Source organism: Aulostomus chinensis, chromosome 23 (assembly GCF_037954235.1).
Source record: "Aulostomus chinensis isolate RoL2024-O1b breed Wild chromosome 23, RoL_Achi_v1.0, whole genome shotgun sequence".
NCBI classification, from domain to species: Eukaryota; Metazoa; Chordata; class Actinopteri; order Syngnathiformes; family Aulostomidae; genus Aulostomus; species Aulostomus chinensis.
Genome location: NC_141342.1, coordinates 4,112,318 through 4,254,432, shown reverse-complemented (window position 1 = coordinate 4,254,432; position 142,115 = coordinate 4,112,318). Strand labels below are relative to the sequence as shown.

The following is a 142,115-nucleotide window of genomic DNA, read 5'->3' as shown; positions in this document are numbered from 1 at the left end:
TCCACTTGTCCGTTTGATCCCCTCTGTAGTCTCGCTTCGCTGTATTTGTCTATAAATAAGAAGTATACCCGTCGATGCAGAGCCCCCAAAGTAAGAAGATGGTTTGATCCACATCATCACTTCATCCATTTACCAGCAATCCACAGACGCAATTAACCGATGTTTATCTGCTATTATCCTAATTCCTGAATAAGTGGTCCTGCATCTCTCTCCAGGGCATTCTGACACAGAGCCGTTTGACTTCCGGTCAGAATTTTTCAGAATAAGGCCCTCAAAGCAACTCTGACACTATAATGCTAATAATAATAGCGTTAGAGAAGATTTTCTGGGCGGTTCATCCATGATCATGTCTGACAAGGTTGAAGGTTGTTGAAGCGAGAATGTGCTGGAACGAGATGCTCGCCGCTGAAATTGTCAAATCCCTAATTAAGAGCTGGGGGGGGGGGGGGGGGGGGCTGCAGCTGTTCTCAGCAATAAGCTGCATTAGAAGTTAGTTCCAGCAGTCTGGCTGTCAATCAACCGCTGCAGCCACAGCATGCATGAGACAAGGAGACAAATAAATAAATTCCTCATTAGACTGAGTTTTACATGGCTGTCATTTTGTGAACTGGATCAAATAAACTGTGTTAAGAACACTAGGGTGCTAGTGTCTGTGTGTGTGTGTCTGTGTGTGTGTGTGTGTGTGCGTGTGCGAGAGAGAGAGAGAGCCTCCCCAGTTTATTGATCTTAATATTTCTCAGTGTTTTGTCAAACTGTGTGGTAGTTGGTGAGGACGAGTTGCTTCGCTTTTTCTGTAGTCACTTGTTTTCAATCCTCACCCCCCCCCCCCGTGTGTGTGTGTGTGTGTGTGTGTATAAGTGGGTGAAGTGTGTGTGTGTATAAGTGGGTGAATGGGGTAACATTGTAAGGGGCTTTGAGTACAGGTGTGTTGAAAGGTGAGGTATTAACAGTCAAGTGAAACGTTAACGTGACTGATGTGGTCATCCAGATGTTGGCTAGTAAATCCTCTGTTGGTTGCTGGGTGAACAGCTGTGTGTTTCAGGCTGTGCAGGAGTTTGATGGGAAGGTTTTGCCTCTAAACTGACCAGGAGAAGCTTCATGTAAGAAACACAAAGACCCAAAAGGTTCAGGAGCAGGTAAAAGCAGGAGCGCTGTGCATGTCTGATGGCTCTACACTCGCGTCTCTGCAGAGGAATGAGTGGAGCTGAGGAGCGTCTCAGCAGAAGCAGCCTGGCCACTCACCTCCCTGCAGGCAGCAAGAAACAGGCAGCATCCGCATCCATGAGTGACAGGAGGAGACGCTGGATGAATACCTGAGGAGAAAGTCATTTTCCAGCCACATGAAATCCTAATTGGCCCCCTGTTCGACTGCATGAGAACTGATGTTCTGTGCATTTCATCTGATATTCTTATAAATCATATTCATATATTCTGACACGCCCGTCAATCATGTGACAACTGACACATCCACCAGCTGACCGTTTAATGCGTCTAAGTGCTAAATCATTATTTTGACTAATTGATGGGAAACGATTCATAACTTTATCAAATTCCAATGTGTGAAATTTGCTAATTTCAGGGTAAAAATCTGTTCAGTACAGAGAGAAAAACCCTCCAGGTGTTCATGTGAGTCGACCTTGACCTTGACCTTGACCTAAAGCAGTCTGCTCAGCTCACCCTGAGGTCCAAGTGGATGTTCGTGGCAAATTTTTTAAGAAATTCGCACAATGTGTCCCATGAAGAGAGGGTATAGAAATACTTCCTTTAATTAGCTGCTGTGCATGCTTTGATAATGTGGGTTCCTGAGGTGAGCAACTAAGGCGAGCCTTAATGACTGTCCGTGTCAGACTGAGGGAGAATGTGTTTTAACCTGGATTTGCTGGGTTTCTAACTGGAGCCGAAAGGTATTTTTTCCTTACAAAATGGGACGTGATGTGCAATCTGAGACCTGTAGCGTCCAGGACTGACGAACCTTGTTTTTGACCCAATTTCAGATTGAGTTTATATTCACCACGTCTGAACAGGTCTGCTTGGCGTGTGGCGAGGCGCGTGTGTACTGTGCCACTCTCTCCATGGATAACGTGAAGGTTCTGCTAAAAACTGGAGAGACTAAAGACCAGTTTATTAGTCTGATCCAAGGGTCAGAAGGTCACAGGCGACTGTGGTTCTGGTCCAGACAAATGGGTCATAAAAGTGGGCCGAGCCAGAGCGACGGGTGGTGTGAAGAGGACGGAGCAGCAATTAAAACTGAATATTTCATATTTTAGCCCAGGTTGCTGGACCAGAACTTTCCCCGTAACCACATTTTATAGCTAAAACTGATGATTCAGCTGATTCAGCGTGTAATTCTTGCTCTACCCAGAGAAGATATTAAAATAAATAATGCTGAGCAGAACTAGCCATGTTTTTGGAAAAATTCAGGAATGTACAAGAAAATTTGCTATCTGATCTTGCAAGTTTGATTTAGAAAATGCAAGTTGTTGTTGTTTTTTTTATTCATCAGCAGATGCAAGCTTCATGAATAACACTCAGAACGCCAGTCATGGATCTGCAGCTACAATGGCAAACTGTGATGAAACAGATCCCAGCACAGAGTTGAAACTCTTCTGCTCATCTTTCTTTAACAAGACGTGTGTGTGTGTGTGTGTGTGTGTGTGTGTGTGTTCGGGTTCTGGCGGCTCTGTCAAGCTAACAAGCAACTTGGCTTTTTAAAAACAGCATATCTGAGTGAGCAGATGCTGCTTTCTTCAGTCCAAACAGCTCACACCTCATCCCGCCTCACTCCTACAGCAGCCAGCTGAGCATCTGTGCTGCCACATGTACGCACAGAGGCACAACTGTAATGAATCTGAATGTACGCTACGTTGCCTAGGACCTCGCAAAGGACCGACATTGTGTTCTTTCATTTCACGCATCCATTTTGTTTGCAGCTTCACACACTCTATAATAATGCGGCCGGTTGGAAACTCCAAGTGGTTCAGCATAATATGAAGATTTAGACTTTATCATTAGCAGGTAAATGACTTAATCTAAAAGCTCCGTCTGTGCTGCAGAGCTGAATGTGGAGGGGCTGAAATGAGCTTTGATACGCTGCACCAAGCAGCCCCACCGCTAACATTCCTCTGTTCACAGAGCCTCAGGAATATCTGCTAACGACTGCAGGACTAGAGAGGAGAACCAGCTGGTCTCCAACATCCCAAGCAAACAGCACTGCCAAGAACTCAATAATTTAGGCCAAATTTTTCAGAGATTCATTGTAATTGTTTCATTCATTGTTTCATTGTAACTACGCATACCATACTGTGTTTTTGACGACAGCTGCCTGCATTCTTTAGGGAGAACGCCAGGGTCAACTCTTGTCAGAGAGTGGTTGATGCTAGCTAGCTAACGCGACACAAACACGTGCTCAGAACAGCAGACAACACAGGTGGCTGGCTGCAAAAGTTCAGACAATCATGGAGAAGGACTGTCTCCCCACCAGACGTTCCACGGACATCAATATGCTTCGTCACATGACCACAGCACCGTGTCCCCATGGTCAATGTCTCTATTCGTCTTGTTTGAATGAAAGTCTTCAAGCTTCTCCTCTCTCATCATTAAAGTTCTCATCTGCTCCTCTCTTGTCTTTTATTTCTTTTCTGTATGTAGTAAATCAAAGTAAAGAGCCTGTTTGTTTTTCAAGGAGTAGAAAGTATTTGTGTTAAAATGTGGGGAGTAAAAAGTTGTCAGGAAGATAGAACATGTCGTGCAACAGCAGCGCATGTTGAAGCAGAGCGACAGATGAACTCAAACCCTGGACTGAAGCAGCAGCAGTCAGCAAGTCATCACCTTCACCTGTCACCAGGAGAACTGCCTTCATGCTGTACACAGACTCATTTGGTAAAGGTACTCAAGCTGTACACGTACGCACGCTGTACAAGTACGCACGCTGTACAAGTACGCACGCTGTACACGTACTCATGCTGTACACGGACTCATGCTGTAAAGGTACTCATGCTGTACATGTACTCATGCTGTACACAGACTCACACTGTACATGGACTCACGCTGTACACAGACTCATTCGGTCAAAGGTACTCATGCTGTACATGTACTCATGCTGTAAAGGTACTCATGCTACTCTTTACATGTACTCATGCTGTACATGTACTCACACTGTACTTGTGCTGTACGCGGTGCAGTCAGCACCTCCCTAATGGAGTTAGTTCTTTGTTCAGCTGCAGAGGAGAGTGAGAGAATCAACCGCCATGTTCCCTCCACCCATGCATCACACTCGGGCTCGAGTTTCTGCATCGTCTCAGTGTTTGATGTGATGGCGTCATGGAATTAGTTTGCTTGGAGAGCTTTCACACCGACCCAACACACGTTTATCTCTGCGGGCCTGTCAGCAGAGCTGTGGGTCTGGCTGTGCTGTTGAGGTGGGCTCCTGATGATCAGTCAGTCATGGCAGGTGCCTCTCAGCTCTGTCCACTTCTGCTGCTCTCCATGTGGAGCAAGCGAGTTCTTGGTGAAGCTGCTTTGAGCAGTGGGGAGTTTTTCCTCTGTCGCCCTTCTTTTCAGTAAAGACGGTAACCAACGAATCACAGAAGCTTGTTCTTGTCCCCCTGGATGCAGGAGGTGAAAACTATACAGGGGAGCAGGTTGTTTGGACTCTAAAATCCCGGATGGCGCTGGCCTCACCCTGGTTTCCTACCCAGCCCGATTTCAAAGTACCCACAACAACATGAATGGCATATTTAGTGTAGATGGAATAATATTGAGACAGTGTTTGTTTTGTGTGCTTCTTATCATTGTTGGTTCCCATTCATGCTGATTAAAAACGTCCTCATTGCAGACAAAAGCCGGATGTTGGAGGTTTATTTGGGGGACGAAAACAAGGCTAAAGAAACTCAACCACAGTAACTTGGGGAAAAACTACCTCGGAGTTTGCTGCCGTAGTTTTGTAGCTGTGCGGGTTTGGGATTCTTTAAGCACATCAGGGACGCTGCGTAAACCGGGTGGTCTTGGCTAACGTCTGGGCCCCAAACTTGTAGAGTTTCTTCTTCTCCCTGACCGGCGCTCTCAGGGGCAGCCTTGATGCTGCTGCCGTCTTCAAGTCAGCCAGGCAGTCGCACCCTCAGCCCTCTGAATATGGCTCTTCACACAAGTGTCACTTTTTGCACTGTGCAGAAAGAGAAGAGTCCATCACACCTGCACAAGAATCAATTATTTTTTATTCATAACACGCTCGTGTCATGGTTCGCGTTGTCATAGCTGATCACACCCCTCCAGTCCAGCCTGATCTCGCCCTGGGATTAATGACGTAAACAAACACTGGTGATTGCGCTGAGCTCCGCTGTCTGATGGAGATGTGAAAGTTGATAACAAAACAATTCACTTTATTCTCCTCAGAAGTCTCGGGCCCCCGTGTGCGGGACACCTTGAAAAGGAGATTAAACCACGGCGCAGCAGTGATGCAGTTCCAGCAGCAGCAGCCAAATCTGAAGTAATGTGTGTGTCAGCAGCGGTCTGGCGGCTGCTCAGCCTGCCTGCTCAGCCTGCCTGCCCAGAACCACACACACCTCTCAGGAGTGTGTGCGGCTGACGCAACACTGCGGTGAAATGACTTCAAAGCAAAGGGCCGCGTACAAATGACACAGACAGTCTGCGTTCACCAATAATGGGAAACAACCTTAACTTTCTAGATTACTCATGTTTGAGTGATCAGACACCTTTCCTTGATGCCACTGCTCCCATGTTTCCTTCACCAATTGTGTTCCTAAAACCTGTGTGTTCTCTGCTAGTTGAGGATTATGAAAATATTATTTGTCAAAGTGGGAAATTGAATGTGGGATGTCAGGGAGGAAGATCAAATAGTGCTGACGACCAGTGAATTCCTGAGTTCGACTGTCACGTCATTAGTGACTGTTCAAGAAATGCTACAAAAAGTGCTTTTCCAATTCCGAGTGCCGCGGGGTTCGTTGGAGAGTTCTACAAGCCATCAAAAGTAGCTCCTCTCCTGCTATTGTTGGTCCCTCAGTCTTCAGACAGGGGGAAATGTGAATCGTGACTCAGACGTGCACATAAAAAGACCAGAGCAAGTGTTCAATAGCCTCCGGCTTTTGAAGTGTGATTGCTTGAAGATCCCGTCTGTGCCGGTGCTTCGTCAGTGGCACTTAGCCTGATGGAGGCTTAAGCTTCTGTGGCCCTCATCATTACTGGATTGCGGCTCCTGCAGGAAGGTCAGAATTGTTTTGGGGTGGCAACTTTCCCCCTTTGTGTTGCTGGCTGAGTCATCAAGGTATTTAGTGACATCGTCCTCTTCTTCTCAAGCCACTGAGAGCAGCAGCTTGCCCGACCAGGTTTTTGTGAAGAATTCATTTGATTGCTTCACCCATTTAATGGAAATTAAATGGATTTGTGAATTGATTAAAATGTGTTTACTCAAGCTGGCATCCTTGAAATTCCGTTTGTATTAAATCAATTTGTTTTGCTCGGATGTATGATTGATACCTTTATTGTATTCACAGAAGTTTTGTTTTAATTTTCCTGGAAACAGTGTGTAGTAATTATCTACTTCATGCACCTCAAGTCGTAGGGGAAAGGTGGAGCTGGAGCTCGTCTGAAGTTCAAACCTGATCGTGTGTTTGGAACCATCCGAGATGTTGCCCGTAGAAACTTTGTGGAAAAAGGGCAGAAACTAAAAAAAAGAGATTATCAGCTGTCAGGCTGATGGATTGATGTACCACTTCCTCCAAGGATGCTGATTGGCTGGACTTCAACTCGAAGCCTGCTAAGATGGGGCGGTGTTGTCGTCTCCTCGTGGTTCAATTCAAAAGAGCTTTGATTGTCCCCGAGGGGCACCTGAGGAGGCCTGCAGAGCAGCGGCGTTCCCGACAAACACATAAACACGTCAGAGTTCAAGCTTCTGTCTGATGCAGATTCGTATAATGTATTCATCAAAATAACAAACAATTCAAAACGGACTGACATTGAAATACTCCTGGGCTTCATTTGATTAACTACTTGTTGTATCCATGCACTGATACAACTGCAGGACACGGAACCCTAACACAACGTGGACGGCTCGATGTTCTGGACCTCCGTTGCAGGACTTTGATCTGGGATGGGTCCTCCTGCTGTCCTCTGTGCGTCTGCGGTGGCTTTATGCCTCCAGTGAGACGGCAGTAATGTGTGTCGATAAAATGTCATTTACATGGCACCGAAACACAACAAAACCTAACCCATGAACCATAACAAGTACAGCACGTCTAGAACCACACTTTTAATTTAGACCCAACAGTTTCCTCATGAGCAGAAACGTGGGCGGTGGCGGCGGCGGCGGCGGCGGCGGCTGTCTCGTTGTGAGCAATAATTTATAATACTGTGATTTTAAATTTCTCCTGTCCAGTGATGATACGAGCACAATTCACTGCATGATGTTGTTTCAAAATATGGAGAACAACAGATGAAATGTCTGCCTCGCGTAACAACGGTGTTGAAGATTTGTTGTGTATTGTGTGTGTGTGTGTGTGTGTGTGTGTGTGTGTGTGTGTGTGTGTGTTATATCATGTTTACACTGACCAGCGGTGCCAGGCAACCAGCACAATCAGCACATTCCCTTCTAAACCTTATTTACGGCCAATGACTGCGGGTGAGTAGAGAACACCGTTCTTTATAAAAGTTATCTGGACTCATAAACGCAGGAACGACCTGCCTATATTTGGTAAGAAGTGAGGAGTGCTGGAACACACTGACGCTGAATTGAGGAAAACTGAGGAAAATTAAATGTTTTGCTACTTCAAATTGCTGCGGTCAGATCCAAAAACGCGTCTCGGGGCAGGAGGTTTTATTTCATGGGAAGGTGTGAAGAGCACAGACTTATCAGCGCTGAGTGTAATGGTTTAAAACAAGGGTGTCAGGTTGGATTAGGTCCCCAGAGAGCAGCCTGGCATTGTTTCAGGGGGCTGGAATGGACAAGGGGGGGGGGGGGGTTGTGTGTGCTTTGGTTTATTTGACGTGAGGGCTTTACTTGAAGGTTCATGTTTTCCTGTGCTGACAAGCCCTTGTACTTTTCCTGCCGAGGACATCAGAAATCAAAAGAAGAGGCAGGTGTAGGAACAAAGAACGGCGGACTCAGACCAAACCCTCCCAGATATTCGATGCACTCGTCTTTCTGTCTCTCCAGGACTTTGCAGTTTTTGGAATCATAGTGATTGAAAGAGCCTGATATTGAAGCAGGTAATATTAGCATATTATAAACTATATGCTGCATATGTGAGTTCTCAAAATGCTGCTCGCTGCAATTTAGGAAACTTTTTTTTTTTTTTTTGCTGGAAACAGAAACAAAAACAGAGAATAAAAGTACCAAATGTTTCCATGTCAGGGACACAAGCATGCTAACACATCCGTGATGAAGCTCTCATGATGACAGGATCACGCCTGTTAATATCCAGAGAGCCGTACTTCCACAGCCTGACTGCTCAAACTTTTCTCCTCATTATAAAACACTGACAGGTTCAAAGGTGGACGCTGTTCATGAAAGTCAGCCACTGCAATTAAAAAAAGAGCATAATTAGCTTCGTGCTTTGTGCTAGCCCACGTGAATGAGAATGGTCATTAGTCTCACACACACACACACACACACACACACACACACACACACACACACACACACACACACACACACACACACACACGCACACACACAGGGGCTCCCAACAAACCAAAACCTGTCATCAAAGTGATGTTAGTTCCTCAAGAGCTACAAGTCTTACCAACAAACTCATTCCAGTCAGATAGTTAAAAGACTTCACTAAAGACACAGATGGAGCCTGACGGCGTTGCTACGGCCGCAGCTTCGAACCTGCCTTCATCTCAGGTTTTTTAAAACGCCGCTGCTTAGTGTAACACGGCCATCAATGCCATCTTATCAATAACAGACATGAATCCTGTCACAACGAGAGCAACACCAACTGGCAGAGGACACATTTCTCCATGTCCTGATATTTTAACTGTCCATGAAATTAGGAAGCTGTGGCGATGAGGTGAAGTTGGTGGAGAATATTGTATATTTTGGTTGAAAGTGCGAAGCTGAAAGCGTGAAAGGCTTCTACACTAGCCAAATGGCTCTTGGGAGCTCAAAATTTTTTCACTCGTTGTCCTCCGCTTTATCCGGTTGGTCCAGGTCGCGGGGGCAGCAGCCTCAGCAAGGAAGCCCAGACTGTCCTCTCCCAGCCACTTCCACCAGCTCTGCCGGGGGAATCCTGAGGCGTTCCCAGGCCAGCCAAGAGATACAATCCCTCCAACGCATCCTGAGTCAGCCTCCTCCCAGTCAGACAAACCAAGAACACCTCCTGAGGGAGGCGTCCTCACCAGATGCCTGAACCACCTCCACTGACTCCTCTTCATGGAGGAGCAGCAGCTCTACTCTGAGTCCCTCCTGAAGGACTGAGCTTCTCACCCTGTCTCTCAGGGAGAGCCCAGCCTCCCTGAGGAGGAAACTCATTTCAGCCGCTTGTATTCAGGATCTTGTTCTTTCAGTCATGACCCAAAGCTCATGACCACAGCTGAGGGTTGGAACGTAGATCGACTGGTAAATCGAGAGCCTCGCCTTTTGGCTAAGCTCCCTCTTCACCACAACAGACTGGTTTAGCACCAGCATCACTGTGGATGCTGCCCCAATCCACCTGCCAATCTCCCGCTCCATCCTAACCTCACTCATAAACAAGACCTTGAGATACTTAAACTCCTCCACCTGCGGTAGGACGTCCCCCCTGACCCAGAGTGGGCAGGCCACCCTTTTCCAGCTGAGGACCAGGGCCTCAGATTTGGAGGTGCTGATTCTCATCCCCATCATCCTTTTTACACTCATTAGACTAATATTTGCTTTTGGGCTGCCGTGAATTGGAAAGCAAATTTGGAAGCCTACTTCAACTTTTATGCATAAAAGTTGAAGCCGTGTTTTGGAAGCCACACTTTGAGGACGGATTTTAAAGCTGAATTTTGAAGATGAATTTGGAAACCAAATTCAGGAGCTGTATTTTTACAGTGAATTTGAAGCTGTTTTTTTTTTTAATTTTATTGGTAATTTTCTTCTTGGTCCAGCTTTTGGTTTAGTGAAGAGGTTGCAGATGGATCGCAGATACAGTAGAAAATAAATATAATAATACGTCAAATCAAACTGAAATTAGGAAAAAAATGACTTGTTTTAATCCTCCGATTTTTGAGGCTTTGATCTCTGTGCTGGCACCACATCGGTCAATGGTTTCCAGCTTGGCGATATTGGCCAAAACCAAAATGAAAACAGCAGACGATGTGAAAGCAAAACTAGTGAGCAGAGACGACCCCATGGCGAACTCTGATTCTTCAAGAGAGACGCCCCAGTTACACAGCCAGAAAATCATCAGAAGAATCTTGGATGGACGATAAGAACAAGTGATGACGGTCAAGACGGACCAACATCTTGAAAAAAGCAGGTTGGCAAGTGAGGGTTGAATGACCACCCTACTCAAGGTCATGAGGGCAACCTCATTCATCAGTTACCATCAGTCAGAATCTGTATCGCAGCGATGAAAGTGTCAGAAAGGGAAACTTCTGGCTCTGTGCTTAGCAGCTTCGTCATCAGAGTGAGCCTCGGTTGTGTCTACACAAGCAGTGTGTGTGTGGAGAGCAAAGGAGCCAGAAGGCAGTCGATGGGGAAAACTGGAAAAAAAGGGCTGCAGTCTGACAATTTAACAGAAGGGTTGCAGTCATTTGGGACTGTCAGCGTGCTGGAGACTTGCTACTTTTGAGACAATCCCCTCGAATTCATCGTCTTCAACGCTAACGTCTCGAGGTGCTGCATGGACTGTGAACAACGAGCGCTTGCTACACCGGAAATACTGGCCCTTGTTCCTGAGCTAAGCTGTTGGGCATAGCTGATGGGCTCCAATTGGTGACTTTTGAGACAGTGGGATTGTTCCCAATGTCGCACGTTGTTATTGTTTTATGAGCTTACGTGGATTTTGCGTTGCGCTGCAGATCTCATTTCGGTAGGTCGGGTGGGAAGGCCGATCTACTGGGCCGCATGTGTGGGTCTGCGGCTGGATGCAGACATTTGTAATGCAGTCGAGTGGGAAACATAACTATGCAGTGGAGTGGGAAACATAACTACGCAGTAGAGTGGGAAACATAACTATGCAGTGGAGTGGGAAACATAACTCATGGGCTGTCAGAGCTTAGAGGCCTCCTCTGGGCCATTAAGACCGATGACGGGACCGATCCACAGAGAGGGAGCTGGACAGGGAGCTAAGAAGGAGCTGAAACAGCTTGAGGACATGTGGGAACAGAGGCAGACTGTCTGATAGATGCAGGGAGGTTATTTCAAAGGAACAGGGCTGATAGCAAAATACCCTGCAGATTAGAAGGTGTTTTACGGTCTGATCTCCAGCTTAAGTGATAAGTCACTGCAGCCTGACCTCAGTCTCTCAAAAAGTTGACTCTGGTTTAGTTTTTCTGACCTTCAGCGCTGCTGTAGCCCTGACACTCTACATCCTTCAACTGAAGGCGATAAACCCCTGATTTGGTGTCAGTGTTGCCTAAAACTCATTCAGAAAATGTCCTTTATTTTTATAATTGGTTTTCAAAGTATAGTAGAACTTTTTTTTGTTCTTCATTTTTTTGTAAATGCTTTCTTGCTGTTAGCAATTGAGGCTCACTTGAATAATTTCAATTTCTATGAGAAAGAAGTTCAGTGGTTTTGAAAAAAAGAAACAAGTTCAAACTTTAATTTAAATTTCTGTTAGATAACGGAAAACCTGCAGCTGGATGTCGCAGCAGGATGCCGTTCAGCGAGTCGGAATATTTGATATGATTGTTTTTGTAGAAATGGGAGACTGGCAAGAAGTGTGATAAATTTAAGTTGTAAATGAAAGGCATTATTGTTTATTCAAAAGTAATTTCAGATTTTATAAAACTGGAAAAAGGAAAATAGGGTGACAAAGGCTGTAAGCACTTAGATTGAGGATATGGAACAGGGACATTTCTACCAGTGTAAATTAGAAACATGGTGTCTTTCCAAAGTGCTTGGTTCTTGTGCTGACGTCGTGTCCACGGTGCAGTTGCTCGTGGCCCAACATTATCTTTAACATCTGCATGACAAACAAAATCATAACAATAATTATAATAGTAATAATGATGATGAAGATAATAATTTAATTAAAAGCAAAGATTTTAAAAAGAGTCGGATCAATAATAGTTAAAACAAGGTGAACCTAAATAAGACAACTTTTTTTTTTTTTTAAAGATACGTTTTAAGATTTTTCTTAAAACTCATCAGTAGACCATCAGGGGTCCTCAGATGGTCAGGGAGAGCGTTCCACTGCCTCGGGGCTACAGAGGAGAAGGTGAGGTTCTGGGGGCTTGGAGTTTGTGGGTTGTTGCAGAACGAAGGAGGAGATTTGGGGAGTAGTTCCTGGGTACTGGGTAGGTAAAGGGGGTGTGACTGTTGATGCACTGGTAGGTGACACTCAATTCTGACAGGGACAGGGAGCCAGTGAAGGGGTTTCAGGAAGGGAGTGATATGTTGGTATTTGCACACCCTCATCAGGAGCCTGCCAGCGCTGTTCTGGATGGTTCGCAGTCTCTGGATGCTCTTGACAGGGATCCTGATGAGGAGTGCATCGCAGTAGTCCAGCCTAGAGGAGATGAAGGCATGGACAAGCTTCTCTGCATCTGCCAGGGAGAGCGTTGGTGGTAGAATGATGTCTTACAGAGGTGTTTGATGTGGGTGTGAAATGTGAGGTGAGGATCCATTTTTATGCCCAGGTTGGTTACAGATGTGGAGAGGGGGATGTTTGGCCAGTGAAGGGGATGCTGGTGATGGTGGAGGAGCGGAGCTGATGTTGTGTGTCAACCAGGATGGCTTCTGTTTCGGCACTGTTGAGTTGTAAGAAGCTGAGCTTCATCCATGCCTCTATCTCCTCCAGGCAGGTGGTCAGTGTGTGTGTTGGCAGGGGAGTAGAAGACGTTGGGGTTGTTCTCAGATAAAGCTGTGTGTCGTCGGCATAGCAGTTGAACGAAAGACTGTGTTTACTGATGGCTTTTCCAAGGGGGAGCATGTAAATGGGAAGAGGGAGGGGCCAAGCACAGAGCTCTGAGGGACACCACAGGTAACATTGTGGGTGTGAGACTGTGCTTTACCCAGGGCAACATATCCAGTTCTGCCAGTCAGGTAAGAGATGAACCAGCTCTGAACATCTGAGCAGCTGTTATGTCCATGAGGATGAGAAGGGATGGGGAGCCGGTGTCTTGTCCACAATCCTGTGCTGTCTTGCTGACCAAAATCTCTCTCTTTTCTTTGCCACAGACTTTATTACATACAATAATCCAAAATCTGGTTTTTGGTTTAGGGACCCCACAGAGATTCTAATGTCTGAGTTGGCTTACAAATGTATATAATCTCCGTGGCACCGTATGTGACTGTCTAATAAGCTTGGCTGCTGTGATACATCATGGTGTTTTTGCGAATATTTCATATTATGCAACAAAAGAAATTCTTTCATTGTATTCCAGCTGCAAGCTCTCACCATGGCGACGGATCTTTGGAAGTGAATTTTCAGGAGCTCCGTGTTTGTTTTTCATTATTTTTCAGGTTTTTTGTTTTGTTTTGTAGCCCCTGGACCTCTTTCACGTATTTACATAAGACCATACAAATAATATGTTTACATGGTATGGATACTGAGCTGCTTGTTTCAGTCTTTTGAAGTTCTACACATTAAAAGATTGCTTGCTGCTGCCTCCTATTACATTTACATTTCCTACAGTTTCCTACTGAAGTGGAAGAGGGCACATTAGAATATCACATAAGTGTCTAGAACAAAAAAGGTACCCACCACATGATATATCCAGCTTTGGGCCATTTTTTAAAATTAGTTTTATGTCAAGAATAACAAGCAGAGGTATTTTCTACAAAAGTTTTGGCTTCTATGAGTGTTGTTGATCTGACTTTGATGAGGATGCTTTCAGTTTATCCACATATGGACATTTATGCAAGAAATACATGTCTCTAATGTTGCGTCCCCCACTTAAAGTCATGCTGCACCCCGGGTGCATCCGTCTTTCTGTTTCAGTACAGGCACTCTGAGCTCACAAAGATCCACCACTGTGTCACTTCTGTGTGGCTCCGGGATGCAGGAAGCTCCTGCCACAAATATTCACTGTAGCTGTAAGGTAATGGCAGAACTGTCGAATAACATCCGTTCACAGACGCTCCAGCACATCATACTATCAACCCCATGGTCTAATCTGCAGCTTGGACCTGTTAGTCATTTCAGTAATTCCCATCTTACGTTTGGCTGAAACTCGTTTTGTTGTTGTTCCTGTTTTATTTTGAAATCCCACCCCTCTTGTGTGTTGTCCACTTCCTGCCTCCTGTTTCCTGTGATCACCTACCTCTTTCCTGGTTATCAGTCCTTTCCCCGTGGCCGATGACGGTTTCACAGTCAGCCCCTTCCTTGCTCACTGCACTGTTAATACTTGTATGCACAGCTCAACATACTGAGCTCATACAAATATGAAAATCAGTAATATCTCAGGAGTACGGTCGATTTTTGGGAGCTGATGAATTCCCGGGTTATTCAATAAAGCTGAGTCTGTACCTGTAAAGCACTTTGTGAAAGCTGAAACAGCTCACAGAGCGTCAGTGGCGCTGATGTTTCCTTTTGGCAACACTGATTCGTTGTTACTTTTACATTCTGTGTCTTTGGTGTGTTTGACAGCAAAAGTTGCCACCAAACTTTACAAGTGCGGAATAAATTTTGGTTTTTATGAGACAGAATGAAACAAAACGGTGCACAGCATCCATGCAAATGTGGTGAACAGCGATGATACCTAAGAGCCACAAATCCGCTGACCTACATACTGAGACACCATGAAGCCATAGCGGGGGGGGCTGCTGGTGGTAGCATCCAAATGTTCCTCTGCAGTCTCAAATTGTGTGAGCAAAAGGAATCTTAAAATAAAACAGAATATAATGACATCCTACTAACACCAAACAAGCTCCTGTTTAATGCTCATTTACATACCAGAGCCCTACGAATGTCACCTCTTTGTCACTTTACAGGATTTAGCAAATCCATTTTGATTCATTCTTCAAAAAAGTTTCAGATTTCGAACAGCACTGACAAAATTCAGGCAAAAGTTCATACTGTTGTGTTGCACCATACTGTAATGTACCTTCAGTCTCCTGTGTGACTCACCGTGGTGTGGCGCCGCATGTCTGAACAGCGTGTGCGAGCACGGAGCTGTCACAGGACCGCCATTGTAATTAGGTGAAGGTGCTCTACTTGCCCCAGTGCTCTGTTTTGCATATCTGGTCTATCCCCCCCCCCCCCCATCTCAGTGTGACAACGTAACCCTCCAGGAACAGCAAGCGAATGGGCCTCACTCATGACATGCTCTCATTCCAAATATGTCCTTAAACACCGGCAATTCCTCTGTGTACCCCTGTAACTGTCAATCATTCAGGCTAAGACTTTAATATTACAAGAGGAAAAGAGTCAATGTCAGCAGGATGGAGTTACAAGTAGCCATCAGGCTTTGTTTCCTGCCTGTGAGACCTGATTGAGGGTAAACAGTAACATATACTGTACACTGAATATGTACACTCAATAGCACGTGGGGGGGGGGGGGGCACTGAGTGCTCCTGTCACTCCTAAGGCGAGGTGCTGGTACCATACCCATCACTACAATCAGGAATTCTGAGGTGTAATTAAAAGCCATGGGCCAGAAGTGATCCTTTCATTCCCATGTACAACAGAGTTTGATCGCTCCGGAGCGGCTGTATGTCAAGGGTCGGGGGAGGAAATGACCAAAATATTTGTTACCTTCCTTGTAAATCATTATATTTCAGGTTCCACACACTCAGTTCAGTTCCACTGAAGCGACGTGGAGATGTCATGCTCCTGCACAGCAACGTCACTGACGGCGATTGTTTCCAACATGGTGGCCAAGTACAAATAGGAATTGTTGAAGCAGGCGCTGCACTAAAGTGTGTTTCTGAGGACATTTAAGTGGCCGTGCAGTTACAGAATCTTCATTCGCGGTTGAACGGTTTCACCATTTCTCCATGGTCTCATGAGCCAGTCGGTTGCACTGGGTTCGACGTTGGAGGGACTATGAGATACGACGCACAATTCCAGATGTGAGGTTTGGCTCCTGGCCAGCATGTCTGTCACCCACTCAGTGATGGTGAGATCAAGGCCAGCGCAGAGATGAACCGCCTGCAGAACGCTGAGTGTTACTCAGCAAACCATGGAGAATCAAAATACTCAAAATTCCTTTTCTTCTCTGTGGGAAATCCAATATTTTACTGTTTTGTTTTTTTAAGGTCTGGTCTGGTCTGGTTCCAAAACAAAGAACACTTACATAGGGTTAGGAAACAATTGGGGTTGTAGTTAAAGAAAAAAAGATTCCCAGATGTCTCAATAAATGAATGGAACTTAAGTGCAGTAAATGCCATGTGGAAAGCACAGAATCCATCCTGATGCACCGAGGGAGAAGACCTGCTCTGCCAGCGTGTCGCCCCCGAGTCTTGCAGCTCTCGTCCTGACACACTCTGCTGCTCTCCAGCCAGCTAGCTTAACCGTCTGTTAGCTGCCTTCTAACTGAGATGGATGACGATGAGATGTTGCTTCCTAAACACACTCACACATGTTTGGCAACACGTTTTTGTATGTGTGTGAGAGACTGATGTCAGTGTTTGACAACTGGAGAATCTCAGCAGCTCTGGTCCACGCCTGTGTTGTTCTGAGAGCAGGAGCACATCACAGTCTCACACGCACACACGCGTGCGCACGCACTCACACACACACACACTGTCTCTATGATCAGGTCACCCACTTTTTACAACTAAAAAATTTGTGAAGCGCTGGTCACGAGTGTAAACAAGAGACTCCTTGGTGCATTCAAGTGCACCTCGTAAACTCAGATAAACCCTCCCTCAGGGCCAGGATGGACATGACGAAGGTTATGACTTCTTGTCTTCCATAGAAATAAATACACGAGCGATTTCTTCCTCTTTCACTACAAATGTTTCAATCACTACATAGTTGAAAAAATCAAACACCATGAAATAATCACATCAAATCAAATGGGTGGTGTTTGATACAGGAAACATCTGTCTGTCTGTCTGATTTGTCATTCTTTGGGGGAAAGCAAATGTTCTGATTTTAAAAAGCTTTCATTTCATATGCATGTGTGATATGAGCACGTCTGTCCTGATGATCGTTACAAACAGAAATGCTGCTAGTAATAAAGTCAGATCAGTAGGCTTGTGCTTGCTTCTCTGCTTGCCAATTGAAGAGCGACGAGCAGACAGTAAACCACACACAGCGTAGACGGAATGTCTCTGCGCTTCAATGAGAATGTATTGTGAACGACTTGTCATCACCGTTAAGGTATCTGCACTCAGGAGGAAATGACAGAGAGGCTCTACTGTTCTCATCGGTCTGCAGTTGTTACCAAGGAAACCCTTTTGGAGCGACTTGACTGCTGCTCAGTCGCCGTTTGACAAACTGTCTTTTACTTTTCCAACCAGTGGTGAACGGTCATTGATAGAGACTCACAGCATGAGTTTGAAAACCAGCCTGCGTTCATCCTTGACACACACACACACACACACACACACACACACACGCACACGCGCGCACACACACACACGCGCGCGCACACACACACAGGCAGAAACATTTCCAGATCAGAATCACTTGTGTAAACTTGCTGGCAGTCAGCTCTGTGCTAAGAAAACAAGAGCAGATAAGGCTGTTCCCCAACGGCACAGCTGATTTCGAGAGGACTGGCGTCCGATAAACATGTTGCATTCACAGGTCGAGAGATAAGACGAGATGAGAGAGCAGCAACTGTATGACTGCGAAGGTTTGTAACACCTTTGAAAGAGAGGTTTGCTCTCTCCAACTTTCCTGAGTGCTTGTCCTTGAGGAGAAACTGCTGCCGTCGGAAGCACACTGCTACAATGAGTACAGGGATATACGTATTTATACCACAAAAACTGGAAACAAAGCAGGCAGATTTTGCTGGATTATATGAAGACCCCTGACACCCCACGGTTCTGCAGCAGTCTGACCGGAACCCCTGATTCTTCAAGTTGAGCAGTCGAGAGGCTCAGGTTTACCACCTGGCTTGAGTTTGCCTGCAGGGCCACTGTGCTTTATTTGCCCTCAATAACACGAATCCACCATGTCCTCCTCTGGGAACCGGGACAAGAATCCTGCTGCTTCTGCTGTTGTACCACCTCATGTAATATTAAGCATCTGGTAGGTGTGAATGTAGGTGTTACACTTTCAGGACTTGCAATGCTGATAAGGTCAGGTCTGCTGGTGAGTGCTGAGGAATGCTAAGCTAACATTAGCTGTCCCCCCCAAGCTTGCTAGACTTCCTGTCTCTAGGCAGAACCAGTCTAGCTATCGTACTGAACAGGCCAAGTAACAAGACAAGTAACGGGGACATGCTTGTGTCCTTCAAATCACCAGCGACTCAGAAAACTAAATGGAATTAAGTCCTAAGATGGCCTAAAACTTCCAGGTCGAGGCCCCAGAGGGAGGCCATCTTTAGTCGTAGCTCCATTTAGTTTTATTGAAAATGCAGAATGGGACACAGCACCTAATTATCATGATTTATAGGAGCAGTAATTAGGGATGTATCTTTAACTCCTCACAAAAAAACCCTACATTTTCCAGCATCCCAAGTTTTCACCGGTGCACAGCAGGAGTTGTTGATGCGGAGAAGCAGTTAAGTAGAAACTTGAATACTCGCACCTCCGTCTTTGGTCTTAACAATAAAAACGTACTGACAGAGGCAGTGAATGACAAAAACCCTACAGCAGTAGCAGTTTAACGATAGGGCACGAGATCAGCCGCATGAGGGGGAAAGCTGGAATTCAAGGGGTTAAATAGTAAGTTGCTGAAGTTTTAGTGCCGTTGCACATCCCTCACTATCAAGAGCAGATGATACTGCACACCTGCTTACTGCACAACGTTTGTGCTGATGTTCGTGTGCAGGTACTGTTGCTCAAAGCGAGCAGACATTGATGTTTTTATTGACACACTGTTGCACAGGATTGACGTCAGGGGCTGACGTTTAGAGACGTGATTGACAGGTCTGCGCTCACTGGGGAGAGAAACGTTTCATCTAGGTTCCGTCATAAACCACCAATACTGACACCTCTTCATCTTCATCCTCTTCCATTAATAAAACCCATTTTGGTGTTGCATCGGTTTTGCCCGGAGGGGAACTTCTTTTGTTAATTAACTGTGAAACTCGGTAAAATACACTCAACGTGCTCATTAAAATCCCTCCCAAAGGTCCTCACAAAGACAGCAAGCACACACACAGAAAAACAGATTTTGAAATCCGTTTGGAAATTGTATTAAAATTATGAGGGAAAAAAGGAAGTAACCCATGCGTAGTGATTTATTCCTCATTTCTGCGGTCATTACTTGTTCTTCTCAATTAGGCAGCGGGGTTGAGGGAGCATTTCTAATCATTTCCTCCAACATTTGACCACCAGTGTTGTTTAGACTGCAGTTTGTGAACCGCAGTTGAACATGTGAGGGCAACGGCACGCATGGTGTCCAACACATTTAATGCAAATCATTATCGCCGTGCCGGGGATCGGCAGTCAATCATTCATTGACGGGTAACATGGCTTTTGCACACGATTGGTATTTTCTTTTGCCGCAAATTAATAGTGAATAAATTAAGTTATGGAGATGCTGCAACGTTGAACTTTGTTGCAAACTTGTTCTACGAGTCGGAATTGCATTCATCCAGCGTTTCCTCTGCTGTGCTGCTATTTTTGGGCTTGAGGCCCAGCAGTGGCTGGAGAGCACGCCGGGTCCTGAAATGCTGATCAGCAGTGGATCCATGGGGACGCCAGAGAGGAGACTGCACTCAGCAAAGAGCGAGAGAGAGAGAGAGAGAGAGAGAGAGAGGGAGAGCACTCAGCGATTTGTGTTGTAAAGCGGGGTACACTTTGCATAAATTACATGTAGCTGTTAACTTTTGTTTTGCAACTTCCCAAGGAACCGAGCATGTCCAACTGTTTCTGTGAGGCACCTCTGGCGTCTCGCTTTTTGCACGTCTTTCCACTTGGCTTCAGATTTCCAGCTGATTATATTGTACGCTGATATAAGGCTCCATTTACATTTATTACAGACACTTGACAGATATGAAGATTGACGTTCACGCCTGATTCATATTCATGATTCAAACTGTGCCCTTGCATCACATGAAGGTAATTAAATCATCCATTCATTAAAGACTCTGGCTTGTCCTGACGCTGTGTGATCAAACGCACATCCTATTAGCTCTTTGATGGAGCAGTCAGACTTTATTTTATCTGGTTTATCATTATTGTTTAAAGGAGCTCGATTTCTATTATTCCTCCTGGGAAAGTTGTCAGGCGTTGGCAGCTTTTTCCAGCAAGCAAGCTCAAACAATAAGGAAGGCAACATGCTGAGCAGAAAAATGGCAGGAAACTCATGGAAAAATGTTCATTTCTTTATTAAAAACATTCACAGCACATTGTGATGACTGATCAGCCGACCTGAATGCTCGGCGAGGATGTGAGTAGCTGCTCCACCCCTCAGCCACAGCATCACGGCCCGCCGCCTTGTTCTCTCGTCCAGTCCTGCTGCTCACATTCCCACAGGAGCCACTTCAGTGGGTGGGCAGGGGCCAGCCTGGCCACATGCAGCAAGCTGTTTATTGTATTAATGTGCACTTAAACCTCTGAATAAAAGTGGAATTCAATGAATCCACATCCAAAAGCTCTGGGACTCTGCTGGTGTTTGCTGCTCTCGTCAGCAGGAGCAGGTCGTGGCGTTGATGTTGTTAGTGTATCATCTCTTAGTCAGGCTGAACGGCTGCCTCTTCCCCCCTGGTTTGGGGGGGTGGGGGGTGTGGGGCCCTGTTCTGCACCCTCTCCAGTGGTGCAACCTGGTTTTTAGTCCACACAGCCAGCTGTGGTGCACTGTGTGTTCTCACACCGTTCTATCAGAACCAATAGGGACTTTTCAGCCATTTTATCTCCAGTAGCAGGCTAGCCATGGCGCCACACACTCATCAGTGAGTCCTTGGCTCCCATGACCCCGTCGCAGGTTCACCTGGTGTCCTGCAGGTCCTAACTACTGCAGACTGGGACCACCCAACACCTGGAGTTATAACTGACCCAGATATCAGTTCTCACTGTTCAGCCCATGTCAAACTCGCTCAGATCCAATACATCAACTTCAATGACAAAATATCAAGTCGCCCCCCGACAGGCGTGATTGTGGTGAGGTAATCAGTGTTGCTCCCCTCACCTGCCAGCGGCCGTGATGTTTTGGCTGATCATGGTAAAACTGCTGTGTGTGCAGGAGACTTTTAAAGGTTGATGAAGTAACATTAGTCTGGAGTTTCATTTAGAAAGCTTTGTGTGACTGATATTCAGCTTCTCCTGGTCATACCTGCAGCTGGTCATCCTATCTGAAGAAGTGCTGTAGCAGCATCAGCCTCAAGTTAGGGGCGGGCCTTAACAGTCGAAGCTTCCACGCGTTTGTCCGGGACCATGGAGACCAATAGACTAAGGAGTTCTTGAGAGATTTCCGTGAGGCAAAGATAACCTGTGAGGCTGCTGTGAGGTGGACGGTGACAAGGCCCAGGATGCAAACAAACATGGCGGCGCCACAATCCATACAAGCCCACTTTGAAGTGGTTTTAGTTTGATCTTACGTTTATTTATTTACTTTGTTTGGGCTATTAATTGAAATGATTGGACACTAAGTCCACTGTATGAATGACTTGACCAATCAGATTAAACTGAGTTCTGAATTCTGAGTCAGGAACCCACCAACCTGCCCAGTTTTTCTGACTGGCCAGCTAGCTGAAGCCTGCTGAGGGGGCAGCAACCCTGGACCTGGAGGGCAGCCAGAGCCTGGAGCAGGCATCCATAGAAACAAAGCTGGAAAAAAACAACCAAAAGAAGAGCATCTTTTACGGTGCCTTTTTACCTCATTGTTTGAAACCATTCTTCTTTTAAATGTGACATGTGAGAGGTGCCCTCTAAATGTTCCGATTCATAATCGCACTGCATTCATAAGGTTCATTACCCGAATGGACAAAGAGCTTTACAGTCTCATTCTCATGCACTCACGCATCACGGGAGGTGGAGCTCTGCAGGGCGCTAGCCTGCTCTAGGACTGGACTTCCTAGGACATGAGCGTCTCCCTCGAGCACATGTGGACAGAAACGAGCCAGCAGCCCAGGGATTAACTGGTTTCCTGCCTCACCCCCCCACCTTCAGCCACCCCACTCAATCAACTCTGGGATCCTCTGGAGTGAGCGACAAGAATGAGAGAAACGCAAGCCTCGCATGATTCATAATGCAGACATTATAAAAATATATGCTTTATATCCTTGACAATGCAGGCGCAAACTGAGCAGCATATTTTAAACAGCTGACTGTGGGAGATTTCTATGCATGTGATCAGTGCTTGGACATCACATCAGTATTCTGTTGAGGAGGCTCATTCAGATGCACACCAACAGGCCTTGGACTACTGTACACTTGTTATCTTGTTTTTTAGATCAAAGCAGGCCAACCCTGTCATGCCTGTTTGCTGGCAAGCCGACCAATCAATGGCCAAAGGTACGTCCATCAATTGATTTATTTATTAGACGGGAGACTCAATCTCAGAGTATGAAATCTAGTCTGTGCAGTCCAGCCAAGCATATCCAGGACTGAGTCCCCCTGTCTACACACACTGTTCATCTGCAGAAATCCAGCAGGTGACGTCTCAGAGAACATATTCAAATCCCAGCGGTGAGACTTGTAAACATTCCACCAATTTTTAAAGCTCTCGCCGACAAATCCTCCAGAATCCAAGAACAAGATTTCTTCTGAGGATTCCATCATCAGATATGCTAGGCGATGGTTGCAGCGTGTCTCTTGCTGCTGCTCTGGGAGCTAAATCAATAGAGATGTGTATGTACCTGCCATTCTGCCCTGGTACGTGTTCTTATAGGATATATGGAGTGTTAGCATTAAAGCTATAACACGATCAATGTGGCTTCAAATGCAAATAGAGGCCTCACATCTTAGAAATCACACACAAAGACTCTTGGCTTTCCAAAATATTTAGTTGTAGAAATTAATAGCATCGCACAGCAACATTACAGAGCAGTATTGACATGCAAGGCAGTTCAAATGTGTGTAAACATTTAAAGTACATCAGTAGCATTATCTATATAGGGAAATCTTTTTAAAAAAAACAATATATTACATTTTTCTTATCAGTCTTCTTACAATTTCTCTAAATAAACTAGAATCTAGTTGAGTGGGAGACAAGCAGCAAATCAATGAAAGACCTCTCGCGTTCCTTTTAGTCTCAAGACAGAACACACGACTCATAGAACTGATCCCAAAGACATTCTCATGGTTTGTTTTTTAAAGCCTCAATAATTCGCTAAAACATCAGGATTCCACACTTGTTTTTTAAGCAGGCGGAAACAGGAGAAAAAAAAAAAACCAAACCTTTCAGCTGCAGATTTGCGCAAATTTTCAAAAAAAAGTATTTACATCATCGAGACGGTACAGCACAGGGGAAGACGTCAAGACGAGAGAGTGTGAAGTAATAAAAGCAGATACCAGCCAGTACAACGCTGGGATGTTTGATCCTCTAACCAGCAGAAGCTGTGGCTCCGGGGACGATGGCAGTCGGCAGCTGCACTGCTGAACTTTGGGTAGTTAGCCATGAAATTTGGAGCCCAGGCGGTTCTGAGCTGCTGGTTTCGCTCAACCATGGCACTGGTGAACCTGCTGAGTCAGGCCTTGACGAGATAGTTCAGGTCCATCAATGGGACTCGACGCTGAGACCATCCCCGGCCGGTTCCAGCTGCTCGGACTGAACGGCTCTGCATTTAAAGCTTGAAAAGTTACAGAATTCGCCAGGAGCAATTTTCTGACCTGATAAAAGTTTTTATTAAGATCGACTAAGAAAAGTCTCTTTTGGTCAATACTGACTTCCTTTAATACACATTTATGTTGTATCAACCGCACGCCGGCAAACTGCTGCTTGCCAGGAGCATTCACACACGTCAGAGTAAGCAGGAATGAGTCCTAGAACCTCCAGCTCCCTCGTCTCAAGGTAAGTGGGATTGTTTTTTCTCCCTGAAGTAAATCATGTAGTTAACAAAACGTTTTTCTTATACGGCGTCAAATACATCAGTAAATACAGCACTCGTGAATTTCAAAGCTTCTGATGCGTCGTAAAAGTGGCTGTTGCTAACAGGAAGATGGTGCCGACGTGTTCATGAGTGAGGACGATCCAAACATGAGATGCTTGTTGCTGTAGAGCCGATGGAGGGATGCAGACGCTTGCGTTCAGGTTAGCCTACAAAAACCTGCAGCGCTCGAGTATCACGTGTACTATGTGCAGTAATAGTACTGAAGCTGTCTTAGTTTTGCTCATATTCTTTTGCTCTATTTCACATGACGTGCCGATACTTGCTAGTACGATATAAAAGCCCCCTGAACTCAGTGATTCCACCAAATTAAATGAGCCGTGATTAGAAATGCTAAATGTTCACTTGTTAAGAAGTCTGTTCACATGAACTAAATCTTCAATTTCAAAAGTTTATTTTATGTCAGCATTTTTGCTATTGGAGGATCTGTGCGACTCGTCAAGTCAATTCTCGACAGTTTTATTTGTATGCCGCCAAACCCCAACCAAAGTTCTGTCCTGACTCTGTCCAAGTAGAGCAGGTCCAGCACCTCCCTCCTTCAATGAACCTCCACCCAACAATTCTCCATCATCAAGCACATCCTGCAACAGCAGCCACCAGAACCTTCCTTTACCAGCAGGAAGGTGGAGCAGATCCAGGATCAGTGGGGACGGAGAGAGAGCAGGACAGCAGGACAGCAGGACAGAGACAAAGACAGTGAATGGAGGAGGACAGAGAGACAGAAGGAAAGAGAAGAACAGAGATAAAGGGAGAGAGAAAGGAGGAGAGACTGATGGACAGAGACAAAGACAGAGACTGGAGGAAGACAGAGAGACAGATGGAAAGAGAAGGACGGAGATAAGAGAGAGAGAAAGGGAAGAGACTGATGGACAGACGGGGATGTGAGCTGGCGGAGCTACGGGTGGCAGCAGGAGCCTCTTCAGGTCTGGAGCCTCTTCCAGCAGCACCAGGATCTGGGATGAGGGGAGCCCGAAGGATCCAGAGAAGAATATGAGTTAGTAATATGTTTGAGAACAGGAGGAGGAGAGAGAAGCCCAGTGCATCATGGGAGATCCCAGCAGTCTGAGCCTATAGCAGCAGATCTAAGGGCCAGCCTAAGCAGCCCAACTATAAGCCTGATGAAAAAAAAAAGTCTTAAGTCTGCTCTTAAACATAGAGAGGGGGTCTGGGTCCTGCACTGAAACAGGGAGATGGTTCCACAGGAGGGGAGCCTGATAGCTGAAGGCTCTGGCTCCATTCTACTGTTAGAAACTCTATATTAACACTGTTTTATGGTGCTGGCGTGTAAATTTTAACATGCCAGTACAAAGAAATGCCGGGTTAAGAGGTTGTGGCCATTTGACATGAGTTGATTCATTCATGAGTGCAGCAGTAACCAAACTGCCTTCAATTCACCATCCAGACCTGATTTGCATGTTGCCTCCTAAAACCAAGGTAGAATTCAATCAGGCCGAATGCAGAAGTTTAATAGAAATGATCTTGACAACGTGTGTTATTTAATCTGCAACGGAACTGTTGACGCGGCCAATTCAGTCAGTCAGGATTTTTTGCTTGCTTGTATGCAAACTTGAGAGTCAATTTAGCCGCGTTGTCCCAGGCAGTGCTAAAGGCTACATAGAAGCCCCCCCCCCCAAATTTAATCTTTCATGAATTGTAAATTCACATGCCAAACACTCTCTTTATTTTTTTCTATATATTTTGGGTAAATTGAACCACCTTCATGTCCCTCACAACCGTCCCCGTCCCCCCCGTCACTATGTGCAGACACTTCCACGTGCAGGCTGCCACACTGCACTGTGAGGAGGGCAGAGGGTAAACAAAGAGTTAGCATGAAAATTGAAATGTCTCTCCTTCACGTCACGGTGACCAATGAATACAGATGTGAGGGTGTTGATTTTCTGCACACTCCACAAGCAGCAGCTCCCGTTTTTTGTCATCCCATGTCTCCCGGTGCGAGTGTGTCCACACATCCTCCGTCACAGTTGTGGAGATGAAGAATCCCCCCCCCCACTGCTTGCATCTTCTCACTGGGTCCTCTTCTTCCTCAGCCAGCCAGCACACCTCAGTCATTTCTGTCAGGGAGTTACAGAACAGAGTGTTGCTATTATTACACGGGTTGTAAATCCTCTAGAAACACACACACACACACACACACACACACACACACACACACACACACACACACACACACACACTCAGCAGCATCTGAGGAACATGATGTCTGAAGGAACCATGTGAGGGTAAAAATAGAAAAGAAGCAGTTAGCAGTTTGTGTGTGAGCATTTAGCAAGGTAGCGACAGCCTGTTTTGGGACTGACACACATTCATGCACCCCCGAGATGTCGTAGCAGAGCATGACAGGATTAGCCAGCAGCATCAGATTAGCTGAGAATATCTTTGGGTTTTACTGTGATTATCCTTCAGGTGTTTTTTTTTTTTCCTATCAAAACCCATTTTACTGTCAAATACTGTGTATAATCACTCCAGACGCGAGATTAGTGATGGACAGAATTGGCTGAAATCCCAGTCGTGGGTTGTCAGATTCTTTATTTTAAACGCGAAACAAAAGCGTGTCCACTCACTTGGTGCACAACAAAAACAACCAACATGTGAATCAGATCCAAGTAGAAGCCTGATCAAAAATAATATTAAAACTACTACAATATAAACTGTAATAAATAACAGTAATCAATACAAGAACCACTACAAAGAGCAAAGTGACTGAGCAAAGCCGCTCGTCTTCGATTACACTTAGGAGGAGGTGGTTGGCCTCAACCTGACTGGACCACCAGCTCAGCCGTTTCAGTAGCCTACAGTGTCTTGTGGAGCTGCAGCTAACGATTATTTAATCAATAAATTAGTCAGCAGGCTACTTTTATCCCTCTGCAAAATATTGGAAAAGCCAAAAAAGCTCATAAGTGCTAAGGAAAGGGGACAAATGACTTCTTTGGTCCATCCAACAGTCCGACAGTCTGAGACTTCCCTCCATTTCTGTCATAACTGATGAGAAAGCTAATATTCATGTCTATTATATTTAAAAGTTTGGGAAAAGTCAATGGTTGACATTTTAGCTTGAAAAGACTGAGATTATTGGAAGAGTACACAATTAATTTTCTCTCCAGTGCTGGTGAAACTGGGAGAAACATTCATCCCCACCCCCCCCTTTACCTCCACAGATGGTGCTTGCGCCACCAGTGGCTAGGCTAGCAATGCTAACACCAATGCTAGCTCTCAGATGTGGTTCTGGCATAGGTGCTTTTTGATAACTGAGACTCCAGTTGGTGAACCACAACCACTTGTGGTTCAGGCCGAGGTCCTTGCAACCATTTTCCCTGTTTGCGCGTGTTGAACTAAAGTTTGGCCTTAAAGAGCCTCCTTCTTTCTGACCCAGGAAGGGACGGACAGAGGCCTGCTGGATGTGCTGCCTGTGATTGTCTGGTACTCGATGCTTTTAGGCGTAGACAGTGACATACGTCGCTTTGGACAAAAGCGTCTGCTAAATGAAATAGTAGAATTGTAGAATTGTAGACATGGATCAGATTAAGAGCCAATCAAAGGAAGAGAAGGAGCAGGTTTGCAGAAAATACTAACGGGAAAAACAGGGAACACCTTTGTGTAGTACTTGGGGGTGAATTGGTGATGGGCGCAGCTTCAGTGCTGGGCATGTTGCTCCATCTTTCATATGCGTCGTGCTAGAAGCTCTAGAAGGCTACTTGTGGAACGCAGACTCCTGCCAACGTCCATAAAATATTGCAATAAAAGAGGATGAAATGGGATCTAGCTCATTATTTAACAAGTATTCCCTCAGCTCGGCTAAATCCCTCCACCGACTCTCAATAGACAAACAGCTCATTGGTGGAGGTAATGACAGAAAGAACTGATACAATATCTCTGCACCGCAAGAAACACTTGCAGAGCAGAGAGGATAGAACGTCATGTTCCACCCCGTTCTTCATGGCCAGCTGGAGAAACCATCACACCTCCTCACATGGGTCCATATTGTACGAATGATGCTGGATGACATCATCAAAACGCTGCAATCATTGAGTCACTGTCGAGCTGTCATCGGCTATCGGTAATCATCTATGAACGGAGCGATGTTAGACGATGAGTCACTGCATGTCGGCTACACTTGGTTTTTGTTGTTTTTTTGACTTTTTCGTGATGAACTTTAGGGCACAAACTCAGTACACAGGAAATGTTTATGCTTCAGGGGACACGCGTGCACTTATGTGCTAATGTGCATGATATGTGTTACAATGGTTACCAAACACTCTTGCATACATGCTTTTAAAAGATCATTTATATGCATAAAAGTTTGTTGAATCAAAGAGTGTGGAGGCACCATTAATCATCCTGCCTGAGGTCCCTGGCTCTCACGCTCTACCCCAACTATAAATGCTAACAGCTCAATTTAACACTGCTGCATTTCCATATAACAGCTGGTGATGATCGCTCGGCGCACCACAGACATGATGACACCCTGCTCACAACTCTGACCTGTAGATCTTTTCGTGCCACTGCGCCTAAAATGAGTATTTTTGCATCACAACTGATTTCTTTGTTTCTCCAGAATGCAGAAGGACCAGCCATATACATATATATATATATATATATATATATATATATATATATATATATATATATATATATATATATATATATATATATATATATACTGTATATATATATGGCTAGAAGCTAAAGGCTAACAACAGCTAGAGCAACAGAACAACAGCTAAGTGTTATGTGGGTGCTGTTTTGACGTGCATGTGTCTCTTGGCCCCCCCCCCCCCCCGCATCAATCAGGCACAGGTGTGTTGCATATGGGGGGAGCAGGGAGACAGACACACTATCAGACAGAGAGACAGGTCTGATCCAGCAGCTCTTGTTTCTTTATCTTTTTTTTTATACCATGAGTAGCATTTAGCCTTCTGGAGGTTTTTTTTTTTCATGTTAGCTTGGGTGAGGGTCACCGGTCGTCCTATTTTCACTCTTTTGTTAACCCTTCTTGGTTCTTACGTGTCTAATAAATTCACTTGTTTGATGGATACTCTGGTTGTGGCGTGCCTTCAATGTTCGGTCTCTTCTATTTTACGTAAGAGGACCGTCACCCAAACCTGCCCAAAAATGTCCGTATTCAAGCTCTCAGATGAATCGTCTGGTATAATCCACATCTTCGTATCCAGTGGTTTCCACACCACTTTGATTGGAGCAAACTAACCAGCAAACTAGCTGAGTTGGTGCGCAGACACCCTCCTGCTTCTCAGCTCCACCTGGAAGTCTACGAGGTCTCTTATGCCCCCGGCACTCTCATCTGGGGTTTTATCTTCTTTTTTTTTTCAAGAGAGTTGGGACTTTGTCACTTTTTCCAGTCTAGAAATATTTTTGCCTTTTTGTTTTTTTTAAATTATTAGTATTTTCCCCCAAACTTATGGACAAACAAGATGGAGACGGTTGTTTCTGGAATCACTGCTTGCATCAGTTTTGCCTGATATTTTACACGTACTCCTGGTTTCCATTCACTGTTATGTGTTGATGTCGATGAGCTCATGCTTGCTGGTGTGGCCTAACAGAACAAGAGTGTTTCTCCTGACCAGTCCATCACAGGATGGAAGTGAGGACTCCAGATGTTCAGTCTCACACACCTGAACACGAAACAGCAAACAAACATGCCGATTTGCTCACATCAAACTCACGGTAAACAAATATTAGCATCTCGTTGGTAAAAAAGCGGCTGACAAACGCTGACAATAAGACAGAAGCTGTCGTTAATCCTGATGAGAGCTGCTGCTGTGGCGTCCCACCTCATTTCCTGTTCCTCTTTAGCCAGCAGGGTCATGACCTTTTCAACCAATCAAATTAATGTAGTAAATGAACCCCCAATTCATTCTCTGAATGCTGTATTCATTATTTAATGAGGTTGTTTAATTCAGTATATTATCAACACTCTTGACAAGAAAAAAAGCAATTTCAGTTTAAGATAAATCATCACCTCAATGTTCCATTCTTTGGAATAATAATTTTCCCTTGACATGAAAAAACTTAATTTTGCTCATTCAGCACTTGGTTCTCTTGAAGCTCAATGAGATAAAAAAAAAAGGAAAGACAGGAGAGAAAGGAAAGATCCATCATCTTCTCTTATGAATGACAGGACAATTAGGAACTGTGAAAGGCTCTCACGACATGACGAATAACGAGACAATTGGGACGCCTCCCACAGGCCTGGTCAGCTGATTGCATGCAACCTGGTTAATAGCACCCGTTTGATTGGTCGGTCAGGTGTTAGGTGACCAGCTAAAGTCATGACAGAACTGTTTGTTTGCCTTTCAAGTACTCACAGATTAGTGTTCATGAGCTTGAGCACTTCCGTTAGTTTGTTATTGTGACGCCAGAATGTTTAATTAGCTTGATGCTAACAACAAGTGCTGGCTATGAGAAAAGCATGACAGAATCTAAATTTGGAGACTTTTTTGGAGGAACTGAGGACTTTTCAGATTTGGATCCTACCGGATGAAGCGCCCGTGTTGTTAACCACCAGTCGTTATTTCCTTCAGGCTACATATACTGTACGCGGCTGGCTCTTTCTGCAAGCAGAAGGGAAAAAAAATGTCTTTTTGCGCTCAAGACACCTTTTTTGTGAGTACATGAAATGCAAATATCAACTTTTTGAGCTTGCTTTAAGCAGAATAACCACAACTAGCATGTAGCAATAAGTATGAATGCCGTGTAGCCATGAAAAACTGCGCATTATTTATGTTTTTTGTCCCTATTTGCACTGATTAAACAACATATGACGAGTCAATCGGTGTGCTTCATGGATGCCAGAAGGCCTGGAAAATCTCAGGATATACATGAAGTACTGGTACTTGGCAGCAGGGTAGAAGCGCATGATTCCTGTTCACATGCTGCTTATAACTCTCAAGTGGTTTTTATCCTTAAATTAACTCTGCAGCGGGGGAGCAGTGTTCACGCCCCATCGTTTTTGTGCCCTGAACTAACCGGACCTAAACTGTATCGATACCCTCTATGACATTGTTTTCCAACAGTGGATTTCGATTTATGAAGCTGCTGTTTGTGGATAAAAACAAAATGGTTGCGTCAACTAGAAAACGGCACTGGCTGAGACCTACAGTTAATCTCTGTGTTGTTGAACCTCAGGTCTCCACGGCAAAACGATCCCTGATGTTCTGTCCGTGGACTCATCATTGGACTGAGCCTGTTTCCACACCCAAAGCCATCATTTTCATTCTCTTTCCCCGTAATACTGGATTTGCTGTACTACACGTCACGTGTACGGGAAATGTGATGTAATAAGCGTGGTTAAGGTTGCTTGCACCCGACACCCGCTTGCTGTCCACATCTCAACTTAAAGGATATAGCAGGTCTGAAATTGGCGCCATCATCAGACCTCTTTGGACTGTCATTAAATCATGCAGTACAAAAGGAACACCAAGTGTAATTGGGGTAGTGGGTAGCTGCACGTGTGCGCTGCTGGAGCTCTCAGAATAGCCCAGTAGCACACGCAGCTCGTGCTATCAGCCTTTGCAATGCCAAACCCGCAGTGCTGCTGAAACTCACTCCACGCAACCTTTTGTCCCACTTGGCCACAGCCACGTCCCTGGCAGATCGCCCGAGTACCCGACGAGTGCAGGCAAACCTGACACCCCTCATGGAAACAGACATCTGAGACTTCCTTCACACACATGCACACACACTGCCACACACAACCACACACAACCGTCAGTGTCAGCTGATGCAAAAATGAATGGAAGGAGGTCCTGGTGTCCACAGCTGGTGATATTTCACATCTTTTATCACCTGCAGCGAGCGGAGCTTTGACCTGACTCACAATCACAGTGATCTGTGTGTCTCAGAGCCATTTGGACATCATTATGATTCATGTGGAAAATTCATTATTTTGGAGCTGGAACATCTTCACATTAGCATATCACTGCAGGGAGTCTGCCATATATCAGGACTTTGGTGATCATTGTCCCTTGGTTAACTGGAAGGTGGAAACTTCAGTGCAAAAACCTTGAATTTGCTGTCTTTGTCTGCAGACTGCTAGCTCACTTTTGGTCAGAACCCCTGAAAATAAATTCTTATTCGGCTTCGCGAAAAGTTGTTGCGCCCATCAGATGCAAAAAAGATAACCCTGCATCAACTCCTCTGTGGAAAACAGGACTTGGATTTCCCTCACAAATGTCCAATGTAATTATTCTAAGTGTAAGTGATATTAAAACAAAAATATGAGTCTGCAATGAAGGCACAGTCAATTATTTAGCTAATTATCATTAAAAGACCAGCTAATGCTAATGTGCTTGGCTAACTTGGGCTCCTTGGTGAGTTGTGGCGGCCTCTCAGGTCGTAAACATGCCTGAATGCCACACAGCCACGGCTACGTGTCAGGGGTTAAGAGTCTGAGTCCACGTCAAAGATGGAAAAACCCCACGGTCCACTCTCTTTATATAGAACCAAACGCTTCAACAGCCTTTGTTTGGAAGAGACATGTCACTCCTACGCTGCTGGGAACTAGAAAGCATATGAATGAGCGTTGACGAAAGCATGCAGACATGTAGCTGTGTATTCATGAGCGCTGAGCCCTCTCTCCTCTGTCATTAATGTACTGCAAGATATTTGGCTTTGAGGGGCTTAAGCTCCTTGTCCCAAATACTAACAGTGATTGAGTCCTACTTGAATAGCAGTGAGCAGAAAATAGAAGCCAGAAGGACTCTGCTCTCCCCCCGCCTCCCATCCAGCTGTTCCCCGGGCACCTGTTGCTCTGCATTTGGCTCGGCTCCCTCCCATTGATGACTCTCTGTCAGCGTCCCATCCGCCCCTCTTATTTTTGCCACCGTCCTGTTCCAACAGACCTCCCTCACTCTCTCAGTAGCAGCCAAACCACCTTCTGGCCTGCCTGGCAGCTGCCACCAAGCAGCAAAGTGCACATCGGCCCCTCTCTGCCAAGGCCTCATCATCAAGAACTCATCGGAGAGCATGAACGCTTCTCAATATGCTGAAGACGTAAAGGTTCATTGACTGAGGGTGGTTTCCTGTGCCCTCCGCTCTGATGTGAAATATTCAGCCAAAGTGTTAAAAAAAAAAAAAATCAGCTCCTGCTTCTTTGATTGCTGTATGCTTAAAGAATGTAAAGATGTTGGAAGGAGCGTCTAGTTCCCAGGGAATGGGTAATGGCTGCTGCAGAGCAAAACATCAGCAGAGGAGCATTAATCTGCTCCACAGCAGAGCTGTGAGAGAGATTTACAGGGTAATTATGTTAAGGGTTCCACAGACCCTGGACCACTTCAACTTGGTTGGCAGCAAAATTTAATTCAAAGTACACAACTCTACGTTTTGATGAAAAACACCTTGAGAGGAGCAGATTGTGTGTATGTGTCTTGGTGAGATCTTGACCGAACGTCTGGGTCAAATAAGGAGTGCAAGCAGTGTTCCAGTTCTGTGTGTGTGTGTGTGTGTGTGTGTGTGTGTGTGTGTGTGTCTGGTCGTGCTTCCCGCTCTGGCAGGACATACAGCTCTGGCTTAACGCACAACACACTGACTGCTTCTTATCTTTGGCTTGCAGCACCACAGGCCTCATCCACACACATGTGCTCACACCAGGAAACTGCTAATAGCGAGAGTGTGTCGATACTGTGTGCACACATGTACCTCTGTTTACACACGCCTCATTTTTACCTGCTTCCCCTGTTGATTCACTGTAATTTATTCATCACCAGGTTTTCGTCTGCGGTTGAGTTACTGCTGCAGTACTGTTCCATTTCAGTTTTAGCACTGTCGATGAAAAGTCTGGTTATGATCACTTCACCTTTTTAGCAGATCCCGATTTCTCGTTTGTTTGTTTTTACTAATTGAAACAAATCCCCGAAATTCAATCTCCACCACCCCCTGCACCCAGCCGGAGTACAACACACACCAGTTCAGCACCACCTGCCAAGGAGGAACATTCAGGACTTTGCAAGTACAAAATAGAAATTTAAAGGGATTTTTCCTCCTCAAAGTGTAATTTTCAAGTATTCAGGAGCACTCATTTTTCCCTCCACAAGTTGTTTTGTGATGCCAGAATGCGGTGAATGAGTCTCGTGTCTCTGTGGGGCCCGGCGGTTACTGAGTTCTGTACTGTGCTCATGCCAGAGTGCTAAGTGACGGTCACTTAGTGGCATCTCATAGAAACTCGCGCAATGATGAGGACAACCTCGAACCGCAGAGCGACTGTAGCGACCCACAAACCTGATGTGAGTCCACCAGAAGGTTTCCACTTCTTCCAGGAAACGTTGCACTGGTGTCAGAGGTCAAGTAAAACTTGAACATGTAAATTCTTGTGGACGCTCCTCAGTAACTTGTTGTGGGGTCACTGTCACACAGCAATGGATGGATATAGGAGAAGCTCCAAATCTACAAGGAGCATCCAGCAGGTTTCTCTACCTACCCACACACCAAGGCCACAGCTTGACTCATCGCTCCAAGGCACTGGCTGACATGTTCCTCACCTTCTTTGAGAGCAGGTGAGCCATCTTACCTTTGTTTCCACACCAGATGAATGGGGCCCAGTTTGACCCCATTCTGCCCAGACCTCTCCTCTCTGTTTCTGAGCCGACTGTGCTGCTGCGACGTTAACCTGATTTGTCTTTCATCTGCTGTTTCCTTGGCTGACCGCTGTTTCCAATCCTCGGTCTTTGTTACCTCAACCTTCTGCAGAAGCATTTGACGGCACATCTAGAAACACCTTTGTGCTGCGGAGGCCCTGCCAGCGAGGAGGCTTCGCCGATGCAGGACGACGCCTCCAGACTGTCCTCTTGTCCGTCTGACTGCAGGTTTGACTCTCTGCTGATGTGTTCAGTCCAAAATGGCGGCAATAATATCCCCCCCCCCCCCCGGGCTTCTAGACTTTTTTGATTTAGAACACAGCAAAGGTTTGACGTTCACTTCAAGACAGTGGCTGCAAAAATAAGAGCTATGACGTAGGAAGTGGAGCAGTAATTACTTTGTGTGCATGCAGATACAGTGAGGTTTTGCGAGGCCTCTGAAGATAGTGTCTTTGGAGCACAGCAAGATGAAAGTGCTGGATGATGGGAATGTTTAGCCCACTGAAAGCTGGATGAAAGGCATCCGGTGGGAGAAGGTCCCTGAGGCTGGTGCCAGTAAAAGTGTGTATTACTGTATGAATTGATCAAAATGTTGCATTATTTATACGAATATAGATCTACATGACACAGAACATGTGAAATCGAATTAGTAAAATAAAGACAGTCAGAAACTCTTACAGCATTCAACAAGATCTATGTACTGGTCAAAGAGAGGCCCATCATCAGGAATTACGGGGGGGGGGGACACACAGTGTAGATCATTATTTCTGTATTATGGAGACCTCAGGGAGCATTATCCTGCTAATGCCATGGTCACTCACAAAAAAAAAAAAACTAAACAAGATCATTGAATTATTTTTTCCTGTTTTGCCACAACTCTCCGTACCTGAGGGTTTGACTAGAACCTGGAAATTGTTCTTATGCACCAACACGTGGTGCTAAGACTAATTTGCCCCAACACTGAATGGGTTCTTCCTCAAGACCAACAGTAAACAAGTACCGCTTTATAAAATAATACATAAAAAAATAAAATTGACTTTTGGGTGAAATATCCCTTTAATCTGGTCTTCCTTGGTCATCAGCGATATAAAGATTCCCTGTAAAGCTACACGAGCATCCTGCCTATCAAAGTCTCGGCGGGAGGAGCGTCACAACTCCCTCAGGTCTCTCCATGAGCTCCCCTGTAAAAGAAGAAGAACCGTTCCACAAGCAGGCAGTATGGCTCGGCTTTTGTTCTGGACCAAGGGAGGGAAGAACAGATCAGTGGGGAAGCTCCTTTAAAACTAGGACTAGGAATAGTGATATATCTGCATCACAGATACGTGACACTCGAGGGATTCCCAGGTCACAAAAAGATCAACCCTGAGATTCCGCGTTTGAAAGGCGCTTCCTCAGGAAATCTCAACACGTTTAATGTACAGAACAGTGTGTCCCAAAGAGCGTCCCAGCAGTGCTGATGCGCCACGCTTGATTTACAGGGTCCTCGCTTGTTGATGTAGGCAGCTCACGATTGAACCAGCTCCACACGGCCGGTGTGAAAAGTAGCGTAACTGAATCAAGTCAGCGGAATCACTCTGTGACACTACTTATACTTAGAAGAGCCAGGAAAAGTAAGCTAATATTAGCCACTAGCTGGGTACATTTTATCTGTCACACATTCTAATTGACTTTTTTTTGTTGGAGAAATTAGATGATTAGATGTTCTTTTTTTCTGTCTGGTGGAATTGGAAGCTGCTCCCAAAGCACATGAGGAAATGAACTGATAGACATGAAGAAGGAGGTCAAGTCATTAACGGACGAGTCTCACATTTCTACTGCGCTCGCCTGCTAGTGGTTTGCAGCTTTTGTTGGCTGTTTGGCGTTGGCTAGACCATTCACACTCATGTCATACGATCCAGCGTGTCTGTTTCACAACTGCGAAGGCTGATTTACAGCCGGAGCGGGTCAGACCTGTCTAGCCTCCGTGTGCCGTGCTGTTGTGGCTGTCACACTGTCTTCATAGCACTGAAACCCTCGTTGACGTGAGGCTTCGGGGCCTCATGAGTATCGAAGCTAACGAACGTGAAAACTGAAAAAAACGCTGAAAAGAGCTGTGACCAGAGGAGGAGAGTGCGAATGAGTGTAAAAATCAAAGTTACACTTTAGTATTTTTTAATTCCCATTCACATTTTAGAGATTTTTCTCATAATTCCATTGATCATTTCATATTTCTAAGGAGTCAAGACGCCACTGTAATACCACTACAAGTTTTGCCATGTTTTTCTTTTGATTCGTGTTTTTCGGACGTTTTCACGTAACTTTCACGTAACCAGGGGGCGATGCCTCCCGCAGGAGCAAAGAAATACCAGAAAACACAGCGCAGAGAGTCGTTCCATTTGTACCCCGACGCACAGACGTCACATTGTTGTGGCCCCGCTGCGACTTGCGGCGATGCGTCCCTCCACTACAGCCTTCAGCAGCAGTCCAACAGAGAAACCCAGATCGGCCTTGAGCTGCAGCTCCAGTGTTTTTGATTTGTGGCCCACCTTGACACTGCTGCTGCTAGCTAGATTAGCAGATGCTGTGATTGATTAATCGCTGCGACAGTGTCATTTATTGTTTTGTCCAAGTGAATGAAGAAAAAAGGTGCACTTTTTCAAAGTAGTTTGTATGTGCAAAATGTAAATATCTCATGAACATTTTTATACAGTTAATATTGACATTAGCGCATTGGATTAAAAAATTCAGAGAAAACGAAACGTGTCCCCGCTCCTCTTGGGCTCGGCCTCCTCACGTCGTCTCCACCTCTGCAGGGATTTGGAAAAGTCACCCTGTAGGTGGCTATAACTGAGATGAGCCCTTCCTTTAAAGGCTCGGGGTGTCACATTGAAGCTCTTGACCTCAACAACCTGCTTTCACAAGGCAGGTGGGGGATCTGCGGCTTAAGCCCCTTTTCCACCACATGCTACCAGCTGACTGAGCCTGGCCATGGACCCCACCTCTGCTCACATGTAAATGTATCCAACCTTTTAATACTTTTACCAAATAATGGCAGCGGTTTCTTTAATAATGATAAAATACTAGTTAGTACTGATATATAGAATACAGAGAACAGAATTTGAATGTGTTATTTTAGATGTGCCGTAACTCAAAAGACACCTGACTGTCACTCTCACTCACAGACCCGTTCGATGAATCGCCCCTCCGGCGCAGCCTCCCATCGTCTTGTCCAAAATCTGATTTAACAGCAGGAGAAGTCCGTCCACCACAGCCTCCTGCGGGCTTTAGTCTGGGGAAGAGCACGGGGCTCAAAACATGGATGTGCAAATAAATTGCACAGTCATGGAGCAACAGTGCAGACTTTCCCTGTTTTCAAGCTGTTCTACTAGCATCTCCCCTTCTAGCGCTTGCCTGAAGTGGTGCACAACTGCCATGTTTTTGTCCAAAGTCGGCAGCACTCAGTCCCGTCTGGCTTATCGTGTGTCCCGATCGACATGCAGCAGAGGACTCGGTAACCAACAACAGAGCAGTTTTGAGTTGAGTGACAACGCCGTTAGGTGGAACAAACTGCACCGAGAGTGACTGAGGGACATTGAGAGATGAATGAGTAAAGCAGCGATGGAATGCATGAGACAGATGGATGGTGATGTCATCACTGTCCCCCAGTGGTTGTTGGGTTACAGGAGAGACCTGACCATGACAGGCCGACTCATCTCGATTCTCCCTACAACTGTAACTTTTACACGTCCCCTACATCAGCTCCTCCTTTCACCCTGAACTACCGCACAGCTTCACCCTTCGGATCACCGGATCAGGGAGCAGTTGGGTTTATTTGTGCTCTTTTGTCTCCTCTCCTCTTTCATGGCTTTCTCCTTTGCTATTTGTGTCAAGGTGGACGAAGAAAACGTGCTTGTCTTGTTCCTGCATATCACATTTCACTCGGCCAAAAGCAAATGAGGCAGCAGGATTACAGGCAGTAAATCGCCCACAATCATATCTAAAAAAAGCCGCAACGACTTTCAAATGGTTGATCGTAGTCGTGCGCTCTTATTATTTCAATTATTTCAGGGTTATTGATTTTCTGTCTCTTATAATACTCAGCAGTGGAAGCCGTAACAAAGGGAGCCCATTGGAAGCCACATTAGTGATAGATGGATGGGTTGATAGCTCGAGGGCTGGAGGCAGGAGATAAACAGGAAGCAGTGAGGAGATGTGTGATTGTGTCTCCTTTATCGCTGGCGAGGGATGAGATTACTATTAAAATGCTCATTCATTATGAAGTAATTACCACCCCCTGTGTTAATCTATCAGTACTTCCATCCTAGAGATTTTTTTGAATTCCTTTTTATTGCTTGATTGATTTCTTCCCAATGCACTTTTCTTTGAGTTTGTAAGTGGTTGCTTCTGATGACTTTGTGTTGTAGTTTTTGTTGTTAGCACTGGCTCTGTGTGTCCATCCGGGGCTGTCAGACGTCACACCTGCTTGTTGCACAGCAACACCAAGCTTTCGTGGCTCTTTGCTCTCGTGTTGCGTTGCTGCACGGACACTAATGGAACTAAGTGTCTCCACCACTTCCTCAATATTCAAAGCTTTTGAACGCTCTGATGCAAATGTTTGTGAGGCTGTCCAGGAATGTTCAGAGTCACTGGGTTTGTGAATGGAGGCGTGACTTTAGAGTGAAATGGTAGGATTCCCATCAACATCCATCCATTTCTGCTTCTGTCCCGGCTGTCAGGTCACGTAGGTCGATGTGTTTCCATTTAACTGACAAGTGAATTTTAAGTAAACTGTGAATATGTGGCAAAAAAATGAAAAGTGCATCAGGGGTTGCTCCCAGCGGCCAGTTTAGAGTCAACCAAAGTGGCTATGTAATGCCACCAGATGTTGCTATAGGCAACAATATTCATGGCAGTGGCTGTAGCAGACAGTCGATGAAGAGCAACCTACCAGTGACATTTTGAGAGCGGTCCTGAGGAACTGACACCAGCTGGGCAAGTTGTCATTATTGTTCTGGCCTAGCGAGCATTGAAAACTTTGCAATAATGTCAAAGTTCGGTTAGGTTGGGTCTTATTCAAGTAGCGGTTTCCACTTTGTGTATTGTGATTTACTGTGCAGGAAACCGCGTCAAGCGCGCATCCAATCTTCTCGCTAAAGTTTTTTGAACGCTGCCTGATGCAGTACTCCTGTCTGTCTCCACGGATGTGTATACTGACTTTGGTGCTGCTCAAGGAAACTACAGAAACATGAACTTTACAGTAGATATCCTGTTACCCTTTGGACACAGCGACATCTAATATTTAAGCGACTGATTAATTTGCAGCCAATGTCTGGTCATTGGCTACTGCCTGGCTGACTAATAAATAATCAAAAGAAGCTGATGTGAGAGATTCATTGTTGGTGCTGCTGAAGTGATTCGTTAATTTAGAAATGAAGTCCGCCTATTGCTTCAGGTTTGACTTATGGCCCTCTAATGTGTGTGTGTGTGTGTGTTTCAGAACATATAATACCCCAGCAGATCAAAGCTGACCCCTGACCATATCTAATCATGTGGTATGTCAGAGTCTTTGTGAGCGAAAATTAAGTGTTGTTGCTGAAGCGAGGTGATGAGGTCCGGCTCTTTTTGATCACGGCTGCTTGTTAAGGCAGCGCCACATCATAGGGCTGCAGCTGATGTTCTCTCTCTCTCTCTCTCTCTCTCTCTCTCTCTCTGTGTCTGTCCAGGTCAACTACATTTCGGATCAAGTCCAATTATGTTCAAGTCTTTTCCCACCACTTCCATTTGCCCTCATGGTCCTTTCGAGCTCCCCGTGCTTTCAGAACAATTTGTGCAAGTTGGGTTCAGCTGCTAATGTTCAGTTGTGAGGGAGTTCCTCTCGATTTATCCTTCCTGGTCATTTTGAAGGTTTCAGCGTTCACTAATGTCGTCTTATAGGTGCCGCGATGGATCTGGTCTGAGCTCAGCAGATTAGGACGAAGCAGCGTCGTAGCAGCGTATTTAGTATCGAGAAAATATTGATTATGTATTCGGATAACAAAACATGGACGCATCGCCTCTGGAGAATTTCCAGCACTTGTGTGAACACACTGAGTTGACCTGTGTCACGTGACAGCGTGGGGATGCCAGTGGACAAAGTTGTCATGAAATCGCTTCATATGTAAAAAATGATCAGTTAAAGGTGCAGTAAGTGATTTACACACCGTTCAATAAAGTTGAGGTGTGGTTAAAGACTCAAACATCTGGACTTGTTTTGGAGTTTGGTATTTTTTGATTCATATTATTTTGTTTTAATCTTATTCAAACAGTAAAATAATTGTGTTTTACACAGTTTTATTTACTTGAAATGAAGGTTCAATCCATGGCCAGCATATGTGGCCATGTGGCCTGCAACAAGCGCAATGATCTTGTTTTTCTTTATACAGATGAAATACCCAATTGAGAGTATTTTAAAGTATCTGTATCTCTATTGTTGCAATTGTATCACATCATATTTTCAAAGTTTGCTATGTTTGTCCCTGCAGGAACCCCTCAGGTTCCTAAGGCTCCACAGGTTCCTTAGAGCTGATTCTTCCTCTGCACGATTCATCGTTCTGGCATCACGTCACGACTTTCCAGTGCTCCAACTCTCCGCTTTGTTAAAATCATGCTCAGGTTTCACATTCATCCATATTCGTCTTCTCCGTCGTTGTGTAATCAGTAATCACAAAGCTCATCTTGTGTTCCTGCACTGTTTGCTCTCAGAAACGAAGCCTGCTCGCAATTACAGTTCCCCTTGTAGCTGCAAAGCCACTCGTGTAATAGCATCCACTTGTTTTCCGCTTCCCTCATCAGCCTACGAATGGCTGCAATTACAGTTCCCTCCAGCATCAACTTGGGACACTTGGGTCTTGAATGGAGTGACACCTTTACTGCCTTTGTGCCAGCAGAGAACACAAAACAACCCCTCCATCCCGACAATTTACCTCCGCAGAAATCGCTCCCAGACGTGACCAAGTATGTCCTGTTGTCAGGTCTGCGCTCCTCGTTCAAGGGGATCATGAGGTAAACAATGTTCAACAGCATTCTTTCACTGCAAGGGTCTCCTTTGAGTCGTATGGAATACGTGATAACAGGAATCTACAGGAATTCATGACATTTTTTCTAACGAATAGAAGGCATTTCTCATTAGATACGTCTGCACGTCACGAGTGCCCTGATGCCTTCCTCTAATTACAGTCTTTCTGCTGATGACCTTGCTCTGGTCTGTGGTGGCACACAGTAGGGTGTTCCTCCATGATAACATTCCAGCTATGCTGTTGTGAGCAATGTTCCCTGTCAAACAACCTGCCAGTATATCACGGAAGGTAGTTACACACAGGAAGCTGGGGAACAATGGACAAACACATATCACAAAGCTGCGGCGCTGCACTCCGGCGACCGCTTCTGTTGACCTAAGAATTTTACTTTCCGTCTTATTTTCTGAAATTATTTCCAGCTTTTAAAAGTGACAGCCCCACTTATATGTATTATATATATATTTGTTTGTCTATTAGGTGTGATTTTTGTTGCCCCTCTGTATGTGGGACATGCACATAAAGAAGCTCGAATTGCTGGCCCTTCTCCTGGTTATCTACTGAAGAGGCGTCTCTGAGCATCAGCATTCGCAGCAGGTGTCTAGCCAGCTGGATCAGGAACAGACATCAGACGAAGTACCACGTCTCCTCCTTTAAAAACTCATCTTTATGTGCAGGTATCAAATTAAAGACTTTTATTATGAGTTTTTACTCTTTTATTCCTCTGTTCCGTTTTTCTTGCCTATCGACTTTCTCTATTATTTTTTTTGTGCCTGTAACCCTGAAAAATAAAAGCTGTGAACACAAAGTTTATTTTGCGGCCTTGAAAAGCTCAGAAACTCGTTCGTGCTTCGACTGAGTAAAGTAGTCTTGGATACAGTAAAAGCAGAGGCAGGGCCGAACCGTCCCTAATGTCTTTCGGCTACTGTTGAACTCAACTTCTACCACTGTCGGACAACTTTGAGTAGCTTGTTACAGTTTTTGCATTACAATTATTGAAACGCATTCCTTGTGTGTGTGTTACGGCCCGCTGTCCGAGGGGACGTAGCCTACAGCAGACACGACACTGCTCTTTCAACCCCGCCCACCGTGCGTCAACATGTGTCTCTTGCATTTGCCATATGAGTCAGCGCCACTCTGGACGTGAGCCGGCACCAGGACCATCTCTGAGCGTGCTAATGAGATAAACTGCTGCGGGGGGAAACGCCAACTCCGAGGTCTGAGGCGTGGTCACAGTCATTGTTGCTAAAGTCCTGGAGACCAGTTTTGGTTTTTAGACCAAAGGACCTGCGTCGGACTGACACCAGCTGGATGTACTACTGTACGGCAGCCATTTCAGGCATTAGTTTTGCTCCTGTGCCTTTCTTTTCTCTGCCAACACAATTAGTATTATCAGTGCCATGCAGTAGAAGGCGCCTTTGCACACTTTGGAAGTGAATACTGAGCTTCTCAGTCCAACAACGGGCAAAAAGAAAGCTTCTCTCTGAAAACTTTTAAACAAAGGTTAGTGAGGTGATGCTGTTTTTTTTTAATCTCCATTATCACGTAGTTCTGGTGATCTTGAAGAGGAAGAAGTGAGGCTTTGTAAATGAATAAGAGGGAAATGTGCTAATAGCAGCTGCAGAGTAAACAGAGGAACTTTCACTGAGGAGCCTGATTAGTCAGACAATCCTTTATAAGAAACGAACCCCGTCTGTCAAACCTCAATCAGCCGTGTTAATAAAAGATGAACCCTGCTGCCACTCAAGTCAGCACCTTTGCAGTAGCAGATTGTTCCGTACTCAAGAGACCGAAATTCTGCAAACAATGTAAATTCTCCGTCTGCTGCAGAGCTTCGAGTGCCAGCAGAGGAACAGAACGTTAATCCTGACAGCTCCAGTCAGCGTGAAGCCATCGTGGACGATGTCATTAATAACACACGAGGATTTACCTGATACTTCCCGAAGCACGTTCTACATTTTACGTCCCATATTTTCTCCTCAGCAATAAAAGTTGCGTGGAAGGTGTTGACTGTAGACTCGGGGCGCTAACAGGATTAAAGCGGTAGCCCACTGCAGGACCGTCAGAGAGCTCCCACAAGCTGCTTCTCAAGGCTGCCTTCCTCCCCGCCAGCACAGACAGACCATCCGAGCTCCTATGACACCTTATGTAAGTCTTATAGCGCACATGAAAATAATTATATTAAATGAAAGGAAAGTGTTTGAAACCCTTCAGGCCAAACTGGCTCGTAATGGGAAGAATTGAAAGATTATACAAGTGGCGTTCAAAGAGGCAAACGCTACTGAGTCCAGTTTACCCCCCAAAACTACATGGCGCGTGTCCTGATGACGTCATCAAGGTAACTTTGGCTTTGGATTACAGACCATCATGTTGTCAGTGGAGGCATAAACCCACCAATGCCATCGTCACACTCTCAGGATCTCCGATGTGAATGAGACATTTAGGTACACAGAAAATGTACTTGTGCCTGGTGGGAATGCAGTTTCAAAGCAAGCAAAAGCCCACAGTTATCAGGGGAAGACTGTTGACCTTTTTTATTGTGGCAAAAAAAAAGAGAGATAAATCCAAAAGAAAAAATAAAGTATGTGATTCAGCTGGAAGCCATCATCATTGTAAGCCACACAGCATGATGGCTTCCAGCTGAAATAAATTCATGCTTTATTTTTTGCTGACAATAAACAAGATTAACAACTTTGAACTGCCTTTGATTGGCCGTCCGGAGCAGCGCTGAACCTTTCCTCCAGAACGGTTCTGGATAAATCACTCCTCACAAACTTAGAAGTAAAACAACTGGATTCCCAAAGGGCCCCCAGGTCATTCCACTTTGTGCAGCATATGAGATTATAGGGCTCTTCTGGTGTTCAGATTAGCGCAATATTTGTGTGCGCATGCACATAAAGAATGTAAGATCAGTCGTATCAGCTGAAGTAGATCCTGAATACAAAATCCTCTGGTTGGGTTTCACTTCTGCACTTCTACGTTTGGACCCTTAGTTTGTGCTCTTCGTGCCATTCCTTGTTTTCTTCTGTTTGTTTCTTGTTTTTTTCAAGTCTTTCATCAGATCATGTTTTATTTTGAAAGTCCCTCTTGTGTCTGTTTGTTGTTGTTCCTGTCTTTCTCTGTTTTCCCTTCATCTTCTATTCTGTTCATCCATCCCTGTCAGACACAGCTCTGTTCCCAGTGCTTCTCCCTCCTGCCCTCCTGCCCTTGACTTCTCCCACTTCTTTTTTGGTGTGTCAGAAGCAGAGTTTGCACATTTGCTTGTGATTTTGTGTACTATTATTTAACGAGACCATTGTTGGCTCATCTGTTCCGTATGGTTCCCGTGCGGTTCTTGACCTCTGTACTCGTTTAGTCTTCCACGTTAATTAGTTCCTCTGTTTCTAGACTCTCAAGTTTTTCTTCCACGTGTCTTTCTGACATGTAATTTTTTTTTTTGCTTGAAATACATCAAATATGGAATATTCAGTTTCTTCTTATACCCCCTGAGTTATTTAATACATGGTGGTGGGAAATGGCTATAATTCAGGAACATCATATCAACAATGACCTGACATTACGTTCTCCTACTTGATGTTCATTTCTACAAGGACGTAGAAATCGAGGTCATCCCACCCTTAGTGAGAGCGAACCAGGGTACAAGTCGGCACCAGCAAAATAACTTTTCCTGGCTTTTAATGAGTTTCAATGAGGATTCACTGTGTGGATATGAGTCAGCGGCAGCGATGGCGCCGTTTTGAGGTTCAGAACTGTTTGGAAAGTTAGCAGGAGCTCAGTCAGTCAACAGAAAGACCTCTTTTGACCCAGGAAACAGTGTTGCTACCACTGCGATAATGAGAAATATTTGTAACACAATATATTTACCAGCTGCTTCCAGGCCTGACAGGGAATCTCAGCATATCTGCTCTGTGGTGACCCGTGTAGACACAGCGGCCGCTGAGCAGTCAAACGAAGCTTCGAGGAAAATGGTGTGCATCGAGGATGACGAGTAACCGAGTCATTCAAGGTCAAGTGCCATTACTGAGTCTTGCAGTAGAGTAACGTGCAGCTATGTGTCACCACACCAGCTCTTCATTTAAGCGCTTTAGCAGATGCCAAGTTATCTGAGGGACATGCAGACGGATCTGTAGCAGAGAGTCCTGATCAGGGGACACCTGAGGGGCCTCCCAGAGGTGCTCTATGGGCCCCCAACCCAGTTCTGAGGTTTTCCTCTCATACTCCAGCAGTCAGACACACACGCTGGACCTGTCCCACTTCATACAACCATAAACGACGGAGACAGAGAAACTGACTGGGTGAAGTGGTGTGGCACTAACGGTCGACCTATGACAGGAAAACTCCCGCCTCTTTCAAGTAGAACTATTTCTGCTTCTCCATCAGCGGCAGCCAAGTCCCTTCAAGTGTTGAGCAGTCCAAGTGTCTGGATGAAAACCTGATAGTGTGTGTGTGTGTGTGTGTGTGTGTGTGTGTGTGTGTGTGTGTGTTTCTGTTGGAAGGGGGACAGCAAAGCATCTGTACTTTTTATTTGTTTGAGTCTTGGCTCTGCGGGGGTCTGTGTAAACTTCTACCCACCTTTACTCGGCATGATGTGATTATAATAAAGCCTGAATCTGTCTACCCCCCCCCCCCCGCCCTCTTCCTTCTGCTGTGTGCTTATCATTCAATCAGCTCAGTCCACTTCTTACATACCATCCCATCATGCCTCGCTGCTTGAGAACTAAATCTGAGGGCTAATCTGTCTGCCTGGATGAGATGGAGACTGGCAGGCTGTTTATGAGCTCCCGTCAGGACAACGAGAATAAAAGAGCGTCTTCAAATCTCTCACAGTACAGATGCAACACCTTGTGTGTGTTAACTTTGCATAATCAAAGTTTATGTGGCACATGCAGACATGGGAAACGTTTGAGTGCGTGGGAGTTCAGAGCCACAGTTTTTCCCCTGGGGGGCCTGAAACTGAACGACCTGCTGACTCACGTGAAGGCACACGCCATGACCTCAGACGTCCTCTTCTGCAAGAACATTTCCATATTTAATTTCATTTTTGCGTGAGGTGGAGCTGCACGGGGGATGAATCCCACCTGTTTTGATTAAACACGCATCCTTGAGCTGAACAGATTTGCACAATAGCCCCCCCCCCAAAAAATACCATATAAGATCATGAAAATGGCACCCAAAATAAAGCATTTACTGTAAATATTGACACTCAAAATATCTTCAGAGTCGTGAGAAGGACTCGACCCGTCAGTCAGCGTGTTGCCCGGCGGGTGAGTTGGTGTGTCCCTGCTACACCCCGGCTGCACCTCTCATAGAGGTTTTTAAAAAGTCCTCAAAATACATTTTAATGAATGCAGTAAATTCTTGTAAATCACCTGCACAGGTGATTTAAGAGCAAATGTATGTGTCTGAGTGGTTCGGCTCGGTGAGTCGAGCGACTCAGGAGCTTTGTCCACTCCAAAAAAAGGACTTATGAGACAAATTTGTTTCACCTGCCAAAATAAAGCAGACCAGAGGGAGAAAACCTGTGTTTGCAGGTGTACTGTGTTTGAAACTGCTGCAGACAACCAGGGATGGCGTTCCGTCCATCTCTGTGGGTGTGGCTGAATTATCATGACAACTATGGATCGCTGTGACATTTTGGATTTGTGCCGTTGGACTGCTGTGACATTTACCAAAGATATCCACTGTGCTCAGAAGATGAATTCCAATGACTTCGCTGAAGCTCTGACTTTTAATCAAGCTCCACTTTTTTCCAGTTAATATCTCCACATCTGTTTGATAGATGAGCTCAAGTTGGGCCTGAGTTTGGGGATCGTTAGAGCCACGAGAGGGAGATGTCTGTGTAGGTTCTCATTCATCCAGGTCATCGTAGATCGAAGCGAAGTAAAATCTGGTCAACTGGACGTAAGTTTAAACTAAACTTACGTCCAGTTGACCAGATTTTACTTCGCTTCGATCCACGAGAGGGAGGGATTTGGATGGATTACCAAACCATTTGGTGCTTATGAACCTCCTGAACCTGATCATCACCTGCTACTGTGGAGAGCAAAATAGTATCATGAGACATATGTGAGCATGTAGTTTTGGAGAGGATAAAATCACAAATTATAAAATGTCTAGTGAAAATCTCACTCTCTGATTGGTTGGTAGCTGTTGTATAATGCTCATATACCACAGCTATGAGCCTGAAAATCTAGTAGTACAGTAGAAGTACAACTGCCAAGTAATAACAACTTGGGAACTGCCACCATGGGCAGACAGCCAGGAGGGACCAGAACAGATCTGAACCGCTATGAAGTGACATGTGTCAGCAATGTCAGCTTTGCACCGGTGGCACCGAACGAGACGTCATAGCGAGAGAAGATGGTCCTCGCGCTCTGGCTCCCTCTTTGACGTGAATATGTTGCCACACTTTCAGACCTCAAAGTGAACTCTGACTGATGAGTCAGCCTTTTTCTCTGCTCATATGGGAACTGCACTCAGACCAGTTCACTTCCAGTCCGTGTTACTTCTCTAACCAGTGCACTGTGAACACGAAGCCCTCCAGGTTCATCTCTAGTTTTACAATTGTATCATGGCCCTCTTGACTTGCCGTGGACAGATCACATGCACCAAAGGCAAGTATAGCAGCGCCATCTTGTTCCAAGTGAAAATGGAGCAATGTCAGTGTTTACAGACGCCCTCAGCTAGCATGTAGCTGCCGAGATGGGACGAAGGCACAGTAACTTGATTGAGCTCTCTGCAGTTACACTGTACAACTCACACATATTCGTGTCCTTGGTTTGTGACATTCATAAGATGATGGGTTGCACGTGTGTATTTTAGTAGTTTTATCTGTCTGTTATTATATCATGTGACCCGGGCCCATGACCTGCTCTGTTGTTCCTTCAAAGGGTTGAACCCAGACGCTGCTGGGACAGGACTTTAAGGATTTAAATCAACCGTGACACACTCTCACACACTGGGATATGTACTGGGAGGTTAACCCCTCGTGACTGACAAGTGCTCTTCGATCCACACGTCTAAACGTCTCAAGTCACCAAATATTTTTCTACAATCATTTTCACATTAGCCTGAATGCATTTGGGAGTTCTGGAGTTGTATCTGATTGTGTGTGTGTGTGTGTGTGTGTGTGTGTGTGTGTGTGTGTGTGTGTGTTTTTTTCCAGTCACCATCATCACCAGCTCTCCAAACAAAGCATGCACTAACTGTAGCCGCTGACACTTGCGCAGCACATATGGTGCGTGTTTTCCTGCTTTCACAATCACAGACTCTCCTCCCTCAATTTATACTTGCAGCCAAGACCCACTAATTGCTGGTGCAGCCTCCCAAGAGTCTCCCAGCACAATCACCCTGTTAGAACCATCAGAAAGAAACACATAATCTCAGACGAATGCCAGATATTAAATATTAAGCAATATTATTAATGTCCTGTCTCTTTATTGGCTGATGTTACTTGTGTTTCTCCACAGGTTCTTCAACATAAATCTCTCCTCACTTCAAATGTCTCAATTAAGTTTCCTCTCTATGGCGTCCTCCGTCCGTCTTGCACTCGCCACTTTGCGTCCACTCTGAGTAGCTTGTGTGCGTGTGTGAGAGAGTGTTTTATGAGGTCAAAAGGTCCATGCACGGGGCTGCAGTCTGCTCAGACTACATTTGTCTTCTCCCAGAGATCAGCTCAACCTCCATCAATCATCCTCGCCTTTCTACATCCCCAGTGTCCAAAGCCTCCAAGTTCGTGAGAGAGAGAGTGAGAGAATAAAAACTGTTTTTTTCTGCCTCCAACATCCACTCAACCTTGCTAACAGCCTCAGGATTGGTCGAACTTCCTCAGAAGGAGAGTTAAAAAGTCTCAAGTTTCAAAAATCCCCTTCAACCTTCCCTCCCCTGAAAAAGCGGTGCTATCATCCCTTCCCTCGCCTCTGCTGGGCCGCGCGTCGCTGCTTCACATCACCCTGGTGGAGCTGGGAGCTTTGAAACGCACCAGCAGCAGGACTGCAGGAATGTCAGGTGACCAGGGTGGAGCAGCTTGCAGAGGTGCTGGAGGCGGAGCACCTCTGCAAGCTGCTTCAGACCCCACATTGCTGCTCATTCCTCTCACATTCAAATTCATCAAAAGGTGCATGAACTTTCCAATAACTGTTATTATATGTGTGTGTGTGTATATATATATATATGTATATATATAAATATATATATATTTTTGTAAATGTCACGTAACAGAGCACAAGAGTTTTGCTAACGTCACAATAGTAACCCAAGTATTGTCCTGCTCTCAGCTGTGATCAAGGATCCTGAAGCAGCGCTGTATGAGGAGGATTTACCTTTATTTGCTTGAACAAAAAATGATTAAATCTTGCAGCTCACAGACAGAGTTTGGTCTACGTGCATTCTTGTATTATTATTATCGTAAGGTGGTGGTTTGGCGTCTGATTCTGCTGAGATTCCTCAGGATCCTCAGCCTGCTAGAGACAGTTTGGTTTCACAAAACTGCATGAAGCGCTACATCTCTCTCGCCACGGCGGCCGGAACAAATGATGCATTCCTCCTGACTGAGACTTTCATTAGTTTCACAGAACCTGAGGGCTTTACTGGATTTGGGGTGTTTTTTTTTTTAAGGAATATATTTTGTTTGCGTTGTGACAACTTGCATTGTTTGTCTTTATTTTTTGTACATTTAAAATTGCAGCACACTGCTGGTTTCTCTCCTTGTTTTATCGGTGCACATAAACCAAACTGAAAACCGTGTCAGATTGTGCAGCAGATGTTGGCCAGTCCTCCAGTTTTTCAGTTTTATTTTTGCAGTCACACATGAAGTAACTGTTACAGTTACACTGCAAAAATAGAATAATTTAGTACATTAGATAATAACTCGCCAAAATTGATGTCTCCCAATGTGGTTTCATTAAAAAAAAACAACTCCCATTTCTCGCTATAAACACTGCAACACTATCATATATTTCCATTTAAGCTGGTAGTGTCAAGTGTGTTGTGGAAGTCGATCACCTCTTCCTTGATAAATTGCACACCTTTAATTCTGCTCTTCAGATATTCTGTGGACAAACAAACATGCTGACGGCCACAGCGTTAAAATCGGGGTTTCATTCGTTTTTGTTGTCCGTCTCTCAAATGCTGCGCTAAATAATTCTTGGAAAAGTTCTCCGGTTCCACTAATAAGTGATTCTTCCGTTGGTGTACAGGACTGAAGAATTCAGATAAATACTTGACAACACACTCGCTATCAGCTAATTGGGCTCTTGATAATTGATGCAAACAGCTCAACTAGCCAGACCGTGACTCATTTATAAGTAAAGCATGAGAAAGTGGAGCGAGGAGGCTGTGAAACTCACACCCGGACTGAAGCACCGATCTTGGCAAAGATGGAGTTTGGCCAGAGGAGACTTTAGCGGTTCTCAGTACAGCAAAACTCTTGCAAGATCATCCGAGAAGAACAGATGAAATGTCCAGAGTGACAATTCAAAAGCTGAAACTAAACACAGAAAACTGGACTTAGAAATACTGGGAAGATGAAGAATAATGAAGGCATGTTGGAACACAGCTCTGCACATTAAAGCTGTGGCCCTGGAGCCGAAACGCTTTTCTGATTACAGCTTGAAGTAAAGACATTATTCAAACAAACAGGCAAAGCGCACAGATTCAAGACAATGTTGGGAAGAAGTAAAACAGAAGCAGACACCAAACTCCTCTCATCTCCCATCAAAAGCTCTTGGAAGACTTGGAAGCTGAAACTGAGGTCCTGAAGGAGGAGTGATCTCACAGGCTGAGCGGCAGGTCAGAGCAGGGAGCGCTGCAAGGAGGGTGGAGTCGCATGCAGTTCCCTAAAAGAAGAAAACTTGTTACGGCCCCTCAGGACACATAAGAGGGCAAATATTGTAGTATATATGCCCTACTACTCAGCAAAACATCTAAGTACACACAAAGACATCTACAACTACAGCCTGCTGGGTAGATGCCTCAGAGGTATGTGCCTGTCACAGTGACCTTTAACCTTTGACTGCCGAAATGCTTTTCAGTTCAGTGATGTTGACGACAACCTTGAAGGAATTCCCTGAGGGTGTTCCAGAGAGATGGCATTTAGCGACCTTTGACCTTTAACAACCAAATCTCAGGTCATCCTCAAATCCCAGTGGATTCAAAGACAAATCTGAAGAAATTCAAATGAGATGTCGGATGTTGTCTGTATGTCGTATTAAATTAGTTATCATTCATTTTGATTAACACACACACACGACTGAAAATATGTGTGATTTAATTCAAGCATTAAAGGCTCAATAAAGGTAAATAAATAATGAGTTGGACAGACGACTCTGACAACATGAAGCTGAGGGATGCATCGCCAGAGTAAAACCAAGAAACGCTGTAGTTGGCAGCGTCACTGTCTGACTGAAAGAGTGGTGAAGATGCTACAGAACCCCAGTACAAGTACACGGATATGCTTGCAGTTGTTTATCTGCAGACCTCAGCAGTACAACACCGCCACCGCCGCCGCCGCTGCTGCTGTAGCACATACACCCTTGGCTATGGATGTCTACCAAATGAAACACCTCTTAAATCACTGACTCTCTGCTGGTGGGTCCACTGGGTCTTTGCATGGGCAAAAAAGCAAGACAAAAAAATTAGGAAAAAAAAATCCTGTGCTTTTATGCTGAAGAGGTTTTTATGCAGCGGAGTGCGGTCTTTTCACACTCCTTAACAGTAGGTGGCAGTAATGCCCTGGAATGCTAATTGGCAACCGCCTTAGAAAAGGACCCACAAAGGTTGTTTTCATAAGCTAACTGAGTCTGGCGAAATACAAGACATCAACTACAGGAGGAATAGATTTTCGTACCTGGAGGACAAACAACGACGAAACCCTCAGTGTGTTTTGTGCTGCGAAGCGTTGGCAAATGAAGGCATGAAGCCGTCAGCACTGAAGCGGCATCTGGTAACAAACACCCCACCAAAGATAAACCTGCTGTCAAAGACAGTCAGTCACTAAAGCGTCTAACTTCTTCGCGCTGGAAGCAAGAACAGGCGCACCCCACCAGGCGGGGCTTCGTATTAACGGGTAAAGAAGCCCCGCCTTCACAGAGGACTTGCCGCCATCCACATGGTCAGACAGTGACATCCGCCTAATGCCACTGCAAGTCGGCGAGTTGAAGACATGTCCGATGACATCAGACGACAGAAGGCAGTCTGCATGAAGGCAAGTGGTCACTGTGCATTACAAACGGACGAATCTACAGGCACACTGAAGCAAACAAAGCAGTTTCACTGGTTTCTGTGAGGCGTGGTGGGCGGGGACTCACAGCAACAGCTTCTCCCTACTACCACAACCTCAGGGGACTTTTCCAGTGGACTTGGATTTGAGTTCAGTGGGCCCTAAACTGGGATTTGTGTGTTCCAAGAGAGGGAAAACCTCAGGGGTAATGAGGAGAACACTTGAGAAAGGAACTTGGAACCATAGTTTTCTGCATCGAGAGGCCCTGGCAGCAAAGGATGTGGTACCAGAGCTCCAAGGAACTCTGAGGAAGAGTGATTTTTTTTGTTTGTAATTTTTTGCATTAGTTTAGGTTCATAGCCCTTTTGTTTTCCCTTGCAAGGAGTGAATTTTTATTTTTAAATCCTTGCCTCAGCTTATGATATTCATGGTCCTTGGTTTATCCTCGTTATGAGTGATTCCTTTTGTTATTATTAGATGATCCTCGATCCTCCGCTTGGTGGCGTGAGAAGATTATTTTAGTTCATTTTTTATTTAGTCATATGGAGTGTTTTGTGTTTCCCTGTTTGTTTCTATTGATTAGAGCTCTTTCTCCTCCTGGAGTGTTTTTGTTTCTCAGGTTTCAGAGTTTGGTGTCGAGCCTTTTTCATAGCCATTTGTTTGCCACTCTGTCTGAGGTCTCCGGTGATTTCAATAAAACCAGTTGTTCACTTATTCAGAGTCCTGCCTTGAGTCCCTGCCTGATAGATTTAAAATAAAGGAGTGGATCTGAGTCACTGACACGCAAGCAGGTGCTTCTTCAGAATTCACCCATAAAAAAAGAAGAATTGCTGCACCACATGTGCTACGTATGTGTCCACCGGTACACTTAGTGAAGGCTTGGTTTGAGAGCTGGTGATGGTGGTGATCAGAAACACACACACACACACACACACACACGCACATGCACACGCACACACACACACCTGTTTTCCTTGCTTGTAAAACTAAACGCTATGTAAAATTGTTGATTTCCAGCAGAACATTTTTTTTTAAGTTGTACGTCACTTTGGACAAAAGTGTCTACCAAATGAAACTGCAGAATTGTTGTAGAATCTTTCATTGAAGTTATGTTTTTAATTATTGAAATCTTCAATAATCTTAAGTATTTTTTTAATACTGTTTGCAGATAACAAAGTTCTTTTTAATATTTCACAACTCTTATCATCCTAATCAGCCAAAGTAGGAGCAAAGAACCTTCGGTCTATAAAGTGCCTCAGGAACCGTTGTAGCTGCTAGCATGTAGAACTCCATCCATCCATCCATCCATCCATCCATCCATTTTCTACTTCTTATACTGTTACGGGTCATGGGGGGTGGAGCCTATCCCAGCAGCCTTCCCCCTGGACAGGTCACCAGTCCATCACAGGGCCAACACATAGAGACAGACAACCATTGGCTCTCCCAGCCACGCCTACGGTCAATTTAGAGTCTGGATTAACCTGGTCCCTCTTGATGTCTTTGGACTGTGGAGGAAGCTGGAGTACCAGAGAGAACCCAGCAGGAACAGGGAGAACATGGAGACTCACACAGAAAGACCCCGTGCTGCAGCCGGGGCTCCACCCACAACCTTCTTGCTGGGGGGCCACAGAGAGGACCACTGCACCACCGTGCCGTCCATGTAGAACTCGTGAATTGTAAAAAACACAGAAATAAAGATCTTGTGGTTCACTTTCAGCGATCTCACGAAAATCAGCACAAAGGTACAACTGATATCATCTAAATAAGATCAGTATTGAAGCCTGAGTACCATGTCGCTAACTGCTAGTACATAGAACAGTAGCATGTCATAAATGCAATAATGAATTGTAGCAATCACACTGAAGACATTGAATCCCTGGTAGCTCGACCAGGGGAAACTTCCATGAGTCTGATGTGCTCACGAACATGACACAAAATATTTGTGTAGAGATTTTGAAGCAATTTCCTGATGAGCAGGACCAGGATGTTGCCTCTTTGTGAATAGTCAACTGGTTCTGATGCTGTTGAATCAGCATGGCCTCAGGCCCACTAGCTCGATCTCCAGCAAATACCCTCCAACACACACACACACACACACACACACACACACACACACACACACACACACACACACACACACACACACTAATTAAAATGTGGCCTAAGTGATTGCTTCCCTTTGATTATATCATTAAACAACCATAGCATTTAATGTCACATAGATGAGAAGAGTTTTCCTCTTGACTGCGTGTGTATGGGTTCATCTTCAGGAGGATCAGGTGTGATGTGTTTGTCTGACACCTGATCCCTGGACTTGTTGACTCAAGGTAACGGGGCGACGCCGTATTTGTGTTCTATCCCTGGGGTGCAAACTCATCCTAACCTAGTTGGAGACGAATAACGGCGATTTGAACACAGACAAAGAACAGAATAGAAAAGACAAAGAGTTTAGCTGCAAAAATAAAGGGGCGGGACAGTGGTAGAGACGTAATAATGAATCATATGTGTTGAGATTATTTCTTCTTACTATTTGACAAACCGATGCTCAAATACTACAATCAAAGAAGGCTCCAAATCACAGACGTATTTTTCTTTGAGTAAAACCTGACCCGTTTCATGATGTGAACGTCAATTTTCCCCCCTCTGTCATGAAGTGGAGGATACCAGGAAATTCCCGTGGAGGCAGGAGGATTGCATGGAAACGGATTAATCCCAGATCATCACATGTGTGCTCGGGGAAGCTAACCAGATAAATTTATTTGAGAGAAAACTATTGAATATCGTAGGTGAGGAGGCCCAGAGCCCGGCCCTGTCTCTCAGGACTGAAACACATTTAGTGCTGCCAATGATTCGAGCCATTCAGCCTCCATCCAATAATGCTGATTAAATGACAGAAGGTCTGCAATTCTAAAACCTGGTCAAAGTGCAAACTCGACTGCACCGCTGCGAAACGTAGCTCTTTTTTCAAAGAGCTTCTGGATGTTTCTATGCTCATTGATCCGTCTGAGCGGCGTCGGAGATGTTCGGAGCTGCAGGCGATTCAGACGCTTTTAATCCCAAACACATTCAACATTCTAACACTGAACAAAACACAGCATTGTTTATTTCGGGAGGCTGGGGACCCTACACACACACACACACACACACACACGCACGCACGCACGCACGCACGCACGCACGCACGCACGCACGCACGCACGCACGCACGCACACACATACACACGTGCAGCAGGAAAGCAGCAGCAGCAGCAAAGGAGTTTGACCTCATGTAAAGCAGGCTAAGCGTTAGCATCAGTGTGGGTGCTGCTGGCATTGAGCAGTGGAAGACTGAACACAGAAACTGAAGGTTTTTATTCTTCTGGAAAACATGTGCCTGCCGGGGAGTCGAGCCATAGGAGCGCTAGCTGGAACACACGAGGGTTCACAGCATCAAAACTATCAGATTCAGGGTCAGATTTCACCCAGTTATCATAGAAAGTGATTATTTCCCTCACGGTTTTCTTGGTGTGTGTCCAACTGCTTCACATTTGTTTACATGCTTGGGCACAACTTCAGTTTTTTCTTTAAATCCTTATGACGTACAGCATATCTCCAAGTCCCAAAAGGTAGTTATGTTTTGTTGCTATGTGTGTGTGTGTACTTGTATTATGCTACACGTTTGTCTCTTAGCATCTACTGATGGTATCAGCTTTTTACAACTGAGATTTATTGTCTCAGATTACCCAGGTAGAGTCTCAGCAAACAGCCTCACACAAACCAGTGTAAATGCAGCTTAGTTTGTGGGGATGGAGGATCTTTTTGTTCCCATGGATACCAGTTAAAGCCTCCACTGCATTACAGAGAGAAACCCCTGGGAAGCCCTGCTCAACCTGTCCATCAGTCAGCCTGAAGTAGTAAGACTCAGTGATTGGAGCAGGAGCTGCATGCACACGTGACAGGCAGCTATGGAGACTTGGAAAGATAGAAAACACACACACACACACACACACACACACACACACACACACACACACACACACACACACACAGCAGTGAGTGAGAGCAAGAAGAGAAGACTTTGGGGATGAGTTAATTAATGCATCCTCCTCGTCTTCCTGATCAAACGTCTGAGCAGGGATGAAGGCACCGACTCTTGACCCTGCTTATCTGCGGGGAGACCATTTCACCAGAACGCTCCTGGTTCTGAAGGATCCCTGGCACTGATACGCAAGTGATTGGTTTTGACATGATCTCAGAGAAATCTGGTTGCTGTACCAAACTCCTGATAACTCACATCGACTGGGGACTTCTGTCACGTGACGTTCATGGTCAACGCAGCTCTGCTTTACACATTTGGACACGTCAGATAACTGACAGATCCACTGTGTGCTGGGCTATGGCCAGTCTTGTTATTGACGCGGCAACACTGGAACTCTTTCCAACATTTCTGATGGTTGATGTTGACGTAGCCTCAGAAAAGATGAAGGATGTTCCTCTAAAGTTTCCTTTGGGGAGGTTTTTAACCACAGCAAATCAAGCAAATCAACAAGCTGGACTTACATTGGTTTGGTCAGTGTTGGTAAGGATAAACACAACTTGTGCTCAAGATGACAACGAATGCTTTACAAAATCCAGAAGAAACTTCTATTTGTGTGTTTACGCTGTGGTGTAACTCTTGAGTTGGCACCGCTGCCCAGTTGCTGATGAAGAGTTTTATCACCCTGTCAGCTCATGAGCCCTCATCGTGAACACGGAAGAGGAGGAGTGGGTAGGGCAACAGGCGAGTGGCTGGCTAGCAGTGGTGAACAGCGTTGGCTCAATCAAGTGTAACAACCAGACCTGATCTCTGCTGGAACTGGTGGGGTCGGGGGTTAGTGCCCCTGTAATACAGGGGGGTATGTTGTTTCTGCTTGACCACATCGTCATCTGAAGGGTTCACTAGTCGTGGACCTCGTGTCCATCAAGTAGAGCCCAGGTCACGAATATGTGGCAGTGCACCACACGGTCTGATTGGTTGCTCTCCATGGAAAATGGCATTTATTTAAATATGCTACTCAAGATAACTGCAGCTGTGTGTTTGTGTAGCCAACAATATGCTGTATCCAGCAGTCAACACACACACACACACACACACACACACACACACACACACACACACACACACACGCACGCACACACACACACACACACACACACACACACGCACGCACGCACACAAAACATCCCATGTCAAATCCTATGTAGCTGCGCATTGAGGGCCAGGCATGATCCAGTTGGGGAGGCCAGGTCCAATGTTTCATCCCAGACGCTGAGCTGGCCAGAGAGTCTGCATGTTTGGCTGCTCCTGCGAGCAGCTGGATAAAAAAAATGTTGAAAACAAACATCTGTCTCACTGACACACACACACCTTCAAGCCACCCTGAGATGGAACTAAGAGTTCGAGCTCACATCGGCAGCTTCGCTGCCCCGTGCACTCAGAGTAGGTGATCCAGACCATTGAGTACTGTCTGTCCTGTTGGAACAGACCCAGGCACCGTACGCACCCCCGGCTCTGGGAGAGGTGGGCTTTAGCACATGCATGAGCAGGGGCTGACTCTACTGTCCAAATAAAACACTGCAGCATGATAAGGGCATCAGAATGGGCTGCTGGTGGTCCTCCTGCTACTCACTGGCGGTGTATTAGACCAAGTAGCGAATCCACAGGTTTGGGTGTTGCCATCTTCTGCCACCATAACTAAGTTTTCTTGATTGCTGCTCAGAGACAGAAACATCAAGCAGACCCAGGCTCCACGCAGGCCCCCCTCAAGATGCTGTTTAAGGATGGTAGTATCAACCTAACGCACTGTACGTGTCTTCTGATATTTCGGGGAAGCGGAGCACTCAGACTCAGAGACTTGTCAAATCACATTTGAGTTGTGTGGTAAAAATTTGCTTCATCAAATCTGTTTTTAATGGTTAACTTGTCAGCCAGTTGGCTCTGCAGCCATCATAACCTACTACATAATTCTAAAATGTGAGGCAAACACAAGCACAACGTTGCTCATAAAGCCCACCAGCCAGCTGATGATATCTGCATGATTCTTAGAGTGAGAGAGACAAAGAAGAAGCAGAGTGAACTGTGTCTGCACACTTGACTCGAGCTGAGGAGGAGGCTGAAGGTTGAGGCCAAAACGGAGGTGAGGAGACGGCTTCCAACTGTCAAAAACTGAGAGCAGCATGGTAAAATGGGGCCTCTGCACAAAAGAAATCAATTACAGCAACAAGGGCTCTGAAGCCCTGCTGGCACGCAGCTGCATGGCAGAAAGTGTTCACTTTTCTGTGAGTCGTAACTGGAATAAAAGAATTCATCTCATTGTCAGGGTGCACCAAAGTCTGAAAGTTACACGGCACAGAATGAGAACACCCAGCAGAGGAGCCTGGTGAACGACTGGGAGCCTGGTCACTCACCACGGCGCGTGCACTCGGCCATGTGGCTGAGTTGTATTCTCTACAGTTTTGCCTTCATTAATTTTCAGTCTTCATTGGCCTCCAGCAGCAAGGGCGTGGCTTCATACGTCTTGAAGGGAAAAGTAAAGAAAAAGACATTTAAAAGCGAGTAACTGATAAACAAATGATCATTTTTGATGAAGCATCACTTTGACGGTCAAAGGCCTTGGGGGACGTCTGTGCTCTTGACCTTCTGACCTCCGACTGCTCAGCTGTGTTAGCAAGGGGAGCTTTACGTCCCCACCTCAATAAAATGTTATTGAGCAAACTTGCAATGCCAGAGGGAAATAAAGACAACAGGACAGAGAGCAAGGATTGCTGTGGTTGCTGTTGATTGACAGGTGTGACTCTGCACACGCTCACACACTCACACACTCACCAAGGACCGTCTTGACACCACACACTAAGACTCACGGGTCACCGTTCTGAGAATTAGGATCAACGGTTCCGCTTTGTTATGAGATCATTAAAAACACTGAAGTCAAAAAAGGATCATGTAATGACATAGTTATTTATTTTGACATAGGAAAAAAATGAGGAACTTTATATAATATATATAATATAAACTATTTATTCAAACAACCTTCCTGGCATTTAGAAGAGACTTCAGAGTTTATGAGGTGCAACTGCATGTGTACGCCGTGCTAACACACAAAGAACATCATTGGCGGTCTTTATTAACTGTAACATATTTCCAGTATATATGGTCAAAAATTCCAATTCATATATCTATATCTATATCTATATCTATTTCTCCCTCTCCCCTTCGTAGGGTGGTTCTGTGTCCCCCTCTAGCTCGCGTCCCCTTCCAGGCCTGGGTGCCCGAGGGTTCTCCTCAGTATCTCAGCTGTTTCTAGGACTGCGCTCTTCTGGACTGAGGTTTCAGGTTTTGTTCCTGGAATCTGCTGGAGCCACTCTCACAGCCTTGACCTTCCACAGCCGTTCTAGCTGTTCCTTTAACCCCTGGTACTCCTCAACCTTCTTGTGTTCCTTCTTCCTGATGTTGGCTTCAGCCGGCGTCGCCACATCTGTCACCACTGCCCTCTTCTGCTGTTTGTCCACCACTACTGTGTCCGGTTGGCTCGCCGATAGCTGTTTGTCGGGCTGGGAGCTGAAGTCCCACAGCACCTTAGCCCCGTGGTTCTCGACCACTTTTGGTGGTTTGTCCCATTGGGATTGCGGTACTTCTGTCCATCCTGGGTACAGATGTTTCCGTACACTATTCCTACACTTGGTCGTGCCTGTCCATGTACGCTTTGGCAGATTAATATGCTGTAATATGAAATTAGTATTATTATGTTTCTCCCCCCAGTGACCTCACCTCAGACATGAAGGGTTTCATTTAAATTAAATAAAAATGTGTTCATTTAATCATTTTGCCTCCAAATCCACCTGAGATACACTGAAGGATATTCTACCCTCCTCTCACTGTCTGTGAGTGTGAGTGTGTGTGAGCGTGTGTGTGTTTCGCTCTGACCCGGGACAAATGGTAACAAATGCTTCTTGTCAAGCAGAGATGCGACTGCCACATCTAATGGATGGGTTTGTTTCCAGGCTTGTTGCTTATAGTGCAAGTAACATTTGAACTATCTGTATTCCGGCGCTCCACACCATCTGTTGCCATTAGAGATGAAGTCATCGGCACAGTAACGCGTTCACAAGTCCATAAGGCAGTTTGAACCGGTTTAGGGTTAAAGTATTTGATGTGTCCACTGTTTCATTGTATTCTTCTACACCTCTGTGAGCTCCTATGTTTTGATTGTTGTTTATAATTTTCTGTTTTTCTGTTGTCATTATCTTGCAGTGTCCATCCATCCATCCATCCATCCATCCATCCATCCATTTTCTACCACCTGTCCTGTTAAGGGTAGTGGGGGGCTGGAGCCTATCCCGTGCCGCTATCTTACAACGTGTTTGTGTCTTTTTTTAAATTTAACTACAAGCTGATCAGGGTTTCTGTCCTCCCCTTCACAGCCTCACTTAATGGAGGCATGTTGTGTTATTTCTTGATGTTTTCTGTGTGGGAAAAAATGCAAACAATGAACTCCAATTCAAGGTATTTGTAGTTCAATCTCTCACTTAAGATTTCTTTGCAAGAACAGAACTCCAGGAATGACTTGCACTGACTGACAGCACTTTTAAATGCCACAACAGTGGTTTGACTCTACAGGAAGTGAAAGTAGTGTGATGCAGCTCAGCTCGGCGCTCTGGCCTGCTGCTGGAAACATTTGACTGATGAGCGATCGGTCCACCAGTGGCTTTCACACGAGAAATATTGACCCAAAATGTTGATGATGTTAATCTCTTTCAGAAAAAAACAAGAGCTTTAAAGATTTTAATGCCTTTCAGGCAAAGGACAAAAGATCAGGAGAGGGAAGCTTCTGGTTTTGGTTTGAGTAGCTTTGACCAATCACTTTTGAGCGCGTCTAAAAACAGTCGGTGAGGAGTGAAAACGGGTTGGAACTCATTGGCAGAAAAGGGGTGGGGGTGGGTGGGATGAATGTCTGCGATCCGACGAGTTAACAAAGCTGTTGCAGTGGTTTTTAACTGTTAAAACTTTTGGAACAATCTGCTCGTATTTGTCCTCTATCAACTCCACATCTCCATAGATCTCTGCTGGCTACACCAGAACCCTGGCATACTCACCTGCACTGCTGTAACTGTGAGGTCTTTGGCCAGGCACACGCTCATGTTAGTAAAGGCAGCGCAGGATGCTGATTCTGTTGAAAATAAAGTTTTCTAACAAAAAGTGAGGTGAGGGGTTGTTGTAAAAGCTTCATCACTCATTCCACGAGGTCAGCATCCATCTCAGAACAGTCGCCAGAACAACGGGGTGCTCTGCAGCTGCATCTGCTGATGATACCAGGCGCCATAATAATTCAGGAGCGCTGACATCGCCGCGACCAGAATCTCCCCTCAGCTCACAAACGGAGCTGATGGAAGCAGAAATCTGCATCGTCCTCTACTTCAGTGAGAAGACGCAATCATCATTTGAGGAGAAACAGCTGTTGAGGACAATAACAAAATAAACACGGCTGAGAACATTTCATGTCTTCATGTTGGGATGTGAAGGAGTGTGCAGCTGCCAGGCACTTTTGTCCCGGGTCAGAGGATAACTATTTACAAGCGTATGTTTAGCCGAGGACTATAAACACACACAGCTGTCCTAAATCCATCACGTCGCTCACCACATGCAAGAAGACCCACTCATCAAAACTTTAATAATCAGTATTCTTATCCTCATCACTCAAAAGTCTTTCATCTATATATGGAGTCACAGCTTTTCTATTCTTCACCGACTCTAATATTCCATCTGTATTCTTGTCCTCTAACTGAATCTGTTCCCCGCCTCCTCTTCCCCATCTACATCATTCTTTGTCATGAAGAAGGAGCAGCAGTACAAATCAAACACTCGCTCACTCGTCCTCATCTTTAAATGTGCACAGCGGCCATGTCCTCACACCTTATCTCCGTCCTTCAGTGTCCCTCCGTCTAGGAGCTCCACAGCAGCCACTAACACCTCCTGAAGTGCTTAAGGGCATGTTTTCATGCCAGGAGGGAACCAGGGTTTAGCATGCTAAAGGAATAGCTTGCTATCACTTAAGCTGCCATGTCCCCAAGGCCATTTCCTCCCTCAGACTGACGCTTTGTCCCTTTGCATTGGTGTGGCATTCTGCAGCCGGGCAGTCACACTACAGCAACTTTTTCCATTAAGCTTTAGCATGGCCCTGGTACAGTAAAGTGATTGTGTACAGCAGATATCCGTCTGACTGAGATTACTAAACTTGGATTAACACCAAGGCAACACCAGCAACTACCCAGGAGCGCTACGCGGTACCTGTGTACGTGGGTAAAGCCCAAAAAACGATGGTCTAATTACTCCAATTGTAAACTGAGGAAATCCTGACAGAAATGGTGGCATCCTGGCTTTCCAAGGCCGACTGAGGAGCAAACCTTCCCTCTTTCAACTCACATTACTTTCATGAACGGATTCAAGAAACTGAAAGTGTCAGTATATCTAACTTGGTACTTTGAGATACTGAAGGGTCTGAAACTCTTGGAAGGCTGACTCGCCTTAAAATCTAATACTGGTGATGTCAAACTTTAATTTAATCAAAGTAGTCTCATGTTTACAGTGCTTACATGGCTAATTATGGATTTCTCGCTTTTTGCTGCGACTGCACAAAACTAGACCTAAACTGCAACCCATCTGGTTTGGCCCTCATTCACGGTAGCACCGAAAACACACGGCACATGCAGTTCAACCGACTTGCTCGCACTCGTCCGCGTGCCAGAAGTGTTATAGTTTGTTTGTTTTGAATCCCAAGTCAAAGGTTTGTGGATTAGCAAGCACACAGCTACAAAAAGAGGAAGTGGAACATACCAAAAGATGCTCGTGAGAGCAGTTTTGCTGTTGTTAGCTAACATTCGCTTCCAGGCCAAATATACGTGGCTGGCTCTTTCTGCATTCTGGGATCGTAAAAAAAACCGCTGGAGGGACAAACATCTTTGTGAGCTCAAGACATTTTTACTTGAAAGAATGCATGAATTCACTTCTGGGGTGAATTATCACTTTAACATTCATGATTTTAAGAAGCACTTCATACAGGCTTTATGACCGATAACTGAACGTATCAGGAAGTGTTGCCTTAATATGAAATGTCTGCCTGGACTCAAAGACGTACAATGGCTCAAATAAATGTGCTACCTCGATGTGTTCAGAGGGATGTGACCCACACGAAAGCAAATACACATTGATGCGCATCAATCATCGGAGAAGCCTGCAATTCATCAGCTTCAGATCCCTCTAAACCAGGATTGTGGCAAAAACATGAGCCCTGCTCGATGAGGCCACTCCATCAATCCAAGGCTCTATAATCTCACAGAGCAGCAGGCCAGGGTGAGCGGTCAAGCTTATTGATCACGTTGACAATACAGCGATCGTAGCCAAAGCTTCATCTCGCCGACGAGACGAGAGCAGCCTTTCTCATTCCAATTCCCAAAATGAGCCAAGTCAGTGTAATCAGTGATCAGGTATTTGACGTGGGGATCAATAACTCTTTCACCGTCGCGAGCAGAAGCTTTAGCATGGATCTAGATGACCTTTACTGTGGTGACCTCAGCTTGATTCAGACTCTCGTGCTAACAGCCATGTTATCCTGCAGCAGAGATTAAAAGCGTGTGAGAGAAGCCAATAAGATGATATCCATGTTAATGAGTTCTCTATCAATATTTCTGTGACGTGCTCTCACTGACCCGGCCTGTGACGGATTGGGACGGCGTTAAAATAGGGCGGATGTGTGCAGCCTGAGACATGACACTGTATGAAAGCAATTATAAATTTAGACGGGGAATGTCTGGACCATGAAGGCGTGATAATTTCACGGCTGGTTTTAATAACAGTTGAGACCTTTTTCATTTGAGGAGGACATTTGTGAAAAGCTCCATGTGAGTGGCTGAATATACACAAAGTTGTGGGATGTGACGGTTGTGCTGATGGAGGCCATCGTTCCCACGAGTTACATCATTGCAGTTAGGATTTGAAGAACATTAAAGGCCTTTACACACCCAGTAAAATCAATATCGTGCATATAAGACTTGTATATTGAGGCACTTTATTTGTGCAAACACTCAAATTGAAGGACACGGCCTCCATACATTTCCACTTAGCTTTCTTGCTGGACGTATGTGTCGGGCCAGTTTTTCCTGGCTGCTTGATCTTTATACAAAACAAGGCAAAAAATTGCTTAGCTACATGCTAGCAAGTGCGTTTGAGATCAAGTGTGGATCCAAGTCTCCTTTATCCAGCCACATGTTCAATACTCAAACGCTTGAAGTATGATTTGATCAGAGTGTAGCATCTGGTCATGCTTATTCGCCATTAGCAGTCTCCGTTAGCGTCAAGCTAACGATATGCAGCTGGTTTTTTCTGTAATCTGATGTCACTAAGAGGAGCTGCAGGGGAGGACAGCATCTTGGTGAGGTCAAGACACCAAACTGTGCAAGTCTACAGCGGCTCTGTGACACTGGACTGCAGCAGAGAGTTGCTTTTAGCAACATTCAAACAAAAGGAGGGCAATAAAAATCATGAGAACGCTAATATGCAGGTGTTATGCTAATGTGACGGTTCTCATGTTCACAGACTTCATTCAAGCATATTAACATTTGCAAATTAGCAGGAAAGGCCTCTAATGTCCAACATTACACCGACAACGTTGTGCTAATGTTTGATCTCTATTTAAATACCAAAGAAGATCAGGTTGCCTCCAAACTCATTAAAAAAGAAACAAAAACAAAACAAACTAAAAAACTTCAGCTTTGTCCCAAACACACAGCAAAAGTGTCATCATGGGTCTCAGTAATTCACTGTGTTCAGGGATCATCTCATCCATCTTCCACCTGCTCTTTCAAATCCTGACTTTTATCCAAAAGGTCCTTTGTCAGTGCACGACAAACACGTGTGTAATTAAAAACATGGCTCTGTTGTGTTTAGGCAGGCTAGGGTTCTGGTGCTGTGCGTGGAAGGCTGTTTTTATCGTGCCTCTGCTGGCCTCTTAAGACTGCCTGCAAGTTGGAATCAGCACTGACTTCAGTCTGACTGCAAGGCCTCACTGCTGTCACAGTTCCTCCCATCCTCACATATGAACTTGAGTCTGCGCTTCCTGTTTTCTCAGCAGATTTGCTGTCTCTATATCCTCTGGTTGCCTTCATGATCTGTGTGTCCTGTTTGCTGCAGCCCTGTCTACCCCCCCCCTCCACACACACACACACACACACATACCAGCAAATCAGCTGTTTCCCTGCTCACCTGCATACTGCCTTTATAAATAGGGATGAGCCAGGAGAGGCTGCACGATGGAGCAGTGGTCCTCTCTGTGGCCCCCCAGCAAGAAGGTTGTGGGTGGAGCCCCGGCTGGAGCACGGGGTCTTTCTGTGTGAGTCTCCATGTTCTCCCTGTTCCTGCTGGGTTCTCTCTGGTACTCCAGCTTCCTCCACAGTCCAAAGACATCAAGAGGGACCAGGTTAATCCAGACTCTAAATTGACCGTAGGCGTGGCTGGGAGAGTCTGTCTCTATGTGTTGGCCCTGCCATGGACTGGTGACGCATCCATATCTTTGTGAGGACTTTTATTGATGTAATACATTCCCTAGCCCAGGGGTAGGGAACCATGTGCCATGGAGGGCCGTGTGTATGCAGGTTTTCCTTCCAACCAAACACTTTAACAGGTGATTCCACTGATTAACACTCTTCTGTGGCTGAAGGTGTGTTAATCAGTGGAATCACCTGTGAAAGTGTTTGGTTGGAAGGAAAACCTGCATACACACGGCCCTCCATGGCACATGGTTCCCTACCCCTGCCCTAGCCCCTCACCCTGCCTGACCCTAACCTTGACCCGAAACCTAACCTGAACCTGATTCTAACCTCGACCCTAAAACCAAGTCGTGACCTTCAAACAGCCCTTTGAAGATGTGAGGACAGACTAAAATGTGCTCACTTTCCAAAAATGTCCAAACTCTGTTGGTTAAATATGTATTGTAGTCCTCAATATGTAGCAATTACAAGAACACACACACACACACACACACACACACACACACACACACACATAAAGCTGAGAAGCGCAGCTCACTGCTACTGCCTCGTCACCACACAGAGGACCGCCATGCTGCGCAGACGAAACTTTGTGTGCAGGATCCACTTTTCCTCCTGCTGCTTGTTCACTGCTCAGGTTTTCTTCCTCCATCAACCTGCTTCTGTGTGGACAATAACAAATCAGCAGAGAGCTGACGCCCAGCGGTGCTTCCACAGATGAATAAAGCTCAGGTTTTTGGTTTTTTCTCTACATTGGGTCACGCGCCTGGTTGCAGAATAAACATAAGATGCTTTTATCAAAGAGGGAGTGGGACCTGCATCATCCTCAGGTCCGCCTCTCTCGTTCTCATAGAATTTCATTTTCATTTCATCTGAAACTCTTATGTTCTCAGGACAGCGGGCGACGTAGAGTGTGACCTGTCTCATGGTGACACTGAACCAGCGGTCAGGATTTGCTCTAAATGACGAGGCAGACGGCAGCAGGAACAGAAGCTCAATCTGAGAGCCGTTAATTCAGACTTCTGACCAAAACTAAACTTCTTAACTTTAAACTGAGGTTGTTTTTTTTTTTCAATAATTAGTGAAAAGATCTTAAATCTGGCAACTTTTGATCAATCTCTATTTTAATTTTATCTCCTTAAACTAATTCCACAAAAAGCACGCAATTCCACTCTAAATCATGCACCACCACCCCCCCCCTTCATGCTGAAGCCCCGCCCACTGGTGGCTGTGCAGAGGTGACGGTGCACTTGCTCATTCCCACTAACGAGCTCTGTGTGTTTACAGGCACCCTCGTTTGCTCGTTCCCGTCTGTTGAGTTTATCTGAGCGGATCCTGCACCGGCTGCCTTTTCTTCAGCTCTCTGAAGTTCCACATCCTGCCTCCACCTCCGCTTGGGTCTGAGGACCTCCACAACTGTCCCTGGAGCCTTGTTACAAAAGGAAACAGGGAATTTTCTGGTAGACTCCCAAAGCTCTGCCTGTATGAGGAACTTTGGCTGGTGAAGTTGGAGCCTTGTTAAGTACAGCAACACTAAAATGACTTTCACAGGCTGCCTTTGATACGTCCCTGTGTTATCAAGTTCAAATTTTTGATTTTCCTTCATTTTGTTGCAAGGCAAAAGTGCTTTTAATAATTATGACGATAATGCATCATCAGGAAATTTGAATGAAATGCAGTGGAAGCCACGGAGAATGTCTGTCATTAAGCAGCATTTTGGATTTCTGAATTCACCTCAAGCATCAACAAATTGCCTTTCAAGAGTTTTCCATAAATGCCAAAAGGTGAAAGATTTTCAATGAAATGGATTTGTTTTTGGTTTTTTATCACAATGCCTTGTGATAAAATAATAATAAAAAAAGATCTGTAACATTTCCATCCACTGAACGATTAAGATGAGAAATTGGTTCTGAATAACATTTGGGAGAATTAATTGCTGTAATTTCGATGTCATTGCTGAGTATGTTTCAAGTTGTTCCACGCTCACGGCATAATTTGTGATTCATCCCTCATATGTTGACTTTCCACAAGAGAAGCAGAGACGGACGAGGACGACACACTGCTGAGGACTGAAGCGCTCGGCCCCGAAGTTTTTAATCTAAAAACTGCAGTGATATTTTTTCAGCAAGTGGCAGCTGGAATCAGACCCTGGGGACCAAGAATATCTGCACAAAAGTTCCCTGCCCATCTAGTGGCTGCTGAAAGGCACCAGCACCAGCCACATCACTTCTTCCTGGATAAAACAATAAAAGATAACATGTCTGTGGGGGTTTATTTTATTTTCCTATTTTCATATTAAGTATTCACTTTTCATGCAGGGCTGATTCATTACTTCCCATCAGGAAATCTTTTCTTTTACCAAATTTTCCACGTCCTTTGCTGACGAACTTCCTTTCCTTATCTTGGGGGGGGGGGGGGAAGTGTGAGTGTTTGAACATGTTACTACGACAATGAAAATTCCAGATGTGTGACCGGTTTCAAACATCCAAGATTTGATCGTAGGGGCTATGAGGTGGATGTTGTTCAACCTGTGCTCAAAGACAGCGTGAACCCCAAGACGAACTTCCTTAAATCGTAAACAAAGTAGAAGTGGATGGGAAAAGAGACAAAAGCAGTTTCTTAATATCCTGGGACACCGACTTCATGGAACTCTCAGTCCTGAGAGAGAGAGAGAGAGAGAGAGACAAAAGAGAGAGAGAGAGAGCATCCATCCTTCATAAATGGAATCATTAAACATGTGCAGGGAGAGTTCTGCCTCTGCAGTGACTAGTAAACCACAGTCCTGAGACGAGACTGTGAAGAATGTTTTCCACAGTAGCAGCTAAAACTGCTCACTTCCTACCAGCCTCTGTGCCAACTGGCTGCTTCCTGGTGCAGCCTGCGTTGCAGTAAACATGCGATGTTATCGGCCAGCATAAAGAGTTACAACATGTCCCCACAGCCCGCCAGGCAGCCACCGCCACATGTGATCAGCCTGAGGGATGCACGGGGACAAAATTTAGACTGATCTTCAGCTGTTGTCGAGGGTCTTTCTCGAAGTATATGTCTGAAACTATTAAAGACGGGCACGGAAACCAGTAAAGTCTTGAGATTGTGAAAGTTGTTGTAACTGCATTTTCACAACCCACTGAGTTTTCCTATTGGTCACGTATTTTCCGAAAGGGCTTGTGGTTAAAATGAGATTTTCCACTTTCCAAAGACGAAGCGAAAGTGTGAAGTTGAGGAAGAGGAGTGACAGCTGATATCCGTTGATTAAAAAATTAATAATGAATAAAACGTCGGTCTAGGGGATGGAATAGAATCGAAAAAGCTCTTGCCTGGTTTATTCTGTAAGTCAGCTTTCCATTTTTCCAAAACACGTGTAATTTGCTTTTTTTCTGTAGTGAAAGAAAAGCGATTTATCTGACTGCTCCATGGTTGAAGAGCTCTACGTTTCTGTCCTCCTCAGGTCACAGTAGGATCAGATGAAATCCAGACTCTCTCTGATACTCTGGCTGTCATTGTTTTGCCCCCCGGGCAGGTTGCCATGTCCCTGTGTTTCCTCAGGGTGATTAATTATGTAATTATTACTGGACAGCTTGTATTTTATGTTGATGGTAATGAACCATATTAGACAGAGATTACTGGACCTCAGAGTACAAACCATGAATGTGAGATTCCATCTGTCCAGGTCGCAGAGGCAGATCTCTCCCCAGAAACTCGACTGCGAGGACTCGTACCAGTTAGAAGTGCTCAGAATACCCCACCACCAGCCTGAACCCCCAGAGCTGGCTCTTCTCTATCTGAAGGAGCAGCGGTTCTTCTCCCCCAGATGTCTGAGCCCCTCCCCCATCTGTAAGGCTCATCTCAGCCCGCTTGTCCCTGCTGTTCCGTTCCGTACCCCAGAGATCATGACCTCAGGTGAGGCTTGGCTCCACGCAGCAACCTCTGTCCATCACGCAGCAATAAGAGATGAGGATGGACATCTGCTGGTAGCGCCATGACAGCGAACTCAGCCACAGAGATCGCGGATGTGTGAGGAGAGCTGGACGCAGCCTCATTCACTCCTCCAGAAGTGGCTCAGTGGCACATGAAGCCCTGAACGCTTGCAGTCATGGTCCTTCGCTCTGCGCGGCCTACGGAGGAGGAGCAGCGGAGGCTTCACTCTGCTGACTCCCAGTTTAGCCCTCTGCTTTACTTCAATCGGGATTTTATCTTGAAGCAACACATCAGATTATTATAGATGAGTCCTTCCCAAGAGGTCGGGATGCAAAACAAAAAAAGAGATAGGAAAAGGAAATTTGGGCAGAAATAAAAATCTCTGTACCCATGAAGTGTTACACAGCCATGACTGAGATGCTTGTGCTGCTGTTTGTCCGGATTACACAAAATCTATGAGCCGGCTGTCACCAGACCCGCTGGAGGGGTGCGGTATGGGGGTCAGGGAAGAACTCAAAATGTCAAAAATGCTTTAAGAACTTGGTGCTGGATTATGGTGAAGACTGAGTTTTACGAAGCAGCTGTGGTGGGGTGAGACGGTCCATTTTCACATTTTTTCCCAAAGAACAGGAAAACGATAGCAAGTGGACTCCCCATCATCAGAGCTTTTCCGCTCTTCCTTGAATGAAACCTTATAAGTGCTGCCAGTAAATTGAGGGCATGTCAAGATTTTACAGGGTAGAAATTTGACCCGCCGGTGGCACAAGGGGCTGTCATCACCACAGATGTGCTCAATTTCAAGATTTATCCAAAACTATTTCAGTCTGGAGCGAAGCGGTGCACGGAGCACACGACATCCTCCTGGACTTAGTTAAGTGGTGAATATATTGAGGACCCTGTGCGTTTGAGCAGGCATAAATATGGAGCATTACTCTGCCTGCTGCCGTGAGTTATAGTTGGTGTCGCTTAGCACGTTTTGTTCAAGGCAAAGAGACATAATATATAGCCCCGTCCCCCTCCCTCCCCCTCCCGCTGCACCCGGACTCACGCCACCCACTAATCAAGAGCAAAGCACAGACGATATATTTGCTAAGTGAAAAGTTATGAGCTGAATTGTAAATATTTGATTCTTTCATCTCTTCTGGCTTCGTCTGGGAATCCGAATGCAATCTGGAACATAAAACTGTAAAGTTTCACTGGAGAGGTTTTGGGAGGTTCATGACACTCAGCTGTAGAGTCCTGCTGGGACGATTATTTCTTACTGGCAAATGTGTGTGTGTGTGTGTGTGTGTGTGTGTGTGTGTGTGTGTGTGTGTGTCAGCCCTCCAGCTTCCTCTGCAAGCAACATTTACGACTGACATTTAATACACGAGTCGGTCTTCCAGATACAAACATAAATACACACCAAATGGTTTCCTATGCGAGGGAGTGGGGCACTTAGAGACGCTGAAATGCTGGATGAAGTGCATTTGTTGTTAAAAAGACAGACGCCGCCTCACCTCTTGCCAGTCAGATAGTGGAGTGCGACAAAAGTGACTTCCACATATAGGAGGTCACACCTTGGGGAAAAGAGTTCTGGACGTCGCGTCCAATATTTCAAACATTCTAATATTTTAAGGATATTTCATTTCAGTACATGTGGTACTTGTAGCTTTTATTGTGTAAAAACATATGATGGTGATGCTCTAAATAAATGAGACGCAACTCAGAAAGCTGGATAATGCAACATTATTATTATGACTGGTAGTATTTGTATTTGTGTTTTTATTGAAGATACTGTGATCTGTGGCCTGTATTTCTGACCTTGATATCTTGAACATGCATGTTCATACATTTATCTTCACACCAATTAGCAAATGCTTGGCTTGTCTTTGTGGTCCTGCCAGCATCGGTTCATCAGAGACAGACCCGCCTTACTGGAGTAAAATATAATAATAATAATAAAAAAAAAAATAGTATCTCATTTTATTTAAGTACTAAATTCCTGGAACACAACCTGAATGCATCACAAACTCACCTACAGCTCAAGCACCTACAGGGAAGGTTTGATATTGCAGGGTCCTTCTCAGCGGCGGTTCTGTATTAAAAGTCTCCAAAAAACTTTTATGTTTTTTGGGTGCAGAGGAGAAACTGGAGAGAGATCCCATGCAGACATACGGGGAACATTTAAATTCCTTACAGAAAGACCCCAGTCGACCATTAGGTTCAAACCCAGAACCCTCTTGCAGAGATGTGACAGCGCTAACCAGCGCTAACCAGGTCAGTCAGTGGATTACACTTTCTAAGTAGTCACAAAGGTGCCAGTTGTTGTTACATCAGAAGTTCGCAGGGGTGAATCGGGGCCAAATATCAACAGCTGAGAAATGCTGCCTTCCATTGCAAGTCGGACGTCAACACTTCTGAGTCGGTTCCATTGCATTTGCTTGGTACAAACAAAGATTCCTGCCAGAATCTTATGCTGTTGCATTGCACTTGTTCAAGTCAGGGGTCATTTTTTCAAAGTTCCGATAAACTCATGTCCTTGCCAGAGTCAACACGGGTGTAATTCATGACTTTCATTGTGTCCCGGGACCTGACGTCAGGCAGGTCGGGCTCTGGTATTGTGCTAAATGGTAAATGGAGTCAGTTTTATATTGCGCTTTTCTACCTTAGCGGCACTCAAAGCGCTTTACAGTGTCGTCTCATTCACCCGTTCACACACACACACTCACACACTGATGGTGGAGGCTGCCATGCAAGGCACCAACCTACTCATCAGGAGCAATTATGGGTTCAATATCTTGCTCAAGGACACTTCGACATGGTCACCGGGGTCGAGGATCGAACCAGTGACCCTTTGGTTGCTGGACGGCCACTCTACCCTGAGCCATGCCGCCCACGTGACATTACTTGGAATGAAACCATAATCAATTTAATCAATTACATTGAGACGCTGAACATCATGTTCAGAACTATGTTTTCGTAGGCGTATTATCACCTGGAACTAAGAGGGACTTCACTGGTGTTCACGTAGAACCCTTTAGGTCTACACTGGGAACTGGTTCCCTTTCATGGAGCCTGCCACATTGCATCTACAGTAGACTAAAAGCTCTACTGCTGTTGCTTTTTCTTTTGCCACATTTGTCGTAACCTCTAAACAAGACAGTGGAAAGAGCTGGGCTCTGTCCTCACCAGCGGTATGACTTCATTCGTGCATCTACAGGACTGCAGGCATGAGGTGTTTTTGTAGTCCAACAGGAAGTTAGCGTTGAGGATAAGTGCATTAGATGTCAAACAAAGGTTGTGAGATGTACACATTTTGTTCAGCAAGATAATCTTCATAAAATGACACCACTTCAGTGATTGCTACTGTTACATATGAAGCTAATGTTAGCCTATGAACAAAATAGGCAGCAGACGAAGGACTTAAACAGCAACACATCTAAACTTGACACGACTTCCTGTGATGACATTTAATGTCTGCAACAACCTCTCTGTCATTTATCCACCAGCAACTGACGTTTTTAAAAGAAGAAATAAAAAGCTTTAAAATTCCTGTGGCTGGTATTTTCTGTTGATTTGCAGTAGAATAGAACACTGCAATCAACTCCTGTCAGCCACAGACCATACTTAAAGAATTGACCTGAAAACCAATTGTAAGAGACAAGGAAACCTGGCGTTCAACGATGCAAATTGATATATGAGTTTTGGAGCTCCACGCTGAGCCACTCAGTGTTTGTTGCTGAATCCCCCCCCCCCCCCAAACAATTGCAGTAACTGAACAATTTTTCAGTCCTGGTTTGGCTCGTGTTCGTTTTCCTGCGCGAGGAGAATCAACTTTTGTAAACGAATGACAGACAGAACATTAACGGGGACCTGTCAATCACGTTGTCAGGGACAACAAAGGGGCAACAGTGGCGTGTTGCTTTAGTGGCTTTAAATGTTGTGATTTGGTGTTTTTGAAAGGAATAAGAACACTGAGACACTCAGGACACAAACAAGTCAGGAGGCGCTGGGCCCTAATAGAGGCCTAATTGATACGTGCATGTTTGCATGATTCATCACTGCTTCCAAAGGACTCCAGCTGTTGACCCTTATGGATGTGTTTACATTGATTACCAGGAAATAGGAATCCCAGACAGACAGACAGACATGTTAACAGTGCAGTAAGTAACCACACAGCACATCACAACCCGACTTCCCTCAGACAGACAAGTGTGAAGGTTAGAGATGATGAGGACTTATGGTAACACAGAGCTGTGGTTGGGAAGTCAAATGAACATATATATAAATGTATAAACTAGTCCTACCTCACAAGCTGCTGTTATGCGCTCGCAGCGATGCGGTGTGCGTGAGCACGAAGCTCTCGGTGCACTGCTGGCTGCTGGAGGACGGCGACCTGCGCGGCGAACGCTGGAAACGACGACTCCTGCTGAAGTAGCTCCCTGCTGACCAGGACCGCTTGTGCTTCCTCAGGTACTCCTTGTAGTTCTTGGTGAGCAGCGTGTAGAGGAAAGGGTTGATGCAGCTGTTGGAGTACGTCAGACACGTGGTCAGGTAGTTGATGTTACGTTTGGCTTTGGTGGAAAGGGACAGCGTTGGTTTGAACTGACCAAGGAGCTGCCAGATCCAGAAGGGCAGGAAACATGCCCAGAAGAGGAGCACGATGGTGAAGATCAGGTACAGCACCTTCAGGAGATAAAAAACACACGAATCAACCATATTAGTGAAAATAACTGACAGGTGTGCTTCAGTGCCTCCTGAACACCATCTTCTTAGTCCCTTTTGGTTTTTGAAGGCCTTACTTTTTGCAAGCTGCAAAAAACCCTTGGCAAATATGCATATCTGTTTACAGTTCATAAACTGAGCATTAAGGTTCACTCTCCATCAACGAGCAGAAGCCCCCAGCAAACACGGAGGGACAGATTACAGTCAGACACTTTCCCAAAATACAGGTGATTGGATGAACCATCTGTCAATCATTAGGTAATCTCCATCAAAGCCAGAGCCAGTAGATAGAAGAAGAAATAACTGATGCTGAAAGAGCGTCGAACCTCCCGGAGCCATCGTAGTGGTTTTAAAAGAACAGTTACCTCCTGAAGCTACAGCAGAGTTTGAGAACAAAGTCCTTCGCTGGTTGAATGTGGAAATAAATGGACATGAGCACCATTTTCAAATCTGCCCACTTGGATGTTACATTCAGGCAGAAAACTGTAAACTGAGAGTACAGATGTCAACGTCTCTTTATTCTGGTCTGCTGACACTGGGGCTCCAGAACCAGACCCTCTACTCTTCTTTGTTGCTTCTGCAGGCCTCTTACCTCCACCTTGTGGGTCTACCGCAAAAATCAGATCGTTTGGATCAATAAATAAATTCCCTATGGATGTAGATGACCCAACAACACGGAACTACAAATTATACTGAGGGCTGCTGGCAGGGTCCTGACAGAAAATATGGCCGTATTACACCAGTTCTGAAATCCTCACACTTGCCACCAATATCTCTCTCAAAATTGATTTCTGGTTCTTTTTGCTGCTTGTGTGCAAATCACTCAGTGGTCCTGGGACTGGTGCCATATGAACCTCCCAGGACTCGAGGTCCTCTGGGGCGGGCCTCCTGACAACAAAACATGATGAGGCAACGCTTTACTGTCGTGCAACACAGAGCCGATGTGAAAGAAGCCCCTGCTATGAGCACATCGAGGCCAAAGTTGAAGCCTAAACTCTTCATTTTATTCATCTCCATATATTTTGTACGTGTTAACTGTTATTAGTTTTTTATTTTAAAACTGCAAATCGTTGTTCTTAAAATCATTGAAAAGGATTGTTTTATTTACACTGTCACGATGCTATACTGTATACTATATTTCTATTTATAGTATTTTTCCTCCTCTATAGCAGAACCAACCACATCTATTTAGCTTCAAGCTAATGGTGACTTCCGGCTAACAGCGCCTAAAAAAACAACAACAATAAATCTGCTGACATAAAAAAATGTTAGTTCACAATCAGCGCATCACTCGGTATAAAACCACATCTTCCTCATCCAGGTGTATGCTCAGTAATCAAATCCGTGATTTGAGATATATATAAAAAAAAACAACGATCAAACTCTCACACTGCAGAGCGCGACCTGCTGGCACGCTCAGCTGGAACAACTGGCTTGTGCTCGTCCAAGTTTAAACACGGCAGCATCAACTGGGAGTATCGATTTAATTTCTCAGCTCAGATTGAAGTGTCTGTGGATAAAGAGGATGTGGATTGTACAGAAAAATGTTTTTGACATTTTTGCCGATGTTTTGTTGGTGTTGTTAGCCAACAGTCACCATTAGCTTGAAGCTACATACCAGCTCTAGCTGCATACTGAACTTGAAGTTAAAAGGAGGTCAGAACAACTTTAAATCTTGAAAGGTTTAAAAAAAAAAAAAACACTTTTTGGGTGAAGCATATTTTTGATCATCTATCTGCTCAGTTTAATGAAAGTACAGGATGAGGTATGAAACCTAGCCATGGACCCACAGTCACGCAGCACCGGTAAGGCCACTTCGGTCTGACTGTATCACTGAGCAGCTTATTTGAAATTTCTGCAACCTCTCTTGCTCTGAGATATAAATAAAGCTGAACAACACCTTTTAATGGGAAGCATCAAAAGGGCAGCTTTGGACAAGTTGTTAATCACACTGATGAAAATAAATCCTTACCGAGCCCTGCAATAACATAGAGGAAATCAAAAAGCCAAGAGGTAAACTGAAAATTGAGTATCTCCAGAGAGAAGATGGGTTTCAGAATGCTTCCAGGAGAATGGCTGGTACACCTACTCTTAAATAGTATGTGTTTTTCTGCAGCGGTGACAGACGAGTTGTTGGCAAAGCCAAACCTTAAAAGAATGTCACTCAATAGCTGTGAGATGTCATGTCTAATCCAGTCACAAGCCCGTGGGCAGAGTCCATTTACTGGGAGTTATATTTACACCGGGACGATAGCACGCGCTATCGCCATCGCTATGCAGCGTTCACATGTAGGCTCCAATGTTTAGAAATATTCTGATGCTTTAGCCGGCTGGAATTATGAAGGTTTTTTTTTTTGTCTTTTTAAACTGTAAAACTAAGCCCCTCACTCAATTTTGTGAGCCTGACAAAATCTGCCTTTACATGCAAGCATGTGGTGTCGAGTGTGAAGCCTTTTTTTTTTTTTTTGGTAAATCGCTCAGAAGTATCGGGGCTTTCCTCCAGTGAGAGGATGTTACAACCCAAAAGGATGGTTTGGAGATCCAGGGGGAGTAAGGGACGCAACGTGCCGTTGTTGTGTGGCGTGAAAGCTGTTTATGTTCTAATATTAAGAAGATAAACAAACAGAGGCGGGGGACTTGGTAAAGGTTTGCGGTTGAGAAAAAAAAACATGTTAAGAACAAATAAACGCCTACCTGTCTTTCCCAGAGTTATGCTAAATTACCTGAAAAAACATAAAGTCTGTCTACTCTTACTTATCGAGATTCAAGCAAAACATACGACAGCCTCCACCCATAAAGCCACGTGAGGATAACATGGGAAATCACCAACATGTGTACCTCCAACAGTCAGCATAAGAGCACCAGCATTAGCAGGAACAGCAGCATTAGCACGCCCAGCTTAGTAACACCACTGAAGGCTGAGTCTGAAGTAATGAAACCTGTCCCAGTGGTATACAGAGCTTAACACTAGTAGCTCCACACACTCCAGTGTTTCTGCACAAGAGCTGATCTGTTAAACCATAACGGAGACATCTGAGCTCGCGGTACACTGTGGCGAGGTGAACATGACAATCCAGCGTGGGGTTGTTGTCGATGGATGTTGTAACTGCTGACTCCTGGAAGCTGTTTTAGCATGCTAGCAATCACCAGTAACCTGGTGGTTCACTTATGTTGCGCCAAGGAGAAATGATATTGTTTAATCTTGTTGATGCTAACTGGTCAGATGTCTCCATCGACATATACACATGGACACCACTCCGTATAGATGTGTATGGAACGCCTGAGATGAGCTGTTCTCATACTGGCTGGTACAGCTAAGCTAACTAGCAAGCCTCAGCACCCAGCAGCGGCCAAGAACAGTCAAGAGTGCTCTTTTCATGACTTACCGCTTAACGCAAGGTTGGCAAATTGTAAGGCTCATATAGAAAAAAGTGACAACAGATTAAATGTCTAAACTCCTACATTCGTCACTGACTGTAAAGTTACTCTAAATTCATTAAAACCGTAAAAGTACAGCAGTAGCAGTATTCTCTCCTCTCTCTAGGTCTCCTGATACTGATGTATGGAAATGATCATTTCTTTGCTCTTATTGCATAGAAAGTACAGGTTTGATTGAGTGCCTTTTTTTAAAACTCAGATTCCATGCATGCTGTGGCCTGTTCTCTCTTCAATGACAACTTTCTTAACCTGTTTCACTCACAGCCTATTTTCAGGGAAAAAACGACTAAAAAGACATACCCATAGTAAATGTGTAATTACTACACTTTACTAAAGGTTATATGCATGTTCTTGGTGTCCTTGAACATCTAGGGACTTCAGAGAATGTGTTCCAAGTGTCAGAAGTGTTGTATCTGTCATTAAGCCTGAGTAAATTGGAATAAACCAGAGGAAAAATTTCGTTTTTTTACTCTAGCCAAAATATTTTATTTTTTTGACAGAGGAAAACACCATGCCAGCAATGATTTCATGCACCCACACACCACTGATTAGCTTCATCCACTCCTTGACCACAAATTTACCAAAGTTGATAGAATTTGGGCGAACAGTGAAGCCCACATCAAGGATTTTTTAAGGATACACCCAGGCGATGATGAAAACTGGCTCCAAATTACAATAAATTTTAATTTTAGTTGTCTACTACTAACTATTGGAGCTTTTGGCTTTTGTTCAGCGGTCTGCCTTTGACTGTGGGACGCTGCATGTAAAAGACAGCGAGTGCGCATAGTTTGCGCAGGTTTTACGCTCGAAGTTTTACGTAGCTGGGATTTGTAGTTCTTGGAATGGTAGATGTCGATCGATTCAGTAGCTTCTCCCCTTTCCAAAGACTACAAACACTGCCGTAAAGAAGAAGTCTACGTGACACTATTCAACTGTGATTCCGCTGTGGTCGCAAAATTTAAATGTCCCGATTTCGTACCAAAACAGATTACAATCACCATAAAAAGGTAACGTTTGCACTAAAACAGACACCCATCCCTGTTTTGTGAGCATTAGAGTCCAAACTTTGATCGAGAATTGAAAGTAAACATTGCCATCAAATTTCGGTACATTTTTACAGCGTCCAGCGTTTTTCGGCCTGGCGGCGGGCCGATCGGGCCATAAGAGTTAAAGTAATAACTGCAATAAATTTCCTTGTTTATGGTATCAAAACTCCTACTGCCAGATTCTTCCCAACCCACAACCCTAGGAATGTGAACGTTCACCCCAAAAAAGTGTAATTTGCCTTTTCAAAAACTCACATTCCAATTCTCAAACCCTTCATATGGTATAACCCACATCTTCTTTATCCAGCTGTATGCTCAGCAATCCAGAAATACTTTGGGTTTTGAATGACAAAGGAATTTTAACACTTCAATTTGGTGCTACCATGAATGAAGTTCAACCAACTCGCTAGCTGGTCGCGCTCCACCAGTGAGAGTTATAAATCCCGTGCACTCAAATCACTGTGCTTGTGTGTTGCTGAGCTTATAACTGGACAATGTCAGTTTTTAAATGGAGGTTTTTTTTGGGGGGGGACATATTGCTGCTGTTTTGTTCCTCGGACACCGTTAGCTTCAAGCTAAATGTACATGGCTGGCTCTTTCTGCATTCTGGAGTCACAAAGATGTGATGCAGGAGGAAAAAATGTATTTGTGAGTACTTAAAGGCAAAGGACAATTTTTGCTTGAAGTATTGCTTTAAGGTCATGAGTCATGACAAAGGTGATGTATATTAGGAATCTGGACAGGTGTATGAAACACATGATGACATCTTCATTATTTTGACTGTAAGAAGTTTAAAATGACTGCAGACAGGGCGGTTCTGCTGACGCACCCGCATGTGTTTTCTCCTGGGGTGTGCAGTTCTTTAAAGGGACCCACATCATATCGTAATATTTGTGATGCAAAGAAGCTTGTGCAGGATTAAAGCTTGTTTACAGATGAGCTCAGAGCTCAACTTCTGCCTGCACTTCAACTTTTCATCAGACTGTGGCCTCATTTGCATTGGAGCGGCACAAGTAGCTTGAATACTCATTCCCCCTCTTAACTAAAGTCAACAACCCTTAACCATGTAGATGCGCTCGACATCCTCTGGTACTCCGGTGTGCAAGGGGTATGGATTTTGGGGTATAGGACATGAATTTCACGGCAACTTTTTCGTTCCACAGAGCCTCCCAGGAGACCCGACTCATTCGCGAATGTAACGTTCTTAATATTTGTCACGTGTCTCACCTTCCTCCTCCGTCGGGTTTGGCAGGTGGACCCGAATGCAGAAAAGATCAGCAGCACGCAGAAATGGCAGGTCAATGGACTAATAAAGGCAGGTAAGCAGCAAACAAGGAGGCAAAAAAAAAATAGAATAGGCAAGCTGACCTAACAGGTGTGAACATGAGGACCAGACAACAAGGGCAATAAGAAAACACAAACTCCACTAATGATGCGACAAGGAACCGTCCTTTGAACAGCTGACTGTTGGCTCCAGCAGCTGTAGTTGCGTCTTCTACTTTTCTATTTGCACTTCATTGTGCTGCTGCTGTTTCCATTTTTCATGCATTCGTGCAGATTCTGTTCAGAGAGGAATGATCAGCGGGTCACTGGTGCGCTGTTGCTGCCCCTGTTATCGTACTTCAGCCACACCCCCACGTGATGTTGGTCCTAGCAGCATCATGGCTGAACCTGCAGCAGGAGGCTGTCAAACAGCAACAGCAATTATAGATTACTGAATAGGACACAGTGCCGAGAGCTTGGAGTGTCAACACTGACCTGAGGTCAGTACCTAGGAGAGCAGCACCGACTGAGCTGACAGCTGACAGAGAGCAGCCAGTTGCATCAATGCAAATAAGTTCATTACAGGACGCACATAGAACAGCATGCTTGTACACTTTCTTCAGCTGTATGCAAATATTCCCGCTAACATCCAGAGTTGTGGATCCAGCTAGTCATGCTCAATCACGTAGCTTAATGAGGAGACTGAGGTGGGGTCATTTTGAAATTCACGAAGGAGACGTTCTGTCCTAATTACAGTCTTGAGGACCGGGACCAGTCTCTCTATCGAGCCCAGCCTGAAGGCAGCAGGAACACACCCAGGGACAGTTACGTGTCAGGGCTGTGCAGAAATCAGCTTCAAGGCAAAGATCGAAAACAAGTCATGATGGTGACGCCGAGCTCGCCCGTCTTGCCTCTAATCTGTGATGACCACACTTCCACTGTCTAACCAGTGAGACGTCTAGCTGACCGCACACGCAGAGTTCATGAAGCACGTCCATAAAAAGACAAAATGATAATAATAATATGAACAGACAAATCATTCATGAAGACATGACCATTCAACCACAGCTGCGCCATGTTGGGAACTGCCAGCGACGGGACGCTCCACGCTACTCTGAGTGTGATGACTATGGTGTGCTGTCCAACAGCAGCCTTTGAGTGTGAAAAATGTCATGTTTAGACTGCAAAATGATGGCTTTGCAGCTGAAGTGGAAATGGAGGGGAAAACCGAAACAAAACTTTTCACAGGAAACCCTTTTTTTTTTTTTTCATTCATTGCACCCTGTTGTCACTTTACTAAGTTTAAAGATACTTCCAGAAAACAAAAAATGAACAATGCAGAGTCCCAACATGAGACAGCTTAACACAAGAACACCTGGTTGGTCATTTACAACATCGTCAGATATCTTTGCAATTTCAGGGTCGCTAAGGTACAAAGTAGTACTGTTGTCTGTTGTTGTTAAAATAAAACCTTTATCAAATAGCAAGAGGATGACGTCACAGTCCCATGTGGACAGTGTCTTCAGCGATTATGATGATGAATTCAGTTTTGGACTTTTCAGTGGATTCTAATTCTAATCCTCTGAAAGTGTCAAGTGCTTTGTACTTTTCCGTTTCTTATCCACTTTTGAATTTGTTCCCGTTTTACTTTGATATCACTTCCTTTAAGTGTCAGATGTTACATTTGGTTCCTGCTCATTATTCAGCTCAGGCGTGTGTCGTCAGTCCATTTCTCGTCATCCCCTTCCCCTTCCCATTGCCTTCTCGTCCAGTTTCGCTCCAACCTGCCCTCGTGTTCTGCTGGCTGACTGGTTCACTTTGTCTCTCAGTCGCTTCTACATGTTTATTTGTCGCTAAGATCCGTTTTACTGAAACTCTCGGGTCAGTCTCGCTTCAATCGAAGGCACCGACAATAATCACAGAAGTTTGGTTTCAACTAGTGAGAGAGTCTGAAGAAAGAAAAAGAAAAAAGCCAACAGGCCTGCGTTGCAGCACCAATCCAAAGTCAGTCTGACTTCTAGCATTTGTGTTCCAGCGAATCAAGAATGGCTGAGCCAAGTTACCAAAGAAAACTCTGTCACATTGCAGCAAAACACATAAATCTATTCAAAAGTGGTAATTATCCTCGCACAGAATATTCATGATTCATTGTTTTCACTTTTTTAATCATGGAGGACAGTTGGGCATGTTGTTGGTCAAATGTAAGGGGCGTGGCTTCCTTAGGCCTCCTCCAAGCAGCTGTCCGGTGTTCAGGAAACCACAGATGCCAGGAATCAACCCTGTTATCCTTTTTAATAAATCTTAGTTATTCTTTTTCTTCTGCTGCTGATTTATGCATTTGGGTCCAGCTGCCTTCACACTGTTACAGATGGTCTGAACACAAGCGGTGGTTTGTCTTAAAGACAGAGACGTAAGAGTTTGTTTGGTGCAAAATGTATTCAACTGCAAAGTTTACTTCAGTGTTTACAGTCTGCCTAGCATCTGATCCATGTCTTCATTTTTTGGGTACTGGTGGGGATTTTGAAAATAGCCTTGCTTTTCTCGTTAGCGTCCCCTCCGACTTGATTAGCCCCAAAACTATTTATTTCATTTAAATGGCCAGCAAGCACCAGTTTTTTCCAAATACGACTCCCCCCCCCAAAAAAAAACTTAAGAGAAATGCAATTTCTCAAAAAACAAATGAAAAAATCATTTAAGACACACAAAAAACCCCATTTTTCCCTTTGTTTGTTATGTTCTTTTTTGGTCATTTTCATTAAAAAAGAACCTTTTTTCAGACAAAAGGTGTCAAAGCAGCAAAATAAAACAGAAACAAAGTTGATTTTAATTCTCTTTGCACAGGTTATAGTTTTAAAAGGTTACTTGCTGGAGATGGCACCGTAGCGTCACTGGACACGGTTAGCAGCTAGCTTCTTTTGCAGCATACCGAAGGTCTTTTCCCTGTACAGGTGATCTATTTACGACGGTTGATCTGTTACAGTACAGCCAGCACAGAACTTTCAGAACTAGAGGCGCGATATGGGACTGGAATATCAGAATCAGGTGCTGATACAGCATAATGATGGTGCAGGTCCAGATCGCATTTCGTAGCCAGACCATGAATCTGCTGCATTTGCCGCATGAATAACAATGAAATATTAAAGAGAAAAGAGCTCTCGCATTACACTCAGTATCGGTGTTGGCAGATCTTTATGAAAACTGAAAAATAAATCAAGAGTCAGATTGGGATTGAAAATCAGCTCATCTCTAGTGATAACATGGATTTCCATAAATCTGGAGAAGCACAATGAAAATGACCAATTCGTGTAAATGGCCAAGAGAAAAGTGATTAAACCTTCTTTTTTTTCTTTAAATTCAGTAGTACTAAAAGGGCTGGGTTAGAACAATAGCTTTTTCATGAATTCATGAGGTTGATAGTTTGACAGTGACCCAGGAACTGGTTTACTGGCTGACTCCCTACTGCTGAACCTGAACGCTGCTGGCGAGACGTCCTAGGATTCTATGTAGGGACAAAGCCGGCCACAGACTCCAACTCACGAGACAACATCGACCTCTACATGACATTGCAAAGAAAGAATATAATTACTGGATAACAGTTAACGATGATGATCCAGCTGTGCTGGGGGGGCTGCCTAATAGGACCCCCTCCCTCATGAGTTAATACACTGCATGAGAGGTGAATCGCCAGCCAGTGAGCAGAGCGTCTGTAACACCGTGCTGTCCCCAACTTCCTGCCAGTTCATCAGGTTGAAGCTGATGAATGTGTCTGGCCCTGCCATCCAGCTGTGAAGCAGACTGGATTAGACAGGAGGGGACAGAGTTTGGAGTGATACTGGCCTCCAAAAACCTGAAGAAAAAAAAGAACTGGGCCACAAATTTGTTGGAAAAGATGAATTCGAAAAAGATTTTTATTGGAGTCTCTTGGGTTCTTTTTAAAATGGAGTTGGCATTAACAGCAGAGCACATACACGCAATTTGCAAGGTGAAGCAGCAAAAAGACGCCATCAGAAAGCAAGCTTCCACGCGAGGATGTTGTGATGTACTGACCTTTTGATTGGGAAGTTTCTTGGTCTGTTTGAAGGTTTCTGTCTGGGACACCCAGTACGTCCGAGCAAGCTGGATGTAGAGATAGCCAATGATCAGTCCTGGGGCCACAATACTAGTACAAAAAAGGAAGGAGATGTAAATCTTGTAGGAGAGTGGTGACAGGGTGGGCTGACACATGACCTTGTTGTCCACCGTCATTAACTGAATGCTCACGATCATCGGCATCGTGAGGATTAGAGACGCCACCCAGACGAGTAGAGCGATGGCCTTTCGGTAGCTTTTAGACCGCTTGACCGTGTCCAGCGGCTTGAGCACCGCGAAGTAGCGTTCGGTGCTCATGACTGTCAGCGTGAAGATACTGGCATGCATGGTCAGAAAATCCATGCTGATCAGAATCCGACAGCCTGTGTCACCAAAGTACCAACCCTTCAGGAAGTGTGTGCACACCACGAATGGGATGGTGAGCAGATACAGCAGGTCTGCCAAAGCTAAGTTGATGATGTAGATGTACATGGAGGCGGCGTTCCTCATGGAGTGGCACATAACCACCAGGGTGTAGATGTTCCCCAAGACTCCGATGAGGCACATGATGGAGAGGATGGTGCCGATGGTGAAGGTGGCGGCTGTGTCTTCGTGGGCATTCAGAGGAGGGTCAGTGGCGTTGGCACCTGTTTCAACCAGGACTCCAACGGGCTCCATGGACACAGTGGTCATCTCTTGACATGAGAAGAGAAATATTAGAGGTTAGGGTGAGTGAGGGGTGAGGGAAACTGTCTCATATTTAATCTCAACAGTGCAGAAACCTACAGACTGCATCTCTCAGCTGAAGCACCTCTGGCTGCTTGCATATTTGCAGAGACCTGCCGTGAGCAAAAGTCATTTTGAGGAAAATGAAATCTCACACAATTATGAAAGCAGCTCTGGAAATAGCTTTGAGCTCAGTGCCAACTGCATTTTTACTTGGACTAATATAGGATGAGCCATATTCCTAAAATGTTACGCCGATGGTGAGGTTTTTCCAGAGGAATGAGATGTTGGAAAAGTGTTGGTGTCTTGGATTCCAACCCTTGATTTCCAAAATGGAAGGACCTTAAACTTTAGGTGTCTCAACCCCAGGTTGACACAATGAGCTGGGCACCCCTGTGGAAGGGAGTTTTCTCTTACGGGGCCTTAACTTCCATAGATATTAATTGATTGGGAAATCTTTTTTACAAGCATTTCATCCCAAAAAGAAAATCCAGCATTGCTGCTGATCTCACACACACACATACACACACACACACACACACACACACACACACACACACACACACACACACACACACACACACACACACACACACACACATTTTTCCGCTGTAAGCCTAGTTTCCAACTTCTTTCTGTTTGCTAATTGCTAAATCAGCAGGAAATTAAATGACGATAACGAATAAGTTAGAAAGAAAATACCTGACAATTAACTGTTTGATAACTGACAAGAAGAAAAACAGGAAATTAGCCAGAGAATAGGCCAGATAGAACATTTTCAAAATACGACATGAATATTAGCACAAAAGTAAGCAAGAAATTACCTGAAAATGTCCTGATATTTGGCATAAAGTTTCCTGAAAATAAACAAGAACAAGAAGAAGAAAAAAATTACCTGAAAATGAGGAAGCAATTCCGTGGCAATTTATGAGACGTGTTTGTTGAGCAAAAGTAATGAGAAAATGAACGGGAATACAATGAAGAAGCAAATCTTTTTTTTTTTTTTTTTTAAATATGAGCTTATCACATCTTATGGTTTCACATGTTCTGAAAAAAACAGTCCAATGAAATGAATTCAATCCTCATGTTTTGACCCTCAGAGGACCCCCAGTATCCTCCAGGGGTCCCTGGACCCCACTTTGAATATCCCTGAAAACAACTTCCTGGAGTCAGAGGGAGCAGAGGTGACCTGCTCTGACTGAGCATATCTGAAGTTTCTCACTCAACAGTGGGCTCAACTTCAGTTGCTTCGTTACAGACATTTCATGTCTTAGTTCTGATGTGCGTTAGAGATCAAATTAATTACTCGCTAATATTCTAAAACATAACTGATTTAGCGGAATCCTCCAGCAGGGCGATGAACTGCTTTCTCGCTGTCACAATGGCAAATGCAGCAAGTTGTTGCAACTCTTAGAAGAACACGTAACTTTTTATGTGGTCACATATCTCCCCTTGCTGAGCTGTCCAGACAGAAGTCCTTGACAAAATATTCGTCTCAAATGTTTCCAAAGGCATGAGCGGTTGAGGTGAATCGAGACAAGGATTCATTTTGACTCTGCTGTTCTCATTCGCTCAGAGGCTCTTAATCCATGCTGCGACAGTATCTCTCTGGAACACCACCAGCCTCCACACACACGCACCGGACAGCACTTACCTGAGCTGCCTCCCTGGACAAAAGTGATCAATCCTCAGCTGCAGTCCCATCAGCCATGCTTTGTCTCACTCCCAAACTTCGCACATACTACAAAAATTTCACAGTCCATAAAAGTCTCACCAAATTCTACAGTGTGTTTGAGAGGTGAGACAAGCAGGTGGAACAAAAGAGAGAGAGAAAAAAAATCCTTGAGAGGAAGGAAATCTTGATAAATCCTTGAGGAAAAATTGTACATTCAAAATGAAAGCGCTCTGATAATAAAAGTTTCATTCCCTTTTCCCTTTGAGCATCTTGGTAGCTTCCAAGTACTGCATGTCAGGTCTGACGTCGGGAGCAGACACATTGAATTGAAGGGGGCAAAAAGAGACAAAAATAATAATTTAAAAAAGCGCATCAGTGAGGTAATGATGAGAAGTGAGTCACGTTAAGCTGGTTACGGAAAATCCCCCCCTTTGACTGAGAGAGAGTGTGTGCCTGAGGTAGATAGGCAGCAGGAGGGAGGGAGGGAGGGAGAGGGAGAGAGAGAGAGAGAGACAGAGAGAGGGGAGTGAGGCAGCCACTCTGGTTCCCAAAGTGGGAGGGAGAAGACAGAGAAGAACAGGCAACAGGGACGCGTGCAGTAAATGTGTTTCTCTCTCTCTCTCTCTCTCTCTCTCTCTCTCTCACACACACACACACACAGACACACCTCTACACAATCCATGTCCATGCCACGCTGGCGTGAGCGTCAACATGAGGCACATCACACTCATAAATCAATAGCTTGCTAGCCAACCCTTCTTTTTCTGCTATCCTTTATTCTAAATGGACGGTGGCAGGGGTCAATGTCACCTACCACTGCAGCAGTTCCCCGAAGCACAGCCACCAACCATCATATGCTGTGGTGGGGGCGGGGCGGGGCGGGGCGGGGCGGGTGGCTGGTCTGATTTGAGGTTTTCCTTCACACTTTCATTTGATTTTTCTGCAACTGTAAAGCACTTTGAGTTGCCATGTGTATGAATTGTGCTCTACAAATAAACTTGCCTTGCCTTGACATGATCAAGTATTTTCAAAGGGGACTTATCAAGTCACAGTGTCAGAATGCTAACGTTAACTCAGCCAGTGACTTATGTCAAGTGAAAAGCTCAGACTTCAGACGTGTTTCTTCTTCTGGGGTTAGGATTAGGGCTAGGGTTAGGGTGTGCAGGGGTATGGTCATCTGCTCCTGCCAGGGAGGACCAGCGGACGGGGATCAGAGGGGACTTTGAGGCAGGGTTTTGAGAAAAGCTTTGAAGAGACAGTAGATAAATAAAGATAACCCAGAGAGCGAGAGATGGAAATGAGCATAATAACTGCTATGAAAGTAAATCGGTGTGTTTCGCTCAGAGAGGATCATAAATCTCTCGTGAGGAAGGGACTAAGTGTGATGAATGCATCTTTGAAATGACCGTGATGGTGTGCTTTTGGTTCTCAGGCAGTAAATTTACAAGACCCGCACTTTTTCTTTTTTTTCCTGGGCAAATACAGAGAAAGGAAATAACTTGTTCCCTCAATTTAGTTATTTTGAAGCCATTCAAATATCAGTTGCTCTCTCACTTTAATCAATTTGTCGCCACAAGATGTGATAGAAAAAACTACGCAGCATTTAGTCTTTATCTTCTGAAGAGAGCCCAAGAATTAAATAAATACAATAGAAACAAGCACTTTAAAATGTTACTAGTGTGCATATTTTCTATCATTGGCTGCACAGCCACCTAATACCAGAACCTGATCCTACCAGTTACCTTCCCAAATTCTTCAGTTGATGATCTGATGGTCGGCTATTATAGAACTAATAGTTTATATATTTGTGTAAATGTCGTATGATTTGAAGCATCAGCTGCCATCATATCTTCAGATTAATATTGGACTTTATGAAAAAAAAAACCAACCCTGGTGTTTCAATGTGAGAGTATTTCATGGCCCACTAGAGAGCGCTCATGAAACACCCATGGGCCCCAGCCCAGTGGTTGAGAAACACTGCCATGGACTAGTCAAGTAAGACGAATACTTCTGTTTCACACAACTTCAGAGGACACCTAATAAATGATACATTGTGTCCTTTATGCGTTTCACACTCTTGAAAAGCGAGTAAAACCGCCAAACTCCAGCACACGCGTGTTGGGGGTTCTACGTATCCTTTGATCACTAATGTTCTTTTACCTCTGAGCCTCCCCTGCAGCTATCAGAGGCCCCTCTGAAGTGGCCTGTTCCTTTGAAAATGTCTCATGTAGACTTTTATCCTGGTATCCAATCAGGAATTGTATAAATTCAGTAGTATCGGTAAGAATGATCACATTTTCGGTGGCAAATTTAGCAGTAAAGGCTGTCTAAACGGAGAGTTTGCCGTTAGCATCCACCCGTTCTGTCTGCCTGTGCGGCGCATCTAATCAGAACTAGCCTCCAGCACACCCACTTTACGACAGACCTGCCTTTTATGCCCCTGAATTTACAGCTGTAACCTTTTAACCTCAGGTCAGGATTTTGTTATTAACAATGGAGCTTCTCTTTGCGCGAAGTCAATACTACCTCATAAACTGTCACCGTTTCCAACAATGTGGCGTCTACATGTGGTATTCATGAACCTCCAGCACGTGTGTCACAGTAGCATGGCTGAGGTGATGAATGGCTGCTTGAGAAGACCCTTAAGATGCAAAGGCAGGTGTATCTCGATGTAAACATGTCTGCTGGGAAAACACACACAGCTCTCTTCTCTGCATTTTCCCAAGGAGCTTAAAGTAAATTATCTGAAGTGATTCAATAGTCTGCATGAAAGCTACACTTCACCCCAAATGTATGTTGCCTTTAAGAACTTGCAAACTGGTTTCCTGAGGTCACAAAGAAGTTTTTCCTATCCTGCATTACTTCAAAAAGCGGAGCATCTGGTATTATCCACGTCTTCTTTAACCACCCCTCTTCTCAGTAATCCACAACCACTTTGAGCGAAAAAATTTTTAAAAATCCACTTGAACACACACACTGAGCGCTACGAAGTGGAGCCTAGAGTCTAACCAACTCACCTCCACCTGTCCACGCTAGTTCACACGAGTTCACACCAGCCCTGAAGCAGAGCTGCTATAGCTAGTTTCTGTTCAGCTCAAATTAAAGTGTTTGCAGTATCCTGAGCATGCAGTTGGACAAAGGGAGAGTTAAATTGTACCAGGAGGTGCATTTGAGAGTCTGTAAACCTATGTTTTTGGTCGGAATTGCTCTTGTTAGCTGTCAAGCTAGGAATGCACGGCTGGCTCCTCCTGCATTCTGGAGTCCCAGAGATGTGATGCAGGACTGGAAAAAGTATTTGTGACTGCTGGGAACCTATTCATTAATACATGAGAGGCAAAATACACTAATACAGTGTGTATGTGTGTGTGTGTGTGTGTGTGTGTGTGTGTAGCTATCTGTGCATTTATATGTTTAAAGGGCCGAGAGTGAGATCCTATCACAGCTTGGGTCACATTGCTTCTGCATGACGTGTGTGTGTGTGTGTGTGTGTGAGTGTGTGTGTGTGTGTGTGTGTGTGTGTTTGTGTGCGCGCGGGCATGCAGGCTTGCGTGTGTATCCTCATAAAATTAGAGGCTATCAGTAAAAGGATTAAAGCGGAATTGATGAGCGTCTATTACAGCCCATTCAGAACTGGATATCTGTGTGCTTAGAGGGTAAATGATGCAGCACAACCACCTGTCCCACTCATCAGAGACTTTACAGGGTGACATCCACCCTCAGTTCATTAGGCAGCACACAAACAACGAGGAGAGGCAAATAGAGAAGGAGAGAACAAGAGAAACAGAGTGATTATCTCGGCCACATAAGATCATTATCTATGGCACATACATGTCTGAATGCTTTGGCAGCTGCTCATAGGAAAAAAACAAACAAACACTGTACAGCTCATCATTTTAATCCAAGGTTGTCACCATGGGACTGAATGCATAAATACACTTTCAGGGTGGATCCACTAACATTCATGCGAGTGTGACAAGTGTGTGTGGTTCTGTGCAATGTTGCAAGAGTGCACAACATGCATAATGCATCCTCTTTGCAAAGTGACGAGCATCAGCGCCTCGACGGCTGCTGTCTGCTTTCCATTTGTTCTGTGGATGAAAGGGGGAAGATTGTCAGACAGAGAGGAGGAGAAGGGAGGGAAGGGCAGAACAACGGAGCAATACAGATATGGTGCTGTTAAAAATGAATGACCATCGGGCAAAGTTTAAAGCGTGGCTAAGGAAGCCAAGGACCTGACAACTTGATGCTCTTTCTTGATGATTATTTCGTTTAAACAGAGTAGTGTTTTTAATAATGATGTGATAAGTTTGAACAATTAAGTTTGTTGATTTTCAACGGTCGATATATTGCAAATCGGAAGGCAGTATCGAAACCTCATCATTGAAAAAAGATGATAATTAAAAAACGAGGAAATCATATGTATATATATTTATATATTTGTACATATATGGGATGTGTTAATCAAGTGACAACAAAAACAGCAATATCATGAATGTCTGGTTGATATTTCAGTTAGTCATAATTTCTTCCTCCCACAAAAAATGACTTTAATCTTTCTACACTGAACTTCTGTCTAGCTTGATGTGGAGGCACCTGTGGTTCTGGTGGAGTTCTGGCTCCTGAACAGAACTGAACTGGGCATTGGGAAACAGACGATGCATCACACAAGGCTGAAAACATGGTTGAATATAAGGAAAAAGTAAAACAAAAGTAAGAGTCCAAGTAAAGAACACATAGCGAGGGTAGGAATACAAGTCAGGCAGCACTGATTATCTGGCAGAAAACACAGCCAAGAAAACCAGCTCAGAGGAGGGAGAGCTGGTGAGTGGAACAGACCGAGGGCATCTAGTGGACAGTTTCATGATGGCAGTTATGGAAGCTGTCAGAAATTGCCTCAGACTCCAGGCCCTGCTCACCTTTCCCTGTCCATGTTAAGCAGGAATGTCAAACGCCACACAGTTAGGGCCACTGATTGTCCGGTCTCTTCACAAGGGGGCCAATTAAAGTATCCCAACAACAGAGGGGCCTCTTCAAATACTTAATGGTACTAGTCTGGGGGTGAGACAGTGAATGAAGAAATACGAACTAAAACAAAATGTTAGGTGACACTAAGAACCGAAGCCAAAAGACAACTTTGGGTTGATACTAAGAACGAAGACCAAGAGACAATGTTAGCGAAGAACAAAGAACAAACACCAATAAAACAAAGAATAAGCATCAAAACAAAACTTTGGCTAACAACTACAAATAAATCGCAAACGATAACGTTAGCCTATAGCTAATAATGTATGCTTAGATATAATGTTAGCTTAGAGCTAAGAACAAACACCACACATATATACACATATATATATATGTATATGTGTATATATATATATATATATATATATATATATATGTATATGTATATATATATATATATATATATATGTATATGTGTATATATATATATATATATATATATATATATATATATATATATATATATATATATAGCCTTTCAGTTTGATACTGATGTAGCAGTTAGCGGTCCATGAAGATTGAATATTCCTTTAATAACACAAGACCTTCTGGCAATGTCCGCCTACTTTTGTGTTAAGGGCCAATTCACATAGACCAGTGTTCCTTTCAGATGTCTTCTTTATTCACAAGTGCAGTTTTATATTTTCACTATGCAGACCTTTTAGCAATGTTCTGATCCTTCACTGGTGTCAAGCTCAACTCCTGTTGACCAGATGACATCACCCACCTGTCCCCTCATCGAGATGAGGGTCCTGCTCAGAGGGCAGCTTAGAGCCCCTCTTCATTTTTCAATGACACTGCTGGGGCTCGTGATCAGGGTTAAATCTACGGCTTTGTTTTAATGATGTAAATCACTTTCAGTAAAGGCTCCTGATTGACAACCAGGTTCTCCAGTGACACAATCTTTCAGTCCGTCTCTGTTTAGGAGCCTTAGCGCTTTAAATTTGATCCTTTAGCCCATCAGGAACTAGAGAACTTTTTAACTTAACCATCGTCAGTTAGAGCCAGCCCACTGGCCCTTTTTGATGACATGTTGCTACCGTTAGCTGTACATACAAGACACGCAAATGAGCTAGCTTAGTTTAGCGTTTTAGAGACAGTTCAACAGCAGTCAGAGGACTGCTGAGGCAACCAACTCCCCTGAAATGCATGAAGACCCCCAGTCCAGTGCTGGGTCAAGTTTCAACAGTTGAAAAATCACATGGGAGAGACTGTGTTTTGCCTCAGAAAACACATTTCTCCAAATATTCTGAAAGAAATAACAGGTTTATCTCTTCTTATTCTTTGGACTACCATTTTGATGAAAAGGTCTGACATTGTCATTGGCCATTTTCTGAGACTTCCTGCTGGCTACATCTGCTCAGCCAGCTCATCTGTATTTTTTATTTTTGAGTCCTATCCCATGAGATAAGGTGTTTTATTTGGTGTTTTTGATAAGGCACCAAAAACTTGTGTCAGAATAAAGGAAATTGTGGGTCATCCATTTTATTTATGTGCTTGAGACAGGCGTAAAGTCTTGTTAACTGATTGGTTTCATGTGGGTACATTAATAAGAACAGCGGCTTATTGTCTGCATAACAATGCTAATGAATCAAGTGAACCCTATAAATGAGTCCTAATTACTATGAACGCATTGTCAAGACTTTGTCAAGTTCTGATAAAATTTTTGCAACTAAATATTAAAGAACACCAAAAGAACTTTATCTCAGAAATATAAGAAACAAAATTGGATGCAGGCGGTGTGCCACCATTTGAAGGTCTTCTTTTCTTTTTTATTAAATCTTACAATCATTTTTGAAAAATCATCAGGTTCACCGCACAGTCCAAGAACCACCCTGCCCAAGAAGTAAGAGTCAATCAACAACCCCAACCCAAGCTGTGATCAATCTCTCTCTCTCTCTGTCTCTCTCTCTCAGTCTCTCTCACACAGGAGAGAGTCTGTTTTTCCTGAGAAACAAGTTTCTCCAAATTTTCAGGAGAAAATGTCCACTTTTTCCCTTCTTCTTCTTCGGCCGAGCATTTTCATGACAAGGCTTGACACTGTCATCGGCCGTTTTCCTAGACTTCCTCCTGGCTGCGTCCTGGTTGAGGGCTGCTTGCTCTCCAGTGTCACCAGGAGCTACCCCAGGAGGAGCAGGAGGGCTCGCTGGGTGCAGAGCTGATAATTTGGTGCCTGCTGCACCTTCAGCGTCAGTCGGCTCAGTTGCGGCATCAGGAGGGCTCATCTGCATTTTTTCCAAACAGTCTTTGAAACTGAAAAACAAAAACATGACGGTGAATGAGTCAGTGAGTCATTAAAAACATCTACTGAGGTGTGGATCCAATCCTGCTGGTACCGGTATCACAGCTACTTACTAGTGGCCGGCATCCTTCTGGTTCCTCAGATGAGCCATTGTGAGGAATGGATGCTGAAGAGCCTTCTCTGGTGTGATCCTCTGTTCAGGGTCCATTTGAAAAATGGTCCTCAGGAGGTCAACAAACACTGCTCGATCCTCCAACTCGATGGGGCTGTCGGTCTCTGCAGGGAGCTGAAATGACAACAATTCTATTTATCTGTATTCTGCTCTCACAAGCAGAGCAAACCGTTCTTAATGTAAACAGATCCCTTACTGTCATCAGCTCCTCCAGGAAGTGGATAAACTCTTGGTCTTGTCGAGACGTACTGCCGGTCTGCTGGGTGTATTCCTTAGCAGTCTAAAGGAAGAAAACCTTCACTGGTCACTTTCTACTAAATCTTTGAATCGTTTCAAATAGTTGATGCATGACTGAACTCATCTGGAAAAGATCGAACAAGTTAAGATACCTTCAGTCTCCATTTTGAGGAACAGTACTCGCTCTTGGCAAACAGCCGTCGTGTGTGTTTGCCAGCATTGAGAAGGTGCTCAGGTGGTTGGCCCAAGATGTCGATCATGCCTCTCATCTGGAGAGAGAATAGAAAGAACCACATTAGCCCTGGCTGAGTTTGTTCATTGGTCTGCAGTATCTCACAAGGTTGTATGTGTTCTCCCACTCACCATCTGGTACTCATTGCATGAGAACAGGCCTTTGCAGGTGTACAGTTGGACCAGCAGACAGCCCAGACCCCACATATCGATGGCCTCAGTTATGGGGAGGCCCAGAATGACTTCAGGTGCACTGTTGGAAGAAAACAAGGGAGTTGTTGAGTGCAAATTCCGCATGTGCTTGGAAAGATTGTCATGACTTCTCAAATAGACGGTTAACAGTAACCGTGTTGAAAGAGCAGCTTTGTAGATCAAGCTTACCGTACTCCCGGTGGCTGAATGGTCTGACCCTGAAGGCTCCGAGCCTTGGATTTTGGGAAGGCCATGCCAAAATCAATCAGCTTCACTCGGTAGGGCATTTTCTTGTGATTCACCAGCATCACATTGTCCAGCTTGAGGTCAGCGTGGGTGACCCCAATGGACTTCAGGGCACCGAAGGCGTTCAGCAACTGCAGGACAGACAAGGAAATGTATGTGGTTCAAGATTCCACTGACTAGGGCGAGGGACAGTATATTCCTGGTTCTGGTCAACCGAAGTGAATAAAAACACCTCTCACCTGCTGCGTTATCGGCCGAATTTCATTCAGCGTCAGCGGCTGGAAATTCTGATCTTTTAAAAGATCATACAGGCTTTTATCCAGCATCTCAAAAGCCATATAGGATTTGCCCTTGGCTGTGAAGCTCTCCCTGTACTGGATAATGTTGTCCTTTTCTGGGTCGAGGGTCTTCACCGCCTTCATCATCTTTATCTGTGTAGAGAGGACGAAGGGATCACGTTGTTGAGAGTGACACAGTGTGGTACAGCTATTCATCTCATTAAAGACCAAACCAGATCCAAGCAGGCAGACGGCATTAAAAAGACCTGGATGATGATGGCAATGACCTACCTCATCTTTAGAGAAGTTCACATGGCGATGCACTTTTAAGGCCACCCTCTCGAATGTTTCCGCCGTCACGCTTTTGTGCACTTTGGCGAACGCTCCCTCGCCCACAGCATCCAGAAGAAAGTATCTTGTCTTTTTACTCTCCACAAACTCTTTCTTGTCAAGATCTAGGATCGGTGACACAGAAGCTGTCAAGAAAAACAGAACAAATGAGCATCCAAGCATCCAAGCTGTTCATCTCAGTCATTTGGCACCATGGTGCCCCGCAGGTCCTTGATGCACCAGCAAGTTTGTGAATTTGTTTACACGAACACTTCCAAGTTTGGGCTTCCAAAAGTGATTTTTCGGCCAGTTTGTTGACTGTCCCTGCAGGCAGCTGAAGGGGTGGGGCCTCTAGCAAAAGTCACATTGTGATTGGCTGCTCTAATGGAAGTTGTCCTGCTAAATGTGATGTCAAGTGTTTCGTAAGCAGCAAAACCAAAGAGCATGCAAGTGGTTTGTCTAAAGAGGCAGATTCTGAATGTCTTTGGGTGGTTCTCAACACGCTGGACAACGTTGGTGCATTGTGACATCACACAACCTCCTCCTCATGCACCCCTAACTTCACATGATGTCAATGTGCACTGCACTCGTCCAAGCACATCTACTTACCTCGAATCATTCTGTCCTTTTGATGGTTCTCAGTTGTCTTGACTTCCATATTGATTCCACCTCTCTTTGGAAAAATCTTCCTTCTTGAATATCTCCACATGTTCTCAGGTGAAGCTTCAACCTGTGGTTTGGAGGTTGAAGTGTAGTCGTCTGATGGTGAACACGTGGGAAGTAAATTCACATGTATACATTTTTATAACGATGATCTCTCATTCATCTCAGTCAGTGATGTCATCAGAATGACTGAGATCAATCTGATGACATCACTGAAGGATCTGCTCATCTCAGTCAGTCTGTCAGTCATCGGCCCGTCTCCCTGAGAGGAGGTCATCAGCCTGGACCCGGTTCTGGAGGGAGATGCGTGACAGGCGTCTCTGCTTTCATACCATTCAGTTCTTTGAATCAAAGCTTCCTCAGTCAGGAATGTTGGTTTGAGTCCATATTTTTAACCATTGTTCTCTGGATATCACAGCAGGAAAACCCACTGCTTTTAAGGTTCTACAGGCTAATTTGAAGGGTTTATATTGACAGCAGCGCCACCAAAAAAGAGGCATTTTACCAAATTAGCCAGTATTCAAAATAAATGGAGTAAAGGCCAGACAGGTCAGGCTTCTACAGTATGGTGTGTTTTCAGATTCATACCAAAAAACAACAATTTAAGTACAGAGCACATTTTTTTTCTTCTCTTCATGTTTTCTTTTTCAATTTCTGGTTAAATAGAAACAAACAAAGTCTAATTACCATCCACTTGTTGTTTTTGGAAGATTCATTTTTCTGTTTTTCATTTTTGGTTAAAATATCAGTCAATAGAAACAGGTGGCCATGATGTAAATGGAAAGTCTGTTCAATCTGTTAAAGTGAATTTGATTTTGATAGATGAAAAACTTGCTTTTTCAAGAAATAAAAATTGAAGAACCACTGTACCAGAGATGTTCAGGTCTTTTTATACAAGTCCAAGTCAAGTCTCAAGTCTTTGGTCACGAGTCCAAGTCAAGTCTCAAGTGCCTGTGTGCAACCTAGGTGCAACTCAAGTCAGAGTCGCAAACTCAAGTCCCCATCTCTGCACTGTACGAGATGGATCTCGTTTGATACTCATTCACGATGATTCCTCTGTGACCACTACAGTCATTTACGGTGCTCCACAAGGGTCTGTGCTTGGACTCTTCACTCCATAATTGCTTCCATGAGGTCTCATTTAACAGAATCACTTGATTAAATTTCATTGTTATGCAGAAAATAAGCAGCTGTACATATAAACCCACATGAAACCATTCAGTGAACAAACCTGAGGCCTGTCTAAAGCACCTAAAAACATGGATGACCCACAACTTCCAAATCCTTCCTTCTGAAAAAACTGAAGTTTTTGTGCTGGGCCAAAAACACCTTAGAAGCACCTTATCTAATGGGACAGGTACCCTGGATGGCATCACCCGGAACTCCAGCACGACCGTGATGAATCTGGGAGTTCTCTTTGACCAGGATCTGTCCTTCAACTCCAACATCCAGTAAATCTCCAGGACGCCTTCTTTCAGCGACGCAGCGACGCGAAGATTTCTAAATTATGTCTTCATTTACAACCCAGGTGGGCCACTCAATAAAGGCCTTTAAAGATGTGGGTCTGCATTTTCAAATCTGTCTACATTTACAGCTCCCAACAAACCTCCAGTCTTAATACACATTTGTAGATTGTTGCTGTCCACATTCACATTTTTTTAAACACACATTTACCATTTAATTCACACATAACAAAATCTTATTACACGAATGAACCAAATAACATGACGACATGGAAGTGAGAGGTGGTGAAATGTTGCTGTAAAGTGAAATCTGCTTTTCCTGACTTGTCTTCCATATTCACACCAAAACATGCATCACTTCCTAGTTTAAAACCTTTGACGGTGAGTTCAGAGTGCAAATCCTGCACAGGAAAAGCAACCTCTCTCACAAACAATTCAAGAAATACACGATGAAGTTCTGTTAAGCTGAACACATGGAACAAATGGGTTTATTACAAAGTATGAAATTCAAGGACCGATTTAGACTTTTGGACGTAATTACATGATTTTATACTGTTGTTGGATCATTCTGAATGCATTCTCAAGACATCTGTAGACATTTCATTTTACTAAGATAAAATTCTAACATAATTTAGCTTAGAACTAATAAAGAACAACAATAGACATTTATCTTAAAAAAAAGAGAATTATTATCGGACACAAGAGGTGTGCCACCAAGTTTTCTTATTTTTTCTTTTTTAATTGAATCTTTAAAACCTTTTTTTTCTTTAAAAATCATCAGGTTCACCGCACATTCCAAGAACCACCCTGCCCAATAAATAAGAGTCAATCAACAACCCCAACCCAAGCTGTGATCAATCTCTCTGTCTCTCTCTCTCTCTGTCTCTCTCTGTCTCTCTCTCTCAGTCTCTCTCACACAGGAGAGAGTCTGTTTTTCCTGAGAAACAAGTTTCTCCAAATTTTCAGGAGAAAATGTCCACTTTTTCCCTTCTTCTCCTTCGGCCGAGCATTTTCATGACAAGGCTTGACACTGTCATCGGCCGTTTTCCTAGACTTCCTCCTGGCTGCGTCCTGGTTGAGGGCTGCTTGCTCTCCAGTGTCACCAGGAGCTACCCCAGGAGGAGCAGGAGGGCTCGCTGGGTGCAGAGCTGATAATTTGGTGCCTGCTGCACCTTCAGCGTCAGTCGGCTCAGTTGCGGCATCAGGAGGGCTCATCTGCATTTTTTCCAAACAGTCTTTGAAACTGAAAAACAAAAACATGACGGTGAATGAGTCAGTGAGTCATTAAAAACATCTACTGAGGTGTGGATCCAATCCTGCTGGTACCGGTATCACAGCTACTTACTAGTGGCCGGCATCCTTCTGGTTCCTCAGATGAGCCATTGTGAGGAATGGATGCTGAAGAGCCTTCTCTGGTGTGATCCTCTGTTCAGGGTCCATTTGAAAAATGGTCCTCAGGAGGTCAACAAACACTGCTCGATCCTCCAACTCGATGGGGCTGTCGGTCTCTGCAGGGAGCTGAAATGACAACAATTCTATTTATCTGTATTCTGCTCTCACAAGCAGAGCAAACCGTTCTTAATGTAAACAGATCCCTTACTGTCATCAGCTCCTCCAGGAAGTGGATAAACTCTTGGTCTTGTCGAGACGTACTGCCGGTCTGCTGGGTGTATTCCTTAGCGGTCTAAAGGAAGAAAACCTTCACTGGTCACTTTCTACTAAATCTTTGAATCGTTTCAAATAGTTGATGCATGACTGAACTCATCTGGAAAAGATCGAACAAGTTAAGATACCTTCAGTCTCCATTTTGAGGAACAGTACTCGCTCTTGGCAAACAGCCGTCGTGTGTGTTTGCCAGCATTGAGAAGGTGCTCAGGTGGTTGGCCCAAGATGTCGATCATGCCTCTCATCTGGAGAGAGAATAGAAAGAACCACATTAGCCCTGGCTGAGTTTGTTCATTGGTCTGCAGTATCTCACAAGGTTCTATGTGTTCTCCCACTCACCATCTGGTACTCATTGCATGAGAACAGGCCTTTGCAGGTGTACAGTTGGACCAGCAGACAGCCCAGACCCCACATATCGATGGCCTCAGTTATGGGGAGGCCCAGAATGACTTCAGGTGCACTGTTGGAAGAAAACAAGGGAGTTGTTGGGTGCAAATTCCGCATGTGCTTGGCAAGATTGTCATGACTTCTCAAATAGACGGTTAACAGTAACCGTGTTGAAAGAGCAGCTTTGTAGATCAAGCTTACCGTACTCCCGGTGGCTGAATGGTCTGACCCTGAAGGCTCCGAGCCTTGGATTTTGGGAAGGCCATGCCAAAATCAATCAGCTTCACTCGGTAGGGCATTTTCTTGTGATTCACCAGCATCACATTGTCCAGCTTGAGGTCAGCGTGGGTGACCCCAATGGACTTCAGGGCACCGAAGGCGTTCAGCAACTGCAGGACAGACAAGGAAATGTATGTGGTTCAAGATTCCACTGACTGGGGCGAGGGACAGTATATTCCTGGTTCTGGTCAACCGAAGTGAATAAAAACACCTCTCACCTGCTGCGTTATCGGCCGAATTTCATTCAGCGTCAGCGGCTGGAAATTCTGATCTTTTAAAAGATCATACAGGCTTTTATCCAGCATCTCAAAAGCCATATAGGATTTGCCCTTGGCTGTGAAGCTCTCCCTGTACTGGATAATGTTGTCCTTTTCTGGGTCGAGGGTCTTCACCGCCTTCATCATCTTTATCTGTGTAGAGAGGATGAAGGAATCACGTTGTTGAGAGTGACACAGTGTGGTACAGCTATTCATCTCATTAAAGACCAAACCAGATCCAAGCAGGCAGACGGCATTAAAAAGACCTGGATGATGATGGCAATGACCTACCTCATCTTTAGAGAAGTTCACATGGCGATGCACTTTTAAGGCCACCCTCTCGAATGTTTCCGCCATCACGCTTTTGTGCACTTTGGCGAACGCTCCCTCGCCCACAGCATCCAGAAGAAAGTATCTTGTCTTTTTACTCTCCACAAATTCTTTCTTGTCAAGATCTAGGATCGGTGACAAGGAAGCTGTCAAGAAAAACAGAACAAATGAGCATCCAAGCATCCAAGCTGTTCATCTCAGTCATTCGGCACCATGGTGCCCCGCAGGTCCTTGAGGCACCAGCAAGTTTGTGAATTTGTTTACACGAACACTTCCAAGATTGGGCTTCCAAAAGTGATTTTTCGGCCAATTTGTCAACTGTCCCTGCAGGCAGCTGAAGGGGTGGGGCCTCTAGCAACAGTCACATTGTGATTGGCTGCTCTAATGGCAGTTGTCCTGCTCAATGTGATGTCAAGTGTTTCGTAAGCAGCAAAACCAAAGAGCATGCAAGTGGTCATTCTAAAGAGGCAGATTCTGAATGTCTTTGGGTGGTTCTCAACACGCTGGACAATGCTGGTGCATTGTGACATCACACAACCTCCTCCTCATGCACCCCTAACTTCATATGATGTCAATGTGCACTGCACTCGTCCAAGCACATCTACTTACCTCGAATCATTCTGTCCTTTTGATGGTTCTCAGTTGTCTTGACTTCCATATTGATTCCACCTCTCTTTGGAAAAATCTTCCTTCTTGAATATCTCCACATGTTCCCAGGCGAAGCTTCAACCTGTGGTTTGGAGGTTGAAGTGTAGTCGTCTGATGGTGAACACCTGGGAGGTAAATTCACATGTATACATTTTTATAACGATGATCTCTCATTCATCTCAGTCAGTGATGTCATCAGAATGACTGAGATCAATCTGATGACATCACTGAAGGATCTGCTCATCTCAGTCAGTCTGTCAGTCATCGGCCCGTCTCCCTGAGAGGAGGTCATCAGCCTGGACCCGGTTCTGGAGGGAGATGCGTGACAGGCGTCTCTGCTTTCATACCATTCAGTTCTTTGAATCAAAGCTTCCTCAGTCAGGAACTTTGTTTTGAGTCCATATTTTTAACCATTATTCTCTGGATATCACAGCAGGAAAACCCACTGCTTTTAAGGATCTACAGGCTAATTTGAAGGGTTTATATTGACAGCAGCGCCACCAAAAAAGAGGCATTTTACCAAATTAACCAGTATTCAAAATGAATGGAGTAAAGGCCAGACTGGTCAGGCTTCTACAGTATGGTGTGTTTTCAGATTCATACCAAAAAACAACAATTTAAGTACAGAGCACATTTTTTTTCTTCTCTTCATGTTTTCTTTTTCAATTTCTGGTTAAATAGAAACAAACAAAGTCTAATTACCATCCACTTGTTGTTTTTGGAAGATTCATTTTTCTGTTTTTCATCCATCCATCGTCATCTTCTGCTTATTTCTTACGAGTAAGGGTCGCGGGGGGGCTGGAGCCTTTCCCAGCATCTACGGGCGAGAGGCGGGGTTCACCCTGGACAGGTCGCCAGTCCATCGCAGGGCCAACACACAGAGACGAACAACCATTCACACTCACATTCATACCTACAGTCAATTTAGAGTATCAATCAGCCTCGTCCCCTCTTGATGTCTTTGGACTGTGGGAGGAAGCCAGAGTACCAGAGAGAACCCACACAGGCACGGGGACTTGCAAACTCCACACAGAGAGATCCCGCACCCGAGCAGGGACTCGAACCCGGAACCTTCTTGCTGTGAGGCCACAGTGCTGACCACTGCACCACCGTGCAGCCCTCTGTTTTTCATTTTTGGTGAAAATATCAGTCAACAGAAACAGGTGGCCATGATGTAAATGGAAAGTCTGTTCTATCTGTTAAAGTGAATGTGATTGTGATAGATGACACACTTGCTTTTTAAAGAATTAAAAATTGAAGAACCACTGTACCAGACATGTTCAGGTCTTTTTATGCAAGTCCAAGTCAAGTCTCAAGTCTTTGGTCATGAGTCCAAGTCAAGTCTCAAATCTCTAAAAACTGAAAGTCTCATGTCTCTTCTGGCTGTAATGAGCGTTCTACCATCTGCTGCTAAGAATACTGCACAGCTCTATCTCGGAAATTCACAGCTTTTATTGTATTATTATCACTCCTTTATCGATTAGCATACAGTATCAGTACTGATTAGTTGTTTGTTGTATGATCACTGTCAACAGGGTATTGCAATGCAGTATGGAAGAAAACACACAATGAAAGCTTGTCTTTGAAGGAAACTGTATTTTTCCAACATGAACATGCAGTTGGAGTAAATCTTCTTGTGGTTACCATCATTCCAATTTGTGCAAAACATCACACTTTAGCTAAATGCCAACAACTTGTAAGCAAAACTCTGAAAGTTCTTTAAACATTTGTATATGTGACTTCTGTGCCATTTGAAATGAAAAATTTGTTCACAAAAAAAAGCAAAACTATTGCTGCCATATTGTCTAAAATATACTGTCAGTCTACAACCTGGTATTTTGTTCCAAAAGAGATATCTACCATTAGTGAAAATTGGCACCTTTCTTTGGATGACAAAAATGATTCTTTGCATAAAAGTAAAACTCATGATGGAATATCACTGGAGTTAGTGGCTCTCTGGACTCCTTCAATAAACAAAACAGTAACTTTTTTGTGAACAATCACCTGTGTTGTTTTGCCTGGAACAAAATATTGAACAATAATAAACCTGCAATAAGCTCAGAATGGTTTACCTTATTCTTCTCTTCATACACTGGGTATGGGACACAAAACATGAACAAGCTTGTAGGTGCCCTGATGTGGCCTACTGTAAGACCTAGAACAAAGAATTGTGCAACAGAATGGTTACATTTCAAAAAGATCAAGCTGGACAGTGTCCTTGCACCAAGCCTGGCTGGGTGAGGGTGCATTATAGGCCTCCGTCACTGAATGCCCTGAATGAGAGTATTTAGGACATCCTGACAAGAGAGAGTTGCAGTAGTCCAGCCGAGAATAAGCAGCCGTACTTATAAACCCACATGAAACCAATCAGTGAACAAACCTGAGGCCTGTCTAGAGCACCTAAAAACATGGATGACCCACAACTTCCAAATACTTCATTCTGAAAAAACTGAAGTTTTTGTGCTGGGCCCAAAACACCTTAGAAGCACCTTATCTAATGGGACAGGTACCCTGGATGGCATCACCCGGACCTCCAGCACGACCGTGAGGAGTCTGGGAGTTCTCTTTGACCAGGATCTGTCCTTCAACTCCCACATCCAGTAAATCTCCAGGACGCCTTCTTTCAGCAACGCAGCGGCGCGAAGATTTAGACTTTTGGACGTAATTACATGATTTAATACTGTTGTTGGATCATTCTGAATGCATTCTCAAGACATCTGTAGACATTTCATTTTACTAAGATAAAATTCTGACATAATTGAGCTCAGAACTAATAAAGAACAACAATAGACATTTAACTTAAAAAAAAGAGAATTATTATCGGACACAGGAGGTGTGCCACCTGCTGAAGGTCTTCTTTATTAAATATTAGAATCATTATCAGGTTTATCACAGTTTCCAAGGTCCTTCCTGCCCAATAAATAAGAGTCAGTAAACAACCTGAACCAAACCTATGATCAATACTCTCTCTCTCTCTCTCTCTCTCTCTCTCTCTCTCTCTCTCTGTCTCACACACACACACACACACACACACACACACACACACACGCACACAGAAGAGAGACTCGGATTTTAAACTTTAAAAGCAGTGGGTTTTCCTGCTGTGATATCCAGAGAAATATGGTTAGGAATCTGGACTCAAAACAAAGTTCCTGACTGAGGAAGCTTTGATTCAAAGAACTTCTTTCTATTTAACCAGAAATTTAAAAAGAAAACATGAAGAGAAGAAAAAAAATGTGCTCTGTACTTAAATTGTTGTTTTTTGGTATGAATCTGAAAACACACCATACTGTAGAAGCCTGACCTGTCTGGCTTTTACTCCATTTATTTTGAATACTGGCTAATTTGGTAAAATGCCTCTTTTTTGGTGGCGCTGCTGTCAATATAAAACCTTCAAATTAGCCTGTAGAACCTTAAAAGCAGTGGGTTTTCCTGCTGTGATATCCAGAGAACAATGGTTAAAAATATGGACTCAAAACAAAGTTCCTGACTGAGGAAGCTTTGATTCAAAGAACTGAATGGTATGAAAGCAGAGACGCCTGTCACGCATCTCCCTCCAGAACCGGGTCCAGGCTGATGACCTCCTCTCAGGGAGACGGGCCGATGACTGACAGACTGACAGAGATGAGCAGATCCTTCAGTGATGTCATCAGATTGATCTCAGTCATTCTGATGACATCACTGACTGAGATGAATGAGAGATCATCGTTATAAAAATGTATACATGTGAATTTACCTCCCAGGTGTTCACCATCAGACGACTACACTTCAACCTCCAAACCACAGGTTGAAGCTTCACCTGAGAACATGTGGAGATATTCAAGAAGGAAGATTTTTCCAAAGAGAGGTGGAATCAATATGGAAGTCAAGACAACTGAGAACCATCAAAAGGACAGAATGATTCGAGGTAAGTAGATGTGCTTGGACGAGTGCAGTGCACATTGACATCATATGAAGTTAGGGGTGCATGAGGAGGAGGTTGTGTGATGTCACAATGCACCAACGTTGTCCAGCGTGTTGAGAACCACCCAAAGACATTCAGAATCTGCCTCTTTAGACAGACCACAAACATGTTCTTTGGTTTTGCTGCTTACGAAACACTTGACATCACATTGAGCAGGACAACTGCCATCAGAATAGCCAATCACAATGTGACTGTTGCTAGAGGCCCCACCCCTTCAGCTGCCTGCAGGGACAGTCAACAAACTGGCCGAAAAATCACTTTTGGAAGCCCAAACTTGGAAGTGTTCGTGTAAACAAATTCACAAACTTGCTGGTGCCTCAAGGACCTGCGGGGCACCATGGTGCCAAATGACTGAGATGAACAGCTTGGATGCTCATTTGTTCTGTTTTTCTTGACAGCTTCCTTGTCACCGATCCTAGATCTTGACAAGAAAGAGTTTGTGGAGAGTAAAAAGACAAGATACTTTCTTCTGGATGCTGTGGGCGAGGGAGCGTTCGCCAAAGTGCACAAAAGCGTGACGGCGGAAACATTCGAGAGGGTGGCCTTAAAAGTGCATCGCCATGTGAACTTCTCTAAAGACGAGGTAGGTCATCGCCATCATCATCCAGGTCTTTTTAATGCCATCTGCCTGCTTGGATCTGGTTTGGTCTTTAATGAGATGAATAGCTGTACCACACTGTGTCACTCTCAACAACGTGATCCCTTCGTCCTCTCTACACAGATAAAGATGATGAAGGCGGTGAAGACCCTCGACCCAGAAAAGGACAACATTATCCAGTACAGGGAGAGCTTCACAGCCAAGGGCAAATCCTATATGGCTTTTGAGATGCTGGATAAAAGCCTGTATGATCTTTTAAAAGATCAGAATTTCCAGCCGCTGACGCTGAATGAAATTCGGCCGATAACGCAGCAGGTGAGAGGTGTTTTTATTCACTTCGGTTGACTAGAACCAGGAATATACTGTCCCTCGCCCTAGTCAGTGGAATCTTGAACCACATACATTTCCTTGTCTGTCCTGCAGTTGCTGAACGCCTTCGGTGCCCTGAAGTCCATTGGGGTCACCCACGCTGACCTCAAGCTGGACAATGTGATGCTGGTGAATCACAAGAAAATGCCCTACCGAGTGAAGCTGATTGATTTTGGCATGGCCTTTCCAAAATCCAAGGCTCGGAGCCTTCAGGGTCAGACCATTCAGCCACCGGGAGTACGGTAAGCTTGATCTACAAAGCTGCTCTTTCAACACGGTTACTGTTAACCGTCTATTTGAGAAGTCATGACAATCTTGCCAAGCACATGCGGAATTTGCACTCAACAACTCCCTTGTTTTCTTCCAACAGTGCACCTGAAGTCATTCTGGGCCTCCCCATAACTGAGGCCATCGATATGTGGGGTCTGGGCTGTCTGCTGGTCCAACTGTACACCTGCAAAGGCCTGTTCTCATGCAATGAGTACCAGATGGTGAGTGGGAGAACACATAGAACCTTGTGAGATACTGCAGACCAATGAACAAACTCAGCCAGGGCTAATGTGGTTCTTTCTATTCTCTCTCCAGATGAGAAGCATGATCGACATCTTGGGCCAACCACCTGAGCATCTTCTCAATGCTGGCAAACACACACGACGGCTGTTTGCCAAGAGCGAGTACTGTTCCTCAAAATGGAGACTGAAGGTATCTTAACTTGTTCGATCTTTTCCAGATGAGTTCAGTCATGCATCAACTATTTGAAACGATTCAAAGATTTAGTAGAAAGTGACCAGTGAAGGTTTTCTTCCTTTAGACCGCTAAGGAATACACCCAGCAGACCGGCAGTACGTCTCGACAAGACCAAGAGTTTATCCACTTCCTGGAGGAGCTGATGACAGTAAGGGATCTGTTTACATTAAGAACGGTTTGCTCTGCTTGTGAGAGCAGAATACAGATAAATAGAATTGTTGTCATTTCAGCTCCCTGCAGAGACCGACAGCCCCATCGAGTTGGAGGATCGAGCAGTGTTTGTTGACCTCCTGAGGACCATTTTTCAAATGGACCCTGAACAGAGGATCACACCAGAGAAGGCTCTTCAGCATCCATTCCTCACAATGGCTCATCTGAGGAACCAGAAGGATGCCGGCCACTAGTAAGTAGCTGTGATACCGGTACCAGCAGGATTGGATCCACACCTCAGTAGATGTTTTTAATGACTCACTGACTCATTCACCGTCATGTTTTTGTTTTTCAGTTTCAAAGACTGTTTGGAAAAAATGCAGATGAGCCCTCCTGATGCCGCAACTGAGCCGACTGACGCTGAAGGTGCAGCAGGCACCAAATTATCAGCTCTGCACCCAGGGAGCCCTCCTGCTCCTCCTGGGGTAGCTCCTGGTGACACTGGAGAGCAAGCAGCCCTCAACCAGGACGCAGCCAGGAGGAAGTCTCGGAAAACGGCCGATGACAGTGTCAAGCCTTGTCATGAAAATGCTCGGCCGAAGGAGAAGAAGGGAAAATGTGGACATTTTCTCCTAAAAATTTGGAGAAACTTGTTTCTCAGGAAAAACAGACTCTCTCCTGTGTGAGAGAGACTGAGAGAGAGAGAGAGAGAGAGAGAGAGAGAGACAGAGAGAGACAGAGAGATTGATCAGAGCTTGGGTTGGGGTTGTTGATTGACTCTTATTTATGGGGCAGGGTGGTTCTTGGAATGTGCGGTGAACCTGATGATTTTTAAAGAAAAAAAAAGGTTTTAAAGATTCAATTAAAAAAGAAAAAATAAGAAAACCTGGTGGCACACCTGTGTCCGATAATAATTCTCTTTTTTTTAAGATAAATGTCTGTTGTTGTTCTTTATTAGTTCTGAGCTAAATTATGTTAGAATTTTATCTTAGTAAAATGAAATGTCTACAGATGTCTTGAGAATGCATTCAGAATGATCCAACAACAGTATAAAATCATGTAATTACGTCCAAAAGTCTAAATCGGTCCTTGAATTTCATACTTTGTAATAAACCCATTTTTTCCATGTGTCCAGCTCAACAGAACTTCATTGTGTATTTCTTGAATTGTTTATGAGAGAGGTTGCTTTTCCTGTGCAGGATTTGCACTCTGAACTCACCGTCAAAGGTTTTAAACTAGGAAGTGATGCATGTTTTGGTGAGAATATGGAAGACAAGTCAGGAAAAGCAGATTTCACTTTACAGCAACATTTCACCACCTCTCACTTCCATGTCGTCATGTTACTTGGTTCATTCGTGTAATAAGATTTTGTTATGTGTGAATTAAATGGTAAATCTGTGATAAAAAAATGTGAATGTGGACAGCAACAATCTACAAATGTGTATTCAGACTTGAGGTTTGTTGGGAGCTGTAAATGCAGACAGATTTGTAAATGCAGACCCACATCTTTAAAGGCCTTTATTGAGTGGCCCACCTGGGTTGTAAATGAAGACATAACTTAGAAATCTTCGCGGCGCTGCGTCGATGAAAGAAGGCATCCCGGAGATTTACTGGATGTTGGAGTTGAAGGACAGATCCTCGTCAAAGAGAACTCCCAGATTCCTCATGGTCGTGCTGGAGGTCCGGGTGATGCCATCCAGGGTACCTGTCCCATTAGATAAGGTGCTTCTAAGGTGTTTTGGGCCCAGCACAAAAACTTCAGTTTTTTCAGAATGAAGTATTTGGAAGTTGTGGGTCATCCATGTTTTTAGGTGCTTTAGACAGGCCTCAGGTTTGTTCACTGATTGGTTTCATGTGGGCTTATAAGTACAGCTGCTTATTTTCTGCATAACAATGAAAATTAATCAAGTGATTCTGTTAAATGAGACCTCATGGAAGCAAATATGGAGTGAAGAGTCCAAGCACAGACCCTTGTGGAGCACCGTAAATGACTGTAGTGGTCACAGAGGAATCATCGTGAATGAGTATCAAACGAGATCCATCTCCTACAGTGCAGAGATGGGGACTTGAGTTTGCGACTCTGACTTGAGTTGCACCTAGGTTGCACACAGGCACTTGAGACTTGACTTGGACTCGTGACCAGAGACTTGAGACTTGACTTGGATTTGCATAAAAAGACCTGAACATCTCTGGTACAGTGGTTCTTCAATTTTTATTTCTTTAAAAAGCAAGTTTTTCATCTATCAAAATCAAATTCAGCTCAACAGATCGAACAGACTTTCCATTTACATCATGACCACTTGTTTCTGTTGACTGATATTTTAACCAAAAATGAAAAACAGAAAAATGAATCTTCCAAAAACAACAAGTGGATGGTAATTAGACTTTGTTTGTTTCTATTTAACCAGAAATTGAAAAAGAAAACATGAAGAGAAGAAAAAAAATGTGCTCTGTACTTAAATTGTTGTTTTTTGGTATGAATCTGAAAACACACCATACTGTAGAAGCCTGACCTGTCTGGCCTTTACTCCATTTATTTTGAATACTGGCTAATTTGGTAAAATGCCTCTTTTTTGGTGGCGCTGCTGTCAATATAAACCCTTCAAATTAGCCTGTAGAACCTTAAAAGCAGTGGGTTTTCCTGCTGTGATATCCAGAGAACAATGGTTAAAAATATGGACTCAAAACAAAGTTCCTGACTGAGGAAGCTTTGATTCAAAGAACTGAATGGTATGAAAGCAGACGCCTGTCACGCATCTCCCTCCAGAACCGGGTCCAGGCTGATGACCTCCTCTCAGGGAGACGGGCCGATGACTGACAGACTGACAGAGATGAGCAGATCCTTCAGTGATGTCATCAGATTGATCTCAGTCATTCTGATGACATCACTGACTGAGATGAATGAGAGATCATCGTTATAAAAATGTATACATGTGAATTTACCTCCCAGGTGTTCACCATCAGACGACTACACTTGAACCTCCAAACCACAGGTTGAAGCTTCACCTGGGAACATGTGGAGATATTCAAGAAGGAAGATTTTTCCAAAGAGAGGTGGAATCAATGTGGAAGTCAAGACAACTGAGAACCGTCAAAAGGACAGAATGATTCGAGGTAAGTAGATGTGCTTGGACGAGTGCAGTGCACATTGACATCATATGAAGTTAGGGGTGCATGAGGAGGAGGTTGTGTGATGTCACAATGCACCAACGTTGTCCAGCGTGTTGAGAACCACCCAAAGACATTCAGAATCTGCCTCTTTAGACAGACCACATGCATGCTCTTTGGTTTTGCTGCTTACGAAACACTTGACATCACATTGAGCAGGACAACTGCCATCAGAATAGCCAATCACAATGTGACTGTTGCTAGAGGCCCCACCCCTTCAGCTGCCTGCAGGGACAGTCAACAAACTGGCCGAAAAATCACTTTTGGAAGCCCAAACTTGGAAGTGTTCGTGTAAACAAATTCACAAACTTGCTGGTGCCTCAAGGACCTGCGGGGCACCATGGTGCCGAATGACTGAGATGAACAGCTTGGATGCTCATTTGTTCTGTTTTTCTTGACAGCTTCCTTGTCACCGATCCTAGATCTTGACAAGAAAGAGTTTGTGGAGAGTAAAAAGACAAGATACTTTCTTCTGGATGCTGTGGGCGAGGGAGCGTTCGCCAAAGTGCACAAAAGCGTGACGGCGGAAACATTCGAGAGGGTGGCCTTAAAAGTGCATCGCCATGTGAACTTCTCTAAAGACGAGGTAGGTCATCGCCATCATCATCCAGGTCTTTTTAATGCCGTCTGCCTGCTTGGATCTGGTTTGGTCTTTAATGAGATGAATAGCTGTACCACACTGTGTCACTCTCAACAACGTGATCCCTTCGTCCTCTCTACACAGATAAAGATGATGAAGGCGGTGAAGACCCTCGACCCAGAAAAGGACAACATTATCCAGTACAGGGAGAGCTTCACAGCCAAGGGCAAATCCTATATGGCTTTTGAGATGCTGGATAAAAGCCTGTATGATCTTTTAAAAGATCAGAATTTCCAGCCGCTGACGCTGAATGAAATTCGGCCGATAACGCAGCAGGTGAGAGGTGTTTTTATTCACTTCGGTTGACTAGAACCAGGAATATACTGTCCCTCGCCCTAGTCAGTGGAATCTTGAACCACATACATTTCCTTGTCTGTCCTGCAGTTGCTGAACGCCTTCGGTGCCCTGAAGTCCATTGGGGTCACCCACGCTGACCTCAAGCTGGACAATGTGATGCTGGTGAATCACAAGAAAATGCCCTACCGAGTGAAGCTGATTGATTTTGGCATGGCCTTTCCAAAATCCAAGGCTCGGAGCCTTCAGGGTCAGACCATTCAGCCACCGGGAGTACGGTAAGCTTGATCTACAAAGCTGCTCTTTCAACACGGTTACTGTTAACCGTCTATTTGAGAAGTCATGACAATCTTGCCAAGCACATGCGGAATTTGCACTCAACAACTCCCTTGTTTTCTTCCAACAGTGCACCTGAAGTCATTCTGGGCCTCCCCATAACTGAGGCCATCGATATGTGGGGTCTGGGCTGTCTGCTGGTCCAACTGTACACCTGCAAAGGCCTGTTCTCATGCAATGAGTACCAGATGGTGAGTGGGAGAACACATAGAACCTTGTGAGATACTGCAGACCAATGAACAAACTCAGCCAGGGCTAATGTGGTTCTTTCTATTCTCTCTCCAGATGAGAGGCATGATCGACATCTTGGGCCAACCACCTGAGCACCTTCTCAATGCTGGCAAACACACACGACGGCTGTTTGCCAAGAGCGAGTACTGTTCCTCAAAATGGAGACTGAAGGTATCTTAACTTGTTCGATCTTTTCCAGATGAGTTCAGTCATGCATCAACTATTTGAAACGATTCAAAGATTTAATAGAAAGTGACCAGTGAAGGTTTTCTTCCTTTAGACCGCTAAGGAATACACCCAGCAGACCGGCAGTACGTCTCGACAAGACCAAGAGTTTATCCACTTCCTGGAGGAGCTGATGACAGTAAGGGATCTGTTTACATTAAGAACGGTTTGCTCTGCTTGTGAGAGCAGAATACAGATAAATAGAATTGTTGTCATTTCAGCTCCCTGCAGAGACCGACAGCCCCATCGAGTTGGAGGATCGAGCAGTGTTTGTTGACCTCCTGAGGACCATTTTTCAAATGGACCCTGAACAGAGGATCACACCAGAGAAGGCTCTTCAGCATCCATTCCTCACAATGGCTCATCTGAGGAACCAGAAGGATGCCGGCCACTAGTAAGTAGCTGTGATACCGGTACCAGCAGGATTGGATCCACACCTCAGTAGATGTTTTTAATGACTCACTGACTCATTCACCGTCATGTTTTTGTTTTTCAGTTTCAAAGACTGTTTGGAAAAAATGCAGATGAGCCCTCCTGATGCCGCAACTGAGCCGACTGACGCTGAAGGTGCAGCAGGCACCAAATTATCAGCTCTGCACCCAGGGAGCCCTCCTGCTCCTCCTGGGGTAGCTCCTGGTGACACTGGAGAGCAAGCAGCCCTCAACCAGGACGCAGCCAGGAGGAAGTCTCGGAAAACGGCCGATGACAGTGTCAAGCCTTGTCATGAAAATGCTCGGCCGAAGGAGAAGAAGGGAAAATGTGGACATTTTCTCCTAAAAATTTGGAGAAACTTGTTTCTCAGGAAAAACAGACTCTCTCCTGTGTGAGAGAGACTGAGAGAGAGAGAGAGAGAGAGAGAGAGAGAGACAGAGAGAGACAGAGAGATTGATCAGAGCTTGGGTTGGGGTTGTTGATTGACTCTTATTTATGGGGCAGGGTGGTTCTTGGAATGTGCGGTGAACCTGATGATTTTTAAAGAAAAAAAAAGGTTTTAAAGATTCAATTAAAAAAGAAAAAATAAGAAAACCTGGTGGCACACCTGTGTCCGATAATAATTCTCTTTTTTTTAAGATAAATGTCTGTTGTTGTTCTTTATTAGTTCTGAGCTAAATTATGTTAGAATTTTATCTTAGTAAAATGAAATGTCTACAGATGTCTTGAGAATGCATTCAGAATGATCCAACAACAGTATAAAATCATGTAATTACGTCCAAAAGTCTAAATCGGTCCTTGAATTTCATACTTTGTAATAAACCCATTTTTTCCATGTGTCCAGCTCAACAGAACTTCATTGTGTATTTCTTGAATTGTTTATGAGAGAGGTTGCTTTTCCTGTGCAGGATTTGCACTCTGAACTCACCGTCAAAGGTTTTAAACTAGGAAGTGATGCATGTTTTGGTGAGAATATGGAAGACAAGTCAGGAAAAGCAGATTTCACTTTACAGCAACATTTCACCACCTCTCACTTCCATGTCGTCATGTTACTTGGTTCATTCGTGTAATAAGATTTTGTTATGTGTGAATTAAATGGTAAATCTGTGATAAAAAAATGTGAATGTGGACAGCAACAATCTACAAATGTGTATTCAGACTTGAGGTTTGTTGGGAGCTGTAAATGCAGACAGATTTGTAAATGCAGACCCACATCTTTAAAGGCCTTTATTGAGTGGCCCACCTGGGTTGTAAATGAAGACATAACTTAGAAATCTTCGCGGCGCTGCGTCGATGAAAGAAGGCATCCCGGAGATTTACTGGATGTTGGAGTTGAAGGACAGATCCTCGTCAAAGAGAACTCCCAGATTCCTCATGGTCGTGCTGGAGGTCCGGGTGATGCCATCCAGGGTACCTGTCCCATTAGATAAGGTGCTTCTAAGGTGTTTTGGGCCCAGCACAAAAACTTCAGTTTTTTCAGAATGAAGTATTTGGAAGTTGTGGGTCATCCATGTTTTTAGGTGCTTTAGACAGGCCTCAGGTTTGTTCACTGATTGGTTTCATGTGGGCTTATAAGTACAGCTGCTTATTTTCTGCATAACAATGAAAATTAATCAAGTGATTCTGTTAAATGAGACCTCATGGAAGCAAATATGGAGTGAAGAGTCCAAGCACAGACCCTTGTGGAGCACCGTAAATGACTGTAGTGGTCACAGAGGAATCATCGTGAATGAGTATCAAACGAGATCCATCTCCTACAGTGCAGAGATGGGGACTTGAGTTTGCGACTCTGACTTGAGTTGCACCTAGGTTGCACACAGGCACTTGAGACTTGACTTGGACTCGTGACCAGAGACTTGAGACTTGACTTGGATTTGCATAAAAAGACCTGAACATCTCTGGTACAGTGGTTCTTCAATTTTTATTTCTTTAAAAAGCAAGTTTTTCATCTATCAAAATCAAATTCAGCTCAACAGATCGAACAGACTTTCCATTTACATCATGACCACTTGTTTCTGTTGACTGATATTTTAACCAAAAATGAAAAACAGAAAAATGAATCTTCCAAAAACAACAAGTGGATGGTAATTAGACTTTGTTTGTTTCTATTTAACCAGAAATTGAAAAAGAAAACATGAAGAGAAGAAAAAAAATGTGCTCTGTACTTAAATTGTTGTTTTTTGGTATGAATCTGAAAACACACCATACTGTAGAAGCCTGACCTGTCTGGCCTTTACTCCATTTATTTTGAATACTGGCTAATTTGGTAAAATGCCTCTTTTTTGGTGGCGCTGCTGTCAATATAAACCCTTCAAATTAGCCTGTAGAACCTTAAAAGCAGTGGGTTTTCCTGCTGTGATATCCAGAGAACAATGGTTAAAAATATGGACTCAAAACAAAGTTCCTGACTGAGGAAGCTTTGATTCAAAGAACTGAATGGTATGAAAGCAGACGCCTGTCACGCATCTCCCTCCAGAACCGGGTCCAGGCTGATGACCTCCTCTCAGGGAGACGGGCCGATGACTGACAGACTGACAGAGATGAGCAGATCCTTCAGTGATGTCATCAGATTGATCTCAGTCATTCTGATGACATCACTGACTGAGATGAATGAGAGATCATCGTTATAAAAATGTATACATGTGAATTTACCTCCCAGGTGTTCACCATCAGACGACTACACTTGAACCTCCAAACCACAGGTTGAAGCTTCACCTGGGAACATGTGGAGATATTCAAGAAGGAAGATTTTTCCAAAGAGAGGTGGAATCAATGTGGAAGTCAAGACAACTGAGAACCGTCAAAAGGACAGAATGATTCGAGGTAAGTAGATGTGCTTGGACGAGTGCAGTGCACATTGACATCATATGAAGTTAGGGGTGCATGAGGAGGAGGTTGTGTGATGTCACAATGCACCAACGTTGTCCAGCGTGTTGAGAACCACCCAAAGACATTCAGAATCTGCCTCTTTAGACAGACCACATGCATGCTCTTTGGTTTTGCTGCTTACGAAACACTTGACATCACATTGAGCAGGACAACTGCCATCAGAATAGCCAATCACAATGTGACTGTTGCTAGAGGCCCCACCCCTTCAGCTGCCTGCAGGGACAGTCAACAAACTGGCCGAAAAATCACTTTTGGAAGCCCAAACTTGGAAGTGTTCGTGTAAACAAATTCACAAACTTGCTGGTGCCTCAAGGACCTGCGGGGCACCATGGTGCCAAATGACTGAGATGAACAGCTTGGATGCTTGGATGCTCATTTGTTCTGTTTTTCTTGACAGCTTCCTTGTCACCGATCCTAGATCTTGACAAGAAAGAGTTTGTGGAGAGTAAAAAGACAAGATACTTTCTTCTGGATGCTGTGGGCGAGGGCGCGTTCGCCAAAGTGCACAAAAGCGTTACGGCGGAAACATTCGAGAGGGTGGCCTTAAAAGTGCATCGCCATGTGAACTTCTCTAAAGACGAGGTAGGTCATCGCCATCATCATCCAGGTCTTTTTAATGCCGTCTGCCTGCTTGGATCTGGTTTGGTCTTTAATGAGATGAATAGCTGTACCACACTGTGTCACTCTCAACAACGTGATCCCTTCGTCCTCTCTACACAGATAAAGATGATGAAGGCGGTGAAGACCCTCGACCCAGAAAAGGACAACATTATCCAGTACAGGGAGAGCTTCACAGCCAAGGGCAAATCCTATATGGCTTTTGAGATGCTGGATAAAAGCCTGTATGATCTTTTAAAAGATCAGAATTTCCAGCCGCTGACGCTGAATGAAATTCGGCCGATAACGCAGCAGGTGAGAGGTGTTTTTATTCACCTCGGTTGACTAGAACCAGGAATATACTGTCCCTCGCCCTAGTCAGTGGAATCTTGAACCACATACATTTCCTTGTCTTTCCTGCAGTTGCTGAACGCCTTCGGTGCCCTGAAGTCCATTGGGGTCACCCACGCTGACCTCAAGCTGGACAATGTGATGCTGGTGAATCACAAGAAAATGCCCTACCGAGTGAAGCTGATTGATTTTGGCATGGCCTTTCCAAAATCCAAGGCTCGGAGCCTTCAGGGTCAGACCATTCAGCCACCGGGAGTACGGTAAGCTTGATCTACAAAGCTGCTCTTTCAACACGGTTACTGTTAACCGTCTATTTGAGAAGTCATGACAATCTTGCCAAGCACATGCGGAATTTGCACCCAACAACTCCCTTGTTTTCTTCCAACAGTGCACCTGAAGTCATTCTGGGCCTCCCCATAGCTGAGGCCATCGATATGTGGGGTCTGGGCTGTCTGCTGGTCCAACTGTACACCTGCAAAGGCCTGTTCTCATGCAATGAGTACCAGATGGTGAGTGGGAGAACATATAGAACCTTGTGAGATACTGCAGACCAATGAACAAACTCAGCCAGGGCTAATGTGGTTCTTCCTATTCTCTCTCCAGATGAGAGGCATGATCGACATCTTGGGCCAACCACCTGAGCACCTTCTCAATGCTGGCAAACACACACGACGGCTGTTTGCCAAGAGCGAGTACTGTTCCTCAAAATGGAGACTGAAGGTATCTTAACTTGTTCGATCTTTTCCAGATGAGTTCAGTCATGCATCAACTATTTGAAACGATTCAAAGATTTAGTAGAAAGTGACCAGTGAAGGTTTTCTTCCTTTAGACCGCTAAGGAATACACCCAGCAGACCGGCAGTACGTCTCGACAAGACCAAGAGTTTATCCACTTCCTGGAGGAGCTGATGACAGTAAGGGATCTGTTTACATTAAGAACGGTTTGCTCTGCTTGTGAGAGCAGAATACAGATAAATAGAATTGTTGTCATTTCAGCTCCCTGCAGAGACCGACAGCCCCATCGAGTTGGAGGATCGAGCAGTGTTTGTTGACCTCCTGAGGACCATTTTTCAAATGGACCCTGAACAGAGGATCACACCAGAGAAGGCTCTTCAGCATCCATTCCTCACAATGGCTCATCTGAGGAACCAGAAGGATGCCGGCCACTAGTAAGTAGCTGTGATACCGGTACCAGCAGGATTGGATCCACACCTCAGTAGATGTTTTTAATGACTCACTGACTCATTCACCGTCACGTTTTTGTTTTTCAGTTTCAAAGACTGTTTGGAAAAAATGCAGATGAGCCCTCCTGATGCCGCAACTGAGCCGACTGACGCTGAAGGTGCAGCAGGCACCAAATTATCAGCTCTGCACCCAGCGAGCCCTCCTGCTCCTCCTGGGGTAGCTCCTGGTGACACTGGAGAGCAAGCAGCCCTCAACCAGGACGCAGCCAGGAGGAAGTCTAGGAAAACGGCCGATGACAGTGTCAAGCCTTGTCATGAAAATGCTCGGCCGAAGGAGAAGAAGGGAAAATGTGGACATTTTCTCCTGAAAATTTGGAGAAACTTGTTTCTCAGGAAAAACAGACTCTCTCCTGTGTGAGAGAGACTGAGAGAGAGAGACAGAGAGAGAGAGAGATTGATCACAGCTTGGGTTGGGGTTGTTGATTGACTCTTACTTATTGGGCAGGGTGGTTCTTGGACTGTGCGGTGAACCTGATGATTTTTCAAAAATGATTGTAAGATTTAATAAAAAAGAAAAGAAGACCTTCAAATGGTGGCACACCGCCTGCATCCAATTTTGTTTCTTTTATTTCTGAGATAAAGTTCTTTTGGTGTTCTTTATTATTTAGTTGCAAAAATTTTATCAGAATTTTATCCTATTATTAGGAAATGTCCATAGATGTCTTGACAATGCGTTCATAGTAATTAGGACTCATTTATAGGGTTCACTTGATTCATTAGCATTGTTATGCAGACAATAAGCCGCTGTTCTTATTAATGTACCCACATGAAACCAATCAGTTAACAAGACTTTACGCCTGTCTCAAGCACATAAATAAAATGGATGACCCACAATTTCCTATATTCTGACACAAGTTTTTGGTGCCTTATCAAAAACACCAAATAAAACACCTTATCTCATGGGATAGGACTCAAAAATAAAAAATACAGATGAGCTGGCTGAGCAGATGTAGCCAGCAGGAAGTCTCAGAAAATGGCCAATGACAATGTCAGACCTTTTCATCAAAATGGTAGTCCAAAGAATAAGAAGAGATAAACCTGTTATTTCTTTCAGAATATTTGGAGAAATGTGTTTTCTGAGGCAAAACACAGTCTCTCCCATGTGATTTTTCAACTGTTGAAACTTGACCCAGCACTGGACTGGGGGTCTTCATGCATTTCAGGGGAGTTGGTTGCCTCAGCAGTCCTCTGACTGCTGTTGAACTGTCTCTAAAACGCTAAACTAAGCTAGCTCATTTGCGTGTCTTGTATGTACAGCTAACGGTAACAACATGTCATCAAAAAGGGCCAGTGGGCTGGCTCTAACTGACGATGGTTAAGTTAAAAAGTTCTCTAGTTCCTGATGGGCTAAAGGATCAAATTTAAAGCGCTAAGGCTCCTAAACAGAGACGGACTGAAAGATTGTGTCACTGGAGAACCTGGTTGTCAATCAGGAGCCTTTACTGAAAGTGATTTACATCATTAAAACAAAGCCGTAGATTTAACCCTGATCACGAGCCCCAGCAGTGTCATTGAAAAATGAAGAGGGGCTCTAAGCTGCCCTCTGAGCAGGACCCTCATCTCGATGAGGGGACAGGTGGGTGATGTCATCTGGTCAACAGGAGTTGAGCTTGACACCAGTGAAGGATCAGAACATTGCTAAAAGGTCTGCATAGTGAAAATATAAAACTGCACTTGTGAATAAAGAAGACATCTGAAAGGAACACTGGTCTATGTGAATTGGCCCTTAACACAAAAGTAGGCGGACATTGCCAGAAGGTCTTGTGTTATTAAAGGAATATTCAATCTTCATGGACCGCTAACTGCTACATCAGTATCAAACTGAAAGGCTATATATATATATATATATATATATACACATATACATATATATATATATATATATATATATATATATATGTGTATATATGTGTGGTGTTTGTTCTTAGCTCTAAGCTAACATTATATCTAAGCATACATTATTAGCTATCGGCTAACGTTATCGTTTGTGATTTATTTGTAGTTGTTAGCCAAAGTTTTGTTTTGATGCTCATTCTTTGTTTTATTGGTGTTTGTTCTTTGTTCTTCGCTAACATTGTCTCTTGGTCTTCGTTCTTAGTATCAACCCAAAGTTGTCTTTTGGCTTCGGTTCTTAGTGTCACCTAACATTTTGTTTTAGTTTGTATTTCTTCATTCACTGTCTCACCCCTAGACCAGTACCATTAAGTATTTGAAGAGGCCCCTCTGTTGTTTGGATTCTTTAATTGGCCCCCTTGTGAGAGAGACTGAGAGAGAGAGAGAGAGAGAGAGAGAGAGAGAGAGAGAGAGAGAGAGAGAGATTCATCAGAGCTTGGGTTGGGGTTGTTGATTGACTCTCTTTCATGGGGCAGGGTGGTTCTTGGAATGTGTGGTGAACCTGATGACTTTTCAAAAATGATTTTCAGTTTTAATAAAAAAAAAAAAACTTTAACTGGTGGCACACCTCCTTTATCCAATTACGTTTCTTTTTCTATGATGAAATTTTTTCGATGTTTTTTTTTTTACCTCTTTGCTAAAATTAAATCAGAATTTGTTTTAAGTCTAAAGAAATGTCTACAGATTGCATTCATAATTAAAGCTTCAAGCAGCGTTTTTAGGGCCTGAGCCCCTGCGCGGCCTAAGGCCGCGTCGTTGACGCCGGCCTGAATCCAACGGTGTCTTGGTCAAATCCCTGGGCCTTGTAGTTTAGGAGTTAGAAGCCTGAGTCTGATCAGAGAGTGAGAGCAGAGCTGAGAGCTGGCCCTTTAAGAACCACTCCCCCACTGCTCTGTCTTTGATCTGTGCTAGAGAGAGAGCAGAGCTGAGAGCTGGCCCTTTAAGAACCCCTCCCCCACTGCTCTGTCTTTGATCTGTGCTAGAGTGGAGAGCAGAGCTGAGAGCTGGCCCTTTAAGAACCCCTCCCCCACTGCTCTGTCTCTGATCTGTGCTAGAGTGGAGAGAGAGGAGGATTAACAGAATTGTAGTGTGGAAAAGCTGAAGAAGTCGACATACGTTGGTCAAAAGTGACACATAATACCATATTTTAGTAGGGATTTTTGTCAGGAATGCAGTGGTGTGTTTTTAAAAGCTGTGGGACGTATGGTGTAGACGTGAGAAGCGTTTGTTTGACAGTATGTACCCTGAGAGGACACGGTCTCCCATAGACTTCCATTGTAAGCGTGAAACGTGTCTCCTCCACTTTGAGGGCTTATAAAATCCAAACCGAGCGATTCATATAAAAATCTTTAAAGATTTTTGAAGAGCATAGTTGTGTGATTAATGTGTGAAAGTTTGGAAGTGATAGCATTAATGCCCTAGGAGGAGATAGATTTTGTTGGGGGAGTAAAAAAAGTCCTGATTTTGACAGTTTTGTCCAATTTGTGGACATTCTTTTGTAGATAGGTGAGAGGTCAGAGTGTAGGAATTGTTCGTCTTGATGAGAGGAGTCCAACGGTGTCCCATGTTTGTGGGACACTCGTGGGAGGAGTTATAGCGCTCTAAATTATAAATAATTATCTTGTAGTTGTGTGGCTCCCTAGGTGGCGCTATAGACTTTTGTGGTGTTTTTCTTTTTGATTAGTGAATGTTTAGCCAGACCGGACAATTGTGCCGAATTTCATGCATGTTCAGGGGGTGAAATTAGATGATGCTCATATTGCGCGCGCTCATTGACAGCAAGAACAGTCCAGTACCTTGAAGGTTTTGAATGGTGTGTATGTGAAAACTGGCTCCGGGCCGTTTGGCCCAGTTGCCTCATGGGTGTTGGGGGGCGGGGGGGGGGCTGGGACACTGTTTAGTGTGTGTTTTTAGTGTTTTTAGTGCTGCTAATGTGTTGCTCTGCCGAGCAAACATAATGGGGTCTTCTTCTCAGGCCCTAATAATTCTACAATCGTATAAAGAGTCCTACTGAGCCCTGGCTGTTTAATGATGAGTATTTAAGTGGACGTGAATCCATCCTCTTCAGCTCTGTCACCAGAATGATTGGTGGTATGTGGAGTGCTTCATTTTTTCTGAGGAGGAACTTGTTTTAAAAAGTAGAAGTACCACTGTACGAGATGGATCTCGTTTGATACTCATTCAGAATGATTCCTCTGTGACCACTACAGTCATTTACGGTGCTCCACAAGGGTCTGTGCTTGGACTCTTCACTCCATATTTGCTTCCATGAGGTCTCATTTAACAGAATCACTTCATTAGTTTTCATTTTTATGCAGAAAATAAGCAGCTGTACATATAAACCCACATGAAACCATTCAGTGAACAAACCTGAGGCCTGTCTAAAGCACCTAAAAACATGGATGACCCACAACTTCCAAATACTTCCTTCTGAAAAAACTGAAGTTTTTGTGCTGGGCCCAAAACACCTTAGAAGCACCTTATCTAATGGGACAGGTACCCTGGATGGCATCACCCGGACCTCCAGCACGACCATGAGGAATCTGGGAGTTCTCTTTGACCAGGATCTGTCCTTCAACTCCCACATCCAGTAAATCTCCAGGACGCCTTCTTTCATCGACGCAGCGCCGCGAAGATTTCTAAGTTATGTCTTCATTTACAACCCAGGAGGGCCACTCAATAAAGGCCTTTAAAGATGTGGGTCTGCATTTACAAATCTGTCTACATTTACAGCTCCCAACAAACCTCCAGTCTGAATACACATTTGTAGATTGTTGCTGTCCACATTCACAAATTTTGTTACACCTTCACAAATTATTTAACACATTTCTAAATCTTATTACACTCACACAGCTTGAGATTTGTATTTGCAGTTATTTTTTTTGGAATTGTACTTCTTCACCCCCCCCCCCATTAAAAAAAAATCATTAAACAGACACACGTGACCATGATGTAAATGGACGCTCTTTTTTTCGACCTAAAATAAATTTTACTTTCATACCCTGAACAGCGGCACAGTGGAGCAGTGGTCCTCACTGTCACCTCCCAGCAAGAAGGTTCTAGGTTGGAGCCCCGGCTGGAGCACAGGATCTTTCTATGTGGAGTCTCCATGTTCTCCCTGTTCCTGTGTGGGTTCTCTCTGGTACTCCAGCTTCCTCCACAGTCCAAAGACATCAAGAGGGGACGAGGCTGATTGATACTCTAAATTGACTGTAGGCGTGGCTGGGAGAGCCAACGGTTGTCTGTCTCTCTGTGTTGGCCCTGTGATGGACTGGCGACCCGTCCAGGGTGAACCCCGCCTCTCACCGGAAGGCTGCTGGGATAGGCTCCACCCCCTCACAACCCTTAACAGGAATAAGCGGAGGAAAATGGATGGACCCTAATCCAGAAAACTTTTTCTTCATGTATGAGGATGTTTTGCTGTGAGAATGCTGTACACTGGACATTGCTCTTAAAATGACTCAAAATTTTCTTATTGATGTTTCCAAGAAATGTCAGGTCTCAGTGAGGAGGTCCTAGACCCCCCCGGACACCCCGAATATTCCCCACCCTGTTTTGACCACAGAATCTCAAAATCCAAATGAGAAAATTATTAATTTATCCAGTGGAAATAAATCCAAGCATGAAAAGCAGCTGCATTCCAATGTTCATAATTCTGGAAATCAATCAGTGAGATTTGATGTATAGACAGATTTCCTGTCATGACCACAAACACCTTGTCGAAATAATGAACCAAGTAACACGAGGACACAGAAGTGAGAGGTGGTGAAATGCTGCTGTAATGTGAACTCTGCTTTTCCTGACTTGTCTTCCATATTCACACCAAAACACATGCATCACTTCCTAGTTTAAAACCTTTGACGGTGAGTTCAGACAAAAACATACGGAGCTTAATGAAGCATTTTAGGTTGTGTAACTATTATGATGACTGATCACATGTAGACATTTAGTTAAATCCTCATGTGTTTCCTGTTTCATACAACAATATTTTGTTTTGTGTGAGAATTACAGTAGAAAGTATGTACCTGTGTCCTGAACCTGAAAAGGCCGCATACCTGTAATGAAGTTTTTAGGGATAATAAGAAAATCCCAATAGGGCATGTTGTGTTATGATAATGAGATGAATTAGCCTGTCGGTAACACACTTAGCTCGAGACATTAGTTAACGCTTTACTAACGATTAAGAACTCATTACTAACTGTGATCAAAGTATTTTATCCTTGAATTTTTTAAGTAAGATTTGCAACCAATGCGAGTTGTTTTTTCCTTTTTTCTTCTTTTTTTTTTTTTTGCAAGCTTTCCCAAGTATTAAAGTATTAGTTCACCCAAAAATAAAACTTGTTAACTTGCCCTCATGCTGATTGACGGTAGCATCACGGCACTTTATCTTAATCTTACTTCTAACCATTGAAATTTGGTCTCCATTCATTCACATTCATTGAAACAAAACTCTAGCAGTGTTTTTATGGACTAAATAAGTTCACCAGACTTTCCATTGGCATTGCTGTGAGTAGCTAATGGCTGAATTATAATATAGCAGGCTGAATTATTATATATATATATATATATATATATATATATATATATATGCAATTTATTGATGAAATGTCAACTTTCCCTGTTTGTCAGTTGTCGTCAGGTCTGACTCAACTTCTTGGTAGTTCCACTTGGTCAACGCTCTGGTGTGAAGAACGCCTGCCGCTTCATTACCGCAGCTGCCTCATTGGTCACACCGAAGCACGAGAGAGGAGAAAATCAGGACTCAGTGTTGAAAGTCTTAGTGTGCTGGCAAAGAAAACTGTTACCTTTCATTAATTTTTGTGACAGACAATCACACTCAATCCCCTGACACACAGAAACACACACACACACACACACACACACACACACAATTATCAGGTGTGTGTGTGTGTGTGTGTAGAATTTATTGTCTCCAAGTTGAAAAGGGATTTGAGTCAAACACAACAGGCAGTTTGGTTCACTGGTGGTTTTTAACCACTCACAATGCAATCCATTACCCTCCATAGCAAGTGGAAAAGCTGAGGCTCCTTTGAAATGTGAAGTAAAAAAAAAAAAGATAGCATTGCTGCAGGAAGATTGATCTCATTCCCCATTTTTCTTGGTATCATCTTAGTTCATGTCATCCCATAATCCCATAATAACGTTCAATCTGGATGCACAAAAACATTACATATTGCTTATTTTGCTACAAATCCCCAGACAGACAATCTTCTCCGTCTGAGTCTCGTCTTGCCTCAATAATAGATCAAAAATGAGTCCTGACTGCAGATAAAGGGAGCAACAGGAGCTGCTCAGCTGCAGTTTGGCAGCTAAAAGTGGACTGGAAGTTCTTAAAGCCACATTATCAAATAATAATTTTATTTTGTATTGTATTTAAAACATATTTTTGCCCAGAGACAAAAATAAATTAAATCAAAAGAGAACCAACTGAGGACGACTCAGCATTCCCGATACATGACTCGCACCATGCAGTCTCTGGACGTCAAGCTGTGCAAACCACGGACGTCTTGGACCAGGCGCTGCTACGCGATCCGCCTGGCAGAGCCCTGACTGTCTGCTGAAGGGCCACGCCAGCGCTCTGGTTTCTCACTTCATCATGACGAAGGGAGACGACAGGCTCTGCAGAGAAACCAGACCTGGTGTGACCTGAAATGTTAAACATAATTGTGAATGCTTTTTTTTTTTTCAAGTTTAACATCATACTTCTCATACCACATAATATATAACCAATGATTGTGCAACATTTGTAACATTTATCATCTTGGAGACACTTGGAATCACTCCAGAGGATTCCAGGAGGAAGGATTTAAAAAGTCCCATCTGATTGGTCAAGTCTTGCCAGTTGTTGACGGCTCATCATCATGTGTGTGTACATCCTGACCCAGAGTGCATCCAGAGACCCCCGGCCTCGCTAGCTCACTTCACGGCAGCCTCTCTCTCTCTTTGGCACAGTACAACTCTCCAGAACACCTCGGTCACCTCCTCCATTCATCCCCGTGCTCCCTCCCCTCCACTGACTTATACTCTAATTTACAGAAGCTAATGCTAAGCTAGCCTTGGCCACCGCACGATTAGCAGTCAAATGAGGCTCCTTCAATCGAATCGTTGCATCTTCAGCTATTTTGTGTCACCCCTAAAATAAACATTCTTTACCTGTGTAATATTGCTCGTCCCACTGGTATTCTTTTCTGTGGAATTACCCGTAAGAAGTAAATCTAAACTAGAGGGCACTGTGAGGGCGGATAGCGCCACGCCGACATCCAGATCATCTTGAAAATTGGATCAATTGTTCCTCAACCTAAGTTCTATCCTCCTATCAAGTTTCATCCAAATTTATCCACAGCTTTTTCAGACGTCTTTTTACAGACAAACAGGCGAACCAATGCCTGTGGTCACATTACCTCCTCTGCTGCGGTAACGACAGTTGTCAAAGATGAGTGGTCGTAGGAGAAATCTCTCCTCTCGACCCCATTTGGAACAGAATATGCTGTAACATTCAAAAATCATAAAATAGACACTGGCCCTGATTTAAGAAACCAACACTGGGCAGGTAATGGGAAATATGAACAATCTCAGTATTTCTCAATGTGGACGCGATTAAATCTCTGGTGAGGTCTGAGACCGTGTACACACATACGACTCAGCTTGACCTGGCGGTGTAGCATCGGCGAGGTTCGACCAGTTTGCCAGTCACATGTAAGTCCAGCAGAAAGATCTGGTCTGAAGGTCCTGTTTCTACAGGGTATTGATGAATGAGGGTCAATATGTGTCAGGCTCATGTTGGGAGCTCCTTCTCTGAGTTAAAGGATGAATACTTGGATCCATTGTTTTGGACCCACTGACTCCCACCACTAATAGACACAACTGCTGTGTGGAATGTAGTTGAGAGTGAGAAAGAGGTGTTATTGATTTCTGTCTGGGGACCAAGTAAGATTATATACTGCACAGTGTGTATATGTGTGTGTGTGTGTGTGTGTTGAAGCAGCTAGTAGCCTTCATGTCAGGTGGCCTTTCACTCAGCAGTGACAGTGTGAAATAAGATGTCAATATTTTCTATTTTTTTTCTTTACACTGCCTCACTCGTGACTCACTTTGTTTTTAACAGACACACACACACACACACACACACACGCACTTAAAAGTACGGAAGTAACTTTTGAAGGATATGCCTTGAGACCATTAGTTGGGGACATTTGTCCCGTGAGTGACACCTCTAACAGCCAGTCGTAAGTCTGGTAAATGTCCTTAAGCTGTTATACAAGAGCTGCAGGATCTGATTAATTTGACAAATATTGCAAGTGCAATAGTATTTTAGGACATTAGAAGGAATGATTTTCCATTGTTATTGTCATTTTCATTGAAAAACTCCTTCAAATGAGAACCGTGTGAGTTCTGTTGGGTCCCTATCAAACAAAGATGTTTCTAAAGTCTGTAGAATCGGGTGTGTCGGTAAGACATCTTTGAGATTGAGTTTGAAAGACAGAACGGCAGAATTTTCCCAAAGCTGGAATGTAACTGGGAGACGATCAGTGCACCAACACACGTGCTGCTCGTGCCTGAACTCACTGTGAAACCTGAATGTGGTACATTGAACGGGATCGTCTGTGACGTCGAGCGTAGCAGCACGTGTGATATCCTGAAGAAGAAATAATGGATGTGATTGAGTTCAGAACAGTTTTAGCCAACAACTAGGGAGAATACATTTTTCACACAGCCTTGAATTGACTTGAATGAATTGATTTGCTGATGTGTTGAACATGGCTGCATCATTAGCGTGGTCATCACCACGCACCCGGAGCCTGACAAATGGCCATCTCCACCGATTCCCATTGTCCTTGTATTCACCTTGTGGGGAAAATACAGGGATGGGAACCGGGGAGCCGTCCAGTGTGCCGTATCCATGCAGTACACAGAGTAATGAGTAATGTTTGGTAATGTGATGTACTGGTACATCAGCTTTGAATCGTGGTTTGGCAAGGTTGCATAAATACGGTGATGTTATGTTCCAGCAACTACTCTGACTTTATCAGAAGTGGCAACCTTGTAGAACACACTTGCAATCTGTTTGCCAGTTGGCTGGGCTTGTCCATGCTGTGTAGAGGCAGCTAGCTCACGTTAGCCTCAGGCCTCTCTTGACATGATGAAGTGCTCCATGTAAAGTAGCTCTGTGTGGCGTCTCTAGCGTGGTGGTGCCGTCGGAGGCCAATGCTGAGTCCCCGAGCAGGTTTTAATGAGCTTACATACACACAGAGCATGAATATGTGTTGCTCACAATCACTTGACAAACCATCTTGTGGCTCCAATTTACGGGTGCGTGTCTGGTCCGTACCAATGAGGGCCCTTGAGGAGAGAAGGGTGTGGTTTAGGTGCGACGGTCCGTGCTAGGGTTAGCATAGAGTTAGCAAAGAGCGCCACAGTGGGCTTTTCTCCATGGAACTCCTCTCACTAGCCGGTCTAGTCTAGTCTACTAGATTAATGATAGTAGATGGTTCATCCAATCACCTGCCAAGTATTTAATACAAGGGAAAGCTCTGTCAAGATTCCCTTGTTGCTCTTTTAATTTACTGGTTGTGCCCTCTTGTGGTGTAATGATGACAGCATTACAGTGACGTACTGCTTAGCTCAAAGAAAGTACTCTCAATATTTGAAGGGGCTGAAGGAAATTTGCTGCGATTTGAATTCTTTTGCAGACTTTCTTAAGATTTCATGACACATTTGGGATGGAAGCCAATCATTACGAGCCTCGAAACATTTCCTCCTACACATTTCTGCAAAACGTCTCTCTGTATGTTGGGATTTGCTGCCGACCAGTTGAGGAAGTCCATTTTCCCTTTCGACCTTTCTTTCGCGAGGCAGGATGTGAACTCTGGGTGGTCGTAACGCTGTAAACATACTAGGAACACCTTGAGGGAACTTCTCCATATTTGGCTCAAAAAAATCAACTGAACTGATTTTGGTGGTAAAGGGTCGGACATTTTTATGTGGTAGGACTTTTTTTCTGAAACATATTTACTCCAAAAAAGTTATAAATTTGTGTTTATTTTTGTAAGATATTCTGCCTCATACAACTGAAATTAGGGATGCCAGAAATGTGACCTTGACTGTATATGAAAAAGATTTACAAAACTGGAGAGTTCATACTTTCACCAAAATACTTGGCCCCGATTTTCCTATTTCCACAGGGGTGAGGGGGCTTTTCAGGGCCTTCATGCTGAGCACAGCTGCATGAAGCAGCTGGAAATGACACTGTTGTAGTAGCAGTTGAATGACAATGTAAAAATTAGGTGATGAATCCGTGTGGTTTCACGTTTCATGTTACCAGACGACAAACCAGCTGAAGCCTTCAACACACACGACAAATCCTCTGCTTGTGCGTTTTCAGCACCTCGTTCAGGGTATCTGGAAAGGAAATAAAGATCAAATGGCATCAAGGTAAAGATGCCCAAGGAAGGAGATCTCCAGGGTTTCACAAAAATACAGGGCAATAATGCTGCAGTCAACACCAGCTGAGGCGCCGACCACGTTCTGGAGCGGGAGGAAGTGGTTGATGAAAGAGTGAAGGAAAACCACGCTGGCTTCAGGAATGGAGGCCAACCTCAGTGGTGGTTTTAGCCGGTATGGCAGCACCATTCTGCATTAAGTGTGATTTTTATCCAGAGAAAAAACTGCAGCATCAGTTACTGTCTTTCTCCGCATCTGATCCACAGCATGCAAAACACAGAATTTACACTGGGATCTATCTGGAACCAGTGCAGCACTTCACTGGTCATGTGACACATGGCGGCCAGCCATGATCCAAGAGGGAACAAAAATTCAGCGTGAAGTTATCCATAAAACTCATCTGAATATTCACAACTTTAAAAAAACAAAACAGAAAAGAAAACCCGACTGGATGTTGTGGCTTTATTAACTCATTAACTCTTTCCCTGCCATGGGTGACAGCCCATCAAGGGTTGTTTAAAAAAAAAAAAAAAAAAGAATGGATGAAACTACAATTGAAGTATTTGACAAAATGAATATGAAGGCTTCATTCTTTCATTTGATATTCGCAGGTTCTTAATAAAAGCACAAAGTACTCTGGGGCTCGAAGAAGATGAGATATTCAAAAAATGCTGGCGGAAGCGAATGATGAGCTGAGCGTAACAACATGGACGGTCCGTATCAGGCAGCTGACTGGGGCCAGCGGAACGTTCCTCCTCTCCTCCTCAACAACGGTGCCAAATTGCTGGCTTTGCAAGGAATTTGCAAAACGCTGCCGTGGACGCCGGTCCAGAGCATCCCAAACATCCTCACTGGGTGACGTGTCTGGTGAGGTTGGTGAAGGCGAAGCAACAACTGGGATGATTTTAGCTGCGCCGTGCATTGCCACGCTGCTGCATGAGGTCACGGGGGATTGTTCCTGACAGTTTGCGCACAAATTCTTGGAATAAGCAAACCCTGTGTTGGATGAGCTGTCTCACATGACCTCACAGGTGAAGAGGCCAGATGCCGTAGTTGGTGGTCAGCTGGACGTGCCGCCACATTCCTGGTCATGACGCTGCTGATGGTTTACGGTTGGGAACGTTCAGTTCAACTGCTCAGGCCATCAGACCATCTCATTACATCACTGTGTGTTTTAGATTGTAAGATTTTACTGATTACTTTTTAGCATGCCAGGAACTGGCCCCTAGGCCCCCCCCCCCCCCGTTTGCTTTTTATCGAGTGTTCCAGAGAAGAAAGTTAAGTTTTAATCATTCCTGCAGTCAGCATTCCAATCCAACGCTCCCTCGACACTTGAATCATTGTGTTGTGTGATAAAACCACAATTTATTAGAACGTGCTCTTTTTGTGACCAGTCCAAGACTCACCTGTGTAATAATCCTGCTGATATGATAAAAAAAACACTAATAAAGGCTTAGATCTTTTACTCAAACTCATGAAAAATGGGGGTGAATACAAAAGTGTTGTGCTGACGTGTTTGTCGAGTGTTTTGTGGTCCCTTTTTTTTTTTTTAAATTAACGACACAGTTGATTGACACGGTTTAGCTCACAATTTGTGTCACGAGTCTACCTGAGTTTCACACGTAATGCCATGAAACTGTTCCTAACCGCCAAGGCTGCGCACCACCCTCTAATGCAGCGCCCGCACTCCTACATGAACCACAGGCCAAGAGTACTCTGACTCAGAGAGCAGTGGAGGCACATACCTATACTTGTACAACTGCGTGTCCAGTGAAGCTGACCGGGATCCTTTTGTCACAGTGCTTCATTCCTGCTCTGAATTAGCTACAGGTGTTATGGAAATGGAGCTGCCCTCATCACGGCTGTGAGCACAGAGCCTCACAATCTAAATTTAGTTTCATTACTTGTTCATGAGAAATGCATCTGCAAAACACTGTGAAGAGAAGGTTTTTGGCCAGGACACGTGCATGAGAAACAGCCTGGTGGCAGTGGCAAGGTGTGCACATCCAAATTCGTAATTATTTTTGCACTGCTGTCTCCCAGAGGACCTGACTTACTGCTGTGACTAACATCTGTGCTAATCTATGGTTTCTATTACCCCACTGATGAGGATGTAGGGATCTGGTTATAATTTGATTGCACTGAGTGTTTAGTTTAATGGGAACACAGAAGTAATTGTAAATAATGAGAAAATGGAGAATGGAACTAGAATGAGCTAAATCAGTGCTGATTTGCGGTCGGTTGGCATTCAGTTGCACATGTTTCACTATCAAATCCTATCAGGACACAGAACATCTGTTGGATGCACGTGGGTTCTCCTTCTATCTGTAACAAGGTGTTTTGTGAGGATGATTTGGGGAATCTGTTCCTAGAAAAAGAATTATTTGCAGTACATTTGTCTTTGTTTTTCTCCCCTAAATACACTCATCCCACCCTCTTCTTTCAGCCTCCTGTCTCTGCGGCACTACTGAGTCCCTCACAATCACAAGTCTAGCCTACTAAATTATGAGAGGATGAATCCCTTTCATGTCCCATTATGAAGATCAATGGCCAATAACTATGAGGACGGTGAGGATGCATGACAGCTGGGTTAGCTGCTCAGGTGTGATTGCTGCTTTATTTTGCATTTGTACAAAGCTTTGTAGGGTGCGTGCGTGTGTGTGCGTGCGTGTGTGCGTGCAGATCTGACTCTCAGCAGCAGACTTGAGATGTCCCAGGGAGGATAATTGTGGAGGAAACACAGATGGTAGTGTTTGCCTGAGATCTGGGAGGAAACATTGAGACTGTAATCTAAGACAGCTCATTGCTGGATCAACTACGCGTGGGGCAAAAATGTAACCTTTAAGCATAATGCAAGCAACGAAGCTAAAAATGGCTTTTGAAAGAGGACGCTTTGTTAAAGCAGGACCTCATGACCTGGCTGACGGCCCTTCGGCGGACTGGGGGTCCAGCCTTGAATACGGTTTAACTGAGATACATGTTGAGGAACTGAAGGAAGGATGAAGTATTTATGAAGTCAACGTTAATCTGATATTTATTAAAGTTGGGTCGTATTAGGTAGTCATCCATAGCGCGAGTCTGTCACTCAGTAGATGTGGCTCACTGCACCTCCTTTGCTCAGAACTGTGAATATATGAGGCAGCAAGTAAACTCCTACAGCAGCGTCACTGCAGCTCATCCAGTAGATCAGAACCTGAAGACTCACAGTTTGTTTTTCGCTCAAACCCAAGTGTTTGTGCACTACTGAGCACACGGCTTAATAAGAGGGATGTGGATTGTACCAGGCGACATGCTGGGGAGTTGAAGCCTGGCATTTCCAGACAGTTTTTGCTGTCGTTAGTAGCTGGTGGCTCCTTAGATTCAAACTGAACAGAAGTGGCTTCTGCATCCAGTCATCTGAGTAATAATAAACACAATAACGCGTGTAAGTTCATATTTCTTTTGCATAATTGAAAATCAAAAGCTGACACATAATAAATAAATGCAGGCTATCAATAAGCACCTCATGTTGTCTTCTATGCACTGTATGCGCCATTGTTGCGTTTTTTTCCTGAAGCTGTGGGGAATCGGGGGCGCGTCAATCCGGTTGGGATATAGAGGGAGGTGGGAAGCGCTGCTTTTGTCCAACAGTTGGAGGTAACTCGACTCGTGGCCGCAAAGGTTAATATTAGCTGAAGGGAATTTGGCGAGGACTAAAACTGCAACACGGGGAAAAGATGAGGGGAAGAGAAGTTGAATTAAACAAAGTTTTTGTTTGAGTCAGCGATGTTTACTTATCCACCAAGGTTGTAGAGCTGATAAATGCACATCTTTTCTTTTCTCTTAACATTCAAGTTGGTGTGACTAAATGCAACTGCATACGGTCGTGGGTTAAAGTCCTCGCTTTCATGGCCATGTTATTAGCTGGAGAGGAAGTAGAAGGAACAGGAGAAAGCTGGCCTAAAGTCAGCAGAGAGCTCAAGCAGGGAGGAAGAGACTTTTTCAATACTGGAGTTTTCTGAGGCAACTCTCAACATTGATTCCATCTCGTGCCTGGCTGGCAAACACTCAGAGATACTCAACACAGAACACAGAATACAGCAACAACCACCTTTTGATCGGGACAACTTGCCACAAGCTGTGATTCCGGTTCAGTCCCTGTGAATGACTGATCTGCAGTCAGGGGTAAGTGGAGTCCAGCTGGAGCAGTTCAACTGGGTTAATAGTCTAAAAAGTAATCACACAACATGTGGAGTGTAGGTCAATGAATTTCTGTATGTCTCCAACTCTTACTGCACATGTGTGTTAAAGCAATACATCATCCAAAATGTGTATATTTTGCACTTCAAGGACACAATAGGAGTCTTAATCTCACAAAGACCATTTTTCCTATCTTGCCTTACTTCTTTGTGACTCCAGAATGCAGAAAGAGCCAGCCACATACATTAAACTTGACGCTAATGATGATTGTTGGCCAACTACAGAAAAACTTGCCCAAAATGTCAGAGTACAAGCCGTCTCCGGCACATTGTCCATTATAATCCACGTCCTCGTTATCCAGCCATAGGCTCGGTCATCCAACAACACTTTGATTTGAGCTGAGCCGAAGAAACTTGAACTCTTCAAGTTTAACGCTTCAGTGAACGAGAGCTGACGAACGTTCACGAACTGATGTGATCACACGCGGCGCTGCAGTGAACAATCACCGAACCACAAAAGTCATGGATTTTGCTTGTTTTTACGCTCAAATCGAAGTCTTTATATTTTAGCTGTGCCGTTAGCTTCAAGCTAAATATACATGGCTGGCTCTTTCTGCATTCTGGAGTCACAGAACATAAAGCAGGAAGGAAAAATGCATCTTAGTGAGCTCAGACCCGTATTTGTGACTACTTGAAAGGAAAAAAAAACACTTTTAAGGCGAAGTGTGGCTGTAGGCTAAAATTCAACAGCTCATCTCAGCAAAAATAACCTTCACATTAAGAAAAAGTAAAATCATAAAGCTGCATTTGTAGATGTTTGCAGTCATGAAGGTTCTTCGTACGCCATCCACTCCCTATAGAATTTGGACCCGGGTACCATGAACACACACGGAGAAGCACGATGGAATCAAATTGCCCTCATTCACTGATCCAAACATTTTCTGCCGCTGGATCCTTATTTGGTTTGCAAATTACATCTGCCTTTTCATCCTACTAGAACAAAGTCAGGCTCTCGGGCAGAAAGACATTCCAACAAGGTACAATCCAAGAGCAGGCTTGCTGCCTTATTATCAACAGATGATGTCACCCTGGTCAAATGAGAAGCATTACTGCAGTCCGGGCGTAGTGCTGTTAGCTGTGGGGCTAATGCTAGCACCATCCTAGATCATAGCCAGACAGTTCTGTTAACTGTAAACTATTAATGACACAATAGCCTTTCTTAATGACATCCAGGGGCTTCAATCATGTGAGAGTGTTCTTGTGTTCCCTCTCTCCTGAGTGTGTTTGAGCAGCTGTCGGCCAACAGCAGGCCACCAGAGGTTTTCTGGTGTATTGAGGGGTTTCTATCTGTAACTTCACCACTAGATTCAACTCGGTGTACTGTGTCTCAGGTTTCTTTCAAAAATAAAGCAGTTTTCATTTGCTGGTTGTATTCGAACCCATGAAAATTAACGTACTATAATTTGCAAATAACCACATTTTTTGTTGTGCCAGGAGTGAGATTTTGGGGTTGGAATTAAAGAAGAAGTCGAAGAGTGGAGAGGTCATAATGAATTAGCCTTGAAGAAGTTGTACTTGTTGAAGTAGCAGCGAGTGCTGGACAGGCTGCTGCTGTACATGGATGAATACCCGGTTTAGAAATATCTGGGAAGGGGTTGGCAGAGCTGCTCAGTCATGGGAGGTAAAGTTTCGCTGAGCTTATCTGAATAAAGGCTGTCTATCTCCTGCTACGCACATCTAATCTGTCGAAACAAGACAAGAAACACCTCAAGCGAGCATAAAAACCTTCTGCATGATTGAGAGTTGTTGTGTTTTACCCTGAATTTCACCGTTTCCTTCAACCTCTCAATGTAACGCCTCGAAATGAGCATCAGAATAAGTTGATGGAAACACAGTTACACTGACCTGAAGCACCCGGATCAAATGGGGGATGTCCCAACTTCTCAGGAGCACCACGGTCAGGATGTTTGGTCCGACATCCTCCGTGGTCTGGGTAAACTACATTTTTCCACATGCTTTTTTGAAAAAGTATGAAGATTCTTTTTGAACATTTAACGGTCTGGTGGAACAAGTTCTTCATGTACCGACGGCCCTTATAATTTTCGGGTGTGCACACAGCCATCTTCTTCTGCCTTTGGGGAGTTGTTTATTGCTTGGCGTTTTGGCCATCTTTTTAGTATTCAGTGACAGCACAGCCACAGACAGGAGACGGCCGTGGTTAGTGTGCTGGAACAGTCCTGAGTCAACCTCTGCCGCAGCCTTCAGGAACCCTCTCACAGTCCCCCATCACACACATAGGAATCAGAGGAATTGGATCAAGCGTGTATTGACTGCAGGGGCATCATGTTCTGCTGGCTTGAATGACTCCGGGAGTGGAGACTGGTAATTGCAGATGAGAAAGATGCTCAGTGGAGAGAGAAAATATTCCCGCAAGTGCTGACTCTCTTTGTAGGGTTTCATTTAAAGGCAGATTTTTGACATTAAGAGTCAGAGCACCGTGTCAGATATACGCCGTGTGTAGTACCACACCTGAAAATGCATATCTCAGGACTGTGGCGGCGTAAACAGGAAGCAGAGGGGCAGCTCCGGCCAGCTGTATTAACACTTTGGAGGAAATGATTTGTTTGCTTGGATTGGGGATGAGGTGGCACTGTTACTCAAGTTATCACAATCATACGATGGTCAAGGCAGCAGAAATATAGCAGGGATGAAAATCACGAAAGGCTTCGTTGTGTTGTGCCGTGCGTTTTGTAGAACAACGAGATAGTTCACTTTGGGCCTTGTGTTTTAAGTCTTTTCCACCAGAGCTCCTCTTGACCCGGTCAACATAGCAGCCCGAGGGTTTGCAGATTAAACTGTGTCACCACCAGTGTTAACCAACCTACATGCTGTGAGTGTCTGACAGTGACGGACCGCTCAAGTCTTACTTCTCTGGTTAGAAGAGGTTGTTATAGTGTGTCTACCACAAGCCAGTGCAGGCTGCACAAACTACAACCTCAGACGAACTCACGTTTGTTGTTGTTGGCGGCCATTCTTCACCACTAAGGAATCTCGTGATCTGCTGACTACAGTGTCATCGTGATCAGAGGTCTGCAGTTCAGCACCTTGAGTGAGTCCACAGTCCCACAGTTAGCAAACCTACATGGGGTACAGCAGAGTTTCCAAAGCTCTGCATGTTTGGAATCTGAAAGTCTGCAGGTTTGTGGAGGCATGATGTGTTTTGATATAACATCTGACTGGAGTGGATGTTGTCTTGCTGTCTCCAGCGTCTTCTAAACTGCAATGTGGGGCTAAAAAAACGAGACTAATGTTCAAAGAAGGCTGTCACAAAAAAAGGACTTTTCCACTTTGAAGGGATCATGCACTGTGTCTCAGTCGTGAGGAGAGCAGTCAGCAGGGACTGGTGGATCCTCTGAAGTGCCACAAAGGTCAACTCAGAGGCTTCGTCATGAATGAGTGCACTCTGAGAATTAGAACAGTCTCTTCCTCCCTCCCCAGGGTGCCGTACCCTTCCTACCTCTCCTCTGCAAACCGTGAGAGTGTTCCCTACAACCAGCTGGCAGCACTTCATGAGCGCTGTGCTCTTGTCAGTGCAACAAGTCAAGTCAGTTTTATTTGTACGGCGCCAAATCACAACAAAAGTGATCTCATGACACTTTTCAAGTAGAGCAGGTCCAGCACCTCCCTCCTTCAATGAACCTCCACCCAACAATTCTCCATCAGCAAGCACATCCTGCAACAGCGGCGACCTTCCTTTTAACAGGCAGGAATGTCGAGCAGACCCAGGATCAGTGGGGACGGAGAGAGAGCAGCAGAGCAGGACAGAGACAAAGACAGATAATGGAGGAAGACAGATATACAGAAGGAAAGAGAGGGACAGAGATAAAGAGAGAGAGAAAGGAGGAGAGACTGATGGACAGACGGGGACGTGAGCAGGTGGAGCTACGGGTGGCAGCTGGAGCCTCTTCAGGTCTGGAGCCTCCTCCAGCAGCACCAGGATCTGGGATGAGGGGAGAAGAAGAGGAGTTAGTAACACGTATGAGTACAGGAGGAGGAGAGAGAAGCCCAGTGCATCATGGGAGATCCCAGCAGTCTGAGCCTATAGCAGCAGATCTAAGGGCCAGCCTAAGCAGCCCAACTATAAGCCTGATCAACAAGGAAGGTCTTAAGTCTGCTCTTAAAGGTAGAGAGGGAGTCTGGGTCCTGGACTGAAACTGGGAGACGGTTCCACAGGAGGGGAGCCTGATAGCTGAAGGCTCTGGCTCCCATTCAGCTTTTAAAAATTCTAAGGACCACAAGCAACCCTGCATCCTGGGAGCGAAGGGTTCTGGGTAATAGGGTGTGAATAATGACAGCTAAACTAGCCTGAGATGGAGAGTGGCTCTGGAGAGGCTACAGTTTCCTTCCAGAGGAGTTCAGGTATACAGGAAACTCACAGATTTGCAGGGACTTCTTTCTGTTGAGTTTGATTGCCATCCAGTTACATTTCCACAGAATTAAGAAAAATCATTCATACTGACAGAATTCCCCTGATAGCCCCAGGCAATCACACTGGGACACTGAATTAGGACTGCAGCTGCCGATTATTTTAATAATTCTGTACTCTAATTCTCCACCAAGTTATCTGATAACAAATGCATGTGCCTTATTTTCTGCCCTCTTTTTTTTGTAAAAATGAACGTTTTAGTTTTTGATTTGCATACAATAATGTTACAAAACATTGTTAGGGTTTTGTTGTTGTTTTTTTAGCCACATCAAGAAGAAGTGCTGTGCTAGCATGTGGGATGGCCGCTGAGTCAGAGAAGCAGAGCAGTCAGCCATCACCTAACCTGGGGAAGTCGTCGGGATGTCCAGCCTGCGCCTGCTGAGGCTGTTGGAGCGACTGGTACCACGCTAGCAGCCTGGCAAGGGTCTGGCTGACGAGGCAGAACGGGAGCTTCTGGCTTTGGCTAAGGAGGAAGGACGGGGCCCTGGGAAGGCAAGGGTCAGCTGCAGGGGCGGAAGGGAGAGGTCCCTACTGTTGCTCCACCACCGTGAGATGTTCAGGATCGCTGGAGAGAGACATCAGTGAGGGTGATGACCCTGCAGCCGCCCCACCAGCGCCATGCAGGTAGCCATTTACCTGTCAGCACCACAGACAAGTAATTAACCACCTAAACAGCTGCTGCTGCACGCTCAAACCTCAGCACTGTAATCACAGCTGCATCACATTACAGCCGGTTTTACACACGTTCTCTTCACCACAAACACGCTGACGATGGGCACAGACACACACAGTCATTCCTTGAAAGGTCACAACACTTAGACGTTAAAGTAACACTTCGCATCTCACTACTTTCTGTCCTTCTTTGTGTTGCATTGCCATTCACAGTGCAGGTGACACCAATGAACCAGACAGGACAGAGTGATGGCTGCAGTTACATGGTTTTAAGATAAAGCCTCAGCGCTAATTCAGCGCTACTGGCTAATTTAAATGCTGATCAATATCCACCACAAGTGCCTCCCTCACCTGCCGTTTCAAGCACATACACAGAAATACTCCGAAAAAACACAGCACTCTGACCTCCATTTCACACGCGGTCAAATGAGAGGAAATCTGAAAGATGGAATGAGGTTCCTGCAGTGCAATGATGCTGCATCCGTGTGTGTGTGTGTGTGGACACAGACATGGAAAGATGAACTACCAAGTGAACTACTGATGAGCTGCTAAAAGGTTAATGAGAGACAATTGATCTCTCATCATCATCAATATGCAGAATGGACCATAATCTCAGCACAGTGACAAGGCTATTTCTGCAGCCAAGCGCTGACGAGCAGACGCGCACGTGTGTGTGTGTGTATATGTGTGTATGGCTGTTTGTCATTTTGACGTACATTCCTGAGGGTAGCCTTGTAAAATATATATATGATCTTAAATCTTCTCGTTCCCTTCGATACAGCCAGAAGTCTTACACAGATCAGATTTTTGGATCACAGCAGATTTGCAGTTCACCTCCTGGGTCACACAAACCTGCAGCTGCGAGTGTGTTTAACAGCATCCTCTCAGCTCTTAGCTGAAGTGAAATAAAATGATGTGCAGCAAAAATATGTTTCATGTTTTCTGAAACACACACACACACCCTTGCACTTCTTTGTGAGGGCCTTCATTGATATAATGCATTCCCCAGCCCCTAAACCTAACATCACAACTAAAAGCCTGACCCTAAACCAAACCATGATCTAATTCTAATCCTAAAACCCAGTCCTGACCTTAAAACATTCCTTTGAATTATTCAGAGCCATCAATGTCCTCAGTTTCCAGGACATTCGAATGATTTCCATGAATGAGGATGATCTAACCCAAGCCCTAATCCTGATCCTAAACACAATCTTGACCTAACTTGAACTCACACCTGAACTCTTAACTTCAACCAGGAACTCAAAAATTACCTGGTGCCACATTAGGACCAGTTTTTAGTCCCTCTGAGGGACTGGAGGTCCCACACTTTGAGTGTGTATACCAGATGGGTCTCCAGTAGGTAACAAAAAAACAGGTACACACACTCAAACGTACACTGTATGATAGTGATACTTCACTCTAAAAATGTTTTTACCTTCCACATCCTCACAAATACATGTATTGACCTCATGGATAAGAGCTGTCCCTCCTACATTTGTGACTCCAGAATACAGCAAGAGCCAACCATGTGTTTAGCCTGAAGCTAACAGAGACTGACAACAAACAACAGCAAAACTGTCCAGAAACGTTTGTTTACTAACTTGAATGGAAAAATTCCACATCTTCTTTATCCAGCACATTATAGTTAGCTTGTTTTTAGCTGAAGTCAAAGTGCTTGTGGTTTACAGACTGCTGTTGATGGCTGCTAGTTGCCAGTAGCTTCAAGCTAACTATATAGATGTGGCTGCCTCTTTCTGCATTCTGGACTCTCTAAGAAAAAAAAATGCAGCATGGAAAATGTCTTCGTGAGGTCTTGAAAGGTAAAAAAACTAAAAAAAACAAACCCAAAGAAACCCACTTGTTTTGTTGAATTATTTCTTTCAGGATGCTGCTCCAGCATCTGACCATAATGAGTAGCCCAGTAGCTCGTAAATCACACCAAGCTATTCACTCACCCTGGAGCCATAATAATCCACTCTGTTGAAGAACCCACAGCTCATGATCTAAAGTGTGGGGTGAAAATGCATTCAGCTAATCTGTGTCATCTCCCATTCCCTTTCAAAGCCAGGTCTGCTTGTACTTTGATGCAATGCTATTAAATTACAGATTTATCATATTGGAAGAACACCTGATTTTCTTCTGAAGGCACAACTTGTTTTTCACTTGTCTGTTTAAAAAATCATATCAGAGGTTCAAAGTCTAATCGTGTTTCCCTCCTGGAGAATTTCCTCTGTCTTGTTCTTAGTTTTGCTGCCTAAAAGTCTCACCATATTTACTGCACACATGGAAGTTTTCATAAATGAACTCAGAATCTATGCATCTACTTTACTCCAAACAAGTCTGAAGCCAGACTGCGGCAACCTTAAATGTCGACTAAGCCTGAACCAGGCCGACCCAGGACCCCTGGACATGGAGCTCTCAAGTTCATCTAAATAAAAATTCAATCAAACAATAAACGATGGGCGTGTTGGTGATACTTTATGTCCTGTTCAGAGCCAGGATTTGTGATTTACATGTAAATGACTAAAAAAACAAAAAACAAACTAAAGAAATAACATTTAACCGACTGCTGAAAACCATTCAAACTGGTAAAGTCTTCAGAACTATTGAGAACTACATGAACCAGCTGACCACTAAACCACAGTCACGAGTAAATTCTGAGGGCCAGATTCCTGACTGGTCTTCTCAGTGCCCCTTTTTATTGTGTCCAGTGGCCTATCAGTTCTTTCCCTTTAATTTAAAAAAAACAGCATTTCTTGTGTCAGGGATATTATTGAGCTGCTGTCTGTGGGGCTATTTTGTATTTAATATCTGCTGATGTGTTAAAAGTAAGTCATTAAATGTAGGATTTTTGATTGCGGATCGCTGCAGTGGTCCAGTATTACTGCCTTGTGGTACACCAACGCGATGCGTGCCTGTCACAAGTCATGCTTCTATAAACTGTTGAGCAAATTTTAAGGCCAATTTTTGAATGCCACAAAAGTGAAAATGGTCGTTCAGGTTATGTAGTGAGTATTGGTGCCGTCTTGTGCC

At 44.4% G+C, this 142,115-nt stretch overlaps 7 protein-coding genes and 1 long non-coding RNA gene across 18 annotated transcripts; 4 read left to right on the top strand and 4 right to left on the bottom strand.

Moving 5' to 3' along the window:
* Nucleotides 1-25,948: 25,948 nt before the first annotated feature.
* uts2r1 (urotensin 2 receptor 1) lies at nucleotides 25,949-87,967 on the bottom strand. Of its 2 annotated transcripts, XM_086194987.1 has the most exons (6): nucleotides 87,495-87,511; nucleotides 86,665-86,697; nucleotides 85,901-85,953; nucleotides 85,094-85,809; nucleotides 74,882-75,260; nucleotides 25,949-26,333 (listed from the first exon to the last, which is right to left on the bottom strand). In XM_086194987.1, exons 4-5 carry the CDS (start codon nucleotides 85,805-85,807, stop codon nucleotides 74,883-74,885), a joined length of 1,092 nt encoding a protein of 363 aa, XP_086051113.1. In that variant the 5' UTR covers nucleotides 85,808-85,809; nucleotides 85,901-85,953; nucleotides 86,665-86,697; nucleotides 87,495-87,511; the 3' UTR covers nucleotides 25,949-26,333; nucleotide 74,882. The 2 variants fall into 2 exon arrangements, with proteins under 2 accessions (XP_086051113.1, XP_086051112.1); XM_086194986.1 differs by lacking the exon at nucleotides 85,901-85,953 and having other exon boundaries at nucleotides 87,495-87,967.
* On the top strand, nucleotides 67,236-68,927 carry LOC147239187 (uncharacterized). 2 transcript variants are annotated; one of them, XR_015111554.1, is made up of 3 exons: nucleotides 67,236-67,504; nucleotides 67,962-68,458; nucleotides 68,711-68,927. It is a non-coding gene; the product is annotated as an uncharacterized LOC147239187 (long non-coding RNA). The 2 variants fall into 2 exon arrangements; XR_015111553.1 differs by having other exon boundaries at nucleotides 68,706-68,927.
* A 6,283-nt stretch (nucleotides 87,968-94,250) lies between the features above and the next one.
* LOC147239185 (uncharacterized) lies at nucleotides 94,251-95,222 on the bottom strand. The gene is made up of 3 exons (XM_086195410.1): nucleotides 95,148-95,222; nucleotides 94,893-95,065; nucleotides 94,251-94,790 (listed from the first exon to the last, which is right to left on the bottom strand). The coding sequence occupies exons 1-3, from the start codon at nucleotides 95,151-95,153 to the stop codon at nucleotides 94,460-94,462; spliced, it is 510 nt and encodes a 169-aa protein (XP_086051536.1). The 5' UTR covers nucleotides 95,154-95,222; the 3' UTR covers nucleotides 94,251-94,459.
* On the bottom strand, nucleotides 95,222-97,221 carry LOC147239184 (homeodomain-interacting protein kinase 4-like). Its single transcript, XM_086195409.1, has 6 exons — nucleotides 97,075-97,221; nucleotides 96,427-96,611; nucleotides 96,097-96,288; nucleotides 95,801-95,988; nucleotides 95,552-95,672; nucleotides 95,222-95,457 (listed from the first exon to the last, which is right to left on the bottom strand). The coding sequence occupies exons 1-6, from the start codon at nucleotides 97,172-97,174 to the stop codon at nucleotides 95,332-95,334; spliced, it is 912 nt and encodes a 303-aa protein (XP_086051535.1). The 5' UTR covers nucleotides 97,175-97,221; the 3' UTR covers nucleotides 95,222-95,331.
* Nucleotides 97,222-99,321: 2,100 nt separating this feature from the next.
* On the bottom strand, nucleotides 99,322-102,258 carry LOC147239183 (homeodomain-interacting protein kinase 2-like). The gene is made up of 8 exons (XM_086195428.1): nucleotides 101,471-102,258; nucleotides 101,141-101,332; nucleotides 100,845-101,032; nucleotides 100,596-100,716; nucleotides 100,385-100,501; nucleotides 100,192-100,275; nucleotides 99,937-100,109; nucleotides 99,322-99,834 (listed from the first exon to the last, which is right to left on the bottom strand). The coding sequence occupies exons 1-8, from the start codon at nucleotides 101,690-101,692 to the stop codon at nucleotides 99,504-99,506; spliced, it is 1,428 nt and encodes a 475-aa protein (XP_086051554.1). The 5' UTR covers nucleotides 101,693-102,258; the 3' UTR covers nucleotides 99,322-99,503.
* A 3,656-nt stretch (nucleotides 102,259-105,914) lies between these two features.
* Nucleotides 105,915-109,095, top strand: LOC147239182 (homeodomain-interacting protein kinase 2-like). The gene is made up of 8 exons (XM_086196336.1): nucleotides 105,915-106,064; nucleotides 106,520-107,034; nucleotides 107,143-107,330; nucleotides 107,459-107,605; nucleotides 107,682-107,790; nucleotides 107,900-107,983; nucleotides 108,066-108,238; nucleotides 108,341-109,095. The coding sequence occupies exons 1-8, from the start codon at nucleotides 105,965-105,967 to the stop codon at nucleotides 108,669-108,671; spliced, it is 1,647 nt and encodes a 548-aa protein (XP_086052462.1). The 5' UTR covers nucleotides 105,915-105,964; the 3' UTR covers nucleotides 108,672-109,095.
* A 1,854-nt stretch (nucleotides 109,096-110,949) lies between these two features.
* On the top strand, nucleotides 110,950-114,130 carry LOC147239181 (homeodomain-interacting protein kinase 2-like). 2 transcript variants are annotated; one of them, XM_086195386.1, is made up of 9 exons: nucleotides 110,950-111,099; nucleotides 111,555-111,739; nucleotides 111,878-112,069; nucleotides 112,178-112,365; nucleotides 112,494-112,614; nucleotides 112,709-112,825; nucleotides 112,935-113,018; nucleotides 113,101-113,273; nucleotides 113,376-114,130. In XM_086195386.1, the coding sequence occupies exons 1-9, from the start codon at nucleotides 111,000-111,002 to the stop codon at nucleotides 113,704-113,706; spliced, it is 1,491 nt and encodes a 496-aa protein (XP_086051512.1). In that variant the 5' UTR covers nucleotides 110,950-110,999; the 3' UTR covers nucleotides 113,707-114,130. The 2 variants fall into 2 exon arrangements, with proteins under 2 accessions (XP_086051512.1, XP_086051511.1); XM_086195385.1 differs by having other exon boundaries at nucleotides 111,555-112,069.
* Nucleotides 114,131-115,984: 1,854 nt separating this feature from the next.
* LOC147239180 (homeodomain-interacting protein kinase 4-like) lies at nucleotides 115,985-119,628 on the top strand. 8 transcript variants are annotated; one of them, XR_015111497.1, is made up of 5 exons: nucleotides 115,985-116,134; nucleotides 116,598-117,112; nucleotides 117,221-117,868; nucleotides 117,978-118,061; nucleotides 118,144-119,628. XR_015111497.1 is itself a non-coding variant. In XM_086195355.1 (5 exons), exons 2-5 carry the CDS (start codon nucleotides 117,725-117,727, stop codon nucleotides 118,747-118,749), a joined length of 732 nt encoding a protein of 243 aa, XP_086051481.1. In that variant the 5' UTR covers nucleotides 117,390-117,408; nucleotides 117,537-117,724; the 3' UTR covers nucleotides 118,750-119,628. The 8 variants fall into 8 exon arrangements, 4 of the variants coding, with proteins under 4 accessions (XP_086051483.1, XP_086051479.1, XP_086051481.1 ...); XM_086195355.1 differs by lacking the exons at nucleotides 115,985-116,134; nucleotides 116,598-117,112 and having other exon boundaries at nucleotides 117,390-117,408; nucleotides 117,537-117,868; nucleotides 118,144-118,316; nucleotides 118,419-119,628; XM_086195354.1 differs by lacking the exons at nucleotides 115,985-116,134; nucleotides 116,598-117,112 and having other exon boundaries at nucleotides 117,575-117,657; nucleotides 117,752-117,868; nucleotides 118,144-118,316; nucleotides 118,419-119,628.
* The last annotated feature ends 22,487 nt before the right edge of the window (nucleotides 119,629-142,115 follow it).

Bases quoted from the DNA above. Each gene is read 5' to 3' on its own strand.
- uts2r1 (XM_086194986.1), bottom strand. From the start codon at position 86,689: ATGCCAAATATCAGGACATTTTCAG. The intron at 85,810-86,664 runs GTAATTTCTTGC...TCTCATGTCAAG, and splicing joins AAATATCAGGACATTTTCAG to AGATGACCACTGTGTCCATG. The intron at 75,261-85,093 runs GTCAGTACATCA...TATCTCCTGAAG, and splicing joins AGAAACTTCCCAATCAAAAG to GTGCTGTACCTGATCTTCAC.
- LOC147239185 (XM_086195410.1), bottom strand. The intron at 94,791-94,892 runs GTAAGTAGCTGT...TTTGTTTTTCAG, and splicing joins CAGAAGGATGCCGGCCACTA to TTTCAAAGACTGTTTGGAAA.
- LOC147239184 (XM_086195409.1), bottom strand. From the start codon at position 97,174: ATGTGGAGATATTCAAGAAGGAAGATTTTTCCAAAGAGAGGTGGAATC. The intron at 96,612-97,074 runs GTAAGTAGATGT...TTTTCTTGACAG, and splicing joins AAAGGACAGAATGATTCGAG to CTTCTGTGTCACCGATCCTA. The intron at 95,458-95,551 runs GTGAGTGGGAGA...TTCTCTCTCCAG, and splicing joins CATGCAATGAGTACCAGATG to ATGAGAGGCATGATCGACAT.
- LOC147239183 (XM_086195428.1), bottom strand. From the start codon at position 101,692: ATGCTTGGATGCTCATTTGTTCTGTTTTTCTTGACAGCTTCCTTGTCA. The intron at 100,276-100,384 runs GTATCTTAACTT...TTCTTCCTTTAG, and splicing joins CCTCAAAATGGAGACTGAAG to ACCGCTAAGGAATACACCCA. The intron at 99,835-99,936 runs GTAAGTAGCTGT...TTTGTTTTTCAG, and splicing joins CAGAAGGATGCCGGCCACTA to TTTCAAAGACTGTTTGGAAA.
- LOC147239182 (XM_086196336.1), top strand. From the start codon at position 105,965: ATGTGGAGATATTCAAGAAGGAAGATTTTTCCAAAGAGAGGTGGAATC. The intron at 107,791-107,899 runs GTATCTTAACTT...TTCTTCCTTTAG, and splicing joins CCTCAAAATGGAGACTGAAG to ACCGCTAAGGAATACACCCA. The intron at 107,984-108,065 runs GTAAGGGATCTG...TTGTCATTTCAG, and splicing joins TCCTGGAGGAGCTGATGACA to CTCCCTGCAGAGACCGACAG.
- LOC147239181 (XM_086195385.1), top strand. From the start codon at position 111,000: ATGTGGAGATATTCAAGAAGGAAGATTTTTCCAAAGAGAGGTGGAATC. The intron at 112,070-112,177 runs GTGAGAGGTGTT...TCTGTCCTGCAG, and splicing joins TTCGGCCGATAACGCAGCAG to TTGCTGAACGCCTTCGGTGC. The intron at 112,826-112,934 runs GTATCTTAACTT...TTCTTCCTTTAG, and splicing joins CCTCAAAATGGAGACTGAAG to ACCGCTAAGGAATACACCCA.
- LOC147239180 (XM_086195353.1), top strand. From the start codon at position 116,035: ATGTGGAGATATTCAAGAAGGAAGATTTTTCCAAAGAGAGGTGGAATC. The intron at 116,135-116,597 runs GTAAGTAGATGT...TTTTCTTGACAG, and splicing joins AAAGGACAGAATGATTCGAG to CTTCCTTGTCACCGATCCTA. The intron at 117,113-117,220 runs GTGAGAGGTGTT...TCTTTCCTGCAG, and splicing joins TTCGGCCGATAACGCAGCAG to TTGCTGAACGCCTTCGGTGC.